The sequence below is a fragment of the Camelus bactrianus genome, chromosome 1, assembly GCF_048773025.1.
Source record: "Camelus bactrianus isolate YW-2024 breed Bactrian camel chromosome 1, ASM4877302v1, whole genome shotgun sequence".
Classification (NCBI taxonomy): domain Eukaryota; kingdom Metazoa; phylum Chordata; class Mammalia; order Artiodactyla; family Camelidae; genus Camelus; species Camelus bactrianus.
The window spans coordinates 5308586-5430481 of NC_133539.1; the positions used below are offsets into that span (position 1 = coordinate 5308586).

General features: G+C 42.6%; 3 protein-coding genes and 2 non-coding genes across 14 annotated transcripts; 2 read left to right on the plus strand and 3 right to left on the minus strand.

Annotated features, from left to right (window-relative positions):
* Positions 1 to 25902: 25902 nt before the first annotated feature.
* TRNAT-GGU (transfer RNA threonine (anticodon GGU)) lies at positions 25903 to 25974 on the minus strand. Its single transcript has one exon. It is a non-coding gene; the product is annotated as a tRNA-Thr (tRNA).
* A 1677-nt stretch (positions 25975 to 27651) lies between these two features.
* Positions 27652 to 68130, minus strand: SH3BGR (SH3 domain binding glutamate rich protein). Of its 2 annotated transcripts, XM_010970231.3 has the most exons (8): positions 67943 to 68128; positions 61087 to 61272; positions 52785 to 52865; positions 41363 to 41437; positions 40683 to 40775; positions 33011 to 33040; positions 30837 to 30986; positions 27652 to 28074 (listed from the first exon to the last, which is right to left on the minus strand). In XM_010970231.3, exons 1-7 carry the CDS (start codon positions 67985 to 67987, stop codon positions 30870 to 30872), a joined length of 627 nt encoding a protein of 208 aa, XP_010968533.3. In that variant the 5' UTR covers positions 67988 to 68128; the 3' UTR covers positions 27652 to 28074; positions 30837 to 30869. The 2 variants fall into 2 exon arrangements, with proteins under 2 accessions (XP_010968533.3, XP_045362791.2); XM_045506835.2 differs by lacking the exon at positions 61087 to 61272 and having other exon boundaries at positions 67943 to 68130.
* Positions 68131 to 70072: 1942 nt separating this feature from the next.
* On the plus strand, positions 70073 to 98166 carry LCA5L (lebercilin LCA5 like). 6 transcript variants are annotated; one of them, XM_074353129.1, is made up of 9 exons: positions 70073 to 70142; positions 71477 to 71542; positions 83682 to 84013; positions 85849 to 86363; positions 88310 to 88447; positions 93439 to 93523; positions 95034 to 95140; positions 95307 to 95424; positions 97442 to 98166. In XM_074353129.1, the coding sequence occupies exons 3-9, from the start codon at positions 83692 to 83694 to the stop codon at positions 98164 to 98166; spliced, it is 2010 nt and encodes a 669-aa protein (XP_074209230.1). In that variant the 5' UTR covers positions 70073 to 70142; positions 71477 to 71542; positions 83682 to 83691. The 6 variants fall into 6 exon arrangements, 5 of the variants coding, with proteins under 5 accessions (XP_074209230.1, XP_074209181.1, XP_074209300.1 ...); XM_074353080.1 differs by lacking the exon at positions 70073 to 70142 and having other exon boundaries at positions 71199 to 71542; XM_074353199.1 differs by lacking the exons at positions 70073 to 70142; positions 71477 to 71542 and adding an exon at positions 76707 to 77744.
* Positions 98167 to 102607: 4441 nt separating this feature from the next.
* LOC123612888 (U6 spliceosomal RNA) lies at positions 102608 to 102713 on the plus strand. The gene has a single exon (XR_006720157.1). It is a non-coding gene; the product is annotated as a U6 spliceosomal RNA (small nuclear RNA).
* Positions 102714 to 109342: 6629 nt separating this feature from the next.
* Positions 109343 to 121673, minus strand: GET1 (guided entry of tail-anchored proteins factor 1). 4 transcript variants are annotated; one of them, XM_074353650.1, is made up of 7 exons: positions 121476 to 121622; positions 116488 to 116534; positions 114740 to 114900; positions 113658 to 113823; positions 112730 to 112797; positions 111424 to 111538; positions 109343 to 110039 (listed from the first exon to the last, which is right to left on the minus strand). In XM_074353650.1, the coding sequence occupies exons 4-7, from the start codon at positions 113821 to 113823 to the stop codon at positions 109966 to 109968; spliced, it is 423 nt and encodes a 140-aa protein (XP_074209751.1). In that variant the 5' UTR covers positions 114740 to 114900; positions 116488 to 116534; positions 121476 to 121622; the 3' UTR covers positions 109343 to 109965. The 4 variants fall into 4 exon arrangements, with proteins under 4 accessions (XP_074209751.1, XP_045362792.1, XP_010968534.1 ...); XM_045506836.2 differs by lacking the exon at positions 114740 to 114900 and having other exon boundaries at positions 121476 to 121621; XM_010970232.3 differs by lacking the exons at positions 114740 to 114900; positions 116488 to 116534 and having other exon boundaries at positions 121476 to 121673.
* Between the last annotated feature and the right edge of the window lie 223 nt (positions 121674 to 121896).

A 121896-nucleotide genomic window follows, 5' to 3' on the forward strand; every position in this document is an offset into this window, starting at 1 on the left:
GACCATTGTCATAGATCAGAATGAACTGGAATTCAGACACATTTTTACTGTCACTCCTCTTTCTTTAAAATTCCAAATTAAACCCCTTTTCAGACTCGGCACTTTCCATCCCAAATATTGTATTAACTTGGGATCTTTTCTCTTGAATTTATAACACGCTGAGCGTCCGTTTGTTGACAATAAACTCCCTAAATAATGTGACTCCAGGAGACAACGTTGGAAATCATACACAACGAAAAAGGTGCTACTTTTAATCCTGCTTCAATTTCTGAATGGGGAACTGATGGCAAAACCAATGAAGATAGCACCTCGTGGAGGTAGAATATTCTAAACTGGGGGTTATTTCAAAACAAACTCTGTAGGAAAGACGGCTTTTACAGTCCCTTCTAGATTTGCAAGATAGCTTTGGCCACCATGCACTTTGTACATAAAATAAAAACTAGTTAAAGAACACATCCAGACTCTGTGGACCACGAACATCAAATCTCTTATGTCAAATGAAGCCAAGACACCTTTTAGGAGAAGAGCTCGAATCACGTGGCAACATTCATCAGATCTGCTAGCATTTTTCATTCATCTTTTCCTAAAATAATTAATGTGCAATGATTAAGACTCACATTTTTCCTCATGGGTCCTCAGGTTGTAGGTTTATCATGGCCACTGTTATAGCCCACAGCTTTCTTGGGTTCACTGTACACAGAAAAGGCTTTGTTGTAGGAGTCAGCCTCCCAGCCCGACCGCCTTGAGCTCCGAGGGCCATTTCACTGTGGCAATGCTGTTGCCATAGTTACCAGGTCCTCCTAGCCTGCTTCCCAGATTACAGATACTGCTTAAAAACAAACTGGCATCTTGGTTTCTATTCACACATTTTCTACTGTGGCATTCTTGGATTAAAACCATCGTGACCCTCTGATATCAAAGAATAATCCGTCTCAGATCTGGCATTGGAGAGCACTGTGAATGAGATGTGGTCTTACCAACAGCCATGCACGCAGCTTGGTTTGATGAATGGGATTTATGTTTTTATGTAAATGTCTTTACTTTATGACTATTTCACATCCTGGTGGGGCCTCTTACTGAGGTTCCTATGATGAATTATTTCAATAAAGAAAAAAAAAACACTCCTCTTCAAACATGTATTACTGACACAATAAAGTAAAAATATCAGCGACCAACTAAAACCCATAGTTGATGTTTTGTAGGCATAAATTCTTTCCGGATGATCAGAATTACTCAAGGTGAAGCACAGGTGGATCATTCTGGGCCCTGAAGGAAAGCAAAGATCTCTGGGGGGCCATCTGTGTCACTGTAGTAGCTCCAGCTCCAGGAGGGGTCTTTCAGAGAACCTTTTGGAAGCCGGCCCCACACATCAACCATGTGAGGGTCACACAAGCTGAGATGTGACCAGCTCTGGGTGGGCATCAGAATCCCGGCTGGCATTATGAAGTTTCAACCCAATCTACACAAGTATAAAACAACACGAGGGGCATTATTACTGACCTCGGAATTTTACAAAACCTACAAGGACTGAGCACCGCTGAACCCATTCCAAGGGGGAAAACTATGTGCTTTTTTTTTCTTTTTGCACAATTAAGACACAGATAAGTGGATATCAAGGCACTGTGCTCAATGAGAGTTCAGGGCACCAGCTTTGAAGATAGGCAGATCTGGGGTCAAATCCCAGCCCCTTGCTAGCAGTCAGAACTGAGGTGAACCATGTAATGTTTCTGAGTGTCAGCTGGAATAGGAATGATGATACCAATTGTATGACTTTATGAGACACGGAAGGTAAAACAGTGACACGAGACTCAAGACACCATATTGTAAGCATTCGGTATGTGGCGACGATGATAATATGAGAAGAAAGGCGGTGGGGGAGGAGGAGGAAAGGGAGAAGAAGAATGACAAGAAGAAGGAAGAGAGGAGGATGAGGAAGAGGGAGGGCATCGGAAGGAGGAGCCCCGACCAGGAGGAAGAGGAAAGAGAGAAAAGTTTCAGAGAGAGTAGTTACAATGTTTACAATATCTGTCTTGTATAAACAGGGCAGAGAAGTTGAGTCATTATCTCAAGATATGGAGTGACCTGAGTTCAAATCCTGAGTCTGACATGTATCTGTTCGTGACCCCTGAAACATCTGTGTTAGTTTCGCCTTCCCTGTAGACCACATAGGTTCACTTTTTTACTTATAGCTTAACTAAAGGAAAGACTCCACCCAACCACCCTTGAGTTAAACAGGAACATTATGGAGAAAACAAAACAAGGATCCAGCTTTAGAAACTCTCAGTCTCACTCTCTTTCTCTGCAGAACAGTCATTCTGTTCCAATGTCCATTCTCCAGAGCAAAGCCAAGGAGGGGGACTCAGAGGCTGGGTTATGGCTCAGAATTAGTGGGGGCCACCAAACCACCATCCTCATAAAATGTCCCTCCAAATGCCACCAAGCAACAGTGAAATCAAGTATTGGCTGGACTTCAAGGAGCAGGAGATATATGATGTCATCTACTGCTTTGTGCAACAATTGTTGGCTTCAGAGCTGAGAGGCAGGGAGTAAATTAGCAAAGAAACAAGGCTTGTGGAAATAATGGTGCACTGATTTTAATCTTTTGCTGAGACATTTCCCCAGCATATTTCAAGCTAAGAACCAGGGTTATTTCCCTGATTCCAAGAGCAGTGTTCTGGTGCCATTTTAGGAATTTGGAGCAGGAGATCCAACCATGTGTGTGCGAGCATGCCTGCGAAGGTACATGTGCAGTGTGTGTAAGCTAAGCATTTGAAATACAATTAATAGTTAGAAATTGTTAGAAATCAGCTCTGACTTTTCACACGTATCAAACACATTATTCAATAAAGATACATGTAGGCCAGAATAAAAAAGAACTGTATACATTCACAACCTCCAACAGAATGACTTGAACAGGTCTAAGGGTGTAAAGACTAATAATGTCTGGGTGTCGGCCAAAATTTTAGTGAAGAGCTCATAACTTAGCTCAGCTATGTTACAGTATGCCTGGAACAGATAATTCATAAGCCCCTGTGAACATTACGACCAGGATAGGACACAAGTCACTGGCATTTTTCAGGATCTGTTCAGCATCTTCACAGACTTAAGGTTTTTCTAGATGTGGCTTGTTCCATCTGGCTGTTATCATTGCTTTTCAGACCCAATTCCCCAGTACTTGGCCACCCCACATTGGGAACCTCCTCATGGATGACCTCTGTGCCCACCCCAGCATATGCTTTACCCCCATTGCTTCTGTATTCTCAAAGCAAGACATGTCAGGATTATCTTGGTTTCCAAGATCTGAGCTCTAGTGCTATGCACCCTTCAGGTGTATTAGCCATGACTTATTTTCTGTATTCTGATGCCTTGGCATCTGGGGTCTTGCTGACCCTGGAAAGACTGCTCTTCCCAGGGCTAGCCAATTCCTAGAGAGAACCAGTAACTTATATGCTTTCCAAATGAGAACCAACTGATCTGGAACCCGCACCCTGACCACTTCCTCTCACATGCTGGACCACTATTCCCCTGCTCTAATCACCCCAGGTCCAGGTACCAGACAATTAGGCCGTCTCTAGGCCCCAGAGTCCACTGGAATTGTTCAAACTAACCCTTCCTAAGCCAGCTTGCCTGCCTAGGCTGCTGCTTCCCACAGGAACCACAATCAAGCCGCTTGCCCACATTTCCCCCTGTCCCTCTGCTTCCTGATCCACTCGGCTGCTTTCCCGTGTAGCCCTCCCATGGCGCGGGGTGCCCCCTCCTTCAGGAACTGAGAGTAACAAACTATCATTTCAGTAGCAATCATCTGCTGATTGGTTGGTCTTAATGAACCTCAAATTCTCTTTTTTTAAAATTTTTGTTGAAGTTTAGTTGATTTACTGTGTTAGTTTCAGATGTACAGCAAAGTGATTCAGTTATACATATTTTTTTTCTTTTCAGATTCTTTTCCATTACATGTTCTTATAAGATATTGAATGTAGTTTCCTGTGCTATATAGTAAGTCCTTGTTGTTTATCTATTTCATACTATCCTAACGTGTGTCTGTTAATCCCCAACCCCTAATTTATCTCTCCCCATCCTTTCCATTTTGGTAACTATAGTTTGTTTTCTATGTCTGTGAGTCTGTTTTTGGTTTGTAAATAGAATTTGTACCATTTTTTTCAGATTCCTTATATAAGTGATGGCATATGATATTTGTCTTTCTCTGTCTGACTTACTTCACTTAATATGATCATCTCTAGGTCCATCCATGTTGCTGCAAACGGCATTATTTCATTCTTTTTTATGGCTGAGTAATATTCCAGTGTGTGCGTGTGTGCATGTGTGTGTGTGTGTGTGTGTGTGTATAAAAATCACATCTTCTTTATCTGTTGATGGACATTTAGGTTGTTTTCATGTCTTGGCTATTGTAAATAGTTAAATTTTCTCTTAATACACTATACTTTAAAACATTAGGGAACTAAAGTTTTCCTGGAGGAAGAGAGAGTGAAAGATTGATTATTAGTTGCTTGGACCACACATTTGTAGGCAAAGTGACCCCAGAAAGGAACGTTCAGTTATTCACAGAGCATGGAGTCTGACACTAGGTCATAATTCTGTACTGAGGTTTTCAACTCAAACTCAGTTTCATTAAGTCATTTTTTTATGCTCATCTAACACGGAAGTGTCTCCATTTTTATTCTCTTTTCATTATCTGAGCAACCATCTTTTTATCATCTTTTCAAAAGGACATCCTTGTGCCAGCTTCAATTTATACAGTTGACCCTTTAATAACACAGGTTGGAACCGCACAGCTCCTCTTATACATGGGTTTTTTTTTTTCAGTAGTAAATACCACTGTACTGCACCATCCACAGTGGTTGAATCTGCAGATTTGGAGCCCCAGATACTGAGAGTAACTATAAGTTAAGGTCAGATTCTCAACTGTGTGGAAGGCCATTGCCCCTAACCTCCACATTGTTCAAAGGTCAGCTGTATAGTCACATGTATTCAATCAGTCAACCCAGATTTATTGAGCACCTACTGTATACACTAATCTAGGCCCAAGGGATATAATCGTGAACAGCACAGATAAAATTCTCCAATTGCATGGAGTTAATAATCCAGGGTGGGTAAGACAGGCAGTAAACAGAATAAATGGTACAGTAAGTGGGGATTAGCAGGAAAATGAAGCAGCAAAGGGAGATAATGAGTACCAGGAGGGAGTTCCGAGAGTTCACGTCTTTTAATAACAGCTTTATTGGGATACAGTTCACCCTTTTAAATTGCCCAATTCTGTGGTTTCTAGTGTATTCACTAGACTTGTGCAACCATCCCCTCTAATTTAGTTTCAGGACATTTTCATTATCCATTGCCCCTCTACAAAAAAAATACCCCTTAGCAGCCACTTCCCTCTGCCCCCTCTTCCCAGTCCCTGGCAGTCACAGATCTACCCGTCTCTGGATTTGCCTATTTGGGACATTTCATATAAATAGCATCTTACCATTTGTGGCCTTTGGTGTCTGGCTTCTTTCAATCAGCCCAACATCTCTAAGGTTCACCCACGTTGCAGGCTGTGCGGGACTCCATTCCAGGCTCTGTTCCAGGTTGTGGCTGAAAACCCTCCACGCTCCCCAGAGACCACAATCTGTTCATCAGTGGACTGAACACCTGGCTGTTTCTGCTTTGTAATGCTGCTGTGAACATTGGTGAACAAGTTCTTGTGTGGACATATGTTTTCATGTTGCTTGGAGATAGACCTGTGCGTGGAATTTCTGGGTCACATGGTAACTCTATGTTTAATTTGGGGGGAGAGAGTTCCATTTTAAACCGAATGGTCAGCGGAGAAAGGTAGAGTCTGTGGTAGAGTGCGTACTTAGCATGCAGGTCCTGGGTTCAGTCCCCAGTACCTCCATTTAAAAAAATAAAAGAAAGAAACCTAATTACCTCCCCAACCTAAATAAGTAAATAAACAAACAAACAAATAAAATTGAGTGGTCAGGGGAGGACTTGATAAGATGACACTGAGCAGATGTCTGAAACTCATGACCTAAATGAGCCATGGAGATGGGGAGGGCCAGGCAGACAACAGCAAGATCAGAGGCAAGACCAAGGCCATACGTGTGGTGTCTGAGGAACAGCCAAGTGCACCTGTGCGGCTGAAATAGAGCAAAGGGAGAGACTGACTACACGCTGCCCTGCAGAGCCAACCACTGACTTAGAGATCTCACATTCAAGCACAAGCCATTAACATGCTTTTGAGCAAATGGCACTACATGTTCCAGCCTCCTGAACTGAACTTCTCAACTCAATTTATTTATAACAGTTTCCTTCACTGGTTGATTCTGATTTCATCCAGTTTCATCCATGATTCCTTCTTCTGACGTGGTTCATAAAGAAATATGCACAACGTTAAGTGCATGATGGTTCTGTGACAAAGACTCGATGACAGAGTTGTCCCTGAGTTGGGGGTGGCACGTACAGGCACACCGCTGCCCCAGCCAAGGAAGGGAGGTGTACGAGAAACCCCATCACCACGCACTGTCAGTGCCCACCGTCCCCCAGCCCTGGCCAAGCCAACTGAGTAGCAGTTCAGGGATGGCTGTGTGATCACCGACCCCAGCAGGCTGAGGCGTGGGCACGACATTTCTGGATCACCTCTTCTTCTGTGCTGGTGAACCAGGAAGACTAAAGAGTGAGCTGATGGGCCCCTCCTAGAAGCCTTGGTCGCAGTGGCCGTTGCCCAGTTACCCCAGGCTGGCCTCGGGTTTATCATTTAACAAGGTGATAAGAGTTCTAAACAAACAGACTGGGTGAACTGCTAAGAGAGGCTCGCTGGACACAGAAAAGATTGGGGTAGGGGGGTTGTCATCAGGAGAGGCTGCACGGAGGAAATGATGTCTTGGCTAAAATTTGAATGATGAGGATTTTCTAGGTATGAAATGTGCAAAAGCACCCTAGGGGAGAAAGTAGCTGGGACAGTGGCTCAGAAGCAAAAGAGAACATAAGACACTTTTAAAAAATCAATTCACTATCGTTCAAGTGTGACGGGAAGTGTAGCGAGAGAGCAGTTCCGGACAGCACAGCCTCGTTGGACACACAGAGTCCAGACTTCATGCTAAAAGCAGGAGGCAGGAAAGGAAGGATTTCAAGCAGGGAAGTGACGTGATAAAGTTTGATGTCGCTGATGGTAGTAGATTGAACATGGGCAAGACCAGAAGAAAGGCACTCAGATAAAATTCACAGTTCTCCCCATGATTTCAGAGGGCACATCCAGGAGAAGTGTGCAACATCATAATATCCATATTCGAGTCCCGCCTCTGCCACCAATATACCCACAAATACACCCCAGTGAGCCAAACACGGCAAGATCCGACCAGTCCCAATTCAGCCACATGGATGCTGTAATTATTTGGAAAGAATCCATCTTCATGGGGTTTGCCTTCCCATTCTTTTAACTTAAAAATTATTTCAGTCAAACAAAATTATGCCACTTGTCTTATAAGGCAAAGCAGCTATAATAGATACACGTACACGCACGTGTTCGACGTACACATAAACGTATCGTCATGGCAGCTCTTCTCTCCAGTACACTAACATCTCATCAAGACATTCTTTTCCTTTGAAAAGTTCCCAGTGCAGGACAGGTTTTCTACTATGAACAAAACAGGAGTTTGAGCCAAATTTAAATAGACCTTAAAGGACAGCTAGCCTTAGCTGCCATCAAGATTATACTGGTAGATGGAAAGAGGAGTCTGGGGCCGCTACTGTATTATTATTTTTCATAAAAAAAATAAAACCTTATCTGCAATTGCATCTTTTGAAAGAATCTCCCACCACCTTCACCAAAAAAGAAAAACTTTCCATTTCTTAGATCTAATTCTAGTTTCTTCCTGTCATCCCCAAGATACATCAAATGAACTTTGAACCAAGAATAGGTGTTCACAAAGGAAGTACTCTTATAGGAAATGATCGTTATCTTTTAGAAAAACTTTCTCGACCGTCCATAACCATTTCTCCGTGGGTCTGTGCGTGGAAGAAGGAAGACGAGTGTCTGAGTGCACGGCCATCGTGAGGACTGTGCATTCGATCTGGAAGCTCCCTGCTCTCCACTTCCTGCTCAGTGTCTCCATCTCATTGGTCTTATTATCGTCTTCACACACACACACACACACACACACACACGCATGCACGTGCGCACGCACGCGCACACACACACACAAAACAAAGCCTGTCTTTCCATTTTTAGAGTGGAACTCCCTGACATTTTTAGAATGAAGGCTGCTATAGCTTTTGCCCTTAAGCTTTGTTACTTCAGTTCAAAAATACAAGGAAAAGAATGGCTGGTCAGAACAGAAATCGCCATATTTATCATTAATGATTTAAAATCAAAGATAAATAAATAAATAAATAAATAAATAAATAAATAAATAAATAAATAAATAAATAAATAAAATCAAAGATTCAAACCCTAAGGAGTTTACAGGGTTTCTGCCCAGAAAAGCCACACTTCTTTGTACTCAGTTGACTTTAGAGGCAAGGCTCACAGTGATGGCCTCCTCCCCTCCAATTCAATAGGCAAAAAAAAAAGGACCAAAACTCAAGCATTAAGCTTGCTTTTCATTTGTAAAGCCTGTTTTCTCTTTACTTTCTACTATTTTAAATGAATTAATCCTTAGGGAAAGAATCTCTGACCAAAAAATAAAGACAGAAAAGCATGAAGTTGAAATCAACTTCGACAAAGTCAGTCTGAAGCAACAGAAGAAGCTCTTTTGGAATTAACAGCTAGAGCCACAAATGTCTTAAAACAGCACTCATCAGAGGGAGCCACAAGAATTCAACCAAGATACAGCAGCCAACGTGTTGGGATCACTTGGTGTGAGGCCTTTGCACCCATTAACTCACTTCTCCCTAACAACTGTGAAGTCGATATTACTGTATCCATTTTACAGATCAGGAAACTGAGGCACAGAGAAGTTGTGTGACTCTCCATAACTCACCAGAGATCACACATGTTAGGTAGCAGTGGAACCAAAAATCAAAAGTGAAGCTGTCTTCCAGTGCTTCTACGTAGAGTCTAAAGAATGCAGCAAACTAGTGACTGTAACATGGAAGAGGCAGGTTCACAGACATAGCGAACAAACCAGTGGTTCCCAGTAGGAGGTGCGGGGAGGAGAAGTATAAGGGTGGGGGCTGGGAGGTATAAACTATTGGGTGTAAGACAGGCTCAAGGATGTATTGTGCAAAACAGAGCATAGAGCCAATGTTTTGTAGTAACTGTAAGTGGAAAGTAACCTTTAAAATTGTAAAAACTTAAAAATTATTTTTAAAAAGTGAAGCTGTCTGACCCCAAAATTCATGTTTATATCTGTTATATTGTAATGTCTGCTTATGCTTTGGCACGACCAGAGAAACTTGAAAATCAGCTTTAACCAACTGTTTATACTTAAATTATAAAACACAAAGGGATAAAACAATGGGCTGTCGGCTTTTTGATACTGAAAAGTAGGTAAGAATACAGGTGACCTAATGCCTATAAATCTGTTTTGCAAATAACTTTTACTCAAGAGTTATGTTCAAACGACTTAGCAATTTCATGTCATGGTGGCCAATCAGTGGGAGTGGATGGTGGCGAAGACGTTGGAACCAGGTGGGGGAGGGCGGCCCTGCAGAGTTGGGTGCTAACCCTTTAGTTGCTGGGTCATGGGGCAGTGGAGAGGAGGGCGTCCCAGGAGGAGAGCCAGGGCAGGATACTATTTACCGACTGCTGCAGAAGTATTTCAACACTTTGTTCATCAATATGAGCAACCCAGGGCATTCCAGCAAGGGCAGCCTGCTTCCAGCCCACTCTGTCCTCACTGTGGTGTGGGTGCCACACTGAACTCTGCAGAGACCCGTCTCCTGTATCTTACACCCACTTGAAGAAGACAGATGGACATAAAGTCTTGAACACTGGATCCCACAAAACTCCCTTTTTTGCCCCGAAGATTCCCACGACTCAAGAGAAGAGCTCCAGAATACAGACTAGCCAATGAACACGGTGGAAGAGTTCATTCTTGTCAATGAACACATGAAGTGCCAGGTGACTGGTCTAAACTTCCGCAAGGCGGCAGGGAGAATGAGTTTAATAGCAAAACGTTGACAACACAGGCAACCCAGGTGAAAATTTAAACCCAGCTCATGATGGCCTTATTTTTAACAGTAAATGATGCCAAAAACAATCAGTGTCCCAGGGTTATGGGCTAACTCTTAGACGTCACTGCAGCAGGACCTAACCTGAAGGTCTCTGCTGATCCCAAAGAGGCTCTCTGGAGAATTTAAGGATTCTCCCACAGATTAGATCACGTTTGCTGTGTGGGAAGGGACCAAAAATAGTAGGAACAAAGAAAACTGCCCTTTAGAGTCAAACAGAGGTTTGAATCCGAGGTCTACAACTTCCTAGTGTGTGTTCTAAGCAGGATGCTTAAGTTTTTGGAGCCTCTATTTCCCCAACTGGAAATAAACTTCTATAAAAATAACACTTAGGTCTTACAGCCATTGGAAGGATTAAATAAGACAATAAATGAAAAGTCCATTAAAGAGTATCTGGTATGTAGCAAACATTCAATAAATATGAGTTCCCTTTCCTGACCAAGAAATTCACTTCATGCTTGGGCTTAAGGCACAGTGCTCTGGTTACAGAGGTGAATGAATGACAAGTACATTCTGTCCCTAACACCTACAATCAAATCTCCCTACTTGGTATTTACTCAAGAGAAATAAAAACACTTGTGTACAGGGAGAGGCCAAGATGGTGGAGTAGAAGGATGCTCATAGCTCACCCTCTCTCGCCGATACACCAAGACTCACATCCACGGACCCAGTCAGCCAATCAGAGCACTTGCAGAGCTCCGACAGAACATCGCCCTCTTCAAAAGACAAAGATGCCAAAAATCGGGTAGGAGAAAAGGAAAAAGGAAAGAAGAAAAGGCAAAACAGAGCAGGACAGGTCCTGCGGGGAGGGAGCAGCAAAGGAGGACTGGCGCTTGTTCGCTGGGTCTCCCCTCTCCAATGGAGAGGCCAGCGGGACAGAGGGGGAGCCTCCGAGGCTCGGATCTGTACGGAGCACCCCTTGACCGACAGAACTAAGTTAAACGGGCACATAGGGTCCCCGCGACACCCAGCCTGAGATGCAAGCCGGCAGCTGGGGGCCGGGACAGGCCGCCCCAGCCGGGCGGAGGACGGGGGCGGCTGCGCTGAGGCAGCCCTGGGGACTGCAGGGCGCTGTGAGCCGTGGATGAGAGGGTGCACAGGGCAGAACAACCTGGGCCCTCCATGAAACAGCACGGCTGATGTGCCCTTGGGGGGAAGGATGCACACCCCATCTCTGAAAACCTCCGGAAGGTTTTCGGGTAAAGAGAGACGGGGCTCAGGCACAGCCGCCATGACCTCCGCGCTGAGCACCCAGGCGGGGGCGGGGGCGAAACCCGCATCCACACCTAAGGGCTCCGCAGCCTCAAGGGCCAGATGGAGACTCGTCTACAGCCCGAGGCAGGTAGGATCCTTCCGTCCTGGTACCTCAGAGAATTCGAGTCACCAAGATAAACAAGGAGCTGGGGTTTGGCCATGAGCAGGGACAGGGCTGTTCCTCGGTCGTCCCCGAGCCCGCCTGCGGAGCGCCGACCCGGGGCGGAGCGCGCAGCGGCACAGAGCAGCGGAGCGACCGGCGCCGGGAGAGGGCGGGCGGCCCCCGCCTTGCGGGCAGGAAGGCAGCATCTGACCGCGTGCTGGGAGGGCGCGATCAGCCTGCCTGCTGAGCCAGTCTGCTGTGTCTGACTGCGGCATCGTGAGGGGCGGTGGCCCGCCCGTCCACAGCGAAGGAGAGCTGCACCTGACCCAGTGCTGGGAGGGGGCGCGATCTGCGTGCCGACCGGCACTGGAAGCAGCCCTGACGAGGGCGCCAACGGAGGGCCTCTGGAAACAGCAAGCTGAGCTTCCAAAACCGGACGAAGACAGAAAGACTTCTCATTAAGAGCACACAGTCTCCAGGAGAACACACCCCCGTTTATTTTAATCTGTTCTTACCTGTTCTATTTTCTGTTACCTTTTTAATTTTTACTTTTTAAACAATCATATATGCTTCCAGTTTTACTCCCTTTTAAATTTTTTCTTTTAAAATATTTTTTATTATTATTTTTAAAAATCCATGTCATTTCATTTTTTTTAACTTTTTTTTTTATTCAGTAGTAGCTATTTTACAATGTTGTGTCAAATTCTACTGTAGAGCACAATTTTTCAGTCATACATGAACATGTATATATTCATTGTCACATTTTTTTTTACTATGAGCTACCACAAGATCTTGTATATTTTTCCCAGTGCTATACAGTATAATCTTGTTTATCTATTCTGCATTTTAAAATACCAGTCTGTCCCTTCCCACTCCCCTCCCCCTTGGCAACCACAAGTTTGTATTTTATGTCTGAGTCTGTTTCTGTTTTGTATTTATGTTTTGGGATTTTTTTGTTTTTTTTTTTTTAAGATTCCTCTTATAAGCAATCTCATATGATATTTTTCTTTCTCTTTCTGGCTTACTTCACTTTGAATGACATTCTCCAGGAACATCCATGTTGCTGCAAATGGCGTTATGCTGTCAGTTTTTGTGGCTGAATAGTATTCCATCATATAAATATAGCACCTCTTCTTTATCCATTTATCTGTTGATGGACTTTTAGGCTGTCTCCATGTCTTGGCTATTGTAAATAGTGCTGCTATGAATATTGGGGTGCAGGTGTCATTTGCAAGTAGGGTTCCTTCTGGATATATGCCCAGGAGTGGGATTCCTGGGTCACATGGTAAGTCTATTCCTAGTCTGTTGAGGAATCTCCCTGCTGTTTCCCACAGTGGCTTTCCTTGCTTCCCTCTCCCACTCTTGATGATTTAGATGTCTTCTTTTACAATTTTGTGTTTATTCTTTTTGTAATTCATGGCAGTTATCTCCTTTCCAGTTATGAGTTTCTCATTTTTGTAGCATCCTGCTTCTTTTCTATTTAGAGTAGACCTGTCCATATTTCTTTTAGCATGGGTTTAGTGTTGCTAAACTCTTCTAGCATTTGCTTGTCTGTGAAGTTATCTCTCCTTCTATTCTAAAGGATAGCCTTGCTGGATAGAGTACCCTAGGCTGCATGTTTTTTTCTTTCAGGACTTTGAATATATCTTGCCACTCCCTTCCGGCCTGTAGTGTTTGTGTAGACAAATCCGCTGAGAGCCTTATGGGGGTTCCCTTGTAACTCACTCTTTGTTTTTCTCTTGCGGCCTTTAGGATCATTTCTTTATCCTTGACTCTGGCCATCTTGATTATGATATGTCTTGGGGTGGGTCTGTCTGGGTTCTTCCTGTTTGGGACCCTCTGAGCCTCCTGTACTTGGATATCTGATTCCTTCTTTAGGTTTGGGAAGTTTTCAGTCATGATTTCTTCAAATACCTTTTCAATCCCCTTTTATCTTTCTTCCCCTTCTGGGACCCCCATTATGCGTAGATTGGTACACTTTATATTATCATATAGGTTCTTTATATTGTTTTCATTGTTTTTCATTTGTTTTTCTCGCAGCTGTTCTGATTCGGTGCTTTCTGTTGTCCTGTCTTCTAGGTCACTTATTCGTTCCTCTGCATTATCCAGCCTGCTTTCCACAGCCTTTGGGTCAGCTCTCATCTCAGCAAATGAGTTTACTCATTCTACTTGGCTCTTCTTTATAGCTTCTATTTCATTTTTGACATATTTTATATCTCTAAACACTATTTCTTTTAGTTCCTTCAGTACTTTGGTAACTTCTTTTTTGAAATCTTGATCTAGTAGGCCATCAATGTCTATGTCTTTGATTGTGCTTTCAGGGGATTTCCCTTGCTCTTTTAATTGGGAGTGGTTCCTCTGCTTCTTCATATTGCTCGTATCTCTCTGGCACTGTGGCTTAAGGAGTATCAGTTATCTAGTTCTCCTGGAGACGATGTGCTCTTAATGATTTTCTCAAGAGGTCTTTGTGTCTTTGCCCTGTTTCACGAACTCAGCTTGCTGTTTCCAGAGGCCCTTTATTGGTGCCCTCATCCGTGCTGCTCCCAGTGGCTGACGGCTAGCAGATCATGCCCCCTCCCAACACTGGGTCAGGAGCTGAGCTCTTACCCGGTGGGCAGGCGGGTCACTGCCCCTCCCGATGCCGCAGTCAGATGCTGTGCTCAGGGGGAGGCAGGTGCGTGGATCACCCCTCCCAGCACCGTGGTCAGGTGCTGCGTTCCTGCCAGGAACTGGGGTGGCCGCACACCCTCTCCTGGTGCTAGTCACTCTGCTGCTCTGTGCAGCTGCCCACTCGGCCTCAGGTTGGCACTCCGTAGGCAGGCTTGGGGAAGACCACGGAACAGCTCTGCCCCTGCTCCATGCCAAATCTCATCTCCTTGTTTGTCTTGGTGGCGCAACTACTCTGAGGTGCCAGGGCAGAAAGATCCTATCTGCCACGGGCTGTAGACAAGTCTCAGTCCTGCCTAGGAGGTTCCGGAGCCCCCGGGTGCGGATTCAGGGCTCGGCTTGCCCCTGCCCGGGCGTGCGCACAGGAAGAGATGGCGGCTGTGGCTGCGCCCTGCCTCTCTTCTTGCAAGAAACACCAGTCTTGGGGGTGCAAGTCTGAAGAGACAAAGACTACAGCGCACCTCCCTCCAGGGCACACCAGCCGTGTTGCTTTGCTTTTTTCGCAGTTTATGGGGGACCGAGGTTGTTCTGCTCCGTATCCCCTCCCAGTAACAGCGCACAGCCCCCTGCAGTCCCTGGGGGCTGCCTCAGTGCAGCCGCCCCAGTCCTCTACCCAGTTTGGGTAGCCTGTCCCAGCCCCAGCTGCCAACTCACATCTCGGGCTGGGTGTCGTGTGCACCCTTTATACCTGTTTAACTCAGTTCTGTCGATCAAGGGGTGCTCAGGGCAGATCTGAGCCTCAGAAGCTCCCCTTCCATCCCGCTGGCCTCTCTGTTGGAGAGGGGAGACCCAGCGAGCGAGCGCCAGTCCTCCTTTCCCGCCCCCTCCCCGCAGGATTGGTCCCGCACTGTTTTGCTTTTTCTTCTTTCTTTTTTCCTTTTCTCCTACCAGATTTTTGGCGTCTTTGTCTTTCAACGACAGCAATGTTCTGTCGGAATTGAGCAGGTGCTCTGGTTGGCTGAATAGGCCTGTAATTGTGAGTTTTGGTGTATTTCTGGGAGAGGGTGAGCTACAAGCATCCTTCTACTCCGCCATCTTGCCCGATGGAGTCCATGTCATTTCATTTTTATTTCTCTTGGTTTTAATCTACTGTAATTGATTATACACAGGTTTCAAATATTTTTATCCTCTTTTCTCCTTTTTTAAAGGTTTTTAAAAGATGTCTCAACCCGATTGCTATTCTGCTTCAACTTGCTCTTCTATTATTCATTATAAACTGTTTTCAAATCTTTTTTTCTGCCTTCTTTTAAAATTCCCTCTTTATTTTATCTTTTTTTATCTGTTCCATTTTCTATTACCTTTTTAATTTCTACTTTCTGAATAATTGTATATGTGTCCAGTTTTAATTCCTTTTAAACTTTTCTTTAAAGTAGTTATATTATTATTTTTTAAATCCACCTGATTTCATTTTCATTTCTTTTGATTTTCATCTCCTGTTATTGATTATACTCGGGTTTCAAATATTGTTTTTTTAATCTTTTTTCCTTTCTTTTAAGGGTTTTTAAAAAGACATTTCAACTCGATTGCTAGTCTGATTCAAATTGCTCTCTATTATTGATTATACACTGTTTTCAAACCTTTCTTCTCCCTTCTTTTAAAATTCTCCTTCTCTCTCTCTCTCTCTCTTTTTTTTTTTAAGTTTTATTCCTACATAGGCATTAGATAGATAAATAAACTCCTTAAGGACGACAATAGATAACTGATACTCCATAAGCCACAGTGCCAGAGAGATATGAGCAAGATGAAGAAGCGGAGAAACCATTCCAAAGATTGAGAGTGAAAAGATGGAAGGGATATTCCATGCAAATGGAAAAGCAAAAACAGCAGGTGTAACAGTACTGATTTCAGACAAAATAGACTTTAAAACAAAGGCCATAAAGTAAGATAAAGAAGGACATTTTATAATGAAAAAAAGAGTGATACAAGATGAGGATATTACACTCATAAATATATATGCACACAATATAGGAGTACCTAAGTACATAACATGATTACTAACAGAGATAAAGGGGGATATTGATGGGGATACAATCATTGTCTGAGATTTTAACACCACATTAACATCACTAGACAGATCTTCCAGACAGAAAATAAATAAGGCAACAGAGAATCTAAATAATACAATAGAAAAATTAGATATGGTGGATATCTTCAAAGCATTACACTCCCCCCTAAAATAGGATATACATTCTTTCCAAGGGCACATGGAACATTTTCTAGGGTTGATCATGTACTTGGGCACAAAAGAAGCCTCAACAATTTTAAGAAGATAGAAATGATCTGAAGCATCTTTACTGACCACAATGCCATGAAACTAGAAATCAACTACAGAGAAACAAAAGATAAAAAAAAAAGGAAAGCATGGAGATTAAACAACAATCTATTAAAAAATGAATGGTCAATGAAGAAATCAAAGTTGAAATTTAAAAAATACCTTGAGACAAATGAAAATGAAAACACCACCACACAAAATTTATGGGACACAGCAAAGGCAATGATGCAAGGGAAGTTTATAGCGATACAGGCCTTCCTCAAAAAAGAAGAACAATCTCAAATCAACAATCTAACCCACCAACTAAAAGAACTAGAAAAAGAAGAGCAAAAGATCCCAAAAGGCAACAGAAGGAAGGAAATAACAAAGATCAGGGAGGAAATATACAAAATAGAGATTTTTAAAAACCATAGAAAAAAATCAAACCAAAGGCTGGTTTTTTAAAAAGTAGATAAAATCAACAAACCTCTAGCCAAACTCACAAAGAAAAAAGAGAGAGCACAAATAAGCAAAATAAGAAGGGAAAATTGAGAAATTACAACAAATAAAATAGAAATACAGAATATCATATGAGAATATTATGAAAAACTATATGAAACCAAGCTGGATAACCTAAAGGAGATGGACAAGTTTCTGGAAACATACAGCCCACCAAGACTGAACCAAGAAGAAACTGACCACTTGAACAAACTGATCACTAGAAATGAAATTGAATAAGCAATTAAAAAAAACTTCCCTACAAATGAAAGTACAGGACCAGACGGCTTCACTGGGGAATTCTACCATACAAAGAATAACTCATACCAGTCCTTCTCAAACTCTTCCAGAACATTGAAAAGGAGGGAATACTCCCAAACTCATTCTATGAAGCCACAATCACCCTGATACCAAAACCAGGCAAAGACACTACCAAAAAAGAGAATTATAGGCCAATATCACTGATGAACATAGATGCAAAAATCCTCACCAAAATATTAGCAAATAGAGTCCAGCTGACAATAAAAAAAAAATTATACATCATGACCAAGTGGGGTTCATGCCAGGGACACAAGGGTGGTTCAACATATGCAAATCAATCAATATAATACATCACATCAACAAGAAAAAGGACAAAAACCATATGATCATCTCAATAGATGCAGAAAAACCATTTGATAAAATTCAACACCCATTTATGACAAAAATTCTGACCAAAGCGGGTATACAGGGAACATATCTCAACATAATAAAAGCTATATATGACAAACCTACAGCCAGCATAGTACTCAATGGTGAAAAACTCAAAACCTTCCCACTAAAATCTGGGACAAGAAAAGGCTACCCACTATCACCACTCCTATTCAACATAGTCTTGGAAGTCCTAGCCACAGCAATCAGGCAAGAGAGAGAAATAAAAGGGATCCAAACTGGAAAAGAAGAGGTAAAGTGTCACTATATGCCGATGACATGTTACTGTATATAGAAAACCCTAAAAGGTCCACACAAAAACTACTAGAACTGATCGAAGAATTCAGCAAGGTAGCAGGTTACAAGATTAACGTTCAAACATCAGTGGCATTTCTTTACACTAACAATGAATCAACAGAAAAAGAAAGTAAAGAAACAATCCCCTTTAAAATAGCACCTGAAGTAACAAGATACCTAGGAATAAATCTAACCAAGGAGGTGAAAGAATTACATACAGAAAACTATAAACCATTGATGAAGGAAATTAAAGAAGACTTTAAAAAATGGAAAGATATCCCACGCTCTTGGATTGGAAGAATCAATATTGTCAAAATGGTCACACTGCCCAAGGCAATCTACAAATTTAATGCAATCCCTATCAAATTACCCAGGACGTATTTCACAGAACTAGAACAAAGCATTATAAAATTTATATGGGGCCACAAAAGACCTAAAATTGCTAATCACTACTGAAGGAAAAGAAAGAGGCTGGAGGAATAACTCTCCGAGACTTCAGACAATCCTATAGAGCTACAGTCATCAAGACAGCATGGTATTCATACAAAAACAGACATATAGATCAATGGAATAGAGAGCCCAGAAATGAACTCACAAACTTTTGGTCAACTCATCTTTGACAAAGGAGGCAAGAATATACAATGGAATAAAGACAGTCTCTTCAGCAAATGCTGTTGGGAAAACTGGACAGCAGCATGTAAAGCAATGAAGCTACAACATTCCCTTATACCATACACAAAAATAAACTCAAAATGGATCAAAGACTTAAACATAAGACAAGATACAATAAACCTCCTAGAAGAAAATATAGGCAAAACATTATCTGACACACATCTCAAAAATGTTCTCCTAGAACAGTCTACCCAAGCAATAGAAATAAAAGCAAGAATAAACAAATGGGACCTAATGAAACTTACAAGCTTCTGCACACCAAAGAAAACCATAAGTAAAACAAGAAGACAACCTACAGAATGGGAGAAAATGTTTGCAAATGTAACCGACAAATTCTTGATCTCCAGAATATATAAGCAGCTCATACGACTTAATACAAAAGACACAAACAACCCAATCCAAAAATGGGCAGAAGACCTAAACAAGCAACTCTCCAAGGAAGAAATACAAATGATCAATAGGCACATGAAAAAATGTTCAAAATCACTAATTATCAGAGAAATGCAAATCAAAACTACAATGAGGTATCACCTCACACCAGTCAGAATGGCCATCATACAAAAATCCACAAATGATAAATGCTGGAGAGGCTGTGGAGAAAAGGGAACCCTCCTACACTGCTGGTGGGAATGCAGTTTGGTGCAGCCACTGTGGAAGACAGTATGGAGATTCTCAAAAGACTAGGAATAGACTTACCGTATGACCCAGGAATCCCGCTCCTGGGTATGTATCAGAAGGAACCCTACTTCAAAATGACACCTGCATCCCAATATTCATAGCAGCACTATTTACAATAGCCAAGACATGGAGACAGCCTAAAAGTCCATCAACAGATAAATGGATAAAGAAGAGGTGGTATATTCATACAATGGAATAGTATTCAGCCATAAAAACCGACAACATAACACCATTTGCAGCAACATGGATGTTCCTGGAGAATGTCATTCAAAGTGAAGTAAGCCAGAAACAGAAAGAAAAATACCATATGAGATTGCTCAAATGTGGAATCTAAAAAAAACCAAAACATAAATACAAAAAGGAAACAGACTCATAGAACACAAACTTACGGTTGCCAAGGTGGCGGGGGGGTGGGAAGGGATAGACTGGGGTTTCAAAATGTAGAATAGATAAACAAGGTTATACTGTATAGCACAGGGAAATATACACAAGATCTTATGGTAACTTACAGAGAAAAAAAAAGTGACAATGAATATATATATGTTCATGTATAGCTGAAAAATTGTGCTCTACACTGGAATTTGACACAACATTGTAAAATGATTATAAATCAATAAAAATGTTATAAAAAAAAACTAGTGTACGAAAAGTCTTCTCCATAAAAATTTATGGCAGCTTTTATCAAAATAGCCAGAAACTAGAAATGACTCAGATGCCCATTAACAGATAGATAAAGAAACAAATTACCAGAGGATAATCCCATATTCAGCAACAGAAGGGTACAAACCAACATGGATGAATCTCCAAAACATTTCCAAGAGGGAAGGAAGCCAGACAAAGAGAAAATAGCTGTTTTCCTCATTTATCTGAAGTTCTAGACAAGGAACTCAATGGAGTCAGAAAGCAGAGTGGTGGTTGCCTGTGGATGGGCTGGAAGGCAAAGGAATGCAAGAGAATGTACCCGGTGATAGAAATGTTCTGATCTTGATGGACAGAGGTGTTGGACATGAGTAAGCACATTTCTCAGAACTCATCAAACAATTAACATTGGTGCCGTGGTTATAATATGAAATACATCTGGTCTTTATCTGCAATTCCTGGAACAGAGCTCCTGAGACCCTTGGAACTCCATTAGTGATAAGAGATAGGAATGTTTTTGTATATCTGGTCTTTATCTGCAATTCCTGGCACAGAGCTCCTGAGACCCTTGGAACTTCCTAGTGATAGGACACAGGAGTGACTTTGTTATTCATAAGGAGCCCCTTTGGATCATCAGATAACTGAGGAAGGGGGAGAGGTGTGGCGGGAGTTTAGGTGGCTTCAGGTTGAGAGTTGGTTTCCAGGAAAACCAACCTTGTGATGAGAAGGTTAAACGGATCAGCCCCACCTGCCCCATCTTCCAGGAAGGGAGAGGAGCTGAAGATTATGTTCATTCACCCACCTAATGATTTAATCACGTGAGCCCACACAAAGAAACCTTGATTTTAAAAAGAGGAAAAGTGTTTTCCCTCCCTTGCCATGAGACAATTTGCTTGTGGCTCCCCATGGTTGCAGACCTGGTATTGCAATTCTCTGTTAGCCCTAAAATGAACCCATTTTTTACTGAAATGAATGAATCCTGAAATAAATCCATTTCTTGCTGGAATAAATGAATGAAAGTTAGAGGAAGCTTCCCAGTTGCTGAGCATGTCAGTGAACTGGGAGGGTGGTGTCTTCCTGCTCCACAGGGACAGAGGCACCTGTGCAGGTTCCTGAACAAAAACGTTTGTGTGCTGGACACAGAGTGAGGCCAAACAAACCAAACCATTGGAGTCTGGAGCAGAGAAAAGTTTACTGTGATTCTGAGCAAGGAGAATGGGTAGCTCATGCTCGAAAACCCTGAACTCCACAATGCTTTTCGGGGGATAAGTTTCTATAGGCAAAATTTGGGGTGGGGGCTGCCAGTTGTGTTTCTTCTGATTGGCTGGTGGGGAGATAACAGGGCTGGTACTCCAGGAACCTTGTGCTCAGCCTGAAGTTGCCATCCTCCACGTGGGTGGGGGCCTTAGTTCCTGCAGAAGATCTCAGAGATACAGTTAAGTATGTTCCTTGAGGAGGAACCAGGACCCTGCCCAAGGCTGCACTGTTGTTTCTTGACTGCTCCTCCCTTGTCTCTGCGTTCCCTCCCTTCCGTGATTAGCAACTGTGTGAAGCTGCCCCTTGGAACTCAGGGAAGGTCAAGGAGGCTGAAGGAAGCCTATGTCCTACTAACAAGAAGTGGAGGACATGGAAAGGATCTGTACGAGGGAGGACCCCACGGGGTCCTGCTCTGTTGCATGCTCAGGACCCTTCTCTGTATGGCTGGTCATTTGTACCTTAAATAATGGATTATGTGTATTGTGCTTCACTGAGTTCTGTGAGTCATTTTAGCAAATTGTCAAGCCTGGGGCAGGGCAGGGGGAATGTCTTGATTTGTAGTCCTCCAGACAGAAATGCAGAAAGCTTGGGGCCCCCATTTTCAGCTGGCATCTGAAGTTGGGGCAGTCTTATGGGACTGAGCCCTTAACCTGGAGGATCTGAGCTAACCCCTGGGGTTAGTGTCAGAATTGAATTGTAAGACATCCCGCTAGTGTCAGAAAATTGGAGAACCGGCTAGTGCAGTGCCAACTGCTGTCTGCCGAGGCCCTGCCACCCCCACTCCTGGGCTCTCAGATGTCCACCTGAAATGCCTCAGAAAACAAAGTACACCCTTTCCTGCTGTGTGTTTGCCCTGGCAGAATTAACAGCCCTGGGAAACTTCTAGCCTCACAATGGCTGACTTGTCTCAGCCCGTGTTTCCTCCTTATCGGAGTCATAAATCCCACTGTCTCTTCACAGACACTAACTCTCTTACCTCACTTATAGCCAGTCAAAGTGTGTTCCCCTATCCACCCTCGGTGCTCACGCAGACACCTCTCATCTGTGTGGCCCACTGTTGCCTTTAGCAGCGTGTCTATGAAACTTCTCCTTTGTTTCTCAAACTTCCCTTTGTCTTTGGTAAATTCTTTTACCGCCCTCAGCACCGGCCAGCCATGTCCTCCAACAGCTAGTGTTGCAAAAACAGCACAGGTGCCTATTACTATATAAATTAATCCTCAATGAAGTTGATTGAAAAAGAAAAAAATCTACCGCCAAACAAAGGGTTTTCAAACTGTACCCTGAATTGAGTCCCCATAGGGGTCAAGGTCTCCACAATTATACTCAGAGCGGCTCTCCCTCCGTCTGATTTTCACACTGCAGATCCTTCTGACCAAAGAGTTCCATGGCTTAAAGAATATGCATTAGAAAACCACTGGTTCCTCTGTAAAAGTCCACCAGGAATGATCCATTTGATTGGCTCCTACAGGTAAGGGAGAAAGAACTGGGTGTTCCCAGGGTCTAAATTTCTTCTGGCCAGAATTTTTTAAACCCAGGTGCACATCTTAATAATCTGAGGAGCTTCGAAGAATACTTTGGTGTCTGAACCCCACCAAGAATCTTCATAGTGGGTCAAAGATGCCATCGTGGTAATAAAAATTCAAGCCAAGTGGGGAACCATCGACAGGTGTCTTCAGGAGACACGCAGAACTCCCATTCTCCTACCTCAGTGTTGCACAGAGAATCTCCAGATAGCACAGTGTGAAATAAAATTCCTATCTTATGGCAAGACAAGAAAAAATTTAAACATAAAAAATGTCTTCACAGCCCTTTGACCTCCTCTCCCCCGACTGCGCGTTGTGTACCTGTGTCATGCATCGGCCAAACCTCCCCCACTGGCAGGAACACCTGCTCCACCATCAAAAGCAACATTCTCCCAGCCTCAACAAGACAGCTCCTTGGAAGATAACATCCCTTCTTGATCTTGTAAGTCGCCCAACCGGATGACGCTTAGATCTGGGTTAGGATGACGCTTAGATCTGGATTGTGTAAACTGTCAGTAATACATCATTTGATGTACAGCCCTGTGTCTCGAAAAACTTATAAACCTTGATTTCTAACTGGTGGGCCAGTTTTCAGAGTTTTCTGAGATTCTCTTCCCAGGTTATAATCCTCAAATTTGGCTCAAATAAAAATTTCCATTTCCTTCTCAGATTGACTGATTACTTTTTCATCAACAACAGAAATCTTTGTGTAACTACTCTGAAACGCCATCAAGGTGCATTTCTAGTCGGTTTGACCTACCAGTATTTAAAGGTTTAAATCTCTATGAATCTAGTCAAAGCCTGGAGAAAGCTGTCTGTAGATACTACCTAAGGAGAAGTCCTCAGAGAAAAATAAAACCAGGTTGCATTTCTCTGCTTTATTTTTGCAGAATCTGAGGAGAAATTAGTCTATGAGTGTGAAGCTTTTTAATATAAGCTTTATTTTCCTCCTTAGATAACTTTTGTTTCTTTCCAGGGGGTAGACAAAGAAAATAAACGTTTTTTATAATGGACCACAGAGAAAGGTGACCTGCTACAAAACAGGCAAACTAAAATTCATGTGCTGGGATTAAGGCGTATTCACCTTATTAAGTCATCCCCAACTAGGGGCCAGAAGGAACCATCCTCTCAGCTACAAATACCGTGAGGGGCTGGCTGCTTCTGGTGCATCACTGGACAGCAGTTGACAGGTAAGCCCCAGAGGATTCTGGGTGCATCCTTCAGCATCAGTGGGTGGGGTGCACCTCAGGACAACCAGACTGGAAAAGGCAGATGACAATTTTTAGGGGTTTTTTCTCTATAACCTAAGGTTTAGGATCTGAAGCCACCAACCAATTTCTAGAGTGCTGTGGGCTGACAGTGGTTCAGATCCCTCTAGAACTGGGGCTGGCATTGGTAGCCACAGCGAGAAGGGAATGGAATTGCCCTCTGATGATTAACTAAGAAATCAGCCCACGACAGATCACAGCTGAGAAGGGCGGGTCACCTTCCTCCAGGGCCTGAATACCTTGACCGTGACGTGGAGTCTAAAGACAGACTATGTGGACCAGAGGACTCCAGGGAAGAAGGCGCTCTTAGGACAAGGCCCACACTGCCCTCCGCCCGTCCAGGCACTGTCCCAGGGGCATGGCTGTGGTCAAGGACAGAGTGGAAAGGCTTTGCTGGGGAGGCTGGTCCTGGCCTTGCAGTGGGACATACATAGATCTCAGTCCCCACGTGGCCATTTCCAGGCTGTGTGACCTCACACGAGTACTGAACGTCCTCTTGCCTCAGTTTCTTTATCCGTAAAATGGGCACCATGTCTACCTCACCGAGTTACTGTAGGGATCACGTAGAGCCCTTAATACAGAGCCTGACTCACAATAGGCACCCAATAAACACTAGTGGATAAAAATACTGTGAAACACAATGATCAGCAACCTAATTTTAATTCTAAACTGTAAGTTTGCTTCATGTGTCGGTGAGAGGAGGCATTCCACTCCTGAGCTGACAAGATGCATCTGTTGGACTTGAATGAGTTCCCCCCACATGCTTCCCCAACCCCCACACCCCCTCCATCCAAGCTACTCCCAACCTCCTGGCTGAGCCCTGTCCGGTTTGAATATTCCACCCCTGGAAGCATTACTGCATCTTTAAACAACCTCCAGATCTCTAGTTCTGGAAGACAGCTGACCTACGGATGTGAAATTCAAAGAGGAGGATGGGTTTTAATAGCTTTTAACAATGCACAATATTTTGCCCAAAATTAATTATCTTGGATGAAAGCATTTTAAATGATACACTAATTGACTGACCAATTCGCGTGGAGGGTGTTTGTTTGTTTTTCTCTGTCCAGTGGACAAATACCTAACCCCCGCTTTCTGATCCCAACAGTACCCTCACCTGCAGGCACCAGGGGAGCTCCCAGGACAGCAACACTGTATCAAGAAGCTTCTCTTTCATCACCACCTAGTGGTCCTTCTTTATTATTACAGCTCACTAGGGTCACCTTCCATTCACCAGCTGTGCGCAGCTTGGACACTTACGCACTGTTTTTTAAAGAAAATATTTTAAAACATTCTTCAAGGAATTTTGTAGGCAATCCATTCCATTCCCTTTCTACATCTTTCACATTTGATCAGAAAACTCAGTGACAACCACAAACCCCCCCTTAACTCTTATCTCAGATCCTTGAACCAAAGGAAGATTTCAACCTAAAAAAAAATACTAGGAAACCCCTAGGGGGAGGTGAGGGGAGTGGAGAACAGATGAGGAGAAGAAAGCATTTACTGTTCGGTCATTAGAAAAATGTGCTCCGTTTTTTGTGTACTTGCTTTCCAAATTAAAAAAGAAACTGTTACTTTGAATGTTCCATCTGTAGACTAATAAATCAACTCTCTAGCCTTCTATTGGCTTCAGATCATCACATAATTACTCCATGTCGCTGGCCTTTTCTTTTTTGCAGAAGGATTTTGTTTATTTTCACTTGGGTTTTCCTTTTGAGTTATTCTTTTGTACATATTTATAATGTTGTTTAGTTTCTAGAAGCTTCCTGTATTGATAAAGCATGCGGCTTTTTTTAACTCTTCTTTTTTTTTTTTTTTTTTAAGGAAATGTAACGGTTCATTTCGTGAAGAGGCTAGGTCTCAAATAGTACTGTCAGAAATGTCTCTTTTCCTCACTTGCCTTCTTTTTCACTGTGTGGTTTTCACTTTTTTCCCCCTTGATGGAAGCACTGGGGATCGAACCCAGGACCTCGTGTACACCAGGCATGCGCTCTACCACTGAGCTACACCCCCCACCCTAAACTATCTTTTGACATCACACAGTCCATATTTGTCACTGGGCCACTGGAGCCACTAGTCACTGGTGGTTAGTGTGACAGGTGAAACCAAATCTCGAAGAGAAGTGATACTAGTCATATAATATTATTGATGTAAGCGATTTTTGCATTTTAATAATAATTTATAAAGAAAATAAAACATGGGTAAATAAAAATGCTCTCCTAGAACATTACTGACTATAGAAAGGCAACATAGGAAAAAGTTCAATTTAAATAAGTGACCTGGTTTGTTATTTTTGCTTATTAGCACAAATACTTATTTTCATTTAAAAACAGGAGAAATAGGAGGAAAATTGGCACCTCACTAAATAAACTGTCTCCATCCCAACAGCAACCACTTAGGGCCTACTTGAGCATGGAGTTTCTATAAAACTGTGCACGTTTTTCAGATAGGACATAATTTAACTCAATGAACTACAAAAGAGACATTAATTTTCAGCTATATGAATTTCCATTTCACTGCAGTCTCTCATCCTATTTTTAACAAAGGGAGAATTGTTTCCAAAGTTGTCTACTTCAATGATTTGGAACAAAATAATCTTAATTCTCTTTTAAATGCCTCTTTTTGTTGCCAGGGTAACAGGAAAAGAGCTGTTTGTTCCAGAGTTCCCGTGATCCACACGACTTCTGCTACCGTGGATGACATTTCCAACAGCCACAAACACGCTTAGCTGCAAAATCAATAGGCAGTTTACATCCATCAAGTCATCACGCTGTACTCCTAAAACTAATACAATAATACAATGTTCTGTGTCAATTACATTTCAATAAAACCAAAAAAATATTTTAATCAATAGGCAGATTCAGGAGAAGGAAAAGTTTATGGCCACTCCAAGTTGACGGCCATAACTGTCCTGAAATAGGAAAACAGACAGGAGAAGGGCCCTTCTGACAGTACAAATGCGATGTTTGCAGCAGGAGAAATATACCAGGTAGCATTTAGACGCAGAGAGGGGAGAGGTGTCAGCAAAATCTTACAAGAAAGACAAAATAGCTCTCATACACTGAGGTGGGGCAAGGTGAGCAGAGAAATGCTTCAAATCTACCTGGTGAAAAAGTCATGGGGCTGGACCAGCTGTTGGTAAACAGACACTCCGCACCAGGAGGCAAAATTATAGCCACAGGCTTTGCACATCGTAGCCATGGCTGCAAATCAGTCAAGGGCAAGAGATGCAGAAGCAGCCACTCCTGTTGGCAGAGAATCGTGCAAAGGATGCCAGGTTGCAAATTTATTCGTCCACACCATTATCTCTACACACGGTGGACAGTGATGGCTACCCGTGAACAAAGCTTCGGAGATAACATGCACAGCAGAGTGACTAACACAAAACGTGACATCACAAGACAATGAGTGTCATTTGGACCAAAGAATCAGCGCCACAAAAAACATCCATCCCAGTGGAGACAGAGAAGCTCTACCGAGAATTCAAACTTGGCAACAGACAGAGTTCCGGCTACACAGAGACTATAAATGAAGAAACATGCTCCTTGACGTGCTGTGTGCCAGAAACTGACACACTGTAACTGATTGTACTGCAATAAAAAATAAATTAATTTTAAAAAAGATAATGGGTAAAACCATTTACCCAAAAAAAAAGAAAAGAAAAAAAGAAATATGCTCCTCGAGACAAGATATTTGCTATTAATTTTTATTTGTATGATTGATCTCTGGAAAGCTAATTCTGAGAAAGGAAGCATAGATACATACAAGGAAACACTTCGGTCGTTTTACAAAGTTCTCTATTTTGAGATCATTTTTAGAGGGTATTAGCGAGGTCTATTCATGCAGAGCAAAAAAAAAAAAAAAGAGAGAGAGAGAAATTAACCAAAGGCCACATGTCAGGCCCATGAAGGGATGCGTGTGTTGTCTGCACATCTAATTCCATGCTGATATGATTAAGTAGACACATGGGTGTACATCTAACCGTGTCAGATCATACAATTCCTTGGTGAACCCTGGGTGGGCTGAGGGAGCGGGGGTAGCTTCCAGCCAAAGTATTTTGTGGAGTTCGGTTTGTGGGGAGACAGTTGAAATGGTGCTTCGTGCTTGGATTTCCTAAAAGAAAGGGGAAAGATTAGGGAGAAGATGGTGCAAGACCGACAGAAAGTTTACCACAAACTTAATTATTTAACTTGCAACCAAGGGAAGCACTGCCTCTTGTTCTAGAAACCACTACTCATCAAGCATAAAGAAAGGAAACTCAGCTTTTCTCGGGGAAAACCAGACTAGATTTCTATCTTTTCTCTGTACCAACACATCATCAAACACCAAAAGGAAGCAGACATCTCCAAACACAGTTTCCCCACTGCGTTTCCATGGAAAATGGAGAGGCTGGGTATATAGCTTAGCCCTGGAGGAGGAGATTTAAACGGTCCACGGCTGGACTAGAGGACAGTGTTAAGCAGCAGCTTTTCAGGAGACGGAACTCATCTCATATTATACACTATTTCTCCTGGGACGTTCATTTAGCATCAATTACAGACACAGGACACAAGAAATCTTTCCTAGTTCCATTCATTGCCACGTTCTCCCAAAAACCATCTTTTCAAATAAAATGCCTGGTATATCCGTGAGCTCTGGGGCGGGTGTGCCTTTGGAAGAAGAGTGTCTTGCCCCATTGAATGCATGACTGCACCGCCAGGTTGCATTTCCAAGGAGGATATTGAATCTCTCCACAGGGTCGGGTGGGACTTAGGGAGGTACCGAAGTCATGGCTTCACTGTCAGACATGTCGACCTCCCAACAGACTATTAGGGACTAAATTCCAAACCAGAAACCATCAGAGAAACAGGCAAAATGTGCTGGTCATAACTGTACTTGCCTTTCAAAAAAAAGAAAAATTCAGCTTGGCCACATGAAGGATTCTCTCTCAATGTGCCATTTCACATTCAATTCTTTTTTTCTAATTACCACATTAAAACTGCATGATTTTAAACGAACGTTACAAGCAGAGTGAATAGAAATGGGTTTATGGGGGAGGGTATACCTCAGTGGTAGAGAGTGTGCTTAGCATGCACAAGGTCCTGGGTTCAGTCCCCAGTCCCTCCATTTAAAAATAAATAAACAAATAAACCTAATTACCTCACGCCACCCCCCAAAAAAGTAAATTTATAATCAATAAGAAGAAGAAGAAGAAAAACGTTTTTTAAAAATGTATTTAAACAGTATTTGCTGTTTGGGCTTTTCTTTTGGGGAATAATGATGAATATCAATATCTTTTCCTTTCTCATCACTCTTCAGACAGGATTTCTAAAGATAAATGTGTCTTTTTTCTTTTGTTAAAACTGGGTCCCTTATTAGGGAGGCTAATAAGACTGAAAACAGACTTCTCCCTAGTAACCACAGAAGAAAATTAAAAATAAACAAATGGGATCACTTCCAAAATGACAATCACTTGGCCCTAAAGTAAAGTTCTCTGTGTCCAGAACAGGGAAGAAACCAGTGGAAGAAGATCAAGTGATGGGCTAGCCTGGCTTTGCAATCTGAACAAAGGAGTGATGAATCCTCAGTGGTCCAAGAACAAATTGAGATGGCTACTCTCACCAGCTCCAAGGTTTCCTAAAAACACATTCACCATTTTTTATATTAATGCTTATGTATGTAAGCCTAAGGAGATGAAGAGGAGAGGTTCACACTATTCAGACCGCTCCTTGGTACTCAGAGCAGCGCTATTTGTTAGCTGATATTTAAGAAACACCGAAGGTTTCTTTTTCCTTCTCCAGCTGAGTCCTTTTGTCCGTCCTTCCCTAGAAAGGCTCTGAGTTTGACCACAGACCTTAACTGAAGACCCACTGTGTGCCTGGTGCTTACTCTCTCATGCTCTCCTTCCTGCCCCAAAATCTGTCTTACGTGTTTCAGTAGAGGCAGAATATGGACAATAAGGAGACTAAAAAAAGTTTTATTTTATTTTAAATTTTAAAAAGAACCCTTATAGCACCAGAACAAACTATCAGCTTCACTGCCCTAGAGAACAAATAAATGGCTGCCCTCAGATCTGGTTTTAAGGTCAAATAATGTTAATAATAACATAACGTTTTACTGGCTAAGTGTCGGCTAGAACCAGATGTTTTTGTAGCACGTAGTGATCTTTAGGTGTTTTCTTGTGTAGCGTCTTATCTGCTTGGTCCATGATATTTGAGCACGTCCCCTGTGTCCTCAGTCTCCACTATCATTACGTTATTAATATGTTTATGTGACACTCACCAGACTGTTGAGAACGCCGTCATTCTTTTTCACCGTCAGTAGAAGTTTAAAATTACAAGGTGGTAAGCAGGCTTGCCAAAGATACCTACAGTGACTTCACCATGTTCCAAAGTGTTCCTACCTGAGTGCTCTGGCGAATATTGAATAAATGAAAATGTAGTATCAAGCCCTTATCACTGAATCTCCAGCAGCAGTATTTTTTTCATAAACAGGCAGCTTTGTGGGGTTTTAGGTTATAATTTATTGCCACCATTATGAACATCAGCTGTCACTCCCCTGTAGATATGCAAGTGTTCTGGTCAGTAAAGGAATCCACGTGATCGGACGCTGACAACAGGACATTTCCTGTGCTTTCACTTAAACAAAGAGGACGAGGCAGGGACAAGTGCAACACAAACCCTACTCGTCTCAAAGTTAGGCTTTTTTAAAGGAATCATATGAACCACTGCGCCCTAGAAACAGGCTTCCCCAGCCTTGCGGCCCCAGAAGGCGCAGCCCAGGGCCTCGGGGAGCCAGACCAAGAGGCTGAGCTGGACTCCACTCCTATCCCCAGGTGGAATGTGGTCCAGACGAGACTGACACACAAGTCCTCACCCCCAGAACCACGCGGCTACCTGGAACGTCGGGCACACAAAGCACGAGGAGGCCTAAGAATCTTCTTCCTCTTCTTCTTCTTCTCCGGGCTCCTCTTCCTGCCCCTTGTCAGCCTCCGCTTCCTCTGCGTCCCCTTCTGCTCCCTCCTCTGTTACTTCTTCCGTCTCATTCTGACAAAAATTACATTGTTATTGAGAAGAGTCAGGGTCAACAGATACAGTGAGGAAAGGAGCGTAAAAGACCAGATTAGAGTGGAGGTCCTTCTGCACCCCCCACTGGACACACGTACACACCTGACACACACACAGCACACACCCATACACACACAACACACATACACACAACACACACACAACACACACCCATACACACACAACACATAACACACACACACACACACACAAAGACATCATCCTCCCAAATACAGACCCCACAATTTGGGATGGTTCTGCAGAGCAGTGCATTACTTCTGATGAGTTTCACGATTTCACTTAAGCATACAGTCTTTACTCAAATTAACAGACTAGTCTCGTCAAATGACTTTTAAAAATTCAGAAGGCAGATGGGAGAATAAAATACAAAAAGAATCTCAGCAAATAGAATTTTGTCAAAAAGATGAGGCTTTTAAATGTTTTAAGCTGGTTATAGTTTGTTATAACCCCCTAATTTCTTGAAGCCAAAGCTTTCAGCAACCAACACATATAATCTGAATTACTTCCAAATGAATAGCATGTTTGTCTTACTATGATATATAAAAATGGGATTTTTAAAAATGGAAGTTTGCCTAGCAAGAGAGAAACTAAAGAATTATTATTGAAGAGCTGTAACTTATAATGAAAAATCATGGACAATGAAATAATAGAATTGCCTCAATTATGACTCCCTTCTCTTTTAGAATAAAAGAATTTTAATAAAAAATAGTAAAACAGCTAAGCTATCAGCACATACTGTTCCCCTTCAGACTACTGTCAGTGTATGTACATACACACATTACACAGCTATCATTGACAGAGTCTATCTAGAATTTTTATGTTTATGTTTTGTGTCACTCACTTCCAATTAAAAGTTCTTCACTGACAAAAGCAAAAAAGACTCATGGTATAGAATAGGCTAAAAATAACTTTTAGGTCTAAGAACAGGGACTACTTTGATAGAAATAACATTAAAAATAATGAAGCAATCTATATTTACCATCCCCCCAAAATATAGATTAATTACATGAACAAAAGTAGATTATAAAAGTATATTCATCAAGGTTTGATAAATGTGTGTGTGTGCATGTGTGGGTGTGTAGCTAGTGGTTATCTCTGGGAAATGCATTTATAAGCCATTTTTATTTTTTTCTTTTATCTGTATTTTCTAAGTTGTCTGTAAAGATCATGAATTATTTGCAATTTCAAAAATCAACACAAGTTTGAGGGGGAGTTTCTCTTGACATCTGAGACCCTTTCTAATGTTGATGACCCGGCCCTGAAATACCCAGACAACACACATGACTTTGGGTCAATATTCTCCATATCTTTGCGTTCTCGATTTTCATTTAGCTCTCCAATGAGCATTTTAAAGTGATTAATCCAAAAATGTTCAAAGACAATACTCTTAAAACTCTTGACTACAACGAAAGTAGCTGCGATGTAGCTAACGTGAGAGGATGAAGTAAGAGTAGGGAGAATTCGAGAACGTCACTTGGGATCTGCCCCCAGAATCCACCAACACTCTCTGAACTGTCTACACATTGTCATGATTCTGTCCCTGTTAGAGTTTAAAGTTACAACTCCCCAGTGTCCAGCTAATAAAGCGCAGATTCAACAGGCGAGCAGCCGGGTAAGCATCTCAATTATGCATCACTGTGACAGGTAGCACCTCTCCCACGTTGTCAGCCATCCAAGAACAGCGTGCTGACCTGGTCATGCTCAACTAGTGAAAATTATCCTAAAGGTCCTTATCAAGGACTCCTCGCCCAGTGCCTGCTAGGGAGCAAAACTCCCTATTTTTCTGCCCACTTCCCTTTGATAAATTAGCCTCCAACTCATTTTATCTCTCTCTTCTCAGCAGCTAGAGGAGGACGTTCTGGGAGCACGGGTTGCATCAGCTTCTCTGTATCACGAAGCACGAGGAGAATGAGGCCAAAGCTGCAATTCTCTCACCTAAAAGCTGTTTTTGTTAAGCACAACCGTGGAGTTTGCTACTGTACCTGTTCCGTGGCTGTCTCTCCCTCTTCTTCCTTAGGTCCATAAATAGAAATTAAAGGAAAAAATAGAAGTTCATGTAAGCTTTAAGTTGAATTTAAAAATTCAGAAAACTATTATGGTTTCCCAAGGGGAAGGGAGGAAGGGATAAATTAGGAGTTTAGGATTGACATGTACAACACTACCCTACATAAAACACATAAACAAGGACCTGGTGTACAGCACAGGAAACTATGCTGAATAGCTTTTAATAAGCTATGATGGAAAAGAATCTGAAAATGAATAAATGTATATATACACATAATACATATAACTGAATCACTTTGCTGTACACCCAAAACATTGCAAATCAACTATACTTCATTAAAAATAATTTTAATAAATAAATAAAAATTAAGTGAACTATAATAAAATGCATGCTTCATCAAAATTAAAGATATTAGTTTATTGAGAAAATAAAAAACAGCAAACATATGATAACTCAGCAATGCCTACTTATTTCATGCATCTTGGAATCTCACAAGATTAAGGACATATTTTCATCACTTTCATTCCTGAGAAAATACTATTCATTAGTAGTACTGCTTAATTACATGTTTAATTCTGCCTCTATATCCAAAGCATATTGCAGATCTATAGAGTTATCTGGGGAAATTCAGGCCACATATGTAAGCAGTCAGACAATTTGAATAAAATTGTCTTTTCTGCCTTTGTGTCCTTATAAGTATGCCTTTGCTTCAGTTTTGAACCAATTAATAAAAGCAGATCAAAAACTTCCTCCATCAGAACAAAATGGGAACATTCCTGAACCGTGTAGTATTAACACTGATTTCTGGTTAAAGAAAGAAACTTTAAGGTAAGAAAGGGTGAGGCCATCCCCAGCTCAAACAGGTCTCTACACTGCCAACACACTGGGATTTCTGTTTTCCCCGGGATCAAAGTAGTAGAACCAGGTGATATCTCCTGAAATTGCAAGGAAGTAAGAACCTCTCCATCCCTCCCCAAAACAGCCCTCTGAGAAGCCTCTCTGGAGCCACAGGACTACAATTGCTTTAATTCAGTGGAGAGCAGTCCCTAAAAATCCCTAAGGCCTTACAACGCAGGCAGTGAGCTCACAGAATTTTAGACTGGGGGAGTTGAAAGCAATCTTATATTCACTTACACCCTCTTACTTAGTCCCTTCTTTGTACAAATGAGGACGCCGAGACCACAGAGTTTAAGTAATTTGCGAACAATCAGAGAACAAGTAAGTCACAGAACCAGGAAACATTTTGAGACTCCTGGTTCCTAGTTTAGTGTCCTTCCTACTCTACCACGCTGCCTCTGAGATGAGTAACAGAAAAGGTAGAATCATGGAAGGCAAGTGATGGAGGACCCGCCACACCGCCACCTTCCCTGGCCCAGCCTCACGGTCTTGGAGTTCTGGAGTAACATTCTCAGATTTCTGATTCTGGCAAGGAAAGTACCAAATGTAAGGGGGGAGGGTATGGCTCAGGGGTAGAGTGCATGCTCAACATGCCTGAGGTCGTGAGTTCAATCCCCAGCACCTCCATTAAAAAAGTAATAATAACAATAAATAAATAAATGAACCTAATTACCCCACACAACCCCCCCAAAAATAGAAAAGACAAAATGTGAAAACCTGATCCAGCTGGCCCAGGTTGAGTCAGCCCAAGAGGTTTCTCAGCACTGGGAATCTCCAGACAAATTCCGGCAACACCAAATTTTAATGTTAAAATAATATCCAGGAAAAGAGGGTCCTGCTCTTGCTGCAAATTCAGGTGTTGGTTGATTGCACCTCTTTATAATCGCCTAATTCTGCTCACACCTTGACCTTCATCGGCCATGACCTCCATCTTCCCTTCCAGGGGTTACACCACCTCAGGTCTTCCTTATCTCCAGCCTGTTCTCCACACTGTAGCCAGAGATACCGTTCTAAGACACAACCCACCTTTCCCTTATCAAGGTAAATCCGTAAACCTTAGGCTGGCTGAAAGGCCATCATGATCTGGCCCCCACTCACCCCTTCAGGCTCATCATTCTTTATTTCAGCTGACAAGTCTCATGCAACTTCCTCCACACTTTCCAGGACACCTTCCAGGACACTACTTAAAATGATATTTTCAAGGAAGACTTTCCTGACCCAGAAGGCTTTATTGGCTCTCAAAATCAACATTTACTTATCTGTCTCCCTAACTAGTCTGTATGCTCCTTGGGGCACAAAGTGTGTCTTCATTTATTTTTGGATCTCCAGGACCCTGCCACTGTCTAGAATCGAGGTACAAGCTCAATGAATGGGTTAAGGTACTGGATAAATAAACATATAAAGACTGCCATTAACTCTTTGGATCTCAAACAACATTAATTTTCCTATCCACGTGAGATCAAATTAAAATTCATGATATGCAATGCAGAATTATCAGCTGTACAGAGTTTTACATGTTTCTAAATCCAATGATTTTTATTAATTGTGTACAGCTGAAACAAATGAATTAGCAAGAAACACACTATTAAAAATGGATCCTTAGAGCTAGGTTGGAGGGCAGCAGGGGGCCTTACTTATAAGTGCTAGTCTCAACTTTTTACAGGTTAGTTAGCAGAAATTACCAAGAGAACTAGGACTTTTATTAATATCTGAATATACCTTAATTTCTTGAAAGAGACATTTGAGAAAGTAACTGCTCACAGAATTCATAGAACTACTTACGTTCAAAAAATCAAATAAGCTTTGAAGAATCTTAGATATGACCATCACCAGCTCTACCAGAGTAGAAGGTCTCTGGGAGTTGGACTTGGTCATTTTCATTCCTCCATCCCCAGTCCCTGGACTTCCGGGCACAGGGCAGCACTCAGTCAGTCAATAAAACGTCGAATGAAGGTATTTATGCCACTCCTGCCTGAAATCTTTCTTAGGAGGAGGTGGGATATACTAATTAGATAAAAACTTAAATGTCCAACCTTAGCTCACAGCATTGTAAACTATCAGAATTAGGCAGATCCTTAAAAGTCATCTAGATATAATGCCTGAATTGATTTTTATGGTTAGCAAATAATTACGTGGGCAAAAGGTTATGTTTAAGATCATTATAATCTCATGGTCCATTAAGCCAAGCTTTTGCAAGGTCTTAGAACAGGATGTGAACCATTCACGTGATGAAACTACAACTCAAAATCATTTTACCTTGTTGTGCTTCAAAGAAAGCTAGTCAGAGGAAGCCTCTGGAGTGGGAAGCCTTAGAACCTCACCAGCGCTATTTCTGTTGGGAACCTGGCCAGGGAGGCAGACTGCTGACGTGGCACACGGCCAGGACCAAGGACAGGTGTCGGCCGTGGTGAGTGTCAGGCAGTGGCTGGTGTGAGAGGAAGGGGAGGGCCAGCCCAGAGTGACCGGAGGAGGGCAGCCGATCTCAGGGAGGCCGGAGATTGAGGGCAAGAGAAGGGTTCTCTCCATCTGCAGGCACCACTTGGATGCAACCTTAGACTCACTAGCTGGTTGAGGACCTAAACCAACGCCTACTTCCCAGTTAAGCAACCATCCTCAAGACCGATTTCGGAGGAAGCCAAGTGAAGTGATGTACAGACCAAAATCATGGAGTCAGTCAAGCCGAGGTCTTAAAAGATTTTGAAGAGGACCACTGAGTTGGAAAGAATGCAACTTTAAAGCCTTTGACCTCGATGAAAACCAAACGCAATGATGAATAAGCTGCATCTTTTATATGTCCAGAGTTTCCTAAAGTTCTCACAACACCCCCAGTCTGCAGTTCCTTTCTCAGGGTGTGCCCAGATGCCAAAGTCACCTTCCACTTTCCTCCTTTACTTTTCTAGTACCGTTCACAAGCGTCTCCTCATCCTCCCTGGGTCATCAGGGGAGGGGACTGTTAAGTCCTACAGGTAAGATCTTCTTAGGCAGAAATTAATTGTCTTTTCAGTGTTCACCATCTTGCCTCCCAAATGCTGCCCCAACCTGTCAACAAGTAGGTAATATACATCTTAGCATCTTGTGGTTAAGAACCCCAGAAGCTTGGGTTGGTGGACGGGGAAATCCATGTCATTAAAGGAGACCATGGTTTCTGTCTACATTTCTCATTTTTTTAATCAATGTGATATTCTTCTACAAACATTTTTCCCCATTAAAAGAGCACCCTCTGAGTGTCTACAAGTGTGTGCTGGGTGAGCACGGGCAATAGTTGAGATCAGAGACAAACATGACTCAGACACTCACTTAGCGGGTCTGTCACTCGGCTTAACACCGCCAGCCGCTGGAGGGAACTGTCAGCACTGCACACTTGAAAATGGTTCTTAACACACAAATGAAAGGCTTGAAAAATGGCCAACTCTGAAGAAGGTCTGTAAGTCTACCTAGCAGAGATATTCCTGGTTTCCATCTCTACTGTGTCATTTGAGATGTCACCCCTGGGGGACGCCAGGGGAAGGGCACACAGGACTCGGCACTGTGTCCCTGCGAGTGTGTAGCTGTTTCCAGATAAAAGGTTAAAACACTTTCACATTCCTCATCAGGAATGGTGGGGCTGAATCAGGCTGTGAGCTCTCACTTTGCTCTCCCTACTACAGAAAATTAGAGAGAGAAGAAAGCCACTGTCCCTCCCCACACTCCAGGAAGATGGCCACGTGCCTGCTCTGGTTCCCCGTCCCTAGGGAAGAAGTGATAGGCCTTGCTTTTCAAAGCCCTGGGCTCGGAGAGGCGATGAAGCTAGATGCTCCCTGGAAGGAAGAGCTTGGAGCTGAGATGGGTGCAGCCAGGTGGAAGAGAGAAGCGGGCAGAAGGTGGTGGGTGTCCCAGGAGTGACGCCCGATACAGAGGCTGAGTCAGGGACCACTGGGGCATCTGGGGAGCACCTGGGCACTCTGCCCCAGGGAGCAGCCGAATGCGGTCAGAGGGCTGGAGCCCAGCCAGGGCAGAGGGCCTGACCCACACGGAGACACCAGCTCTCAACAGAGGCAACGAGCAGCATAAACCACGTCCCAGCGTGACCACCACAAAGAACCAGAGCCCTCGCCCCGTCCCGCCACCACTGAGAAGCCAGGATGACTCTGAGTCCCTAGGGAAGACTGAGTCTCCCAAACACCTCGCCGGGATTGAATTTCCTGCCAGTCCGGGGTTGCGGGGGGAGGTGCGGGCAGGCAGGAATCTCATCACGTCCAGAGGAATCACTGACGCCAACATTCCATGCACATGAGTCTCTGGAACCAAATCTCAGCGCACAAATATCATGGGGTGTTACCTCCCTCACAGCGTGCTGGTCAGAGAAGGGAGCACGGGAAGCTGCTGTGTAAAGACAGTGGTGGGGGACGGGGGTGTACAGCTCAGGTGCAGAGCACACGCTTAGCATGCACGAGGTCCTGGGTTCAATCCCCGGTGTCGCCATGAAATAAATAAACACATAAACCTAATTACTTCCCAATAAATAAATAAATAAATAAATAAATAAATAAATAAATAAGAACCTAATTACCTCCCCCCAAAAATAAACAAATACAAAATGGGCAGGGAGGAGCAGAAGGTAAGAAGCCATGAAATCTTCTCCAGATGGTTTCAACAGAGCAGTTTTTATCTAAAAGCCTTGGGTTTATCTGGGCAGTAATTATCCAGAAAAGCCTACTAAGATGTGACTGGTACTTTAAAAATCCATGTTAGGAAGGTCGAACACGGTGCTCGAGTTGCCCTATCTGTTCATCACAAATGAGCCCACGGAAGCCCGGGTGCGCAGCGGGGAAGGTGTGAGGACGAATGGCCAGGCCGGCCTTCCTACCCTAACCCTGAAAAACAATCCGAAACCAGAAATGCCAACAGAAGGCTCTCGAAGCACAGAAACACAAGGAGTATTCTAAATATCAGGTCGTTTCTGCCTCCTTTTTAAATTTCAATCATGTTTTCTATGTAGTCAGTCCCAAAGCTGATCATGTGATGATGTCGTTTTTCATGTTCACTGACAGATCATGGTTTTTTTTTTCTTTCTTATTTAACTGAATTACAGTAAGTCAAAGAGTATGACTTGTTAGATGGGAAGAAGTCAAAATCTATCTTCCCGCAGAGCAACTATTATTAAAGAATGGGTCACTGATGTTAATACTCTGTGCATCCAAAATAAGAATGTCTCCTATTTAGTTACTTCTTCATCACAGCCAGTGCAAAAATAACAAAACGATTTTTTAAATTTCTATAGGAGTCACAAGATTATAATTTACTTTATAAAGGGCTCACGATTTTTTAAAAAAATATTTACAAAGAGAATCGCCAGGCTGGATGGCTTTTCACATCATCAGATTAACCAGCCCAGCGGCTGAGCCTCTGAAGCAAATCCCAGTCTTGCTGTGGGAGGCAGGGTCTGATTATAAACACGCTACCTTCCTCTTGGTCTCCCAGGCAAAAGGGATTGGGGTGTAATGTGTTTTATCTTTGTCTCTGTCTTATAAGGAGTAAACTAAATTTCAATGCATAAATCAATAATGCTGTAAGAGTGCATTAGGCAATTCATGAAAAGTTCAAATTATAAAAACATGGATTTATTTAAATTATAAGATAAGTAAACTGTATGTCATTTTAAATTTATTATCTCTGAATTATACAGGCTGCCATGAAACTCTACCTAACTTCTAGGTCAAGGTTGAAGATCTTGTGTTTCTTCAAAGCAGAAACTTCAAAGAGTCTTAAATTATCAATATTCTGAAATAGCAGTGTTCAAATATGAGGGAATTTACTGCCGTGGTTCCTCTCAAATTTAAATTTCTTAGGATAAAGACAAACTGATGACAACCCGCGTTTTCCAAAGCGGGGTTGTCAGTCTTGGCCCCTTTCCTAACTACATTCCTTCTGCTAGGAACAAGGGTCCAGTCATTTTAAAAGCTGTCCATGCCTCTCCTGGAATCAATAAATAGGTATCAATGCAAACGATCAGGGTTTGGTAAACAGCCTTTGCTACACTGGACCAAGGCAGAAGCACACTGAAATTCCCCAAGGGGTAGCTCAGGCGGATGCGGGCAACCCCACCCTATTCAGGCTCCCTGGATGCCAAGGTCTCCACCTTGCCTGGGTTCCCAGCCACATCTCCAGAATTCCTTGAATAAGCAGCCTGTCTGATCGCCTGCTACCTTAGCGTGGTGCTTCTAGCAACATAGTCTCCCCCTGGCCCTTTATCCTGCAGCCCCTGAGCTGGAATCCCTTTAGAATCAGATCACAGGCCCTGCTTCCGCCAGGACCTGCCCTTCCCCTGACTGGATGTGAGCTGGCATGGGCTTCCGTCCCCACAGCCCCACTCTTGTCCTCAGCTCCTGTCGGCTCCCCACAAAGCCTCTTGGTGGATATACTCTGGGAGTCCGTCACGGCCCATAACCAAACCGTAAGATCTCTCATGTTAGAAAGAACATGAACCCAACTTAATCTGAACAACACAACGACCAGTTGTTGGAGCCTGTGCGGCCTGTCCCTCCAGACCTGGGTCCAGGCTCCTTCCTCAGTCTTCCTTTAAGCCGCCTACCCACTTCCCACATGGCAATTAGCGCACTGAGTGAAAATTGCCTGCTTTTTTCCGGCTACACCCTCAGCTCCCTACTTTCACACTCACTGTTGTGTGCCCAGAAGGACAGCTGACACCTGGTAGGAGCTCCAAAAACACTTGTGGAACTGAACTGAAGCCAGTGAAAACAGCAAACACTCACATCCTTTTCCTGGGATCCGGTGAGGTCGCCCGCATCTTCATTCTCCTCTTTTTCTGCCCCGTGCTCTCCACTCTCTTCAGTCTTCTCCGTTCCCTGGTCAGAAAGGAAACCCATGGTGTCACCAACCTTGGATAAGCTTCCAGGTAAACACCAGACCACGTGTGCTGTGGTTTTCTGACTTAAGACATACAGCATGTAAATGAAGCAAACATGGACCTCTACCTATGAATCACAGCCACCGAAGGACAGGGTCGCCAACTTCGACGTCGCTGATTGGATCTGTCGGTGTCAGTCAACAGAGCCGACTCCCGTGTATGTAGGGTAAGACAGACCCTAACAAGAAGTTCATTCACCCATTTAAGGCTTATGAAGACAATGCCAAAGGGTTCCATACTTAGGCAGTATTGGTTTTCTATTGCTTACGTGGAAAGGGGCTTTATAATTTTAAAGACTGAAAAAGATAGATGATAGAAAGGATAGATAGATAGATAGATAGATAGATAGATAGATACGTAGGTAGATAGATAGGCAGGCAGGCAGATAGACAGACAGATGGAGGAGGTAGATGGACAACTAGACAGGGAAAGATTAGAATCTGTAGAAGGATTCTAGAAAGATTAGAAAGATTACATTCTGAGGAAGTAGGTCTTTGGGAAGGTGGTTCGAGACTCGACTCTCACCTCTGCAGCGCTCTGTGCCTCTCCGGCCATGTCACCACTGGGAAGGGAAGACGCCTCCTCAGGCAATTTTGTCACCTGCATCATATAAATTAAGACTGGTTGAGAATTTTCTTGAGGATAGTAGCTTGTGTCCCAACATTGTTTAATCATTCAAAGTATGTTTGTCTTCACCCCGCACTTCCTCTTTACCGCACCACCAAAACCGACGTTGGTAGGGCAGTCCCTGCTGCTCACACCTTAGAGACAAGAAAATAAAAGCAAAAAAGCGTCACACTGCAAGTTAGGGGCAGGGCTGGCATACACTTTCTACTTTATGTTTTCTTGACTTATCCAGTGGCTCCCAGTCTTTTAAAATAGTAGGTTATTTTTCTCATCATAAGGAAAAAACTTGTAACCATGTGAGGTGATGAATGCTAACTAAACTTATTGTGGTGATCATTTTGCAATAAATATATACCAAATCATTATGCTGTACCCCTTAAACTAATACAATGTTACATTTTAATTATACCTTAGTAAAACTGGGGTGGGGGATTATTTTTATTACAAAGGCCCTTCAAGCTCCTGGAAACAATTTGAGCCACATACACACCCTCCAGCCCCAGGCTCCTACAGTACTTACTATCAGAATTTTTATATGTACCTAACTCTATTGTAATACAGACACGGAGGCTATTTTTGTTTTATTTTTGTGGTTTTTTAAAAATAGAAATGGGAACACACTATGCACAGCTTAATTTTTTAGCTTGATGTCTCATGGACATTTGTCCAGATTCATTCATGTGGTTCTAACTCACCATTTTTAACATCTCCTTCATATTAAATATATAATCATTTATTCAAATATTTCCCGATTGATGGTTATTCAGAACGTCCCCACGTCTGTGCCTCTACCAACAACACTATACTGAACTGCATAAAATTGTGGGGAAGATTAGATTTCCTTCTAAAAATAGAAACTGCCACAATTCACAGTCCCACGGGACAAGGTGCCTGTCCCCGTCCCCTTTGTCCTCGTCACCAGTGAAGACGACTGCTCGCTTTAATCTTTGCCAACCTGTTGGGGAGAAACTGGAATTTCATTTTTGTCTTAATTTACATTTTCCTCTTTACTGAAAAGGAAGGGCATATTTTTCATGAGTTTTAGCTACTTACATTTCCTGTTCAGATAAATGCCTTCACGTGTTTTGCCCGTTTTTATGGGTTGTTTGTCTTCTACTGTGAATATTCAGAGGTTCTTTATATAATAGAAATATTAGGCCTTTACCAGGTCACAAATTTTTTTTCCAGGCTATGATTTTTTACAACTTGTGTGATTTTTTGTTTTGTAGCCTTTTATACACAAATTTAGCTAACTTTTATTCTCTGAAATGTAGTTTTATTATTTTATATCAGCTATTAACATCTACAGATTTAACCCACCTGGAATCTAATTTTGTATATAATGTTAAGTAGGGCTCTGTTTTTTTCCAGACAGATGACAAATTGTGCCTGTACTATTTATATGCCATCATTTTCCACTGAATTAAGATAAACAACAAGTTCATACTGTACAGCACAGGGAACTATATTCAATATCTTGTAGTAATCTGTGGTGAAAAAGAACATGAAAATGAATATATGTCTGTACATGTATGACTGAAGCATTACGCTGTACATCAGATATTGACACAACATTGTAAACTGACTGTATTTCAACAAATGTATATATACAAACTTAAAATAACACTATTAAGTCAAAAACAGATGTTATTCTTGTCATTTATTAAGTTATATATGTATACTTGGATCCGTTAACACACTCGTCTATACATAAATATATAAACATATCCATGGACATATTTATCAGTTCCCATGTAAATATATAGCTTTTATCACAGTAGTTTTTAACATGAATTTTAATATTCAGAAAAGCAAGTTGCTACACAAAGTCTCCTTTTTCAAAAAATGTTTGGCTCTCCTCAGGCATTCACTATTCCAATACATTTTAAGATCACTTTTTCTAGTGTCAAAAATATTTTAATAGGTTTTTCGTTGAAGTAGTAGTAAATGTATTTATTACTTTAGAAATGTTTCACTTCTTATTGTCAAGGCATCCTATCCTAGGATACCATAGGTCTCTCTAACTAGTATTTGTTGGTGTCTGCCTTTCAGATAAATTTATTTCTAAACATTTTATAGACTTTTATCACCATTTTGAATGGGATTTGTTTTCTACATGTTAACTTCCTATCCATTATTGTTGATACAAATAAAGGCTACTACTTTTTGTATGTTTTTATTTTACCCAGAAATTTCATAAACTATCTTATTAATTCTAATGGCTTTTATTGGAGTTTCTTGAGATTTCTAGGCATACAATTATATCATGCACAAATAAAGATAATTTTTATATTTCATATGTGTTATATACACATGAGATACTTCATTTTTTTACTTTATTGTGATAACTACAGCCTCTAAAACAATGTTTAATGATGTGATGGTGACAGGCATGCCTATCTTGCTTCCAATTTTAAGAGAAATGCTTCAATATTTCATGGTTCATTATGATATAGCTGTCTTTTGATAATTGACATTTATCATATTTAATCAGTTTACTTCTACTATATTTTAATCCATGTTTCTTTTAACTAGGAATATCTGATGACATATAAAATATCTTCTTGGTATTTATAGACACAATCTTATGGATTTTCTTCATTAAAAATTCCATATAATGAACTATGTTGATAAAATAAATTCTACTTTAATTTGAGGTATTGCCTTTAATTCATTGCTAGATACAGTTTACTAACGTATTATTCAGACTTTTCCCCTCTGAATGCATAACAAAATTTGATCCAGGTATAACTGAAAGTGTTCTAAGTAACATGTCAACTGGTCAGGGGTTTCACCTATTTCATTTGTCTGTTCAAATTATATATAGTCAAATTACACATAAATGTACTCAAGTTATATGTAAGTTATGTACATATATACACACAGAGATGCGCACACATACTTCCCTTTTGTATTAAATTAATCTTGGTTTTTCTATTTGTTGATCCTCTGCCTACATTTTTATTCTATTTTTCTGCTTTCCTACTTTTATAAGTTGAATATTTATTTTACTAAATTTTTACCTTTCCTTTTTAATTATAATAATATTTAAAGTTAGCAATTTTCCTCTGTATAGGTATTTGGCTAGATACTGGGTTTGGGGTATGAAATAATCTCTTTTGCTTATTATTTGATGATTTGTAATCTCCATTTCATTTTCCCTTGGATATGGAGTTATTTGAAATGGTATATATAATTATTTCTTAAGCCTTTATGATATTTCTCTTTCAAGTTGTAATGATACACTTGGGATAAAAATGTAGTCTGTAAAATCATCCCTTTTAGAAATTTATGAAGGTTTTCTTTGTAACCAAGAACATAATAGATTTGGAAATTGTTCAGAAAGTGTAAGAGAAGGATACATTCTATTAATATCTATCTAATATACTTTTATTCTTGTGTGTATGTACATATATCCTATACATATCTATTAAATTGCTTGCTGTCACAAAAGACCCCGAATAGCCAAAATCATCTTAAAAAGGAAAAACAAAACTAGAGGTATCATGCTCCCTGGTTTCAAACTATACTACAAAGCCACAAAATCAAACAGCATGACACTGGCACAAAAACAGGCACACAGATCAATGGAACAGAATAGAGAGCCCAGAAATAAACTCACACACTCATGGTCACTTAATCAATGACAAGGAGGCAAGAATATACAGCAAGAAAAAGACAGTCTCTTCAATAAATGGTGTTGGGAAACTGAACAGCTACATGCAAAAGAATCAAACTGGAGTACCTTCTCATACCATGTACAGAAACAAACTCAAAATGGAGTGAAGACCTAAATGTAAGACCTGAAACCATAAAATTTCTAGAAGAAAACATAAGCAGTATGTTCTTTGACATCAGTCTTGGCGGTATTTTTTTTGGATACGTCTCCTCAGACAAGGGAAACAAAAGCAAACACAAAGTGGACTACATCACACTTAAAGCTTTTGCACAGCAAAGGAAACTATCAACAAAACAAAAGGCTGCCTACTGAATGGGAGAAGATATTTGCAAACAATACATCTGGTAAGGGATTAATATCCAAAATATACAAAAAATCCATATTACTCAACATGAAAAAAAATTTTAACGGGCAGAGGACCTGAATAGACATTTTTCCAAAGAAGACACACCGAAGGCCAACAGCACCTGAAAAGATGCTCAACATCACTACTTACTAAGGAAATGCAAATCAAAACCACAATGAGATATCACCTCACACCTGTCAGAATGGCTATTATCAAAAAGACAACAAATAACAAGAGTTGGTGAGAATGTGGGGAAAAGGGAACCCTCATACACTGCTGATGAAATTATAAATTGGCGCAGTTACTACGGAAGAAAGTATGGAGATTCCTCAAAGAATTAAAAATAGAACTATCATATATTCCAGCAATTCTACTCCTGGGTATTTATCTGAAGAAAATGAAAACACTCATCTGAAAAAGTATATGCACCCCAATGTTCCTTGCAGCATTATTTACAATAGTCAAGATATGAAAGCAACTTAGGTGCCCATCAACAGATGAGTGGATAAAGAAGATGTGGTTTGTATATTTATATACAATGGAATATTACTCAGCCATAAAAAAGAGTGGAATCTTGCAACAACATGGATGGACCTAGAGGGTGATCTGCCAAGTAAAATAAGTCAGAGAGAGAAAGACAAATACTGTACGATTTCACTTATATGTGAAATCTAAAAAACAAAACAAATGAACAAACATAACCAAACAGAAACAGAGTCATAGATACAAACAGATGGTTGCCGGAGGGGAGGGGAATGGAGGGAGGAGAAAAGTAGGTAAGGGAGATTAAGAGGACAAACTTTCTTCATGGAGCACAGCCCCATTGTACATCCAACTGCAACTGGGTCCAAGGATGCCTCTTTGCAGGATGCCAAGAGAATCTGAGACCCTTCTCAAAATCTGCTGACTCTTCTGCCTGTGATTTATAGCCTGAATCGAGATGCTTGCTGGTGTGCCTGAGTGTTTTTCAGAACACTTGGAGATTTAGGTCGCTTCAAGAATAGTTTTATCCTACAAATAAAGTGTCAACTAGGAGCTCAGGGGAATAAACAGAGGTACAAACTTTCAGTTACAAAATAAATGAGTCACTGTTATGAACTGTACAGTATGAGGAATATAGTCAATAATGCTGTAATATCTCTGTATGATGACTGATGGTAACTAGACTTACCATGGCGATCATTTTGAAATGTACCGATATACTGAATCACTATGTTGTGTACCAGGAACTAACATAGTGTTGTTGGTCAAGTATACTTCAAAAACAAACAAACTCATAGGAAACAATTTGTGGTTACCAGAGGCAGGAGGAGAGGGAGGAGAGTTGGATGAAAGGTGGACATAAGGTACATATCTCCAGTTATAAGGTAAGTATTGTGGGTGTACTGTCTAATATGATAAATATAATTAACACTGCTGTACATTATATATGAAAGTTGTTAAGAGAGTAAATCCTAAGGGTTCTCACGCAAGGAAAAACTTTTTTTCTTATTCTTTAATTCTGTATCTATATGAGATGATGCCTGTTCACCATACTTACTGTGGCTCATTCCATCACAGATGTATGTCAGATCACAATGCTGCGTACCTTAAACTGTTGTGCTACGTGTCAAATATACCTCAATAAAGCTGGAAGAAAAAAGTTTTAAATTTTTAAAAATTAAGTTTGCTGGAAAAAATTAAGCTTGCTCATTCCATGTGTTTGTATGCTTAAAATAGTGTGTAATATGTACAAAGTACAATATGTTTATTGAAAGGTATGTTTTTAACAAGTTTCACTATATTTGTAAGAGTTTCTGATTTATGTACTTGACTGTCATGTAGTACGACCCATAAAGATCCACGACTGTTATATTTTCTTCATAGATTTTTAACATTTTTCATTATATAAGACCTCTTTTACCTAGCTTAGTGCTTTTATTCAGTTAATGCTTTTGGTCTTGAATTCCTCTACATATAATATTATTAATGCACTCCAGCTTTCTTTTTGTTTGTTTATTCCCTTCATTTCTATTTTTCTTTGAATTATTATTTTATTGTTATAAATAGCATTAGCCTCGATCGTTGTGAAAATCTAATTTCACTGACAATTCCAATCCCAGTACAGGCAAGTAATCTCCTGTAAACTCTCTAACAGGTAATGACTATAATCTCAACTCTTTTTACTTTTTATGGAAGTATCATTATTTGTCTAGGTCCAGTAAGAATCTGTGCCCCTGTTACCGGGGCATAATTGGAAATTGGTTATGCAACCAAGGCCTCACCTGAGTGTGGCATTAAGAGTGATGCTCACAACCAGATGCTTGTGAAGAGCTGGGGTTGACCTTACGAAGACAGTGCATACTTACAGAGCTATCCCGGGAAAACCGACCTGGCCCTTGGCCTGGGACAGCCCACCTAAGACAAGAAACGTGCTCTAAAAGCAGTAATGCTGCTTATGATACTGAACATCATTGTATAAGCACACATTCTCTCCATAATACTCAAGAGTGTCTATTTTTAGCTTGAGCAAGATTAATTTCCTTGCTGACACTTCTCCACGACTTGTTTACTACAAAACGATACTGTGACAAATAACATCGTTTCCATAAATCATCAAGTGTCCGTCTACCCAAAGGATACTTGAAGGACTTTGCCCGAGTGCCAGGCATAAACACCTGTAAACCCGAGCAATGCTGACAACTCCAAAGGTTCCAGCTCGGACAGTGCTGCTAATTAGCGCAAACCACCCAAGTTCCTTGGGCTGCAGCCGCCTCCTCCAGAAAGAGAAGGCTCTGGACTGGATGTCCCCTCAGGTCCCTCTGGGCTGGGCTTTATCATTCCACGGCCATCCCCTTTTTCCACTTAATCAAACAGAACTTCACACAATATGACAGAACCTAAGCACAAACTGGGGCGGGGGAAGGATCTAAAAACTGAGATTAACCTTTTTTTCAATTGAATAAGATGAAACACAGCAGAAGGTGAAACAGAATTACATACATTAGTGTGGCTGTATCTCAACACATAATGTTGATTTTGAAAAAAGGAAGCTGCAGAACATTCCAAAAAATTGCAATACCATTAAAAATACAAAAAAAATATGTATTGCTTGTGAAGATAAATACATAGTTTTATATAGTTTTTTTAAAAATCCATGATGTTGGTGGTCCCCAAAAAGGAGGGAAACAGGGATGGGGAGAGGAACAAAGTGACCCCATTGTTTCTCTGTAATGTTTGAGTTCTTTAACTAAAGCAAATATGACATCATATTCACTTTAGAGAGGCATATACATGAATATTTGCTAAGTGAGCCCTAACTTAGTGGCTGTTGAACAGAAGTGTACATCAGAATCAACCAAGGAACTTTTTAAAACTGAAGATCCATGACCCTCTCCCCTCATAATTGAGGGTCAGTAGGTCTGAAGTAGAACTCTGTCATCTGAATTTTTGTTTAAAGAAAAAAATCACCCACAATCCCACCATCTTCCTAAAGAAACCCGCTGTGAACATTTTTTTTCATCATTCCTTTCATTATATTTTTTTGTCCCTTGTCTATCCCCTTGTAGTTGAGATGGTATTGAATGTACACTTCAACTGTCTGCTTTTATTCACTTACATTTTTAAAAACTGAATTTTTTAGGGCAGAGATTATCGCTCAGTGGTAGAGTACACGCTTAGCATGCTCGAAGTCCTGGGTTCAATCCCCAGCACCTCCATCTAAATAAATGAATAAATAAATAAACAAACAAACAAAACTAATTACCTCCCCAACCCCCCAAAATTTTTAAATGTAAAAAAAAAAATGAATAAAAATTTGAAAACTGAGTTTTTAAAAAACTGTCCAAGTGATTCTTTTGCAAAGCAGCTTGTAATAAAACATAGTAATATTTAAAGAAAAATTAAACAAAAGATACACAAATGGACATAGCTGCATTTTTCATAATGGTCCCAAAGTGGAAACAACCCAAATGTCCATCAGCGGAGGAATGAGTACGTAAAATGTGGTCTATTCGTACAATGGAATATTATCCCACCATAAAAAGGAAAGCAGTACTGACATGTACTGCCCCACAGATGAACCTTGACAGCTAAGTGAAAAAAAGCCAGAACAAAGAATAAAATATTGTATGATTAGTCCAGGAGGGGCAACATCCCAATAAAAGGAATTTCAAAAAGAGCAAAGCAAAGGAAATGGAAACTAATGGGAAGAGAATGACCACAGAAATAGTGCCCCCAGTGTTTCTGAGAACTGAGGGACATGACTTTCCAGATTTTAAAAAAGCCCAGCAAATGCCCAGCACAAACGAGGAAGAAAAGATCAATTCCAAGCAGCTCCTCATACAACTTCAAAACGAAAAGAAGATCCTAAAATCTCCCAGGAACAAGAAAAACAAAAACAGGCACAAATAAACGACTAAAGAAAAGTCATACGCGAGGATTCAAGGCAGCATCGACCACTTTCTGTAATAATCCTGGCCTCACTGTTTGACCTTTACAATATTATGCATGTATTAATCAGGTAAAAATAAAATTTTATTATTCAAAGAAGTCTTTTCGTAGAGAAATGAAAATACACATTGGGTTATAAAGATGCATTTAAGATAGAAACTCATCACACCAAATTTCTTTTCGTAGCACAACAAAATCAGAAGCCAAATTTTAAAATAGAATCTGATGGCCCTAAAATCGAGGGGATTAAACACACCGATCACTGATTTAGTGAAGCTGGTACACCGTGAAAGTTATCATCCTATCAGAGAGCTACTGGGTGGCACATTTCTGGCCCATAAAAATACTTAAGCAGTTTTGTCTCACTAAAAGCTCTGGGAATTTCATGGCCACAATTATGAAAGGGTTACTCACAATTTTTAAAAACCTGTGAGCAACAAATGTTCAAAAATATAAGCAAAGAAAATTATGGCACACCAACTTGATAGAGTATTATACAAGCTATATAAAGGACCATCACGAGGCCAGCACAAACAAGTTGATGATACACTAATAAGACTAAAAATAAAGCAATGAGTAAGTTGATCATGATACAATTTAATAGCTCATTAGACAAAAGTTTCAAAAGATCATTATGAAGACAATAGCCACAGTTTAAAAATTGTAGTGTTACAAGAAGAAGAATGAAAAAAACATTAAAGAACTGTGCAAAGGGAAGAAATGAAGATTCCTGGGATTTGCTGTGAACATGGAGAGAACATATTTTTCTATTACTCTTCTGTCCTGTTTTTGTGACTCTGGGTGGAGAGGGTGGCTCTAAGAATTTGACCTATGAAAGGTTAAAGGAAAACTCTCATTTCAAAGCTCTGCCGGATTATTATTGACCAGGGATAGAAAAATCCATTTTGTTTAGAAAACCGCGACGCAGTCTTCGATTGTAAAAACTGGACTCTCCCTCTCAGTTCAACCACATTTCCAAATGTGGTCCTTCTTCAGAATGAGTATCTACACCCACCAGCTAGAAGTAATCATTCCATCCCCATCACAATCAATTCATCAGCAATTCTTACCCATTCTCCCTCCAAAACAGACACTAAAGTCATTCACTTCTGTACTGTACTCCCCACCACCACCCTGGTCCAAGCCACCCTATCATCTCTTCCAAAAAACTACAGTAATTTGTGCCTCTTCAATCCATTCATCCCATTGTAGCCAAAAGAGTTTCAGAGAAGGAAATAAGATGACTTTACCCCTCAGCTTAAAACCCTAATAATGTCTTCACTGCATCTAAAATAGACTCCAGAGTCCTGCTGTGGCCCATGGCCCACCCACCTGCCCTTCCCACATCCCATGGTGCCCCTTCCCCTCACTCCAGTGACTCAGGCCTCATGGCAGGTCTTAGAAATTGCCAAGCTCTTTCCTGCCTCAGGGCCTTTGCCCTTGCTTTTACCGTTGCCTAAAACACTCTTCCCTCCACCCTTCCTTTCCTTCTTCAAGACAGAAGTGTCCTCACCAAGAAATGTATCTTAACACTAGGTGCCATCTCTTAAACGTAACAGCTAAACTAAGGTGACTCAGTTAACAAACTCCTATACCAAATAAAACAAATAAATAAAGTGATGCCTTTAGCACTTTTAAAACTGTTAATAAAGTGTGTGAAATATGTTGCATTTAAGTTGACCAAAGCCAGAAGGTATTTCATTAAAAGGCAAGGCTTCTTCCTCCTATAAAACCCTTAACCAACTGTGAAATCTACATGTTACTTTTTGGAGAAGGATCTGGTGCTGCACCTGCACACGTTAACCAAGTTCTAAGAAACCGCAGACGCGTGATCTGAAGAACATGGACACCCGCCCACCTGCCTCTGAGACAGACCCGCCTCCATAAGGCAGGACTTGGAGCTGTTTCTCCTACACTGAGAATTAATTTGGACTCAGTCATCACAAATCTCTTGAAATGACTCTGGGCACAAGCAAACAAATTAATTAAGAAATAGGGGAAGGTATAGCTCAGTGGTAGAGCACGTGCTTAGCATGCACGAGGTCCAGGGTTCAATCCCCCATCCCTCCATTGAATAAATAAATAAATAAATAAATAAACAAACAAACAAACAAACAAACCTAACTACCTCCTTCCACCAAAAAATATTAAGTAACTGAATTAGACAAATGTGTGCTTGACTTGTATCTATGGAGAGTCCTGTATGAGACACTTGGAAGAGGCAAGGCATGCAGTGAAGACAAGAAAAAGTGAATCCAGGTGGTCTCCACTAGGCACTCAAATTCATGGTATTTGCTTTATTAGCATAATTATTTATCTAACTGATATAATTATACATAATCAAAGATGAAACAACACGGGAGGGAAAAACTTGATGACACTTATCTTGTTCTTGAGTCTAGACCTTACTTTTTCCCTCCTATCAGACTAAAAAATCAAAATTCAATTTATTTTAAATAAAAATAACTCATCTAGGAGCACAGATCACTATTAAATTAACTAATATAAGCTGTTATGAGAAATTTGTAACAAAGTAATTTCATAGACATAATCTGAGGATGTATATTTTTACATATTTAATTAATGCACTTAAGATTATTTAATGCAATGATATTTCTTAACTTAGGTATTGTAAAGCTTACTGTAACAAGGTGTAAACAGAGCAAAAACAATAAAAGCACAGTTTTGAAACATGTTTTAGTAGAAACCATGCATTATCTCTATGCAAAAGACTCCATCAGAATAAGAAGTGTATTAAAACCATGTTAATTTAAAGATCACCACTTATTAAACAGTCTTGGATGTGAAATTTGTCCTCAATTCTTATGACCTGTATTGGGCCCCAAGGGGGTATCCAAGCTTACCTTTGAGCCTGGAGGGGGAGCCAAGCCAAGGAACGAATAAATAATATTCTCTTCTTTTGCAGAGAAGAAAGAGTCAAAGTCCTTGAAGCAAAGGAAAAGAATGATTAAACCCAATGCACACTTGTGAGCCAGAATACTGACCTAAGTCGATCTTTATATTTATTACTCATTAAGTTAGGAGCTAACACAAAAGATTACACTCACTTGCTTTGCCTGAGATGACTAACCCCAAAAGGTAGGAAGTTTACATTTGTTTTTTTCATCCTTTCACTCTGCCTGTTACAGTGCGGTGAGAATTCACACACACACACAAATTATCCATGTTCAGGAATTGTTGACAAGACCCAGATATACATAGTAAAAGGCTTCTCCAAAAGTTTCACGTCTTTAGCCGGTTTCCCTGTAATTTGTTCCTATGGATTTGGACTCTGATTGGGGTCCAAACAACACAGGACTAAAAAGACTCTGACAACTTAGGATTTCTCTGCTAGTATCACAGCAGTCTCTAAGGGCCCAGACCTGACCTGTCTCAGGCCCCTCCGATACCAGGAGCCACAGGATTGTGGAAGGCTTAGAAAGACACTCGTGTTGCCAAAATGGGAAAAACTATAGAGAGATGTGAAACCTGTGAAGTTCCGCCCCCCACGCCAGGCCACACCCAGGTCAGCATGTCACCAGGTGGGTCCAGCCCTAAACAAACTAGCTCAGTGGTAGAGCGCATGCCTAGCACGCATGAGGTCCTGGGTTCGATCCCCAGTGCTTCCATTACATAAATAAACAAATAAACTTAATTACCTCCCCCTCAAAAAAAATTTAACAAAAAAACAGTGTTGCCAAGGGCTTCAGCAGGTATGGTTGAGTCTGGCCTGAATGAACAGGACAACCCTCAAATCAACATGGTTGGGTTACTGCCTGCCCTACTATCATGTGTGTTAAGAGCTTAAACCCAAAGACAGGCCACTTCTATTGGGAAGAAAATGTTATGTAATTCCTGTGTGTTTATCCTAGCCAAAGCTTCACTATTTTCCTACCTCTTGCCTTGATTCTCTCAGTGATTAATTTTATTCTTTTGTACTGACAGTATTTTTGTAAGCTGCCTCAAATCTTAGCTAAGGAAATACAGCTTCATGAGTAAGTGATTCTTTGGTATCAGAAATTCTGATTGACTCCTGGATCACACACTTTCTAGGTGGTGTTAAAAAGATTACAGGACAGAGGCATTAACAGCAGTAGTAGTAAGTAGGTAAAATGTAATAAAGTAAATTTATGCCATTTCCCCAAAATTCTATAGATAAATATCTGATCATCTCTAGTTGCCAACTGTAGAAGCTTTCAAGTCAAGACAGGCTTTCCTACAGTTGAGGAGATTGTCTTTTGCTTCAACTTAAATCCAAATAGCTTCTTCAGAATTTCAGACTGAAGAGCAGTGGGTCAGGGCTTTTTACTTGATGTTAACAAATAGATGTAGAAAATCGTAAGTATGAAATGTTTTTTTCAACTTCCAGTTATGTTAATATGGCAGATTAGATGCCCTGAAACACCAACTCAAAAAAAAAACTTAAATCAGATTAAGAAAAAAATAAATCATAAAAGCATTGCTAAACTGGTACAAAAAAAAAAAAGAATATAGCCACGTGAGATCAAGAGTCCTAAGAATAAGCACACACCGAGGCTTCCATCCAGGCTGAGAGCTCCTTACAAACCCAGGAGACCTTCATCTTCCACTCTGATGCCACAGAGAGAAAACAGGGACGGAGCTAAAGCCAGGGTCTCCTTGAGGTGGAGTTTTATAAAACACACACACATACATATACACATATATAGATACACATACATACATATGCACATACAAGCACACACATACATACAGATTTATACACAGATGTATAGATATGCATACAGACACACACATAATATATACATATACACATATATATGCATAATATATGAGAACGTACATGCACAGATATATACACACACATATATAACATGTGCACACATATACATACACATGTATACACATACATGCTCATATATACACATATACATGCACATGCAAGAACATGACATACACATATACATAGATACACATACAAATACATATATACGCAAATATGTGCACATATACATATACATATATTTGCATATAAACATATACACAGACACACATATCTATACAGACAGAGATATACACATACATGCACGTATATACATACACACACACACACACACACACACATTAGAACCCCATTGAGGGCTCTATGCTCAATGTAAGTATAAATGAGAAATAACCCTCCCATGAAAACTAGAAAGGAAGGAAACTTGCCTGATTCAACTTTGGTGCTCAGTGAAAGAGAAGGCATTCTTCCCTGAGACGTTCTAAACACAAGCCAAAATTCATGAGAGCTTGTGATCCAAATTCCCAAGGCATGTGTGGTCCAGAAACCAATGTAAAAGGGTTCTAGCTTTTATTGAGCTCCCAGGAAACTAGCAGAAACAAATTCCAGGCCTCAAAGAGTATCCACAAATAACGTTTTTAAAATGAACAGTTCAGAGTCAAAAATGACAAAATAAATAGGGAAGTAGATATAGCCTATGAGTGAAAGCCAGCAGAAATCGCGGAGCACACACTCAGATCTCTGCCTGGAATTATCAGGCAGAAAGCATAAAATATCTATATTTAATATAGATAAAGAAATGAAAGAGAAGCCTGAAAACACAAGAAATAAACTAGAGAAAACAAGGAAGCAAACTTGGAAAAGAACCAAAAAGTCCTCCTAAAAGTGAAAATGTGGGTTACATAGCCAACCAGACACATCAGATGAAAAACTTAGCTAACTGGGAAATGCAACCAAAGACATTACCTGGAGAAGGAAAAAAGAAAAAAGATGGGAAATGCAGAAGAAATATTATTATAGAAAAATGAGAAGAATGAGAAGAGAGAATGAGATGGTCTAACACACGTCTTACAGGTGCTTTAGGAGAAACTAAGAGATAATATGGGGGATGGGGTATAGCTCAGGGGCTCAGGGGTAGAGTGTGTGCTTGAGGTCCCGGGTTCAATACCCAATACTGCCATTAAGTAAGTAAGTAAGTAAGTAAGTAAGTAAGTAAATAAATAAATAAATAAATAAATAAATAAATAAATAAATAAAACTAATTCCCCCCCCAAAATAAAAATTTTTTTAAGTTAAAATTTTTTTAAAAGAGAGAGATCATGGGGAAGAAGCCATACTCAAAATACATACCTAATAATTTTCTACACTTGTTGAAGATGTCAGTCCTTACACTCAGGAAGCCCAGTCAATAACCCTGTTGCTTAGGTATATACACAAGGGAGATGCAAGAAAAGAAAAGGAATGGTGAACACAAAATTCACGACACTGGCTCCCTCTCGTGCCGAGGGAGCTAGACGCGAAGGGGGTGATGCACTCAGTGTGCTTCTAAATTTCTGGGGATATCACACTTCTCAAACCTATGGTGTGTGCACGGCTGTTCACTTTTATTACTCGTGTATAAGCTATATGTTTTTCTCATCTCCAGCATATTGCATAATAAAATTTTAATAACATGAAGTTGCTTGTTCGGTAGCATCGATGTGTTGAGAACGCCCTCCCCCTGCCCTAATTGGGCGGGCATCCTGTCCTCCCTTGCAGCCCGGAGTCCCCAGAGATACTTGTCTCTCTGTTGAACGGTCAAGGTCCCCTTTGGTTGTGTCCAGGTCCAGGCAGGCATCCCAGCCCTCACCTCGGCTAAGGTGCACAGACTCCAACTTGGCATCGCCAGACCAGTTTGCTACCCCCAGTTACTACTCCTCTGCCAGACGGGTAACCTGGCCTCCGCTGTGCCTGGCTTCCCATCTGGTGTCTCCTTTCTCTAGCTAAGAGCTGTCTGCCATGCCCTTGGGATAACGTCTTCATCAGCTTTGCACAGAGCAGCAGGCATTCAGCCTGGCAGGGGCACGGTGGTACTCAGGACTAGCCCTGCCCTCCAGTCTGCTCACTGCCCTGGTGCCGAGAAATCCACTGCTTGTCCTTGACGTCCCCTCTACCTGCTGCCATCATCAGGTACGGCCTCTGGGTGACCATTCAAGAATCCCCAGAGTCTAGTGAGTCAACTTAAATAATAGAGTTATTCCGACAGAACACATTTCCATCTTGTGGAAAGAAATAGTTACCATCTGGATTTCTGCCATTTTAAACCTGACATATCCTTCAGAACCTTTGAGTCTCCTTTTAAAATCTGCACCTACAATACAAATAATCATTTTTACTACTTTCTAGACACAAAGCCCTCTGCCTCATTAATGCACTTTTTTGTTAAGAATATCCACGGACTGCAGAAAAGCAAATTTAGCAAAGCAGCAAGTAAGATAAACGACTAATATTTCTCTGAAGGCAGAACTGAAAAGAATTAAATACAGTTAAACATAAAATAGTTTCTATGCTTATTTCACTAGAGCCATACTTATAATAGGAAAATACATCTTAAAAATTGAAGTCTTTTTTCTTATTCGGAAAATCTTTTCTTTTTCCTCCACAATTAAAATGAAAAACATTGCTAGATCACAGCAAAACAGAGTAAGAAATGCCTTTGAGGTTTTAGTTTTATTTTTATAGCAGAAAAATACCTGCAAACCTTTTACCCTGGGAGTTAACATAGGTTGAAAGAAAATACCTCAATATTGTCTCTACTGTAACTAGGACAGTTAAAATAAAAGTAAGACGTTAAAAATCCTACTTTCACTGGAAAAATACTAGAAGTAAACATAAGATGATTCTCTTGATGACTTTAGAGCACAGAACGATTTTCTAGACAAGACTAGGAGTGTGGGAACCATTAAAAAAAATTTCAAAATTTTTTAAGTTCTTTATTCCAAAAAAATCACTTTAAAAAGTTAAAAGACAAATAAGAAACATGGGAAACTATTTCAACATCTATGATAGTGAAAGGGCGACTTCCCTTCGTACACAGAAAAACCAACAAACAATACCTGTAACCAAACAGAAAAACAGCCAGTCACAGAACACAGACAGCTTATCAACAGAGGAAGAGACGTTCGGCCTCACCCATAAAGACAGAAATCCAAGGCAAAGCAGTGAGAACACATTTTTCATCTAAAACATTGGCAGAGATCCAAAAGTTTGCATGTACAGTGTTGTCCAAGTCGCAGGGAACTAGCCATTCTCAAACTACGTTTGAAAATGTCAGCTGGTGCCATTTCAGTCCAGGGCCATTTGCCAAGATCTACTGAAACGTGAGATGCGTATATATGCATATGCATATATGCTCTACCTCAGCACACCTTCTAGGAGTTTATCCTACACATATATGCTCAGACTGAATACAAAGCTCTGGGTGCCTAAGCGGGTTTCTACAGCAATATTTGTAGCTGTGAAAGACCGTTCCCCCTTAGAGGACTCTGCCAATAATAAACGTCTCAATCAATGAAACATTATGCAGCCATTAAAATCAGGAGTATGTGCAGCTAGGCAATGCTCCCTGAGATACGATTATTAAGTAAAAAGAACGAACTGTATAGAGTACGCCCCCATTTTTAAGTTATATACAGTCATTAATATACATCAAAAATTTCTAGAAAGCCAAACCAGAAATTGCCAACGCTGATTGGTCAGAGCAGGAACTGGATACATAATTTGCAGGGCTGGTGTAAAAAGCACAAGGTATCTCTTGTTCAAAAATCATAATAAATTTCAAGACAGTGACAGTGGAGCATCAAACTAGGCAGAGAGCTCTCTTGAGCATGCGGCCCTGTGTGACTTCCCGGGCGGCAGGCCTGTGAAGCCAGCCCACCTCAGAGGCAGAACCAGAGTGACAGGGCTCTGAAATGGGAGGAAGAATAATTTCCACTGCAAGCAACTTCTGAACCGCTTTAATTGTTCTGTGTGCACGTGTATTCATTTTTCAATTATTAAAAAATATTTCATAAAAAATAAAATAAGTGGGGAGGGTATATAGCTCAGTGGTAGAGTGCATGCTTAGCATGCAGGAGGTTCTGGGTTCAATCCCCAGTACCTCCATGAAAAAATAAATTAAAATAAATAAACCTAATTACCTCCCCCCTCAAAAAACAAAAGCAAAAAACATTTTAATAAATAAAATAAAATAAAAATTGTCCATCACCACTACCCTCCCCCAGAAAAATTCTCCCTTTCCTCATCCAACAAGAGCCACAGTTCTTAGAAATTCAGGTCAGGGCGGAGTGATGCCAGGAGGTGACAGGTCTGGAGGGGAGTGGGGGACAGGAGGGCTGGAGGGCAGGGAGTAAGGGAGGGGCTCTTCCTGACAGAGGAAGTGCTCTCTGCACTCCTGAAACTCCAGCTGAAATCCCGGAGAGCTGGACTGGAATTTACATTCCACTACACAAGTGCTGGCCACATTAAGACTGAAAACAGACCCACAGGACTTTGAGACAAGCCTCTGAAGAACAGCCATGTAAATTCATACCTCCCTGTACTGCCCCCCAACAGATCCACATCCACCCACAACCTCAGAAGGTGACCTTATTTGGAAATAAGGATATTTACAGATGTAGTTGGTCATGGTGAGGCCATATTGGACTAGGGTGGAGCCCGTTCCAATGACTGTGGTCCTTATAAGAAGGCCCTGTGAAGATGCAGAGAGACCCACAAGGAGAGGCCCTGTGAAGCTGGAGGCAGAGCTGGACATGACACCTTAACAAGCCAAGGAATGCCAAAGATTGTTGGCCGCCACCAGAAACTAGGAGAGAGGCCGGAAATGGATTTTTCCCTCAGAGCTTCCAGAAGACACCAACCCCCTTGGCACCTTGATTTCAAACTTCAGGCCTCTAGAACTGCGGGAAAATAAATTTCCGTTACTTTAAAGCACTGTGATAGTCAGCTTGGGCTGCCATAACGAAAAACCATCGACAGGACAGGGCTTGAGCAAGAGAAATGTGTCCTCTCCCAGTTCCGGAGGCCAGAGGTGGCCTAGTCGGGTTCTGACCAGAGCGCTCTTCCTGGCTTACAGACGGCTGCCTCCAGCTGTGTGCTCACAGGGCGAGGAGAGAGGGAGCCAGTCCTGCCTCCTCTTTCTGCTGGGGCACTGATCCCAGCGTGAAGGCCCCACCCTCGTGACCTCATCTAACCCCCCCTCCCAAAGGCCCTGTCTCCAGATACCACCACACTGGGCGCTGGGACTTCACCCTGTGAATCTGGGGGCAGGGCTGTTTTGTTACCTCAGCCTTAGGACACTAATACAAAACCTAACAACTGAACAATCCACGCTTCAAATCAGAGGCCAGGAAGCTTTTCTGTAAACGTGTAGAGTAAATATTTTTGTGGGTCATGCGGTCTCTGTCACAACTGCTCGGCTCTGCTGTGTGCAAAATCAGCCGTAGGCAACAGGTGAATGAATTCATGTGGATGTAAAACTTTGCTCCAGTAAAACTTTACTTCGTAAAATGGGCAGCTGCAGGCCTTGGCCCCTAGGCTAGACTGTGGGACCTGCTTCAGAAGAGAAATGTCATAAAGAGAACGTAAGCTAAGCGACCAGCAGTTTTGTGCAGCAAGAAGAGAAGAGGTGAGTCAAGGTCCCCCCGCCAGGCTGCAGGCTTCAGAGGCAGCACGGGCCTGAGCAGCCTCCACCTTCCAGGACCCGCTGCCGCGTCCGGAGAGCGGCCTAGAAGTCCTGCATGGCCCCTAAGATGGCTAGCTCTCATGCTCTACAATGCTTGGGGTTTTTAAATGTTTCTTTTCAACAAGTTGCCTTACTAAGTATAATCTGTAAACTCTGAGGGAAAAGTGATTTTTATGGTAAAATGAACTACTAAAGGTATAAAACACAGTTGCTGTTGTAATCAAAACGTCCAGAACAGCTTCTAATTATTTAGAGGCATTTACGCAAACTGCTCTTGTATCTGCAGTAGGATTTTCCTTCTGCAATTTCTTTACAAAAGTGAAAACCCAGCCCTGTTTCTGTGTGAGTGCATGAAGGAGCACCCTGCAAGGCCGATCAGAATTTCTTTCCAACTGAATGCATATTTTATTTGAACCAGTGAGCTCGATTCTTCAAAATAAAATAAGGAACCTAAAATCATCCCAGGAACTCCTGAATTATCATTTGACTGTTTCCATCATTTTGTAAATCTTAAATATTGATTCTTCACAATGGACCTACCATCCAGGTGTTGGATGGAAGAAATAGATCGTGACCTGAAAAATGTGAATAGATGCAAATGCTGCCTCAAAATTGATCTGCTTTAAATAATTTCTGATAAACATACACACGCAGAAGAATTTTCTAAGAAATCAGCTCTCACCCCACAATACTGCTCTTCGTTAAAGATCTGGGGAGGCAAAGGAATCCCATTCTGAGGTTTCTTCTCTCCAGGGACATTCTCTCTCATCCACTTCCTATTGTCTTCATCGCCAGCAATATCGAATTCCTTAAAGTCGATTTTATTAGCTTCCAGAAAGCCCACTACTTCTTGCTGTTTCTTCCTAATCTGCTCAGGAGTAGAGAAAGATGACTGTTAGGCTGTTTCTAACAACTGTTTTGCTTATGTTTACATAAATTAAACCCTTTCTCCAACTACACCATACAACACGAATACTTTTAAGTATTTAAACCAGGAAAACAATAAAATCACGTCTCTTCATTATAAAGGATCAACAGAGTAACCATTTAAATTCTGAAATTTTTAATCTCATCAACGTTTTAATCACAGTATAATCAACCTAATAAGAATAATGGTGATTTCCTCATAGCTTTATTTGAGGTTCTCAAATAACTTTCAATTTTCTGCTAAGCCTTAACACCAAAAATAGATAAATAAGAACTGGTTACAAAGAAACAGATGCTAGGAAACTCAAATACCCAGTACCCCCATCCTCAAAGGCCCTTCATTCACAGTTATGAAAATAGGAACATGAGTCACGTTGGACAAGAGAAGCTTTAGAAATAATACAGGAAGCTGACAAGCCCACGTGGAGATTATTGGGGGGAAGGACAAAAAAAAAAGCTACAAAAGCTGGTGGATATTTCTGCCAGCACATTGAAGAGCAACGCGGTAAAATAACCCCCTTCTCCCACAGATTCCCCCTGTCTGACCCTCACCCAACTCCTTCCCTGAGGTCAAGTGCCAGCCACACCTAAGACAATGCCCCAGTGCCCTTTCCCTTCCCACGGTTCACGTGCAATGACTGCATCTAACAACGACCATTTATGGTGCATTTGGTCATCTTGAAAGCTCAGAACTCCTTCCCCAGAAACAATTACAGTTTTCTCTCATCGGTCTGAGAATTCACTCCCAGAAAGGCACGATGCTCTCTTTCATAAACACTGGTAAACAGGTTACAGCAGACTGTGTGGACCCCGCTGTAAGCACTCTGGGAGAGATCAATTGAACAAACCAGTCAATACTTATTTATTGATCCCCTACTCAGCACACAACATAGTGCCAAGCTCCTCACATGAACAGATTCATAAGCTGCTTATTTGGGTGAAAAAAAATGTCAAGAATTCATTTGTACAGTCGAGGTATAGATCACACCAAAGATGCTAACGATGTAGAATATGGTCATTTCTTAAAAGTAAGATTAAAATTTTAAATTAGAATTTCCTTTGATGTGAAAATATCTAATATCTTAATTTTTAGTACCCTGAATAGAATATTGTCTCATAAGGAAAACAGTCATTAAAAATGACTTTTTTGAGGCTTCTTGTCTCTTTCATGTAACTTGCTTCTCAGCGAGGGACTAGACTGAGGATTCCAAACAAATGCTGTAAAAGATACACACCCATCCCAAACCTAACATCGAGATTCAAATTCTCTTTTGGTTAAACCCAATTCATTTTGTAGAGATTTGTACGCCAAAAAAAATGTTTTTCTTATTCATTTTTGCCAAAATGAATGATTCTATCAGCATCTTGTGTATAGAGTGTTTCTTCCCTGGGGGAGGGCATAGCTCAGTGGTAGAGTGCATGCCTAGCACGCACAAGGTCCTGGGTTCGATCCTCGGTACCTCTGTTTAAAGAACTAAATAAACCTGAAATTACCTCCTCCATTCAAAAAAGAAAAAAAACCAAAAGAGTGTTTCTTCTTTAATATAAGGAAAAGTAAGGTGTATATTGGATGCTTAAGTCCTGGAATAAAATCACCACCAAAACTAAATTCTATATAATTTGGTTTGGTTGGTAACTTGATTGCATATATTATATTAATTATAAATATAAAATATCATAATTTAAATTTTAATTAATATATAAAAAATATAAATTATATATAAAATTTTGTATATAAATTACCTATACACACATATGTAAATGGTAATCACACATTTACTTTTTAATTAACGTTTGTACCATCAACATAACAAAAATAAGTGACTAAAAGCATGAGATCAATAAATTAAAGGCTGCTCTTAGCTGCCCTAAGATAATCAGGAAGATCCAGGCCAAGATAATATTTCAGTTTGGGGCAAGTGTAGACAAAAAATAAAAATAAAAGTCATACAGACAAGTATGTAATGATGGAATGTCCCTTTAGCTTCTGGCATACGTTCTCTGACACATTCCTGAGTGTCACATCTCTCAGAATCAAAGGACCAGCAGCCTATTTCTCCACTGACGGGCCCTCCCCCAAGGCTCCGCTGGGGTAAACCCCAGACCAACCTTCTGCTTCTCATCTCAGAAACTGTGCTCCAAATTCCATAGCTGCACGGCTGAATTTCTGAATATTACAAAACCCCACCAGACCTGATGACAGGTTGTTGGACTAAATTATTATTTTAACTAATCATGATTTCTCTACGTACTTTCCAGCCTGTCCGTAATTATCCATGCCACTTTATAAGTTACTTACTCCTTTGGCTATTTTCAGAGATAACTTTGCTGTTTCAAAGAGTAGAGACGTCTTTGTTTTAGACAGGCTGACTTTTAATTACACATTCAGAAGGCAACATCCTTTATTCTGTCCAAACTCCTGTCTTCCCTCCTCAAATGCCCTCCCAGGAGCCTCAGCCACTGCCCCATCACCAGCATTATTTCCATCTCTATTTATCATGCGTCAAGACTTGGGGTGGGATGAAAAAGGGTTTCATTTGATTTTACAATTTCTGAACATAAGAAGAACATTTCCCAAAGTCCTGACTTAACGTTTCCTTCTGCTGGAAAGTCAAAGAGCCGTGGAGAAAACAGGAGAGGGAAATGGATCTGTTTACTGACAAGCAATGACATCTATGGGCAGTTGACTTACTGTTGGGTGCATGATAGAGTGTTAAATTTTATTTACCACCCCCCCAAAAAAAAGAGTAGAAAAATGAAATCTGGCCCTCTGAACTCCCCCAACACCAGTGATTTAAACTGAGCCAAAGGCATCACATCACTCATCTGGCTATTTGGAGAACTTGGCTTCTGCCGAGGGCTGGAGAAGGGTCTTAGGATGAGCCCATAGGAGGGGACAGGGGCATGGGGAACACGTGAGCTCACCTGGCTGGCCCACACCCTGATGCCCACCCGAGTTGGGGTGCACCCCGCTGTAGTCCCCCTCCTTGGTGGGTCCTTGTTAAGGAGCCCCACTGGACCCTGGCGAAGGACAGCTCCTCTCCACGTGGCTTCCTGGGCTGACCTCAGGGACACAGCCTCGGCTCCCAGAGGAAGCCTCGCCTTGAAGACATCAAGGGGAGGGGCGTGCACAGTACCTCAGTAGTCCTCACCCCAGACACACTCCCCTTCCACCTGTCGGCCCTTCTCCCCTCTCCAGGGCACCATGGCCAGTGCTGGCCCCACAGTCTGCATGGTCTTTCTGGGCAGCCCCTCTGGAGGGTCCAGGGTCCTTGGAGTCTGTCACTTGGAGCCTTTGGGATCCCAGTGGAGGCTCAGAGTGCTGTTTTCCTATCCTGTTACATTTATTCATCAAAAAGTATTGTTCTCTGCCTTGAAGTCACTGGCCACTGTTGGTTACTGCGATGCATCAGAGTGATGTTTGGGTCACTCACTTGGCACCTCCCGTCTGTTGTCTTGTACAGTTAGAAACCTTTCCAAACAAGGTCACTGTACTGTAGTAAAAAGCACGCTGCACTTGAGTGAGAGGTGCCCTGCGTTTCCATCCTGGCTGGGAAAGTTGCTATCTGGGCAGGGGCTCTGCTCTTCCATTGCCTCATCTGCAAAATGGACAGAACCCTGCCTTCTTGGCGGGTGTTGGTGAGAACCAAGGCATGTGTGGAAAATCACTTTGCACCACCAGTCTGGAAGCTGCGCCGTCAGGCACCCGGCACACTCTTATGCCATCCACTCATCCTGACTGCCATGCCAGGCAGGAACTCTGATCACCATTTTAAGACAACAAAGCTGAGGAGCCAGGGAATTAAAGAATTTTCCAAGGTTCACATCCAGCTCCATCTAATTTAAGAGCCATGTTTTTCCCACTATATTAACACTCAATCAAGACTGGAAAAAGGGGTGGACGGGGGAGGGCAGAGTGCATGCCTAGCATGCACAAGGTCCTGGGTTCATTCCCCAGTACCTCCACTAAAGATAAATAAACAAAAACCTAATTACCTCCCCCCAAAATGAAAACAAAGAAAGAAAAACAAAACAAAACAAATTAGAAAAAAGATTGAGAAATCCAGGAGCCACCTAAGGGTCTGTCCCTAAAGATGGTGGATCTTTGCACCTTGAAAACAGTGAGGACTGTCCTCTCTCCCTTTGTCCTTTGCCCACTGTGACAACAGTCTTCGGGAAGAGAGGAGGGTCACACATGAAGATGCAGCCTTCTTCTGCTCCCAGGGTCTGTCACCCAACTCCCTCTGTAAAGTGGTAAAACATGTGAGCACACTTTGGCATCAGCTGTTAAAATAAAGATGCGAGATGCAGCTGCATATTTAATCCCTGTAAAGAGATTACCATGTGTTTTTTCCCTTTTTCATTTATTTCATTCATCCAACAGAGGTCATAGTGACCTCCTTGGTTCCAGGCAAAAATCTATTTTTAAAGTCTACAGACTAAAAAAATAAGTGGTAAAGGTTTTGCAGACCAACCCCCACGCACAAAGTGTAAGTACAGGCAGCTGCGCTGGGTTCTTCTGCAAAGAGGCTTCTGGCTGAAATTCCCCGAGCCAGGAAGAACCATTAGCACCGACACTGTGGAAATAACCAGTTCTCATTCTTCAGGATAAGACAGAAATTCTTCCATTCATGTGGCTTGACACAATTCTTCTGAAATGTCATCATAGAAGCAGACATCTAATAATAACTAATAATTATAATAACTACAATCATATTGATTAATATTAACTAACACTCACTAATAATTATAATAACTGATGGTTATAACAATTATATTAGCTAACCGTAGCTAGTAATTACAACATTAATAATGATGATATTTATTACTTGGCACTACACTGGGCCCTCCACGCTTATTTTCAGAATCCTCAGGACAATGCTGTGAAGAATACTATTCTTATCCGCATTTTACAGTTAAGGAAATTTGAGGTTTAGTAAGGTGAAGGAAACTTTCCCAAGGTCATACAGCCCAAAGTGGCACAAAAACATGTGCTTAGGGCAGCAGAATTAACTTGGATTGTCTGAGATCCTGGAATGAACAGTACCCCTCCAGATCCTCCCAGGCTAACTAAATCGTGCTCCCAAACTTCAAGAATGTAGGATACCAAATAATCCTAAGAAATCCATACAATTTGTCCACTGTCTCCGGAAGGATACACACGGCCACTCAAACCTGGGCTACAGCATATGTAAAAGATTGGCAGGTTAGTGGTAAAAGTTTCCAGCAATGAGCATCAACAGCCTATTTGAAACCTACCAAAGCCATTTTCTTTAAAAAAATTTTTTTTAATCTAAATGATCCAAAAATGTGCTTTTTTAGATGAACTGAAAGTTTCTGAGGTCATCCATCAACAGCCACAAGAGATTCTGTAGTTTTACATTAAGAATTCCTCCTCACCTTTTCCTGTTAAAAGATGTTCAAGAGATCACTACACAGTTGCCAATCAATTGTGCTCAGAAGGGACAACCAGGCTCTTTTCTTGTGTTTTCTTCTTACACTCTGTGGAAACCATAAGAACTTTCAGGGCTGGGGGTGGCGGCATTCAGGAGATGCCGTTAGGGCTCCTTCCCCTGCCAGCGACTCGCCTAGGCTATCATCCCTGGCTGAGTGACCACTGAAACCCAAGCTGCAAGCTGAGAAGGCCCAGGAACTAGATATAAAAGGAAACAGCCCCTTTGCTGGTCTCCAACTCTCAGGATTAATAAAACTGTATTCTCCCCACAGCCTCCTATGCTAAAATGCTGGTGGAAATTTCAGTCCCATGGAGACACTGCAGGTTCAAGCCTAAAATTAAAGCCTGGGTCCTTTCCAAGGAGAAACGGGTCCCTCTGTTACCCCTATTTCTTAAGGCAGGTCTGCACTGCACAGAACGCAGGCTGGACTTGGAGAGGTGGATGGGTGATTCCTAGCAAGGAAATCAGACAAAGCAATGTTATGAGGTTGGCTTTTAGTCCCTAATTTGGGTCTGTGTGGATTCCTAGGGTATCTAAATCTGTGGCCTTAGAGATGTTTGCTCTTGTGACTGTGACATCATTTTCCTCAAATAATAAATAGTTTTACACATGCTAACTTTACACTTTCCTTACGGTTACATCACATACGCAAGTAACTACACCCACACCCAGGGTCATTTTAGTGATCTGGTCCATCATCTGCTCCAAATATTGTTACACAAAGTGCCATTTATTTGCAATTTTAAATTAGTCTCAGTCTTAAAGAATGAATGGCAGAAACACTCCACAAAAAAAAGAAAAGGAAGAAAAAAGCGCCCCTGAGTCTATCATACATGCAGCACAACATGACACACATCACATGTTAAAAGCTTTACTATCAAACACGCCCCCTTCCTCGAGTCCCCTTCCACACCCAGCTACCCCGGATCACACACATAAATGTGTGATAATACATAAATACTTCTTCAACACCATTCAAACCAAGGCAGAAAGCAAAGGGCTCACAGGCATCCGCAGAGCCGCGTTTACTTACACACGCCTCAAAAAGAAATTTAAGGCCAGCGCTGGGCCATACCCGCTCCTGCTACCTCCAAGTCTGAGTTATTCGGAAAATAGGACAGGAAGAAATTTCCCCAAATTCCATCAGACACCTACCGCTATGGACCCAGAAGATGTGGCAACAAACACTTTGATAACCATTTTGATAGTCGGGAAGAGGACTCCCCCCCACACCCCTGTGAGGGAACGCGGCGCTGGACAAATCCTGACAGGGACACAGACAAGCGCCAGGTGGGGGCTGGCGGGGGCCCGGGGCTGTCCGAGCTCCTGCCCCGCGCGCGACTTAAGCCCTGCCTCTCCGAGGAGCAGCCCAGGCATCTTGGGCTCTCCCCTCCATTGGCCTGGGAACACGGGGGGATCTGTTAGGAAAATATCTGATTGGTTGATAAAAGCAGCCACTGGACCCTTTCTTTCCCTTATCATTTTAAAAGGCCGACAGCAGTCCCTAAAAGGCAAGGCTGAGCTGCGCACCAATCAGAGCCCTGCGGAGAGATGCCTCCGGGCGGAGGGAGGAGGGAGGAGGAAGGAGGAGGGAGGCGCTCTCGGGAGCTGGAAAAGCTCAGAAAACCCCGTCTTGGGCCGCAGGAGGCTGTGTTTACAGCGCTTTTGGCAAACATACAGGAAGAGTCAGCCCTGCCACAGGAGTTTTTAAATAAATAAAGGGCGGCTTCCTTACTTTAAAATTTTCTGGCAGATTAAGAAAAAAACTTCAATGAACTGTCAGACAATAGATTCCTTTATGAGTGGCCTGTTTCTAGTTTTCTCCCTGTCCCACCTGTTTCTCCTAAAGAACAGAAGCTGACAAGCGGAGGACCGTGTAAGGTTTCACTGACATCTCAGACCAGGCAGGGAAGTAGTTGGCTTGTCAGCACCGGGGACTCCAACAAGCAAGACGTTGGGGGAAAATTAATGATATTTGTAACAGGCTCTCTCCATCTTATTTGTATAGATAATATGAATTGTGTTGAAAATTAGAAGAATTAAAAATCTAGTAAGAAGCTCAAATGCTAGCAACCCAATTCTGATGGGTTTCAAAATCAAGACCAAGGGTCTTAGGGGCAAAGGAGGGAGCGAATATTTAAGTCCTCTTAAGATAAGTGAGTCTTATTTTAAGTCTCTTGCTACTCATGGAGGAGGCGGCTGTGGCATCCTGGAGGAATTTATCCTAAGAAAACAGTCAGGGATTGTTACTGAGTCCAAACTCATTCTGCTCACTCCAGGACAGGTCAAGAAATTGGGAGATGAGGTGTTGGGGCAAGGAATAGCGACTTTATTGGAAAAGCCAGCAGACGATAGGATGGCAGACTAACGTCTTAGAGAACCATCTTCCCCCAGTCAGAATACAGGTTACTTTTATACCAAAAAAACCCAACATACAAAGAAAACAGGGGAGGGGGAGTGGTTGATTGTTGCAAACTTCTTGGTGTAGGAGCTCTTCGTTCCTGCAGCTGTCCGCGTGGGCCAGCTCACGGTGCTCCTGCAAAACCTCCAACAAAACAAATGCTATTCTCTGTTCTGCAACTTGTTATCTTTACGTGAGTGCAGGGCTGGCAAGACTAAGCCCAGAAAACAGGGCACAGGGTTAAAGGCAAAGGAAGAGATCTCATATGGAGTCAGATTTGTTTTTTCTATTACAGGGTGACCCCTAAGATTCATATACAAGGACATTCAATAAGGCATTGATACAATGGAAGAGGTGAGGAGGAAGAGGAGGTGAGGAAGAGAAAAGAGAGTAATATTAACATTCATTAATTATACCCTTATATCACTAAAAATGTCTATGCAATCGCTGCATAAGAATCACCTATAATTCTAAAATTGAGGTGATTTTTACTTTTTCTTGGTACTTTCCTATACATTGTAAATTCTCAACACCAACACATACTGCTTTATTATCAAGAATTTCTTTCACCAAGAAATCCATCTTTATGAGACGTTAACAAGAGCGCTCCGCTCTCGGTCCACGCCCCTTCCAGGCTGGGAACCCTCTATGTGCATCGGGCGCGGCCAGGGTGCAGGCGGGCCCAGGGCGCCAACGAGGGACGGCGGGAGGCCCGCTTGCAAACGTCTAGGCAGTCAGGTGGGGAGGGACTCACACCCCGACCCTAGACCGCTGGCCCCTGCCCGGCGAGACCTGGTGTCCAGTGCGCGTGCGCGCAGACCTCGCGGCCCCGCCCCTGGCCCCTCCCCTCCTGTTCAGACCAGTCCCAGGAGGCCCCTCGTGCCAGTTTCCAGGGCGACGCGTCCGAGCCCGGAGGCCGCGGGGTTGGCGCTACCGCGGAGTCGCGCGGAGCAGGTAACCGCCTCGCCTCGCCGCCGCCGCCGCCGCCGCCGCAGCCCGAGGTCTCCGCCCAGCTGCAGCCGGAGCCTCCTGCTAAACTTTCCGAGCCTTCCGGTGTTGCCCGGTCCCACAACCCTAGCCCCTGCCGAGCTCGGGCCTCGCTGCCTGGCTTTCACTCGAGTTGGTAACGTAGCGGATCGTCCCGCACCTTCCTCCGGCAAAGCGCGTGCAGCCTGGTGGAGAGCCGCCCTCGGCGTCCTTCCCTGCTCGGACAGCGTGACTGCGCCTTCGCAGCACCCTCACAAGCCACCCTGGCCCGGGGGCCCGCCCGCACGCGGTCCGGCCACAGGAGGCGTTCGGGCAGGGGTGGGCCTGGAGCTGGCCCGGGTACCACCAGGGGAAGGGGCCAGGCCCCAGTCACCCCACCCCACTGCCCACCCCCGACAGACGGGGGCCGATTTTACCCCCTCCCCCAACTTGCAGGCTTTGGCCCACAGGTAACTTTTTTCAGACCAGTTTTTCATTGCGGAGCATGACCTTGAACCTTTTCTTTTTTAATCTAGAATGACTTTCTAGATGAATTCATCTTGTTTCATAGTCTCGAAACCCACCTAAATGCCAATGAACCACAAAGGTGTATCTCCAGCCCTGACCCTCCTCTGAACTTCAGACCCATGTCTGCCTGCCTACATCTCTTCTTAGATGTCTAAGGCATCTCCAACACAGCAAGTCCAAAACATTGCCCCAAACCTGGTCCTCCCACACCTTTATCCACCCCAGTCGCTGGAAATCTCTCTCCCAGTTGTCTGGTCGTTGGTGTCCTCCTTGACTCCCGTTTTTCTCCCTCCCCACATTCAGTCTGTCAACATATCTTTCAAAATGTACCCAGAATAGGTGCACAATCCTGCCGTTTCTCCCAACCCGGGCTATCACCACCCTGGTCCTGGCCTGGGTTATTTCAGTGGCCTATTTGGTCTCCCTGCCTTGAGAATAGACAGCCATGCTATTTTTCCTTTCTCTGTTATTTCACAGAAGCTTTGGGGGAAAAAAGGATATGAATTTTACAGTTTCCATAGATAAGAATACAGTATTTTTTCATATGTATTTTGAGAATTACGACTTTTAAACCAAGTAGAGGATGCTAAGTTAGCACCTTAGGATTCAGCTAAAAATGGAAAGATGCCCTTTAACTTTCTTAAGTATATGACAGGGTGTCTAGGGCAAGAACTTTAAAACTGACCATACGGAAGAATAAAAGAATGCATAGACTTCTTCCAAGTGAGAAAAAGAAGTCATGTAGGAATTTAGGCTCTGTTTGTTCCCTATTCTTTCTTTCTTGGTTTTTTTAGAGAAGTACCAAAAGAAGCAAACTGAAATGGAGACAAATGGTCATTCCTGTGCCGATCACTTTGATAGTAAGTACCTGGACGCCGATATTCCAGTCAGTCACAGTGATACAGTGATGGATATGACAGGTCCCTGCCCTCCGGCCCCCACACACCTGTCTCCTTGCCAGTCAAAAAACCCCGGCCTCCATTGTCTCTTTTTCCATGGAGTGAAACCCTGCCTGACGAGAGTAACAATGTAGGGCAGCTGAAACTCGCAAAGGGACTGTGGGATGTCCGCCCTCCTGCCTCCCCTCAGGCTATCACTTCAGAGAGACAGGTAAAGCGACGTGGTGGGAGTCTCCTCGGTCCCCAGCTGCCACAGCTGTAAACCTCCCTGTGCTCTGGATCTCCCCTCCTCCTGCTCGTCAGAATCCCTCTGCTGTCATTATCAGCTCTCGATTCTCTGGCCTGCGTAATCACCTGTTCCATCTCAGCTGGCTCTTTACCTGGGCTTTTCAAGATGCTCGAGCCTCTCATCACAAAAGAAAGAAGAAAAAGCAAACACACAAACTCCCTTACCCCAGTTCCCCTTCATCTTCCAGTTATGGCCCAATTTCTCATCCCCTTCGATGGGCAAACTTCTGTAAAAAATTGCTGTATTCAGTGCACCCATCCCTTGTCTTATTCCTCAGCCCCCTCCAGTCTGCCTTCCAGTGTCATCTCTGCCGTGAAACAAAAACCACCAGTCAGACAGTCCCAGGCCTCCTCTTGCTCCGTCTCTCAGCAGCATTTAAATTTGAAGCTGCTGCTCACATCCCACTCTAGAAACCCAGCCTTGCCTTGGCTTCGGCACCTTCACCGACACCCAGCCATCTGCTCTTCCTGCTTCCGTCCCGGCTCGCTCTCCTCTCCTGGGCCCCTTCGTATTGCAGTTCCTCAAAGTGCAGTGTCAGTCCTCATGTCCTCCTCCCACGCGCCCTGTATTCTGACATGGGGCACCAATCCACGCTCGCCATCTACGCGCTCTTGACCCCCCAGCCTTATCTCTCCAGCTTGGCCTTCTCTGAGCGAGACCCCCGAGTCCAGCTAGCTGAGTGGCATTGCCTCTTAATACCTCCCAGACACCTACACTTTACATCCTCAAGACCAGACAGTCCCCCACCCCGCGGGGCCCCCTTCCACTGGAACCTAGGATTCCTCCTTGACCTTTTCCCTCACCGCAGCATCCAAGGGGTCACCAAGCCGTGGTGACACTGTCACCTCTGCATCTTCCCCATCTCCTCATCGTCACGGGCACCCTAGTCTGAGCTCCCGCCTTCCTCTATCCAGCCTTCTGCAGTCTGAGTCTCTCTGCCTTTTCTCTGTTCTCTCCTCCGCCCTGCAGCCAGAGTCCTCTTCAAAAGGCAGAGCTGATGGTGTCATCCCTTCCCCAGGCTCTCTTTCTCGTTTACTGCTCATAGCCCATTGCTCTTCCATAAATGATCCAGATCATAAACCTGCCTTCCCATGACCCTGCAGCTCTTCACCCCACCTACCTCTGGAGACCCATCTAAGACCACCGACCCTTCCCTTCCCCCTGGGCCCCAGCCACGTGGGCCTCCTCTCCCTGCCAGCCTCGGCACTGCCCTCTGTCTGCAGTGTTCTGCCTTCCTGCTCTCCCTTCTTCTTTGCCCAGTTAGTTCCCAAGTCAGATGGCACCTCTAGGGGGAGCTTCCCGGGTCACTGTCTAGATCAGTCTGGATCTTTGTCATACGTCCTCACAGAGTTGTAGCTCATTCCTTTAAAACGCTGAGAACAGTCCCTACGGTGATTATTTTATTACTGACATATCAGGTCCACGGAAACAGAAACATTTCCGTGTTCTCTATTTCCCCCACGCCTCACACAGCTCCTGGCACAGGGTAACCACTCTTACCTGTGTGTTGAAAGAATGGGTGAAATGGGCAAATTGCAAATGTGTAAGGTCAAATGTGGGATATTGTCTTGCAATTTTATTAAAATAGAATGAAAATTCTAGTAAAAAAGAATCAGGTCAACACTAAAAAGAAGTGGCCAGGAGGGGGAGCTGAAAGTTTGTGCTTCTGTAAATTTAGCCCGAGAGCGCTGACTTTTCCTTTAGCCCGTGCAGTAGTGGCATTTGTCCCCACTTGGTGGGAGTAGAGAGGCGCAGCTTCTAGCCCTGAAGGCGTTTCTTTGGTTGCTGAGTCTGGTAATGAATTTGAGCTTTTTGTCAAAAATACATAAAATATATAAAATTGTTAAATAACCGAAACCTACATAACTTGTCTATAACCACCCAAACTGACCATGGCACAATTCCATGTTATCCAATAAAGCTTGAAATTTCTGATTGATATACACACACACACACATACACACACACACACACACGCACACACACACACACACACACACATATGTATATATATAGGTCTATTTAATTTACGGATTTTCATGCTGGACTGAACCTGAGAAGTCATTGAGAACAGTCATCAAATTTCATGCATTAAACCGTTGAGGCCAGATGGCTGGTTGTACTGGCAGAGCTGGTACTGTTCATACATACATGGAGAAAAGACAGTCTCTTCAGTAAGTGGTGATGGGAAAACTGGACAGCTACATGTAAAAGACTGAAATTAGAACATTTTCCAACACCATAAACAAAAATAAACCCAAAATAGATTAAAGACCTAAATGTTAAGACTGGAAACCATAAAACTCCTAGAAGAAAACAGGTAGAACACTCTTTGACATAAATTGTTGCGATATTTCTTTGGACCTATCTCCTAAGGCAAAGGAAACAAAAACAAGAATAAACAAGTGAGACCTAATTAAACTTAAAAGCTTATGCACAACAAAGGACGCCATCAACAAAACAAAAAGCCTATTGAATGGGAGAAAATATTTGCAAATGATACACTCATTTGCAAATGGTATGACCAATAAGAGGTTAATATCCAAATACATAAACAGCTCATACAACTCGACAACAAAAAAACAAACAACCCCATTAAAAAATGGACAGAACATCTGAGTAGACTTTTTTCAAAGAAGACATACAAAAGACCAAAAGGCATATGAAAAGATGCTCAACATCATTAATCATCAGAGAAATGCAAATCAGAACTGCAATGAGATATCACCTCACACCTGTCAGAATACTTATCATCATGGGGGAGGGTATAGCTCAAGGGGTAGAGCGTATGCTTAGCATAAACAAGGTCCTGGGTTCAATCTCCAGTACCTCCTCCAAAAATAAAATAAATAACTAAACCTAGTTACCTGCCCCCCCCCACAAAAAAGAATACTTATCGTCAAAAAAAAAAACATAATAAATATTGGTGAGGACGTGGAGAAAAGGAAACCCTCATGCACTGTTGATGGGAATGTAAATTGGTGCAGCCACTGTGGAAAACAGTACGAGGTTTCTAAAAAAATAAAAAATAGAATTACCACATGACCCAGCAATTCCACTCCTAGAAATACTTCCGAAGAGAATGAAAACATTAATTCAAAAACATATATGCACCTCAGTGTTCATAGCAGTATTATTTACAATAGCCAAATTTGGAAGCAACGTGTCTGTCACTAGATGACTGGATAAAGAAGATGTGATATATATAGGACTTGGAGGGTATTATGCTAAATGAAGTAAGTCAGAGAAAGACAAATATTGTATGATATCACTTATATGTGGAATCTAAAACTAAAAACTAGTGAATATTAAAAAGAAATAGAGTCACAGTTATAGAGAACAAACTAGTGCTTACCAGTGGGGAGAAGGAAGCGGGAAGGAAAAAGTTTGGGGTAGGGGATCAAGAGGCGCAAATAATGTATAAAATAAATAAGCTACAAGGATATATTGTACGGCACAGGGAAATAGACAAAATTTTATAACTATAGATGGAGTATAACCTTTAAAAAACGTGAGAACCATGATATTGTACACCTGAAACTTACATAATATTGTAAATCAATTATAACTCAATTTTTTTTAATTTTAGGTAGCTAGTTTTACTAGTTTCTTTTGTGGTTTGTGAGCTTTATTTCTTGACACATGCCATGCTTTTTAAGATTTGTTTTTAACATTTACATTTTTTATTAAAGTATAATTGATTTACAGTGTTTCAGGTTGTACAGCAAAGTGATTCAGTTATACATATTTATGTACATTCTTTTTCAGATTCTTTTCTAGTACAGGTTATTACAAGATATTGAATATAGTTCCCTGTGCTATACAGTAGGTCTTTGTTGTTTATCTATTTTACATATAGTAACATTTACATTTTTAATTCATCTAACATTTATTCAAGTATAAAAAATGAAATAAGGATTCATTTTTGTTTTGATTTCCAGACGGATGTATAGCCCATTGCCACTCACTCTCATTTCCTGAATGTCTGCTTCTCTCCACCTTTATCTTATGCTAGGTTTGCACATGGATTTGTTTCTGTTTCTGAACTCTTTATCTCATTACATTGCTTTATCTATTCAAGCACTGGTATCCAGCTCTGTTAATGACTGTAGCTTTATATCTCAGTATCTGATAGAGGTCGTCCCTTCTCATCATTTTTTCAAATTCCTTTGTGTTCTCTCATATTTATTTTTCATATTCATAATTATATAAATTTAGGATAATTCTGTCAAATTCCTAAAAAATTACTCTTGACATCTTTACTAGGAGTATTTTGATTATGTAGATTAAATTAGGGAGAATTTACATCTTTATCCCCTTGGTCCTTCTTATTTATATAAGAACACAATATGTCTTTCCACTCACATAAATCTTCTTTTATTTCTTTCAGTTGTTTTAGAGTTTTCTTTGTATTATTTGAATTAACCTGTCTAGTTAATTAGTTTTTAGCTGATAAGTGGGAGCTCTTCATCTATTTTCTAAGTCATTTTAATTAATATATAGAAAGATTGATTTTTATATCTAATAGCCTATAGTTTTATTGAATTCTCTTTATAGTGTTGTGTGGGGCTTTCTAAGTTTTAAATCATGTTATGTGCACATAATAAATAATTTGCCTTTTCTTTTCCAGTATTTACACCTGTAATTTCTTTCTCATGTCTAATTTCATTGGCTAGTACCTCCAGAAAAATATTAATTAATTAACAGAAGTGGTAGTTGGCATTTCTATCTTAACCCTTACAACAATGTAAATTAATGTTTCACTTTTAAGCATGCGGTTATCTTTTAGTTTGAGATAGGTATTTCTTTATCATATTGGGAAAGCATTCGTTTAGGGCATTTTGAGTTGGGACAGCAGTAGCGAGAAGTTTGCCAGGAGTAGTGGATATGGAGACAGGAATTAAGGAAACAGAGGCACCTTGAACACTAATTTATTTCATCGATGTTTGTTGAACCCTTACTATTTCCCAGGGACTCTTCTGGGCACAGGGGATGCGGCAGTAGACAGAACAGTCAACAGTACCGCCACCATGACGCGTACAGTTCAGTGGGGCGTTCAGGCAACGTTCAGGCAACTAAATAAGTAAAATACATACATTAGATTGATGCTATGTGCTAAGAGGAAAAAGAAAGTGGGAAAGAGACTAGGAAGTGTTGAGAATGGGTGAGAAAAGAGGGAAATCTTGTAAGTCGCACTGCTGTTTCCCATGAAGCAGGACTGGTGAAGAATAATACAGTTTCCCACCCACACAATAGTTGGGGCTGGGAAACGGTCGTAACCAAAACTAAATGGTCCCTGTGAAGTATTATAACTTTGCTACAGAATATTTACCTTTAAGAATTAGGATTTTCTATAACACAAAATCCAAAACCTTTCCTTACTCATGTTCAACTTTGTACTGGAAAGAAGGCACAGGTGAGCCATGTGAATCTTTTGTTTTATGCCCCAAATTTTGAGAGGCCCTGCTCTGTTGGGGCACCTTCACATCTTGTTTCAGCAGGACTGTTTGATAATTACAACCAAAAATTTTTCAATCAGTTGCCAGCAGCTGATTCACTTTGATAGAGAAAAAGCCTTACAGGGTATGAAGTATGAAGCAATCCATATGCAAATAAATGTACACAGATTGATACTGGTTCACATTTTTGTTCTTCTTCTTCTTACATAAATGTTTATTTGTGAGCTTTTAACATTTTCCTTTTGTAATATCATTCTAGGTTTTTTGAAATACATTATTTTCTTAAAAAGAGACCAAAGCATGTCCATAAACACTACCCTGGAAACCTCATAAATACTACAGTGTGAAGAACCCTCCTCTCAGAACATAAAGTTGATCCTCATACATCTTAGGGACATTTGGTAACAAACGGCAGGTATGCATTAGTTCCTTTTAAAATGTGTTTGCACATGTTTATTTTTGGTCTGCCCTGTTATAAGAGCAAAATTGAAGGCAATTACACAATGTTGTAATACTCAGAATTATTCAGATATATATCTTGATCTTGAACATTCTTATTTCCCATTCTATAATTAAGTGAATAATTATAATAAAAATTATAATATAGTTAATGATAAACAAAAACTATAATAAAAATAATTAACTGAATGTGATATACACATTTATTGTACGTATAAGTGGCCATCCTTTTTCCCCATGGTGCGTGCATGCCAGAAAGGATGCATCATCGACAGGATCATGTCCTTCCATTAGTGTTTTCACCTGTGGGTCGTACTCCTCAGTCCGACGGACAGCAAGGAAACTGCTATGAGCCCTAAAATGATAGGAACATAATGAAATCATGCCTCAAGTGCAATAAAATGGGTACAGTTATGCTGTAAACACTGTTCAAAATATAGATGCTGCCAAAAAAATCTGAACTCCACACTGTCATAAATTTGATATATCAAAAACTAGTATGCTAAGTACATAGTGAGCACTAATTACTAACTTTATTTTCAAATCCTTGAAGACAGAGTTTGCCTTCTTCCTAACCCCAGTACCTGGAAGACACTGAATAAATGTTCCTTAACTGAACACTTTAAATTAATTAGCCAATTAATTAGGTGGTTGGCTTAAAACCTAGATTTTTCAATAATACACCACAAAATCAGAAATCTATATGTGTGGAGACTGCCTACATTTTTTACTGATAACAATGTGGTGTAGCCTATTTTTATTACTACAAAGACACTCTAAAACAACTTAATCAACGTAAAAGTGTAGTTATAGACCTGATATTAGTCATCAATCAATTTTTAACAGCCCAATGAAAAAACCACCGTTTAACAGACTGAATATTCCAGAGAGCTGCTTGATGCTTTCAAGGTACATCTCATTCTGACTAGTAATAGCCAATTGTCGAGCAGGAAAGATTACAAGCAATTTTGCTACCAAGGCTTCTTCTCACTGAGACATTTATTTTTTATTTTATTTTATTTTATTTTATTGAGTTATAGTCAGTTTACAATGTTGTGTCAACTTCCAGTGTAGAGCACAATTTTTCAGTTATACATGAACAAACAACATTCATTGTCACATTCTTTTTTACTGTGAGCTACTACAAAATCTTGCATATATTTCCCTGTGCTATACAGTATAATCTTGTTTATCTACTCTATATATACCTGTCAGTATCTACAAATTTCAAACTCAGTCTGTCCCTTTCCACCCCTCTCCCCTCTGGCAACCACAAGTTTGTATTCTACGTCTGTGAGTCTGTTTCTGTTTTGTATTTATGTTCATTTGTCTCCTTCTTTTCTTTCTTCTTTTTTTTTTTTTTTAGATTCCACATATGAGCGATTTCATATTGTGTTTTTCTTTCTCTTTCTGGTTTATGTCACTTAGAATGACATCCTCCAGGGACATCCATGTTGCTGCAAATAGCGTTATGCTGTCATTTTTATGGCTGAATAGTATTTCATTGCATAAATACCACATCTTCTTTATCCAGTCACCTGTCAATGGACATTTAGGCTGTTTCCATGTCTTGGCTATTGTAAATAGTGCTGCTTTGAACACTGGGGTGCAGGTGTCATTTTGAAGTAGGGTTCCTTCTGGATATATGCCCAGGAGCGGGATTACTGGGTCATATGGTAAGTCTATTCCTAGTCACTGAGACATTTTTAATTGTGATATTTCAAACATTTTAAAAGAACTACAGTTACTGTCTCCTTGCTATAGAGACTGTGCAAAATAGAGACCCACAGGGGACAGTGCAGCCCTCAACAGAGGCCATGACTCTTGCCAATCCACAGGGAGGGGGCAACGAAGCCTTTAAATGCCCCTCTCTTACAGCTAACCCTAGACAGCCTTCCGTCTGGGTGCATTTTCATCTGGTACAACTGTTTTAGGAGAGATGTTTATAGACATTAAGGTTTATGTGGCTCCGATGGATTTCCATTAGAGTTTTTCTCCCTTTTTCTGTGTTACATCAATGTTTGTTAAAGTGAGAGACCAGGATGGCTAGTTTTCTACTGTATCAGCCATGGGGCAGTCAAAGCTCATTTTGATGACCATGTGATTCGGATGGAGGGTTTTTTAATTATAGGGGGGTAGGACCACATCCTCCTACCTCAACATTCTAATCTAGGAGTGGAGACGACACCTCCCCACCCTGACCTCCTTACCTTCGTCATCTCACTGTTCCTACCAAGTCTGACAAATGAAGGAATAAGTGGTTATTTTCACATATTCTAGGATTTTGAAACAATGAAAAGCCACGTAGCAAGTAATTCCCATAGGCTTCCCATAAGTCTTGACACAATTTAACATTGCGAGATTGCAATGATAAACAAATTGGATCAAACTAGGTCTGTTTGGGGTCAAGCAGTATGTGTAATGAAAGGAAGGTTAAAGGCAGACAGACCTGGATCCAGAGCCTGGTTCTTCCCAGTCACTGGCTTTGTGACCTCAGACGAGTTACTTCATCATTCTGAGCCTTCGTTTGCATCCATAAAGTAGAGTTAATGATACCTACTTCACTGAGCTGTTGTCATGATTAATTAAGCAGTGTATGTTAGCTCCTACCTCCATGCTCGGCATACAGTAGGTGATGGCGGTGGCGTGGCCATCATTCGGGCATTTACAGATACTGCCTGTGGGGCAGCACTCTGCTGGGCTTGAAGTCACAACAGGAACAAGGCCCAGTCTCTGTCTGCAGGGAGTCTTCAATCAGATGGGATTGGTCAAGTTGCTGTCCCCGGGAAAACAGTAGAGGGGCAAATAGACTGACTCCTGTCTGCACCTCCCACACGAAGACGCCAGCAGTGCCCTTGATGGTCCTGGCATTTGCCCCAGAATTCCTCTTGCAAGAGGAGAAACCAGTATTTGTTGATTGCTTACTATGTGACAGGCACTGTGATTCCAACACTGTCTTACTTCCCCCTTTAACAGCCCTAAAAAATCGCTGTTGTTCGTCACATTTTACAGATGGCCAAGGTCATTTAACTAAGTAAATGACAGGCCAAGGTTCAAACCCACGTCAGTCTGCCTTCAAATGTCTGTCACCTTCCGCTCTGTCACACTCCCACTCTTGCAGCTGTTGGACAACTTGGGACTGTCACACGGAGAGCACTCGAAGTAAGCCTTTATCCTCCAAGGCGGGCACGAGAAGGCATGTTCTAGGCTGGGGAAGAAGGAGGGGGTTTTGACGGGGCTTCAGCAGGAAGGGTCATCTGAAGGGTAGCTTGTGTCAGGAACAGCTGGTCAAAGACAAATTCTTACAGATTAGCAACCACTTTGGGGCAACCTGGATTCCTCAAGGTGGGTGGGGAGGAAATTAGGGGCTGAGGTCATGAGCAAGAGGGTGAGGAGGAACAGCTCCGAGGGACGAGGACAGGCGAGGCTGCGAGGGCTACAGCAGAACGTTTTTGGTCCCTCGGGGTCTCTTACATCAATATCCGGGTCTCTTCTTAACCCAGATGCAAAGCTTCAAAATTGAGGGTTTTGCCTGTGCTTCCGCCCAGTTACACGGCAGAATGTGTCTGGAAGGATGGATTCTGTGCTGTAGGATTGTGTGGTGTTACCACCAATGTGTTGTTCGCAGTCATGATGCCTAATGAAAAAAGTCCTGACCCTGAAGCTGGAAAACATGGACAGTCGCTTCCCCTGCCCGAGCCTGTTCCCTTTCTGCGCTTAGTATGAGATGGTGTGGACGTGGTTGGTAGAAACGCACTAGTTAAATATTAAGTACAGTGCTAGTATCACTAATATTGCATGGGCTAAGATTCCTGTAGTAGGGAGATTATGAACTGCCTGATGTATTTCATCAGAAGAGGAGAAACCTTGAGGGTCGATCAGATGCAGAAAGAGGCAGAAACTGATTAACAGGAAAAACCTCTCAGCAGAGGGAGTGATATTTGACCCCTCTTAGGAAGGATCTGATGCCAGCTAATTTCTCTCTTACTTTCTTGATAAAATAGGAGAATTCAAAGTACTGAGTGAAAAGATAACCCTTTTAAAGACCCCTGGGAGATGGATTACTTTGTTTCAATTGTGGTTGAGGTCGACTCATATAAAAGGGATTCTGGTGGCAGCATTACAGAGAAACGCGGAGCCATCTGGTGTGTAACTAAACCAGGGTATATTACTTATTTACGGGGAGTATATATTTGAAGTCCTTCTGTGCTTGATTTCCTATTCTCTGCATTTTAAATTCTCACTTTGGACAACTAAGAGGGCGTATCAGCAGTGTCAGGAGTCAGTGTGCACTGGAATCCACTATTTGTAAATTTTCAAGGATCAGGACCGGTGACAAGCTCTCTTGTAGCCGTCTTGAGCTATCGTGGAGCTGCACTGTGTTCTTCAGAGATAACTTTTGTATGAAACTTTTGGATTGTTAGAGAGTGTGTATTTAACTGTGGGCTGTCACCTCTCCCAGAGTCCTTAGACTGTGGGGACAACACAGTGTAGTATTGCAGACCCCCTGCAAGTGTGGGAGAGTTTGTGCAAAACACATGAGAGACATTACCATCTAGCCTTGTCTGTGCACAGATTATTCAGCTCCATCAACTTTGATACCACCGCCTATGCCCTATACCAAGAATTTAAAGTGGACATGAAACACCATAATATTTTTCCACTGAATTTTAAGCGAGGTGCTAGGAGCAAAAAGTTGAAGAGTTATTTTAGCTACATAGAACCCAGAAGCATCTGTGGAAGTTGCTTTGGGGATGAATTCACTAAACTAAAATATTCCTGATCTGTAAATTAAGAACTACTATGTTTAAATTACTGTAAATGTACTTAATTATAATCAAATTCACCCTAAATAAAAGCAGTGCGACTCCATGTACATCTTAATGCAGTTAGTTTTTAGAAATTAGGATCACAGCATCAAACTTCATTTTCATTTTTGGCTTTTAAACACATTTCTTTGAAGGCTACCTTACTCTACTATTGTTTTGTTCCCAAAAAAGATTTTGATTTTTCACATTGAACAGTTAAATTTTTCATAATTAAACAGACTGACTTTTGAATTTCCCAAATCCATTATTTATAAAAGTTTGGGGTTTGTATGGATGAAAATCTGGTCAGGTCTTTATTAAATAAACGTAAATTTTCCATGGGGTGGATTTCCTTCCAAAGGTTCCAAGCCCCAGATGATTTTCCCAGGGAGGCTGGCATGTTCTGAACTGTTTCTTCTGTTGTCACATGGGACATAATCAGGGAGGTCATATTCATGTCAGAAGAGTTTAAATGAAGGTTAGAAAGGAAAGCAAATTTCCTGAATTAAAGTATAAAGAACTTTATAATCATGGATCAAGTTTACAACCCACTATTAACTAAGAGTTTAATTTCAAAACAAACAGCAGCTCTAGAAAACTAGTAAATTAATTATATTCTACTCTATTTATTTAATCTCCGAAGTATGTGATTTCATCATTAGTAAATAAAAATGTGTGTATCTCCACAAATATGTTCAAATTTCCTTAAATGCTGCATTTCACAGCAGCCCTCCAAACTTAGCAAATACTGTCATTGTCTTCAGTTCTGATCAAGGCAGAAAATCCCAACCAACAGCCAGCTTTGGAGAATGAGACTGTAATTCACTCACTTATAAATCGTAGTCACTGCTGTTATCCAGTGTGAACTTTATATTTCCTGTGAATGTAATCGCACCAAAGTTCAGTCTCAGGAGTCATATTTTATGTAGAAAAAAATATAAAAACCAAATTGAAAATTTTTCCAGAAAATACTTCAGAATAATGTGTTGTCTTGCATTCCTGATTACGCATTTCTAAATATAATAAAGCATAGGTTCATTTGACTGTCAATAGCTGTAAATCTAAAAATACTTTTCTTCTATTAGGTTGTTTACTATGTCATTGGCTGATCTACCAGAAACAAATCTAGACGGACATTTCCCCAGTGTGGCCTTAGAAAACGGCAGGAGGTCTGCACAGTCCAGGAGGAACAGCCCCAGTTTTCAAAGAAACAGTAACGCTTCGGATAAGAGTGTTGATTATAGCAGGTCTCAGTGTTCCTGCAGAAGTTTAAGTTCTCAGTACGATTATTCAGAAGACTTTCTCTCTGAATATTCAGAAACAGCTGTTACTAAAAATTATTTAGAGAAGCTTGTAGTGAAAGAAAAAAAGGAGGAGAAGAAAAACTATAATGTGTCTAAAATCTCCCAGCCTAAAGGTAAGAAGCAAAATTTCCCAACCAAGACCAAATTTCTGGTTATAATCACATTGTTATTTAAAGCACTAGTATTTGCAGTGGTCCATATTCAGTTTTACTGTTTTCCTAGATTGAAAATGTGTGTTATAAGTGAATGTTTATGGAAGGAATGAGGAAATAGAGAAATTAAGGATAATTACAAAAGAATGGAAAGCTAGGCTCAGAATGTAGAGCCTAGCCCCCGGCACGACTTCCCGTCCTGCAGCCTACTAGCGAGGTTGGTTCCGTTTTCAGTTAACAGGAGGCTGTGTTGCAGAGTACCGCAGTACCTGGATTTCGCTGGGTTTCTGCCTTTCATCTCAGCTGAAGGATCAAGGTTTGCATCACCAATGAAATGTAAATATCTGTCTCAACAGCCCAGGAAGATGGTCTTCGAGTCCGGTGAGGCATATTGGCAAAGACGATCTTTAGAAAGAGAGTTGGTTCAAAAGGCTGTTAATAATGTCATTTCCTTGTAGATTTTAAAAGTGCCAACACCATCAGCTCCTAATGGTCCAAACTGGGATGGGCTGTGTGATATCCTCAATCTGCTCGCTCTCTGACCTCCTGCCCAGACTGTGATTACTCACACGTGGGCAATCCTAGGCTTGTAAATAATCCCTATGTAGAGATAGCTGGAACTCTTTTCCCACTATGACCATAAGAATTGCCCCTAGTCTCCAGGCGGGAAATAAGAGCCTCCTCTCTGCGGGGCACATCTACTGTCAGGTTTACCCAGAGCCTGTCTCCCACCCCCAGCCTGCGATGACCAGCTGTGCCTGGGACCCCCTGTGCTACTGCTGGACCATCTAGACTCTCCAGTTCCCCTTATTCCTAGTTACAGAGCCAGGACTCCTAATCTAAGACCCATGTCTGGGGACCCCAGGAAATCCTTTGCATTTTTTGTCTCTGTTTGCATTTGTGAACTTTTCTAGGGAGAAGGACCCACAGTTTCCCTCCAAATTCTCAAAAAGTTAACAGACCTTTATCTCCAGAGGTGGGGGTCCCGCATCCCTGGCAAAGCCCAGGACGGAAGAGTCTGTTAGAAGTCTGTCTGGCCGTTTGTAGAGATTATCACAACAGGACATACATCGTGCACAGTTAGATTCCACAGTTCGAATCCCTTATCTGGATCTGAAATTTACAAAGCTCTGAAAACCAAACGTCTTTCACATCTTTGGCACCAAAACTGATTTGGTAAAAAACCTAATTTGAACTGACATGAAACCGATCTTTATTAATTTCACTTAGAGTGAAATATAGTCATATATTTCACCACAGAAATCATCTTTGATGAAAGTACGCTGTCGCCAACCCTGCTGGGAGTACTATGGAAACACTATAGGTGCACCACAAAAAATAAACCCCCAAAATTCAGGAACGCTCTGGCCCAGGGATTCATGACAAGGGCTCATCCAACAATGTATTACATCTTCTACTGAGTCTAGACTCTCGGCTGTGATTTATAATAGAAATAAATACAGGTTTTAGTGTCAGAGAAGACCTTACTTTCCATTTGTTTTATGTCACTTTGTGGTTGGTTATGTAACCTTGGACAAATGACTTATCATCTCTAGCTATAAAATGGACTACCACTGACCTTACAGAACTGTATTAAATGAGATAGCTAAATACAAATACCTGGCCTAAAGCACAGGTATTCATTAAATGTCAGTTCCTTCCCCTTCCAGCTGGCGTGTGTCCGTGTGTATGTGAGTGGTGGTGGGGGGGGGGGTATTACACATACGTGTGTATTTATGGACCTACATATCTACAGACATATCACTAGTAACAAACTGGGTTATCTGCTCACACAGGCCAGCAGGAAATCTCAGCCGAAAAAAAGCACAACTGGAATACTGCATTTTTTAATTCTCAAATCAATATGGTTATGCAGAGAAGAGATGCTATGACTCACCGCGTACTCTCAGCAAGACTTCATAAGATTAAAGAACTGAGAAATGAATTAGCTGATCTACACCGCAAACTGGAAGCCACAGCCATAGAAAACCAGTTTCTGAAACAACTTCAGTTTAGGCACTTGAAAGCGATAGGAAAATACGAGAATTCACAAAATAATCTACCTCAAATTATGGTTAAACATCAGAATGAAGTAAAAAATTTAAGGCAGCTACTTAGGAAATCCCAGGGAAAGGAGAGAACTGTGTCTAGGAAACTTAGAGAAACAGACAGCGAGCTGTTGAAGACGAAAGATGCCTTGCAGGCCCTGCAGAAGCTTTCTGAAGACAAAAACCTTGCAGAGAGGGAAGAACTTACTCAAAGATTGTCTGTTCTTACGACAAAAATGGAGGCAAATGACAAAAAAATACAGGTCTGTATTTCAGAGGCCTAGAAATGTTCAGTTTCCAAAATTAATATGAAGAGGGGGCACATTCATCATGCTTGCCCCCGTGGGGTGAAGCGTGACCAGCTGCTTTACTGGGCACAGCACACGGATGGTGGTGTCCGATGGGGAGGGGGGACAGCGAGGGCAGGGAGGAGAGGCAGAAACAGCTCCTTTTGTGGCTGGGCTCACTGTCTGGACATGACCGTTCTCCAGCAGTCCAGCTGCTGGTGTCAGGGGTGTCTGTTCGTGTGCTGAAGGGGTTTTGCTGGGTTGGGTTGTGTTGTGTGAAACCTCTCAGAAAGCAACCCTCTACTTCAAACTGCTTAGTAAAAGGCTCTTCCCTAAACCCTAAACTGCATCTCCTCAGCACCTCTCCTGGTACCCCCTCACCAGCTTGTCCAGCCACTACCACAGAGGCACTTCTGGTGTTTTAGAAACAGGAATTTTTCCCAAATAATATCCCTGGGAACAAATATGGAAAAGGAATTTAAATCATTGAAGAAATGAATAGATTGATATTCCTCAGCCGTGTCCGGCTGTCAAAAGCTTGGGGATTATGTTATGAAGGGTAATTTGGGAGAAACGCGTCAGTTATATTGAGAATTCTGCCTGTTTTACACTGGGTATTTTTTGGTCTCGATGGACATGAACATAAATGGAATCAATTTCCTGTTTAATTCCTTAGTGGTGAGAGACAAGTATTTTCTACGATCTTGAAGTAGTAAGAAGATATCAAGTTCACTTTAACCCCTTTTTTATCTCAGTTATTTCTTCTTGGGTAAAAATCGTCCTCTGTTCTCACATAAAATGGACATGTGAGCTACAGAAAGTAAAGAGCAACCTCGTTTTTCAGTCATGTAACTACTAGACCAAAGTTCCGTTGTTTGGCCTTTCAGGTAAATTGGATTCATCTTAACATCTTCTGTCATGGAACAGGAAGTGTGTTTCTCTCTCATCCGCAGATTTTGACACACACATGTTTAAGTAATTCCTGTTTTTATGCTGTCACCAAAGCCAAAAAGAATTCAAGAACTAATTCGCTATTTTCCTGGCAGAAGCACTTGGTTGTATGGGAACTTTCATTTGGTTGTAGGGCATTTGGTGGGGGGAAAACGTTTGTGGGCTAAAACACAGGCATTTTTTAAAATACTAGTATTTCAGGAAGTGGGATTTTTTAGCAATTACTTCACCCTATTAGCTTACCATATTTCCCACTTTTCTTTAATGAGAAAGTATTAATGTTAGAATGGGGGAGACCACACTTTGTGGAAAAAAGGTAAAGAAAAGCCCTTTTAGCCAAGCTGCTGTCAAAATCCAGATCAAACAATTCTCCAGTAAGACAGGTCTCACCCCAGAGAGAAGGTGGCTATGCAGCAGTGAGTCCTGTGTGTTTGGAGACGGTCACTGTGCTAAATCAGTCCTTTTGCTGTCTTCTACTCCATCTAAGTGGTGTGGCTCTGAGTTCCGATCACAACCTCCAGTCTCAGTTCCGGGGAATCGTAGTCCCGGACGGTCTGCGCTGACACTGGTCAGCTCTGGCAAGAGAGGCTTGAAAGCCTTTTAGAGAGTGCGCTGTGCCAGGTCAGCAAAACACTTCGTTTCAACAGACCTGCTTTGGTTTAGTTTTAAAGTAAGACATTGATTACATTTACTGATTTTCAAGATCTGCTCAAAAAATTTTTTTATCAAGTGCAGAATGTAAAAACCATTAGGCCGGAAACATTTATTCTCTAAAGCTGGGACCAGGGGTTTTTCACTTTGTCGGGGGCAGGGGGGCTTTTTAGTTCTAATACACACCCTCTAGACAAGCCACCTACTAACATTGTATTAAAATTTTGCTCTTTTCATACATGTAGTTAGTTCCATTACGTTTGAAGTTTTGTATAATGTTACATTGGTTCTAGAAGAGTTGAAATGTATACTGTTTTCAGAACTTGGAGAAACAGCTGAGGCTGAACAACAAAGCCTTTACCCGGCAGCTGGCCAGCGAGAGCCAGAAAACCTTAGCAGCTCACGCAGCTACGAACGCTCTGCAGCTGGAAGTCAAGCGCCTGCAGCAGGAACTTAAGGTACTTCTTGCAAAGCAAAATGTAACAGAATTTCTGAGACTCCACTTCCCAAAATATCAGAGCTATTTATGCCTAATATAAATTGTAATTACTTGACTTTAGGAATATCTTTCTCAAATTAACTTTTTTCCCTACCATCATGTGAACAGATAGAGGATCTGAAATTATTAGAATGAGTTAACAGCCTGGTGAGTATGTACTGTAATTAGAAAAATTAAAGCTCTAATCTATCATTAAAAAGACTTTATCATTTTATGTCATCACATGAAGTAATATTACTGGTTTTTGTTAACACTTTAGTGGAAACCCAAATAAGTTTTTCAATTAAAAAATTAACATTATTAAAATAGAGTAATTTTAGAGGCCCATAAATTCATTTTATTTATTTTTTTATTTTTTTTTAATTGAAGTATAGTTGATTTACAATATTGTGTTAGTTTCAGGTATACAGCAAAGTGATTCAGTTATTTTTTTCAGGTTATTTTCCATTATAGGTTATTACAAGATATTGAATGCTGTTCTCAGTGCTATACAGTAAACCCTTTTAGCATATCTATTTTATATATACATAAATTCATTTTACAGTCTCACTTGCCAATACGCTTGCAAAACTATCTTTTAAAGTGTGCTCTAACTTGGAGGGTATTATGCTAAGTGAAACAAGTCAAATAAGAAAAAGACAAATACTGTATGAGATCACTTATATGTGGGATCTGAAAAATACAGCAAACTAGTGCACGTAACAAAAAAGACACAGAATCACAGATACAGAGAATAAATCGGTGGTTACCAGTGAGGGTGGGGGGTGGGGAGGGGCAGTCTGGGGTAGGGGAGTAGGAGGTTCAAACTCTTAGGTATAAAATAAGCTACAAGGATATATTGTACAACTTGGGGGATATAGCCAGTATTTTATAATAACTATAAATGCAGTATAACCTTTAAAAATTATGAATCACTGTATTATACACTTGTAATTTACATATTGCACAGCAACTATACTTCAATATTTTAACAGTGTGCTCTAAAAAATGAGAATTAAAAATATTTACTTTTTCAGAGTTTGCTCTTTCTGCCTTGAAGATTTCTAAAGTATTTGATAAGATACTTAAGAAACACAGGTCTTTTCAGCCTCAACTAGTAAATCTTAAGCTCGATTCTTTAAAACAAGAATCTTTAACTTTTATGACAGGTAGGGAGTTCAGATTTCCTGGGAGCCATGAGAGCACGGAGAGGCAGGGGAAGGATATTAGGGGAGAAAGCTGGATGTAAGCTCTCCCTTGTAAAGCAGGGAGAGAGTCCTGTTCCTTTCTTCTCTGGAGCCTCAGGAAACTTCAGAGAGAATATGCCAGAAAATGGGCGTGGCCATAACCACCAGCTTAGAAATCCAACAGGAGAGGCTTCAAGATCCATTGGTCGAGGCAAACACACACACACACACGGAGACACAACCAGGGAATTTTAAAATAAATTTGTGCTATCATATGCAACCATATGCACATAAATACTATGCAGTCATTAAAAAACAATTTTGACAGGAGAAAAGCTTAATGATTGATAAAATATTTAATGAAAAGAAAGATCCAAAATTTATTTTAAAAAAGAAAAGTAAATATACCTCCACACAATGGATTTCTGTGCATCTGTAAAAAGGAATGAGGACTCTTTACATTGTAATATGAGTAATCGCCAGGATACATTGATAAATGAAAAAGGCAGGCAGAGGAGCGTGCAGCATGCCAGCATGTAAGTAAAGGAGACAGAACAAATACATCCACATATTTGCTTATAATTAGAAAAACCCGTAGTAGGATGACAACGGAAGTGGGGAGAGAGCAGCAAGTAGAAGGGACAGCTGTAGAACCTAGGTTTCCTCAAATATATTTTTGGTAGATTTGACTTTGGAACCATGTAAATGTTTTGCATAATTATGAAGCAGAATGAAATGTAAAAAAAATTGGAAATCATTCCCTAAAAATACAAAGTAAAATGAAGGAAAAAAATGAACCCACTGCATATTCACTGTTGGCATAATGTCACAGAGAGACACCATTCCAGGCGACCTAAAGCACGTTAATTTCACTGCATGTGCCTAGTGAAACACACTCCCGCTGACAGTGTAGGAATGGTGATTTTGAGACTGTTGTGTATATCTTAGGAGATAAACCACATGGTGAACTATATTCATGTCATTGAGAACTGGGATTTGGGGATGGAAGAAAGAAAATACAGAAGTCAGATAAGGTCAAATAGTAGACCTGGCTGTGAATTTAAATGAAAGTATGAATTTATGACATTCTATCTTTAAAAATAAGTACATATTTCCTAATGCGACCAACTCACCTGCAGGGAACACCCCTAGTGCAAGCTTGTTCTTCAAAATCCATAACCCACTAAAAAGAACTGAGTCACCTTAAAAAAAAAATTCTAGGTCTGGAGCATGAAAGACGTACTATGTGAGCCCGGGACACTGTCCTACAAAAAAGCAAGAAAAGTGTAAGAACTATCAGGGGAACGTCAGAGAGACTCAGGAGCCATCAGTCTGGAATAGGTTCCTAATGGCCAGAGATGAGGCGGTTTAAGGACTGATAAAGGGAACTGCGTGGACAGAAACTTATCAAATGTATAGAAATCAAAAAGTTCATAAGGCTGCTTACAAAACAGAACACCTCAGTGATTAGTCATCTTGAGTATACTAGGGAACTAGCACACTATTTCAAAAACTGGTAAATAAAGGAAAGGAAACAATTACTTTCACCTTTCCCATACCCGGAGTAATCAAATAGTTTCTGAGGAGGGAAGATCCTCTTTGTAAAGGCATTCTGATCAATAATGTCAAAGGAATGATAGGATGACAATATCACTATTTTGGAACTTTTAATGAGTTAGTGAATCTAAGCAATGATCGTCACAAAAGGGAAACCATCTGACGCTGTGCACTTCCTGACTCCTGTACACACCTCCACCCAGGGAGTGTTCCTGCCAAAAAAACCTATACCTTGATTGATTAAACATTTAGATCTAACAACCAATTTAAAAGAAATACAGGGGTCAGGGGAACATGATAGATAACACCTCAGGGACACAATCAACATCACACTGTGGGAAACTCTACAGCACAAACAACCCAGTTTCCACAACAAATAAATAGCAAAGTGAAACAAACAAAAGAGATGATGGTGGGAACTTACAGAAAAGAGACCATGACGGAAAACTCAACAATGGAAAAACAAATGACCCAATTCAAAAATGAAAAAAATTACTGAAATAGACATTTCCCCAAAGATAGACAAATGATCAACTAGCACATGAAAAGATGCTCAAGTGTTTATGAGGGAAACACAAATCAAAACCACCATGAGGATGGCTACTATCAAAAACAAGTATTGGCCTATTTACAATAGCCAAGACAGGGAAACAACCTAAATGTCCATCAACAGATGACTGGATAAAGTTGTGGTGTATATATATATATATTTATACACACACACACACACACACACACACACACAGTGGAATACGACTCAGCCATAAGAAAGACTGAAATAATGCCATTTGCAGCAACATGGATGGACCTGGAGATCGTCATTCTAAGTGAAATAAGCCAGAGGGGAGGGAATAGCTCAAGTAGAGTGCATGCTTAGCATGTCCGAGGTCCTGGGTTCAATCCCCAGTACATCCTCTAAAAATAAATAAACCTAACTAACCCCCCACCTCCACCAAAAATGAAAATAATTAAATAATACAATAACAAATAAAATATTTTTTTAAGATACGTTAAAAAAAATACATGGAAGAAAAATAAGACACCCAGGGAGTGTGTTACACAAAGTAATTTAAAACCACCCATTGTGACACTTCCTCTGACTCAGTCATTGAACCCAGGCCTCTCACCGATGGTCCCTCCTGCGTTCAGGATATACTCCTACCTCCCACCAGTCCTGTCTCATCCGGAAGGATGAGACTGCCTTTCATGCTTCATGGTCACCTCTAGGGCCGACCCAAGGGAAAGAGGAGTAGAAACTTTAAGGATGTTTTAGACTCCTGACTATTCCAGAGATTTGAGCCTAAGGGGACACAGAACCCCATTCAATTTAAAAATACAGCAGACTAGTGAATAAAACAAAACAAATGTAGATTCACAGATCTAGAGAGCAAACAGTGGGGAGAGGGGAGGGGGAGAATGGGGTGGGGATTAAGAAGTCCAAACTATTATGTATAAAATAAGCTACAAAGATATATTGTACAGCACAGGGAATACAGCCAATATTTTATAATAACTATTCATGGAGTATGACCTTTAAAAATTGTAAATCACTATATTGTTCACCTGTAACTTGTATATTGTACATCAACTATACTTCAATTTAAAAAACAAAAAAAACACCTTTTTTTCCCTCAACAAACTAGGATTTCAAACTTTTTGTTTTGCCAAGACTTTAAAAAGTCAGCACTGAGATTTAAAGCTGAACAACAATGTCTTTGTTGCAGGCTGCACCTCTGGCACTCGCTGTGTAAACGCAGCCCCGTCTAACAGAATTTTGTGTGAGGAGAGTGTTCGGTCCCACAGATCAACACTGTGGTCCCCACTCACATGCAGCGACTGAGGGCTTGAAATATGGGTCGTATGACTGAGGACTGAATTTTTTTGTAATTAATTTAAATCACAGCGGGGTTCGTGGCCACCGTATTGGACCACACAGAACAAAAACTTCATGACACAGTCCCAGGGGACAGAAAAACTACAGTGAAAGGAACTGGCTTGCAGAGTCTTCAGAAATGTTGTCCCCATCACAATGGTTTGTCACTGTTAAAAAGCTAGTACTTTCTGATGTCAGAAATGATATATAACAAAATGGCCCATTTCTCTTTCTGCTGGAATCTATAGTTTTGCTCAAAGACCGCTGAGCTCACCCTAAATCGTTTTTTACAAGAACCTCAGGTTGAGAAAAAGCAAACATTTATAGAAATGTTGGTACTGCAATTCCCTTTAGGAGAAGGACAGAGAGCTGGAAATTAGAAACATCTATACTAATCGGATACTTAAAAATCTACATGACAAAGAAGATTATCCAAAAGGTAAGGTATGTTTTCATTGTGTTTGCTCAGAATCTATTTTGAAGTCTCTAGTCAGATTTTCCTAATTTATATCATCAAAATTTTTAAAAATTTTTTTATTTAAAAAAAATCATTGTATTAGGCATTGAAACATTTTGTGGTTCTAGAATAATGAAACCTAACATGGTTGAAACAGCTAGAGGAGAAGAGAGATCCTTTCCTGTCTTCCCATCCTCTGTCCTCTCTGTCCTTACTCAGGCAGGTTAGAGGGTAACTTTTCAGCTTGAAGCAAAACGTCTGCCAGATACTGACCTTTCTAAGTATGTCCCTTAGCCAGTGTGTGGATGTTTAAAGTTACCTTTATTTCAGTACAATTTACCTCAATAAAATGCATGCATTTTAAGTGTGCAGTTCAGTAGGTTCTGACGAGCGCGTGTACCCACGTAACCACCACCCCGCCAAGATGCAGAACATCCCATCTCCTCAGGAGGCCCCCTCCTGCCCTGGCAGTCCGCGGTCCCCCGTCCCCGGCCTGCGGCCACCTCTGGTTTCCCTTGGGTCACAATAGCTTAGTTTGCCTGTTGTGGAATTTCCTGCGTGGGCTCATGCAGCAGGTCCTCTCTTGTGCCTGGCTGCTTTTGTTCAGCATGACGTTTTTAAGATTCATCCATGTTGCGCCATGTGGTTAGTTTGCACCTTTTTATTGCTGAGCAGTATTTTTTCCTTCAGGACAGGACGTCCTTATTTTCCCCTCCAGATCTCCCAGCCCAAGATTCTGCTCAGAAGACGTTCAGTAGGAACACTCCCCTCTCATTTTGCTAGAAGTAACAACATGTTTACTTTTAAAGGCTGTGACCTCAGATTTCCTGGCCTTCCTTCCTTTGTTCCCTTCTGGCTCATAGACCAGAGTGACAGCCAGCAGAGAGGACGCTAAAATCAAGCAGGGGGTCATTTAAATGGAATAACACTTCCAGGAAAGGGACTGCTGGGTTTAGTGGTCATGCCCTTTGGCGTGGGCAGCGCAGCCATCAGTGGCCAAGAACTCTGGCACAGGAGACCTTGGTGGCTCACCCTCTCACCATTGCATGTCTACAGTTTTGGTTTTTGGTTTTTGGTGTTTTTTGTTAATGGAGGTACTGGGGATTGAGCCCAGGACCCCGTGCATGCCAAGCACGGGCTCTGCCCCTGAGCTATACCCTCCCCCCGCCTGTCTTCAGCTTTGAACCCTTCTGCAAGCAGGGAAGCCGTGTCCTCCAACAGCAGTGCTGACCCAGCCTAACTCCTGCTTGTTTGGTGCTCTCTGCCTGGGAACCCATAACCCTTGTGGCCCAAAATGAGACAAAACAGGGGAAATAGGAGGTGAAAAAGTGAAACTGGCAAATGTTATTAATTTACTGAAAACCTTTAGAAAATATCTAGTACATTTTGTTTTATTATCACATCACAAACTTCTGTGTTATTTTATATGTAAAATCAATATTGCTTCCAAATGTAAAATATGTTTCTTACACATGATTTACCTGTTCTGTAGTTTCTTCAACAAAGTCAGTACAAGCAGACAGGAGAAGTTTTTCCTTTACAAGTGTGAGACACCAGGAAACCCAAAAATCAGAAGATGTTCCATCTCTGGCAACTAAGGTACAGCAAATTTGAATTCTTGCAATGTCTAATTAAACATTTCTTTACAAAAATAGTCTATGATCACTTGCTCTATACAAAAGGTATTTTGTATTCATTGAATAAAACACAATGTAAAACTATCTGTACCTCCAAAATGTGTTTTTGCTGCTTTTCTAAATTACAGGGTAAAAAGACAACAGGAAACATTGGGCATAAAGAAAAACCAACTGAAATAATCTATGCACTTTCTCACTGTATCAGCAAATTCCCAAACCAAGAGGATTCCAAGAGAAAACAAGAAGGTAATTTTAACAGCTCTTTAAGTCTCCTTTAGTCTTTTTTTTAATTGAAGTAGAGTCGATTTGTCTCCTTTACGCTTAGTTTATTCTTTTAATTGTGAATTACTGTGTGTGTATAAAAGTACACATAAAAGAGAGATCTTCCATTTAAAGAACCGTTGTAAAATGAACACCTGTGAAGCCACTTCCTTGCTTAAGCAGCAGAACGTGGGTGTCCCCTAGGACACCCCGTGGGCCCCTCGTGACCACAACCCTCCCCTGCCCCCCAGAAACACCACCCTCTTCAGTTTGATGCCAGTCATCCCTTCCTTTCCTCACCCTCCCTATCCTGCGCGGACCCTTCAACAACGTGTTCAGTTCTGAAAAACTGAGTCACAAACCCAAACCCAGCTGAGCCAAGGGCAGCACTACCCCTCATGGAGACTAACGAAGCATCCAGAGAAGGCAGGCTGGACGGAGGCTGGCTGCAGCTTCCCGAAGGCCTGGGGCACAGCCAGAGCCCTGGTCACGGGTCCTGGGAGGAGGGGCCCATGGGAGCCGGGTGGCCTCAGGGCTGCTCTGCAGGTGCAGGGAGAGTCCCGGGTGGGCTGCTCGGTGCTTCTTGTGCTCAGATCCCAGAGCTGATGTCCAGCTCTCAGGAGTCTGTCAGAGCAGAGCATTCCTGGGGGGTGAAACCAGGGTCCTCGGCCAACCCAGACTGCCGGGACCAGAGGGTGGGGACACCTCCGCCAGGCCCTGGTCAGAGTGGACCCGGGATGCTGGAGGCTGGAGGGTCAGCCCTTAATGCTTAAGCCCCTTGGCCTCCGGCCTGTGCCCCATCCCTCTGGAGCACAGCTGTCATCCTGGGGCCTCCCTTCACCTTTCCCGCTGGCGCCTGGCGCCCCTTCTTCACTGGGCCTTCTGTTTCTTCCGCCAAATCCTCCCCTTCCTTGGTTAACACCATCACATCCTGCCAGCACAACCTCTTACTTGCTCCCTGAGAATGGATGCGTGTGAGGTAAATCTGTGTGCCTTTCATCCCGAGGTGTCATTATCCGACCCTAGACTTGACTAATAATTGACTAGAAAGAAAATTCCGGGTTGGAGATCATTTTCCCTCAGAATTTTGAAGATGCTGCCCCGTTGTTTTCATGTTAACATATTGCTCAAGGGAAATCGGGTGAAACCGCACACGGCTGGGCAGGCCCAACCTCCCTGGAGAGAGCAGTCACTGGGAATAGCCCCCCAGGTTCCCCCGGAGCCGCGGGGAGGGGCCTCAGTACAGGCCGGGAGGGGCCACACCTGAGCTGTGCGGTGTGGCCTTAGAATGAAGTTTAATTAACACCCCGGGCCCCACCCGGAAAGCCACGCTGCCTGGTGCAGGTCCTGCTGTGGTCCCCGGTCCATTGACGTTTTCCACCTATTTTTTTTTGTCCTTTTGGTACTTCATATCGTCCTAGGAAGTTGACTCACTCACTCGACAACTATTTTCTGAGCATATGCTGTGTGTCAGGCTCTGATCCAGGCATTGGGGGTTGGGGGCAGCGGAGAGGGCAACATGCCCGCCCTGGGTGCGCGTGTCCCGGGGCGGGAAGATGTGCGGGACGTTTAGGTGAGCGGGTGGCAGGCGCTGCAAAGACGGGCCAGAGAAGGAGGTGGGGAGGGGGCCGTGGTGGGGAGATGAGGGTGTCGATGGCACCTCAGTAGGACTCGCAAGGAGGGAGGAAGTGACCCACGGGGTCATCCGAGACGAGCACTCCAGGCAGAGTGCCCCGCAGACGCCCGGGGAAGGGGGAGAGATCACGCAAATTTTATGAATGCCATTTTTCTCTTGTTTCATGATTCTCATTTATTCGGTGTGTGTATAAATTCACATGACAGCGCCTTCCTCTGTATTCCAGTGTCAGATGCATGTATTTTCTTTCCTTTTTGTCATTTTAATGTGCCCGACCGGAGGTGTAGCTCAGTGTGCTAAGTATCCAGCTTGCAGTAGAAACCCATCACTCTTAAAGACACTAAGCTGGCTGCGTTTCTAACACAGGCTTATCCCAGGACGGGGGGCGTCCGGAAGCAGAGCCGTCTCTGGAGAACGCTGGGCCGCAGAGAGAGACAGTGGCCGATCCAGACAGGAAACCCACGTTACTGAAGGAACAGGAACTGCCACCGAAAGGCGCTCAGATGACCCATCCTGAAGGGGAAGGCGGTCAGGAGGACGAGCCAGGAAAAGAAGAGTTTAGACGAAGTCCGGAAGTCAATGACACGGGCGACGTGCCGGATAAAAACGCCGCTCCAAGTGTCAAGACACCCTTCAGACAGAGAAAGCGTTACTCCTTCACAGAAGCCACGGAAAACCTGCACCAGGGGCTCCCCGCCGCGGGGGGCGCGGCCGCCCCGGGCGGCGCCAGGGCCGCGCTCGGCACCGGCCGGCGTCGCGGGCCCGCGGGGGAGCCGAGGCCCGAGGGGCCGGCCGGCGCCGGCCCGCCCTCCTGCGGGAGGTCCTCCCGAGCAAGCGGGAAGGACACGGCTTTCAGGGAGAAGAAAAGCAGTCTGATGGAAGAGCTCTTCGGCTCAGGCTGCATCTTAAAAAACGACCAAGCTGGTCCTGCGGTCGTTAAAGAGCCTGAGGAGAGGCTGCAGAGTGAGATGCACCGCGTGCCTCCTGGTCAGGCCTCCGCCAGCAATGCTTTCGGAGATTCTAAAGTAACTGTGGTCAGTTCTATCAGGTCATCTTCACCGACAGAAGGAAAGAGGAAAATAATTATTTAAATATAATCAATATCCTAACCCACTCTGGTTTGATATTCTGGTCTTATGTGCCTTGAATCTTACCATTTTAATTACATACGTGTATGTGTTTTCACTACTTAAATCGACTTTGGATAATTAAGGTTTTGTTCTAGTGCTCATCTGACTTTAAAATCCACTGTACATTAGCCAAGGACAACGTTTCAAAAACAAAATTACATCTTTTTTTCCCCTACAACTGAAACATGTCCACTATCTTTTGGAAGACTGATTTATCATATGGTTCAATATTCCATGAGCCTCTGTAGCCAGTAAGTTAGTCAACCCAAGACATACACATCTCCTGCAAGTGAGAACTGTGTCAGGAGTCAAATGACTCTAACTTAAAACCACGGAAGCAGCTCTGAAAGGAACCCATATAATGAGAAGCCTCTCTTTAAATTTAAATTTTAAAAAAAGCAGTGATGACCAAGCTTGGTTTTATGAAAATTATTTTTGAGTGTTCTCTTATTCCGCTAAACTGGGCGTCTAATGTCCTGCCTTTGTAGGTGACAGTTTCCTCATGTACACCTACGGTTCAGCATTTTTTATTTATATTTGTTGCACACCTGTACCTTGACCCTTTTTCTGTCAATCTTCTTAGAAACAAGCATAATGGTATAATTCGTGTCCATTCAAGTGAGCTGTTCAGTCCTAATGAATGTATTTGTTACACCCGGAATATTTTATATTCGGACTATACAGAGGGGGCTGTACTCCCAGTGTTAATCCATTAACTTACCTTCATTTATTGACAAGGGAAACTTATTTATGATTTAGACCATACTATTTCCAAACATGTTTATGGGTTGGTGTGTAATACTTTTGACAAAAAGAGCAAATAATGGTTGATCTAAGAAAGAAATGGAAATTTTATTTGAACCAGGCTGAGGATTACAACCTGGGAGACAGCCTTTCAGAAAGCTCTGAGGGCAATTCTGCCCATTAGAGGTCAAAGCACAGTTATGTAAGTTTTTTAGACAGAGGTTATATGTCAAACGTATTATTGACAGTTTACACAATCCAGATCTACACTACAAAGCAGTGGGGTCACTGCACCGTACCAGATTAAGACGGAAGGTTATCTTCTAAGGAGTCATGACCTTTCATGAGATTAAGAAGGAATGTCTCCTCAGGAGACTGGTTAATGCAGACGTATGATACACACCCAAGGGAGGGGGAGGCCCAACCAGCAGAGAAAGTTTTTATGTTTGAATTTTCTTGTCTTGCCAGAAAATACGAATTGTATTTCATCAATATCAACACACTTTTGAAAACTGAGAACAGTAAAATAAACTTCCAAAAGGGAGTGAAAGTCGTGGTGTAAAAAGAATTGCATTTAAAACCAAAGATGAGATACATACTACGACTGGCATAAGCTTTGATCTTTATGAAAACCACAGTGAGGGGAAAAGAGAAGGCAGGACAAAAGTGGGAGCAGGAGAGGGGAGGAGAGCTGGAATCCTTGGAGGCGCATACAGGGAGATGCACAAACCCACGTGGAAGGACAGAACTGCCCAGCTCTAAATGCAGAGACATTTACTAAAAGCGTTCCTGAAACGCTGCCCAGCATGGTACCACAGTCTCACGACGCCAACCCCACTCTACAGAGGATGGAGGAATTTTCAAGGGGTTCTTCCTTATGCCTCCCCACAACAAAAGCACAAATCATAACTTTAAATCGGAGCTACCTAAAAGTGCTTCTGTGGGGAATTACTCAATAAAAACATCATCTGTGCCCGTTACTTTGTAGTCATCTTGTTTTAAAATTATATGCATAGGAAGTTACAGGGTAATAAACTAAAATGCTAACCTTTTATCTCTGAGGAATGAGATTGTGGCCAATTTTTAAGTTTATTCTTGGCATTTTTTCTACTATGATTTCCTTTTTTGTTTGGGTTGTGTTGCTGTTGTCGTTTAGTGGAGGTCCTGGGGACTGAAGCTGGGACCTCGTGCATGCTAAGCACATGCCCTGCCTCTGAGCTACACCCACCTCCTCCCAATATCCTATAATGAACATACCTTTATAATCAGGAGAAAAAAAGGCTTTAAAATAAAAACAAGAAATCCATTTCCTGTAGTCTGGTAGACAAGATACTCTGTCACTCCTGCTGTAAAAAAGCTAAAAATGCTGTATTAACTATACAAACATATTTTTTAATCAGTTGCTCAGCTGGTAAACACCAGGGAAAGTGGGTGCCCAGGGTGGCAAGGAAGCAGAGCTCTGAAGTCAGCTTCTGCCTAGCGGGCATTTGCTAAGTATCCAAAAAGCCTTCAGGACAAAACCCAGAGGACAAAGTCAGCCCAAGTAGGTGCCCAACAGGGGGTCCTTCCCACAAACTGGGACATCCAGCCGCCGTGCGCTACCAAAATTGTCTTAACTCTGAACCTCTGTAGCCACAAGCAGCCCTCATCCTGCTGGAGAGTCTGAAATTGGGTTACCTGGTCTCTATAATCTAAAATTAAAGTTTAAAGAGATCTAGGCTGGTGGTACCCCCATGGCAGTAGAAATGCAAATCTTCTCAAGAAGAACCTACCTTTAACCCCGCCCTCAAGAAATTCCCCCAGAGAGGTAAGGAAAAAACACAAGAAAGCAAGGAGCAACAGGATCAGATTTGCAAACACTCCGCATTTTAGTAGTAGTATATGGGGACAAAGAAAGTCACCTGCAGCTTCAGTAAACAAAGGGTGTCATGGCCATAAAGCCATCAGTCACGGCAGGGGCCCCTGATGGTGCACCCTGAGGGGCGCTCAGGACAGAGAAAGGACACAGGCCCTAGATAATTAAGAAGCATATTAAAGGAATAATTTTAAAAGCCCAGACTCTTGCATCTTCCCATACATAGAAAAGCACTAAAATCATTAACTTGAGATGCCCATTTTTTGTGATTAGCAGTAATCTTTTGAAGTTCAACTACATGGTTGTTTTTTTTTTTCCAGCTAAAAACTCCTATATATCCTGGCTCCTGCTTTACTATTCTGGAACAGTCCTTCAGAGCTATCTGACAGGCTGCCTTCCAGGGCTATAGTCCTCAGGAGTAACAAAACATAATTCTCAACTTTTATGTTGTGCATTTTTTCCCCAGTTAAAAATACACAGAAAATAAATGTTTCAAGAAATAAAAGTTTTTAAAAATATGAATAAAAAGAACAATTACTCAGTATATGTAACAAAAACCTCAGAAGACATATACTACTTTAATTTAAATTAACTCAGTAAACAGGCTGAACAGCAGAAGAGACCAGACTAAAGAAAGTAGAAAGACTGAGCTGAAGAAATGATCCCTAGGAAAGCTCAGCGAGGCAAAAGGAAAATACCAGAATGAGGTTCACAGACACGAATAGAGAGAAAGAGTTTAACACATTGTTTCTGAAGAAAAAGGAAGAGAGAATGTGGTTGAACCCAAGTCCACGTGCCTGATGCCCGTGAGGCCAAACAAGCCGAGATGTCGCATTTTGGAGCAGAGAAACGTGTGCTGCGGGGCCCAGCAAGGAGGACGGGCCATTCGTCCTCAAAAGACTCCAACTTCCTGATGGGTCTTAGGGAAGAGTTTTTAAAGGCAAAATTTGGTGTGACTTTTTCTGACTGGTTGGTGAGGAGGTAACAGAGATGTTCCAGGAATCATGTGCTCAGCCTAAAGTTACCCTCCTCCACGTGGGGGGAGCCTTAGTTCCTGTAAAAAAAAACTCCAAGATGTGCATCAGATTGTTATGCATGCCCCTGGAGGAGGAACTAGGGCTCTGCTTTACTGCTGCTCTATTGTTTTGTTTTGTTGGGGGCGAAGGTAATTAGGTTTATTTATTCATTTATTTTAATGGAGGTGCTGGGGATGGAACCCAGGACCTCGTGCATGCTAGGCACGTGCTCTACCACTACAGCTATACCCTGCCCCCCCCTCAATTACTGCACTATTGTTCTTGACTGCTTTTCCTTTGTTTCTATATTTCCTCACTTTCCTAATTAGTAACCACTTGAATCTGCCCTTTGGAACCCAAGGAAGGTCTAGGAGACTGAAACTTTTTCCCTATAAATAAGAAACAGGGGACACAGAGGGGCTTGGGTACTCAAGGGCCCCACAGGGTCCTGATCGAGTTCAAGAATGGAGCAGGACTAATGTTTCCAGAACTGACAAAGAATATGAATCCGTTGATTTAGAAAGCCTAATAAACTCTAAACGAAATAAGCAGAAATAAAAAGAAATTCACCCCCAGCTAGATCACAATGAAAATGCAGAGCACCAAACACAAAGAGAAAATCTTAAAAGCGCCTACAAGAAAAAAGAAGCTTATCATCAAAGGCGCAGCAACTGCACTTCTCAGGAGCAACAAAGGAGGCAGGAGACTGGCCAGTATTTTTAACAGGCTGACAGAAGCACTGTTACCCCAGAATTATACACCTTCTGAAAGTACCAACAATAACGGAGAGCTCACTTCCACAGCACACACGTGAAAATTAGAACCATTCAGAGAAGACGAGCACCACCCCTGCACAAAGATGACATGAACCTTGTGAAGCATTCCATATTCGGGGGAAAAAAGAATGAGATGTATTTTCAGAGAAGTGAAAACAGTTTGCCACCATGAGAGCCTCTCCAAAGGAAATTCTAAAGCAGAGACTGAGACCCAGCAGGACACTGCGGGGCCCTCCCAGGTACAAAAGGCCCTCCATGTCCCAGCTTCTTGTTTATTGAAAAAGGCTTTAGTCGCCTAGGCCTTCCCAGAGTTCCAAAGAGCAGACTCGAGCAGTTACTAATTAGGGACGTGAAGGCAGGCAGAAACAAAGGAAAAGCAATCAAGCAAGGAAAGTAACAACAGTTTAAACAACAGTCAGCAGTAAAACAGAGTTCCCGTTCCTTCTCAAGGAATAAACGTAACCATCTGATGCAGACCTTTGAGTCCTTCTGCAGAAACTAAGACCCTCACCCAGGTGGAGGCTGGTGGCCATACACTGACCAACAGCAGCGGACACCAGACTGGTTGGAACCAGATGGCTAATGATTAAATTTTTCAGAACCACCTTGTTACCAATCAGAAGGAAGTCCGTGAGCTGCAACCCTCACCCTGAATGTTGCCTTTAAAAACCCTCCCCTACTCCCCTCATATTTAATTAAAACATAAGATAAAAACCCTCCCCTAAAAGCCGTCCATCGGGGAGTTCGGGTCCTCTGAGCTCAAGCTGCCCACTCTCCTTGCTCAGCACCCTGCAAATAAATAAACACTGTACATTCCTTCATCACAACCGGTGTCAGTAGGTTGGCTTTGCTGTGCCGTGGGCAAGCGGATCCAAACCCAGTTTGGTGACAAGATCAAACTTTTCCTGGAAAGGACCAGATACTACATATTTTCGGCTGCCTGGGCCAGGTACCCTGTGTCATAACCGTTGCTCAGCTCCACCGCTGCACCAGGAAAAAGCCCAGACGACGTGTAAACGGGCCTGACTACGTTCCAATAAAACAGACACGCTGCCGCCTACGGGCCACGTCCAGCTGCTGCCTAGTTTTTCAAATAGTGGTTTGTTAACCCTGTTCTAACATAGACTTCAGGCAGAAGGAGGGTATTTTGAGATAAAAGATCTCTCATGCAAGACAGTGGCAAATATGTGAGTAATTCTAAACAGACATCACTGTTGTACACAAGTGCTGCCTCGAGGGGTTACAAAAACGGAAGCTGGAGCCCAGCATAGCTGTACCGCGTTAACTACACGCAGGTGCGCACAGGAGGGAAGTTAGGCTTACGCTGCGGATGGGGACAGTAAAATATTAACTTAAACATTGATAATTTTCTAGTGTAAGCACTAAAACAAAAAAATCAAATAACTTCAAAAAGTATGGCAGAGGGACGTGAAAAACAAAAGTAATGGTGAGATAATAGAAAATGTATGGTGGTCTCCGCCTCCGCTTCCCGGCCCGGAGCTCCTGGAACCCTGGGAATTCCTAAGTGACAGGAGCACCAGGAGCATTGTTTGTCCCAGCGTCTGGTCCCTTCCTGACACAGGACTCCTGAAACCCTTGTCACTCCCTGGGTGACAGGCGTGTCCTTTGTTCTAACGAGGTGACTGGGTGGCTCCTGGATGGGAGCTGATCGCCACAAAGAACAAGCCGTGGTTAGAAGCTTAGAACTTGCAGCCCTGCCCCACATTCTCAAGAGGGGACAAGGGCTGGAAATGGAGTTAATGATTGACCGCGCCTACGGGATGGAGCCGCCACGAAATCCCAGAAGTGCAGGGTGGGGAGCTTCTGGGTTGGTGACCACGTGAAGGTTTGGGGAGACTGGCGTGCCTAGAGAGGGCACAGAAGCTCCTGCCCCTTCCCACATACCCTCCCCACACATCGCTTCCTCTGCACATTCATCTCTGTCCTTTACCACATCTTTTTATAATTATCTGGTGAACAGAAAGTGAACGGTTTTCCTGAGTTCTGTGAGTCACTCTAGCAAATTAATCCAACCTGAGGAGGGGGCCGTGGGACCCTCTGACTTACAGCTGATCAGTCAGAGGCACAGGTGACAACCTGGACTTGGGACGGGCATCTGAAGTGGGGAGCAGTCCTATGGGCCTTAACCTGTGGGATCTGATGATCTCGCCAGGTAAAGAGTGTCAGAATTGAGTTAACTTGTTGGACACCCACTGGTGTCCCCGAGAATTGCTTGTTATGGGGTAAAAGCCGCACACATTTGGTGATCAGAAGTGTCAGGAGGAGAGTGTTCCGTGTGAGCAGTGAAGGGATGCACGGGAGAAAAACAGGAGGAGGAAAGAACTACAGGTTCTCCTGAAACAGCAGAAAAGGAGAAAAAAGAAAACAGAAAAAAGTGGAACAAATAAAAACAAAAATAAAAGCACAAAATAATATGGCATAAATCCGAATATATCAGTAATTTCAATATGTTCCAGTTAAAAGACAATATGGGTTAGATTTTTAAAATACAGCTGTGTGCTCTCTACACATATATCTAAGCCACTGAGATACAGAAAGTCACGGGGAGACAAAAGGCTTGCCAGGCAAAGGCCATTCAAATGAGAGTTGGTGTTTATCAAAAAAAACAGACCTGAAGGCAAAAATTATTACTGGAGAAAACACAGGTTACCGTAGAAAAGAGCCCAATCCACTATGAAGCCGCATAAGTCCTACACATACATACATTTAAAAATAACTTAGAAGCACACAGCAAAACTTGACATAACTGCAAGTCTACATCACAGTGCCTTCATCAGTAATGGACAGCTCAGCAAATAAAAGAGCAGTAGTGTAACTACAGATAAGGATTTGGTAAGATACTGGTTAAGTCTGACCTAATGGACACACACACAGAAGACCACCCCCCACAATTTTAAAGCTTGTATTTCCCATCACATACGGAGCATTTACAATTGTATCCCAGTATATTTGGAAGTTGAGAAGAAATAGATAAATCCCCACACTAAGATGCCTAATATGACTCAAGAAGAAACATTAAACTGAATAACCCTACAATCACTAAAGAAACTGAAATCAGGAGTTAAAAACCTCCCAATAAAAATAAGAGAAAACCCAGCTTTTACCAGCAAGTTCAACATACCTGCAAAGAGTCAATCATTCAGACCTTAAGCAACCTGGCCCAGGATACAAAACCAGGAGAAACACTCTCTGGCTCACTTTCACAAGGCTTGCAGAACCCTGACACCAAAACCAGATGAAGAGAGGTGAGTCCACACTCATCACTTCTACTCAACATCATACTGGACATTCCCCCAGAGCGGTTAGGCACACAAAAGAAGAAAAAGTGTTCATTGGAAAGGAAGAAGTAAAACTCTCTCTGTTCACAGGTGACATGGTCTTATACATGGGAAATGCTAAGGAATCCACTAAAAAACTACTGAAACTGCTAAATGAGTTCTGAAGGTTGCATGAAACAAGATCAATGTACAAGTATCAATTTCTATACACTCGTAACAAAAAACCTGAAATTAAACTTCACAACAATTCCACTTATCATATTGAAAAGAATAAAATACTTAATGAATAAATTTAACAAAATAAGTACAAAACCTGTCATCTGAAAACTACAGAACACTGTTGAAAGAAACTAAAGATCTAAATAAATGGAAAGGCACCCATGTTCAGGGGTTGGAAGACTTGATGTCGTTAAGACAGCAGTACTCCCCAAACTGACAGACTCAACAGCCCCTACAGAATCCCAGCTTCTTTGTGGAAATTGAAAAGCTGATCCTAAAATTCATACGGAATTGCAAGGGACCTAGGATTGCCAAACGATCTTTAAAAAGAACAAAACTGGAGGGTTCATACTCCCCAATTTCAAAACTTATTACCAAGTAACAGTAATCAAAACATTGGGGAACAGGTGTGAGGACAGACACGTGGATGGAATAGAACTGCCAGTCCAGAAATAAGCCCACGTATCAACAGTCAACTGACTTTTGACAAGGTTACCAAGACCACTCAATGGGGAAATAACCTCGTCAACAAATGGTGCTTGGACAACTGGATATCCACATACAAAAGAATAAAGTTGAACTCTTACCCCTCTCTGTATATAAAATTAACTCAAAATGAACCAAAGACCTAAATGTAAAAGCTGAAACTCTTAGACAAAAACATAGGTGTAAGTCTTTGACCTTGGCTCTGGCAATGGATTCTTAGAGATGACACCAAAAGAACAAGCAACAACAAACATAACTGCAAAAGCTACACAATATTCATTCAATTTAAGATTGAACTCAGTGGCAGGAGTCAGTATTCTGAGGGTGGAAAGAGGGATGCACACACTTTGTGCTGCCGACGTGCGGGCAGAAAAGCGGACCCACCCAAACAAGAACAGTGAACCCAGAGAGAAAATGAGCCGTCTGCCCCGGGATCCGCAGGGTGTGCAGAGCACCACACACGGAGCTTTGGATCTGGTGACACCACCGATCAGCTGTGTCCTGAAGACTTGTAAGAGAGCAGCACCCTACAAGATTCTAGTAAGTGTTCATTGGTAACCCCTCAACTATGAAAATAATCTTCCTGTGAAAGGTATACATGGCCCTAGTAGAAAACGATTACCTGAGTTTTCCTTTTTTTAAATTAAATATTCCTGGGTAATTACTAAAGACATGCTGGGAGGGGTACAAAAAGGCCAAGAAACAGTCGGTGACCCTGAAGGCACTTGCCGCATTCACAGGAAGAAAATCCTTTATCACACACACAAAAACATCTAAAACATTAGGAATAAAAACAGGTAACAGCAGACACAAGTCAATACACAATTAGGTGGCAGATCAGTCATACTGATACTACTTAAGATGCTCAGGTGAGGAGAGGAAGGAAAAAGACAACACAATGCTCTAAGGTGGTCCAGAGAAGGCTTCATACAGTGTTAAAGCCAATTAAATATAGACTGACAGGAACATCAGCGTGCCCGGGTGCGCACGCACACACGCACACACACACACCGCCCCCACAGAGAGCTATGTTTGTGTAAGAAAAACCACGGGCGGCCAGAGTCTGACCAGGTCAGGGAAGAGTAAATGAGTTTAGTTAGCATTCCACCCACTTGCGGTGGCAACAGAAGAACTATATTAACCTCTGACAGAAATGACTGTGGATTTGTAAATAGAAAGATTTCCCTGCTTGACTTACCATAAATAGAAAGGAGAACGAACTTGCACGAAGAGAGCTTCAGCTGTACTTTAAATCAAACACGTGTCTATTTTCATATGCAGCCATAAACTAGATCCTGGACCTTTAATAGAAGCACAAAACCTAGAGCTATCTATACAACTTTAGAGGAGCGAAGGGCACGAACGTGACATCAGGAGTCCCAGTTCTGTGGAGTCGGAGGCGACTCTGCTTCCTTCCTCCTTCTCTGTACTTTCCAAGCAGGATTAAAAACAAAACAAAAAAAAAGGCGACAAATAGTTTTTGTGGGGTTTTTTTTAGGTATTGTTTTTATAATTTTTTAAAGTTATTTTAAAAGCACACGTCAGTATTCATAACCATAAGGAATATCACTGTAAGAACCGCAGGAACTGGTTACAGCAGGAAATCCCGGAAACCTGGGCCAGGTGAGAGCAGGTCAGGAGACGCACCTTCATCACACCCCTTTCTCTATCTTCTGAATTCAGTGCCACGTTTATTATCTATTTAAAAACAAACACCATTTTTCAAAAACCACAATGATGTGAAGCACAAGGGATATTTAAATGTCCCCTACTTAACCTTCACAAACTATTAATGAACGTGGAAAGAATTAGCAGCTGTGAACTCTAAATCCTTTCCCCCAGCCTTAGTGAACGTGTCAGAATCCTGGCAGGATTAACTGAAAGAATATACCGTAAGCAGATAAACAAGGGTCCTGTCAGGGAGGCTTTACACGGATCAGTGGTCCGAGGACATCCCGGGCACGCATCCCTGGCCACCCGACTGTTCACTGTGTGACCTGCCACTTCTGCCCGCAGCTCCCGAAAAACAGGCGTGGGGCACGTGGCCTCGAAGGGACCTGAGCCCCTGCAGATTCCTCGTGCGGCGACTCCTCCGCAGGTCGCTGCTCATCCTCGGTGGCTAAAATGTTCCCAGTGTGGTGACTGGATGTGGGATGCTGGTGTCCGAGTCCTCCACGATGCTTGTCCGCTATAAATACGGCCATGTCCCCTGCTCCGCCTCCTTCCTCAAAGCTAAGTCAACTGGGTGCCCGTATGTCTGAGAGGGGAGGGGACCATGAAACCCACTCTGGTGACGATAAACTAACGCAGTACAGCACTGTCTTTCACAGCACAATTAGCAGAAATAATAACGAACTTATTACACCATCAGAGAATACAGGAATACAAAAATGACCTTGTCAAAACTGATGACAGAATTCAGCTTTATGTGGCTGTGGCCCACTTAGTTAATGGGTATGGTCCTCTGCCACAGACTGGTCGTAGCAAATATGTGGCCACAAGGAAAGAAGTCACATAGCACTTGCAAAAACTTTAATTAGAAAAAAATGTTTTTAAAAATACTTAGCAGAATTAAATTTTATGGGCCAAATGTATATCCATTCAAATTAATTTAATCAGATTTCCTAGGTTGTTTTTAAACTTTGTTCCTTATACAGAGTATAAATATTAAATGCTTTAAAATTACCCTTCATTTGAAATGCTTTAAATATAAAACACACAGTTCAAGCACAAAACAATGCATTATGGTCTCAGAAATACATTTATAAAACACAATAATGAAAAATTAACAGCTTCGAATAAGTAGACAATACTAAATGAAGTCCTGCCCAACAAATGACATTTTAAACAAGAGGAAGGAAAGAACACAAGCAATGTCAGTTAGTGTTATTCTCTCAGAAGTTCTGCATGAGATTAAAAAATAAATTTTCAAACTCTAGTAGTGGTATTAAAATTAAGTTATTTTCTAGTCAGGATTAAAAATAGCACAAAGTCTTTAAAGTACTTAAGTTATTAAATAACTTTGACTTTCCAGCTGTCAATGTGACCTTTAAAATATATCAAGAGTGTAAATCACAAGTAACAAAATGCCACCTCCCACAATGTCACACATTTCTTACTACAAATCTGGTGTCATGCTGGACGGTGCTTACGTGTGAGACTGACATTTACGGGTCATGACAAATACCCAAATTCACGATTCTTACGAGAATCTGACAAAGCCCAAGAACAAACACGTTCAACCAAAAAACTAACTTGTGTTTCCTTTAAAAAACAAAAAACAATGAAAGAGTATAAATCAGATTTTTAACCTCCCAACTGAAAATCCATTTTTTAAAGTGTCAGAGCTGTATTCAACTTCTTTTTCAGCTGAAAGGGTGGAGCACAATAGCCACAACTTTGTTACAGACTAAAATCCAACAGGTAATTCCAACACCACCTAAAAACGAGGAAATATAAGGTAAGAGCATGCCCGGAGTTGCGCCCACATTTCCTGCCTCTGCTACCTTATTTACAGGCAGTAAGAGCACTTCAGTTCTTTCTGAGTCCTGCTGGGCTAAGACTGCGTTCCGTGGTGCAAAATGTTCAGACCTTCTACTGATTCACAGAGCTGCCTTTATTAAGCAGGAATTAGTCAGAACAATGAACACTGATTCGAACCTCTCTTTCCTGCCAGAGAGATAGTATTTAGGAGATTAACAGATTGTAAAACCACCCTGTCTGACAATTTGTTCTTCCCTTCTCACAAAAGCACTATAAACACCAAGCAGTTTGCCCGCACCTTTCCTGCCCCTCTGACGGCTGAGAGACAGGAAGACCAGGGGCAAGATGCCTGGAAGGGTGGCCTCTTGCTCCTGGGCTCAGCAACCCAGAGAACCACCAGCAGAGCCCTCCTGGGTGGGTGTGGAAAGGGGAAGGGGCGAAGGGGAGGCAGGGGGCGTGACTGAATTGGAAATCTTTGGAACGGTCATCCCTTTGGCTTAGGAAATCACCTCCACGTTATCATAAATCGCAGCCAAAGGCCTACCGACAAGGATGTGCCCTGCACTATTCCCTACAGCAAAAAGTCCGGAAGCTAAATAAGTATCCTTCAACAGAGAGACGTGTTAAACTAGGGTACATCCAACTGAAGAACAGCTATTCAAAATCCCTTAATAAATAAATTTCTTAAGCTGTCCTCTCAGCACAGCCAGCAGCACCACCAGTCTCCTAATCCACAGCAGTTTACTGATACGGGAGAAGCATACATAACGTAAAGTAAAAGGGGCAAAAGTGTTCCCGTGTCAGACGACCTCTATTGTATAAAAACAGATAGAAAAAAAGCTGGTATACCACAGTCTTTTTGTTAAGAGGTATCCATAGATAGTGAGACTTTTTTTTCACTGTTCTTTTATTTCTAATCATTCTACAATGACATATACTGATTTTAACATCTGAAAGAAATTATCTTTCAAAAATGAAAGTGGCTGATAGCAGTAAATGCTGCGGACAGGCTAAGCATCGTGGGCCCTGAGACGGAAGCACAGGAGTTGGGAATTAGAGGTGGTGCTTCAATAAACGGGGTATCAGACCCCAGGAACTGGGCTTGGGTTCTGGGAGCAGGCTCGGGCTGAACTCTAGCTCTGCTGCTGAACACTTCAGTGGCACTGGACAAGTTAAAGAGCTTCTCCACACGTCAGTTTCTTCACTGCAGGCCTCGTGCGGGGCTGAGACACAGGGCACTGCCCACGGGCGGCAGGCTGACGTCGCGGACAGAGTCCCCACCACACACCTCCACACACGCCAGTCCGTGCTCTTCCACTGTGTTTCCAGAACCCTCTTACCTGCCACTCTAGTAGGAAATGCCACCAGGCGGTCTAGTGGAGTTATCCATTTGCTCGGCACCACGGCCACAGGGACGGAATAATACTTCCAAATGAGCGAGACCATCAGGGTCGCCTGCAGAGACACGGCTGGTGAGTGGGAACATCCTGTCTGTCGCACAACCGACCGCTATGAAAGGTGGGGAAACGTGAAAGCAAACAACGGAAACTCTCCAAATCAACGATCTCAAGCTCTGTCGACCAACAGACACACAGGCACAGCCACCGCTCACGTGCACACGCTGTTAAATTAGCTGATAAATTAAGCAAGATCTCCCATCAGACAGGTGTCCTCTCATTGAGCATCTCCTTCAAGCAGCCAGCTTGTGCTAAACACGCCTCGTCAGCGATGTTAGCTAGCTCTCCATCCGCGCACGAGTGCCGGCGCCCACGTGCAGAGCCGAGCCCGCTAAGACTTGAGGCGGGTGGAGAAGCGTGGCTTTCTCGTCTGTTCCCAGCAGCGTTCCTTCAGCTGTCTTTCATCCGCCTCGTGGCCTATGCCACTCAAATGAGCAGAACTGAAAGAGGGCGTCTCGCTTAACTCCTGTCCCCGGGAAACCTACCTCGAATCAAAGTGACAGTGCCTCAGGATCAACGCACTCAAATCTACCCAAGCAGCCTGCGCAGTGGGGGGCTGGGCCCGCATCCTTCACCCCAGCAGAGATCACACCAGCACGAACCTCAGCGATCACTTAAACCAGCCGCTGAAGTCTACACGCAGCAGACACGGGACCTTAGAGGACGCAGCAGCAGGAAGAGTCCCACAGGAAAGGATACAAGGAGAAATCCCCCGGCTAAGAAAGTTGGGGCTCGGTGATACTGGACTTCAGTGACTGGCGTGTCCCCCATCTGGAGCGTGGACACTCATGTACGCGTCCGCACCCCATGTGACAAGAGGCGGCCCAAGTCACTGAAAACACCATGTCTAAATAAGCTTCCTCACTTGGTCGCCCAGGCTCCCAACACTGCACTGAAATAAAGATGATATGAAAAGACTCCAGAGAAGCTCGTTTGCTAAAAAAATCCAATATTTAACAACTCTAAACGAGAAAGGCTAAAGAGACTAAAAGGAAGAAAGACTTTTTCTTTTTTAGTTTAACTTATAAATTCAGAGTGTTGAGAGTTGGCATGCCTGCAGGACCATTCAACCCCACGGCTGGAAGTGGAAAAGCCTGAATTCCCAGGCCTGGTTTCTGGGGCCACACAGTTCTGGAGGACAGTCCATTATCAACTTTAACGGCTGCAGGTGACACAACAGGACACTTACTTGCAATATGTAGAAAGCAACGCTTATCACCCATTTTATCTTGGCCAGCTGAGCTGTCCGTGCTTTCACTGAAAGGAAAACCAGGATGATGATCATATTAGTCCTCAAAAATGAAGACAATATTCAAGTACACAGAAGTGTTATTTCCTCTCATAAAATATTTTCTAACTATGTATGTGCTCAATATACCTAGAAAATATAAAATAGAATTTCTTAAAAGTCACCCGCTATGCCATTATTTAAAGTAGAATCACACACAGACTATGAGATATGAGGCTTTAATCTTTAAAAATCTTAAAACTATTCATCTATATCAGAGATCCTTTTTACAATGCAGTTACCAACAGGACTAACTTTTCTTCCCGATGTCCCAGTCTACATGGCACACTAATCTGCAGGTGGGAGGCTAGTCTGTCTCAGCCTGGGCAGGCCCTGCTGTATGTTTCCACAGCCATGCACACTCTCGGCACACGGGCCGTCCAACAAAAGTGCTCTCCATCCCCAGAGACTGTTAGGAACGGTGGCAAACATAAAGTTGGATAAGACCTGATCCCTACCCTGAAGTCTACACTCAGACAAGGACACCGCCAGGCATTTTTTAGAGAGTGCTCACAAAAGCCCCTAGGAATCCACTATGGGATTTTTCTAGGCTTCTCTCAGAAAAGTGTTGATTTTGAAAATGTCAACCTACAGAGAATGAAGAAAATCTAAGAGGATGTTAGATGTTTCTCCATTTAGAAAGCAAATGTTCACCAGCAACTAAGGAGAAAGTAATCATTATTACTGGGTCCCTTCTAGACAACTTAAAACTTCCTATCAACACTGAGAACACTCAAGAATCAAAGCAGATATGCTATGAATCTTTCCATAAAGAATTCTCTATTAATCAGCCCTTAAGAAGCTTTCCATGCCACAAGTGTTTCCATGCCATGAGTTTTGAGCTTATCCGTCATCTTGTTGATCTTTCTCTCCAGCCTGGCGTATCTGGCGAACTCATCCATCATGTTGACAGTGGAGAGCTCCTGCTTCATGTCCTGGATCTCTGCCCGCATCTGGGACTCCTGCTCTGCATCTTTCTGCAGCACCCTGGACATCTGGGGGAGTAAACAGCTGGGATTGGTGCCTTTCCATGTGGGGTACACCTTCCCCTCACCTCCTCCACCATGCTACCCCGCTGCTCCTTCCTGCTGGGCAAGCTGCCCTTTACCTCCAGAGCCAGGCTCTGCTGCCTCGTCCTGGTCCTGGTCCTGGTCCTGGTCCTGCTACCCACAGCAACCACAAAAACAAGAACTCCCTCCCAGGCGAGTCTCTACTCAGCTATGTTTTTCCTTTCGCATGTATGTCCATGCATGGCTCCCGTACACACGTATCCTTCACTTTAGGTGTAAAATTGTGATTATAAAGTGAAAACCGATGCCATTCTCAGAGCTGCATTCAGGTGACAAGGACCGTACATTCTCTTCCCTTCAGGATGGCAGATGTCAGGGATGAGTTGGTGGTGCAGTGGGGAGGGTATTCCCGCAGAGGGGCTGCCTGGGACGAGAGTCAGGGTGAGGGGAGGAAGGCACCCAGCAGAACACTCTGTCAGAGCCCAGAGGGGCAGCGGGCATCCATACTGCGGAGGAGGTAGTGGAGGTGGCAGATCAGTTACAAAGAACTGAGCAAGTCAAGTAAACACACTGAGGAAAAGGGGAGCCAGTGCTCTCGCTGTCAGAAAAGGGAGCTGGAAATAAGGATCGGGAGAGAACTAGAGTGAGCCCTGTGGTGCCGGGTTAGAATAGGAAACATGGGGTGAACTCGCTGTTTTCCACAGATACACAGAGGAAACAACAGGCATAAATGTTTGTGAAGTGGCACTTCTGACAGCAAGGCCCCACATGGGAGACAGCCGGCCCAGGCGCCCTCCCCAGGTGTAGCGGACTCGGACCCGAGTGTGAAGGTCACCGCCGCGCAGTCCCCAGATGCATCCCCCATGCACCCACCCACACACAACACCTGCCATAACACTACCTGTGGCAGGGCTCCAGATGGCAGTGGCTGCCAGGTGGCGCTCGACAAACCATGGGGACAGGTGTGGGTCCCAGGAGAGCAAGGAGACCACAAGAGCGCACTGGTGCGGGGAGGTCCACTGGCAGCCTCATGGGGACTGAAAATTCCTCAGGCACCTGCCCCTAATGATGAGTGTACATGCCCAAATCAATGCCCACAGTACCTGATGAGATGCAATGAGAACACAGCATCCTGTATGTGACATCCCCACCAGACATCAGACAGAGATGCCCACGGAACGTCATTCAGCAAAATCACTGCCCTCTGATACTCGGAAATGTCAGCCCATGCAAGCCAAGGAAAAACCCAGACTCCTTCTAGACTGAAGAGACTTGACAAACATGTACAACGCACAGTACTGACTGCGGTCCTTCTGCTCCAGAGGACGTCGCTGGGAGGAGAAACCCTGATCCAGATAGCAGGAATGTACCTGACGGCTGTACTGCGGGCAAGGCCCCTGCTTAGACACTGAAGTATCAGAGAAAGAGGGCGCTCAGACTGACAACTTACTCACAAACGGCTCAGGAAACAAAACCAGTTCTTTGTATTGTATGCGTAACTTTTCTGCACATTTGCCTTTGTTTCAAAAATTTTTTAATATATTAATAAAAAAGATGAAAGAGGATAATATATTTAAGTGTACTGGCACATAGCAAGTGAGTCTGTCAACTGACAGTTATTATTGTCAACAATAAGTGAGCCTGTCCCTCTAGCTCCCGGTCCCCTCAGCCTGGTGCACAGTAGGGCGACTTTGCAGTTCCAGCTGGGGAGCCCCTCCTGCGGGTCTCCTAGGCCAGTCCAGGGACTGCGCAACGAGGCCCTTTGGTCTCCAGAGGGCGCCTGCGCAGTAGTACGGTGTGTTCACCACTGTGCCACTTCCTGCAGGCCCCAAGCCTGGAGTAGGGGGTCTTCAAACTCGGCTCTGCCTTCTCCCCTTTGTCCTGGACTGACCACAACCCAACATTCTAACTAAAGGACATAAACTCCAACCTGATCCACCCTGAGAAGAAAATAGGAATGAGGCAAATTATCCTTAAAAATCAGAGAATGATCTTAATGAGCAAGGACTCTACAGATGCTGCTTAAACTTTGTAAATCAAGAAACAGGTGGGGAAAGGACATTTGGAGGTGACAGAGATATTATCCTGTTTTGATGGTTGTCTTACTGATTATGTGTGCCAGAACTCATCAAACTGCCCACCTACGAGAAGCGCATTTTGTTGAATATAAATTACACATCAGTAAGCCTGACTTTTAAAACTAGGATTTAAAAAGAAATAGAGGGGCAAACACATAAGCACTACAGAGAAAATAGGCTATGCTTCACAATTTTTTTTTTAACAAATTGAAGGCCTGGAGCAATCCTACATTGACCAAGTTTATCCGCACCGTTTTTCCAACAGTATTTGCTCACTTCTTGTCTGTTACATTCTGATAATTCTCATACTATTTCAAACTTTTTCATTATTATTATATTTGTTACAGTGATCTGTGATTAGTGATCTTTGATGTTACTACTGTAGCTTGCTGAGGGCTCAGACGGTTAGCATTTTTTTTAGCAATGAAGTATTTTTTAATTAAGGTAGGTACACTGGGTTTTTAGACATAACGCTATCGTACACTTAACAGATCACAGTATAGTGTAAACGTGAATTTTATATGCACTGGCAAACCGAAAAGTGTGTAACTCGCTTTACTGTGATACTCACTTTACTGCAGTGGTCTGGAACTGAACCCTCAGTATCTCCAAGGTACACTGTACATAAAACAATTAAAAACTGGTTAAAACTGGTTACTCAGGAGTGGAAGGTGAACGAAGGTGGGATAATAAACTTGAAGGCAACCGAAAAGATCTATAGTTAAAATCAGGCAATTGTGCTCTGGGGTGGGGGTGGGGGATTGCATTAAGAGGTATGAAAAAAACTTTGAAAAGTGTTTGCCAGTAGGTACCAACATTAATCCAAGAGCTCTTTATAAATGACCATTAAAATATACCAGAATTACTAACTGAATTGTAAGATTTAATAAGATTTGAATGTAAATGTATTCTTAATACTAATTTTTAAAACAAAAATAAATCTCTGAAGTTTTATGTACTCAAAAGTGTATTAAATCTCCCGCTTTACAGGAAAAGATAAGCTGTATGGGGTATAGCTTTTCAAGGACCTGGAGATGGGTTCACAAAGAACTCTAAAGCAGTAAGTTTTTTAAAATTCTTATCAAAATGATGGGCTGGTCGGAGAATCTAGAGAGAAAACAAGGGCAGAACCAATCCTTCTGTAACTCTTGTCCCCAGATGCTGGCTGTTTGGTGTGAGCTCACAGCATCCCCCTCAGGATCCTGTCCAAGTTCGACATTCTCGTTGCCAACAAAATGCCAGGACTTGAACTTGGGGTCACACTGGGGAGGTTTAAATCCTCATTCCACCACTCACTGGCTGGAATTCGCTGGACCAGACCCATGTGAACATTGTGCAGGACACTTACAGCTCGAAGGCTCGTCCCTCTTGGAAAACGGCAAGGGCCCCTGGCAATGACACGCTCAGGTGTGTCCCTAACACCGGGGGCCGACTCCTTACCCCGGGAAGGGGCCAAGGCCCCTGCCAAGCTGCAGACCCAGAACAAGCCCACATGTCACCCGTGGCCAGGGCCACCAAGTCAGACCCCCTCCTCGCGGCACTGATCTCCCACACGTGGAAGACCCCATCAGCCAGGCCCCACTTGCTCGTGAGTACTCAACCCCCATCGCCCCCTCTTGTCATCTCCTCAACTAATACTTGGGGCCCATCCTCATGCCTGGTCCACAGCAAGAACTCCCTAGACGACGTGCTCCCTGGAAACGGGGAGGGTCTCAGGAAGACCCGCAGTGGCAGGTCCTGCAGTGTCCACCCCTCACCTCAGTGACCCAGGCCCCTAGAGGGAAAGGGAGGCGGCCACTTTTCAGAGCAGAAAACTAAGAGTAATTTTGAAGTCAAATATAAAAGTGGTGGTCAGCCACACAAATCACTCCCAGAACGGAAGCCTGCGCGGTGCCCGTGTGCAAAGACCGTAACACGCTGGTCTGTGAGGGAGGGGCCGTTGGCGCTTGCGCAGTGCACATGGCTCGCCGGGGCCTTCAGGCCGCCCTCCTGCCCGTTGGTCCTGGGGCGCCTGCGACGGGTTGGCTCTCCCGGACCCTCACCCCTCCTCCACCACGCCAAGCCTAGGGCGCCTGCGCAGTGCACGCGGCTCGCCCTCCAGCGCATAGGTTTTGGGGCGCCTGCGCAGGGGACGTGGCTCACTAGGACCCTCCTCTCGCCCTTTGCCACGCCAGATCTGGGGGTACCTGCGCAGCACAGTGCTACCCAGGGTCGTTTTTGTCCCTTCCTCCCACGCCTTTGGCTGTAGAAAAGTCCTGGATCGCATACATGAACCAAGCTTTCTCATCCATGTGTCCTGTGACCAGCTTGAAGGGGAAAAAATAAAGAACTCTCAGGAAAATTCTAATCAAGTGAACACTAAGGACTGGGTGTCCGTATCCACGCCCCAACACCGCACCCCAGTATTCGGCTGAGATCCCAACCCAGGTCCTTGTAGCGCTTTGCTGAAGTGAGGACTTCTTATACTTGAGAGATCTCCTCAAGGGCCTGCCTGACTAGTGGGGTGGCGCGCCCCTCCCCTGCTTCTGGCTGGGGGGAAGGTTACGGCTGAAGTACCGGCATGGCACATTCCCAGGCAAACTGCTTATCCGGAGTCTCCCCTTGCATCCTCACATCAGAGCTCCTGACGGGGCGGCCTCCAGTGGCCGTGCAGGGGCAGCAATTCACGCTACACGGGACCGGTGCGTTCCCTACAGCTTTTCACTGACCCTCAGCACAAACCCAGTGACCAGGGGGAACAGATCTCTTTATTACTTTTCCGGTTTGAAGGCCAACAACAGGGACTGTACTCGGTTAGAATAATGTTATGCTTTTGAACCTGGCTAACAACTCTGACCAAACCGTGTTACAACCAAGGGGAAGCAGGTTTAGGAAGCTAACTGGTTTGAGGTTGGAGAGGCCGTACAGCCTGTAGGATGCGGCACAGGCCGGACACAGGTCTAAGGGCGAACCCAGTGCTCTTTCACCTAAATGACAGCCACCCTGATAGGTACGAGCCTCGTGCATGTGCAGGCTGCAGTAGTAGCTTCTTAGGAGAGTGTGCTGGAGCGCAGGTTTGCTGTAGCCTTGGCAAAGGAGCCAGAGATGATGACAGGTCTTATTTATAGCCGCTGCCATACCGCAAACACACTCCTCCTTCCCCCTCCGCTTATGAGAAATTAGCAACAATTCATAGAGGAATACAAAACCAACACAGCCTCTTTGAACAATTGAGACTAGCTGCGCATGTGGTTCCAATATCAGGTGAAATGGGGTTGGTAGGAAGAATGGAGGTGACGTTGCAAGAAAGATGGGCAGGCAACCCACAGAATGGAAGAAAATATTTGCAAATCATATAGCTGATAAGGCGTTAACATCCAGACTATATAAAGAATTCCTAACTCAGCCACAAAAACACAGCCCCTCACATTCAATGTGGGCCCCCAGAGGGCACCCTTCCCCTAGGGACAGCTCCTGAAGCCCCATTAAAAAGTGGGCCAAGGACCCAAAAAGACATTTTTCAAAATATAGATAGTTGCATATGAAATGAAGTTCAACATCACCAATCATTAGGAAAATACAAGTCAAAACCACAATGAGATGCCACTTGCATCCATTAGGATGGCTATTATCAAAAAAAATCTAAAAAAACAAGTGTTGGAGAATGAGAAATTGGGGCTCTTGCGCATTGTTGATGAGGATGTAAAATGATGCAGCCACTCCAGCAAACAGTATGGCAGTTTCACAAAAACATTAAAAATAGAATTACCATATGATCCAGCAATTCCACTTCTGGGTATTTACCCAAAGAACTGAAAGCAGAGACTCGAATAAATACTTGTACATCAACATTCTAGCATCATTACTCACAATAGTCAAAAGGTGGAAACAACCTAAATGGCCATCAAAAGATGAATGGACAGACAAAATGTGGTATATACACACAATGGATTTTTCAGCTTCAAAAAGGGGAAATCCTAACACAGGCTACAAACCCTAAGGACATTATGCTGAATGAAATAAGCAAGATATAAAAGAACAAATATTATATGATTTCATTTATATGAGGTGCCTGGAGTAGTCAACTTCATAAAGACAGAGTAGAATAGTAGCTGCCAGGCTCTGGGGGAAGGAGGAACTGGGAGTCAGTGTTCAATGTGGACAGAGTTTCAGTTGAGGAAGATAAAAAAGTTCTGGAAATGGATGGTGGTGATGATTGCACAACAATGTGAATGTACTCAATGCCACTGAGCTATATATACACCTAAAAATGGTTAAAATGGTTACTTTTATTATGTATATTTTACCACAATTTTTTTTTAATAAGAAGACAGGTGGGCAAGGGCTTGCTCTTCAGGAGTCTTTTATGCCATGCTAAATGCTTGGGACATCATCTTAAAGACAAAGTAAAATAAGGAAAGAATCTGAAGAGGGGGGGATAGCATTAAGAGAGAATGCCTTATGCCTCAGGAGAACCTGAGTGGTAAGGGCCTAGAACAGAGTTTTTACACAAAACAGGCACTCAATGGATACCAACAGGGTGAAACATAAAGTAGAAATCCTGCCTAGTCTTAAATACCCCACCACCACTACTTTATACCAGGAAAGAAAAGCGGCAGAACTGAGTTCCAAGGACACTGCTACATGTACACCCCATCTTTGAAGTCTCCGAGTCAGTCCTTCACTGCCACAGTGGGCATACAGAGGGCGCCCTTCCCCAGGGATCAGCCCCCTATGTTCCCCCTACACACCTCCCATCAAATTTGCCACCAAAACCCCCATTCATGCTCCAAAAAGCAGGGCAGACCGAGGAGAATCACAAACGGAGAATCACAAACCAAGGATCAAATCTCCACCCCAACAGTCACTACTAGCTTGATGACTTAGCACAACTACTAGACTGAGTCAGACACCTCCTCCGAGAGGTGACGAAGATGAGACGACAGCCACTGCAGCTGTGGCAACTGGACACGAGGTAAAGTACTCATGATGGGCAAAGCGCCCGTCGCTCCTTCAGGTACAGGAAACATCACAAAGCACTGACTCTGTCTACACTGTCAGAGTAGACAGTGTAGACAGAGTCACCCCACCCCACCCCCCAAGAATGGGGGCCCGTGCACTTGAGATGCGTCCGTCCTCCAGGACATGGCACAGCTAACACCGCATGCGAGGGAGCCCTGGCCCCGTCCTGCCCCAGGCACTGGCCCCCAGCAGCCCAAGGCTGCTCGATGCCCCCAGGGACCAGGGGAAACGGAAGTGAGCGCGGCTGGCAGGGCACTGGGAACTTCAGCCTGGGGAGGGTTGCCACGTGAAAACGTGGCCGAGTGTTGCCAGGTATTTCTTTTCTTCTCCCCAATAATCCAGAAATCCGGATTTGAGAGTAAAACTTTACAGCTGTTAGACGCTAGCAACTACCTCAAAAATACCTTAAAAAACAGAACGGCCCAACCAAGAGGCCTCCGCAGGCCGAATCCGGCCCTCAACAGGCCAGTTTGAGACCCTTATCTGTGTCCACATCAGGCTCGCCAGGGACTGAGGCGGAGAGCCCACCGGCCCCTGAAGGGCCAAGCAGCCACTTACGAAGGAGGAGAAGGACGGGAGGAGGATCCTGAGTACATTGCACCCAAACACGAAGCTGAGCACCAGCAGCCACGCCCAGCGGTCGGCCTCAGCCGCGCTCATCTCGCAAGCTGACGGCGGCGCCGGCTCAGCTAAAGCAGCTCCATGGGGCCCACGCCGACGGCCGCGCCTGCGCAGTGAGCCCAGCGCCCGCAAAGGCAGGCCGCCGCGCCTGCGCTTTACGCCGCACTCGGGGAGGCGGGGCCGGCTTCTCCTCCAGATCCTGCTTAACTGCAGCCTCCCCCTTGGCCTTCCCGGCTTCCGTAGCCTCCCGCTGCGCCCCCATCACCCAGGCTGAACCTGCTTTATAAAATTTGGTGTTTGCGCTGCTACCGTCTCTCGAGCTTTGTTGTATGTGCAAACCAGTTGTGTTATTATGTAG

Bases quoted from the DNA above. Each gene is read 5' to 3' on its own strand.
- LCA5L (XM_074353129.1), top strand. From the start codon at position 83,692: ATGTCATTGGCTGATCTACCAGAAACAAATCTAGACGGACATTTCCCC. The intron at 93,524-95,033 runs GTAAGGTATGTT...CCTGTTCTGTAG, and splicing joins CAAAGAAGATTATCCAAAAG to TTTCTTCAACAAAGTCAGTA. The intron at 95,425-97,441 runs GTAATTTTAACA...TTTCTAACACAG, and splicing joins TTCCAAGAGAAAACAAGAAG to GCTTATCCCAGGACGGGGGG.
- GET1 (XM_010970232.3), bottom strand. From the start codon at position 121,577: ATGAGCGCGGCTGAGGCCGACCGCTGGGCGTGGCTGCTGGTGCTCAGC. The intron at 113,824-121,475 runs GTAAGTGGCTGC...TTACTCCCCCAG, and splicing joins TCCCGTCCTTCTCCTCCTTC to ATGTCCAGGGTGCTGCAGAA. The intron at 112,798-113,657 runs GCATGGAAACAC...TTTTCCTTTCAG, and splicing joins GGATAAGCTCAAAACTCATG to TGAAAGCACGGACAGCTCAG.
- SH3BGR (XM_010970231.3), bottom strand. From the start codon at position 67,987: ATGGTTATCAAAGTGTTTGTTGCCACATCTTCTGGGTCCATAGCG. The intron at 41,438-52,784 runs GTAAGCTTGGAT...TATATGATGCAG, and splicing joins CTCCCCCTCCAGGCTCAAAG to GTGACAAAATTGCCTGAGGA. The intron at 33,041-40,682 runs GTGAGTGTTTGC...TATGGACCTAAG, and splicing joins CCGGATCCCAGGAAAAGGAT to GAAGAAGAGGGAGAGACAGC.